General features: G+C 37.2%; 3 protein-coding genes, 1 non-coding gene and 1 pseudogene across 6 annotated transcripts; 3 read left to right on the top strand and 2 right to left on the bottom strand.

Moving 5' to 3' along the window:
- Positions 1-1,184: 1,184 nt before the first annotated feature.
- FASTKD1 (FASTK mitochondrial RNA regulator 1) lies at positions 1,185-44,535 on the top strand. Of its 3 annotated transcripts, none has more exons than XM_087861241.1 (15): positions 1,185-1,276; positions 3,370-3,888; positions 5,620-5,685; positions 15,895-16,020; positions 18,203-18,601; positions 20,795-20,905; positions 21,790-21,921; positions 26,456-26,942; positions 28,442-28,556; positions 30,530-30,658; positions 31,694-31,822; positions 32,182-32,295; positions 37,413-37,551; positions 38,215-38,329; positions 39,309-44,535. In XM_087861241.1, exons 2-15 carry the CDS (start codon positions 3,554-3,556, stop codon positions 39,402-39,404), a joined length of 2,493 nt encoding a protein of 830 aa, XP_087717367.1. In that variant the 5' UTR covers positions 1,185-1,276; positions 3,370-3,553; the 3' UTR covers positions 39,405-44,535. The 3 variants fall into 3 exon arrangements, 2 of the variants coding, with proteins under 2 accessions (XP_087717367.1, XP_045639738.2); XM_045783782.2 differs by having other exon boundaries at positions 1,191-1,276; positions 3,537-3,888; XR_015724091.1 differs by lacking the exon at positions 1,185-1,276 and having other exon boundaries at positions 1,283-3,888; positions 39,309-39,515; positions 42,650-44,535.
- On the top strand, positions 9,142-15,454 carry LOC123783108 (large ribosomal subunit protein mL52 pseudogene; annotated as a pseudogene).
- On the bottom strand, positions 44,230-60,889 carry KLHL41 (kelch like family member 41). The gene is made up of 6 exons (XM_045780230.2): positions 59,697-60,889; positions 56,108-56,265; positions 55,877-55,984; positions 51,466-51,651; positions 49,281-49,427; positions 44,230-44,859 (listed from the first exon to the last, which is right to left on the bottom strand). The coding sequence occupies exons 1-6, from the start codon at positions 60,804-60,806 to the stop codon at positions 44,748-44,750; spliced, it is 1,821 nt and encodes a 606-aa protein (XP_045636186.1). The 5' UTR covers positions 60,807-60,889; the 3' UTR covers positions 44,230-44,747.
- Positions 60,890-63,388: 2,499 nt separating this feature from the next.
- BBS5 (Bardet-Biedl syndrome 5) lies at positions 63,389-87,565 on the bottom strand. The gene is made up of 12 exons (XM_045780244.2): positions 87,039-87,565; positions 84,743-84,825; positions 81,061-81,126; positions 80,102-80,151; positions 79,842-79,969; positions 75,942-76,077; positions 73,232-73,327; positions 71,043-71,105; positions 68,846-68,980; positions 64,901-64,984; positions 63,952-63,975; positions 63,389-63,799 (listed from the first exon to the last, which is right to left on the bottom strand). The coding sequence occupies exons 1-12, from the start codon at positions 87,377-87,379 to the stop codon at positions 63,698-63,700; spliced, it is 1,308 nt and encodes a 435-aa protein (XP_045636200.1). The 5' UTR covers positions 87,380-87,565; the 3' UTR covers positions 63,389-63,697.
- On the top strand, positions 78,391-78,494 carry LOC123783419 (U6 spliceosomal RNA). The gene has a single exon (XR_006777202.2). It is a non-coding gene; the product is annotated as a U6 spliceosomal RNA (small nuclear RNA).
- Positions 87,566-108,882: the final 21,317 nt, after the last annotated feature.

The following is a 108,882-nucleotide window of genomic DNA, read 5'->3' as shown; positions in this document are numbered from 1 at the left end:
GGTGTTCTGTTGAACAATTGCACAGAACAGCAACATGAGACAAGGCCACTGTCTGGCTATGATGGAACAAGACAAAGACAAGACCATTCCATAATCATACAGAACTGAGACCAAAACAAGAACAGTGTCCAAATCACAAAAAATGACCAAACATCTACCTGTCCTGGCTATTATGAGTGACTGTTCCCTCTTTATCAAATAAAGCTGTAACCTCTCTTCATTCCTCCTGCCTTATAGACAAAGTTTATTAAGATACCAGTAATGGAATTATCCGTGCTTCTTCATGGTATCCAATCCAGAGAAAAGCACCCTTACCCTCCCCCAAATCACTTAACACAGGGCTAAATACCATAATAAGTTCTTTCTAACACCTTCTTAATTTGACATCCCTTGGGGTGTGTTCTGCTTCATTGCAACTGATCAGTAATCCCAACTTTAACTATAGGTCTTTGACTGAAGGGTATTGACACAGGTTATGCCTAGTTTCATCCCTATGCTTTTTCTGATGTTTGTTCTGAAACTCTATCTATTCTGTGCATTAAGGTCAACCTCAATCTTCAAATTTGTTATCAGTTGATCTGCTTCCAAACAATCTAAATCAGTGCTATTCAAAGTGTGTTCTGCCATTAGTGGTTGTCTATGGTGTTGGAGGTGGGGGATGGGAAGTAACTGCTATTGGTTAGCTGGTTTCTTTTTGGACTTATAAAAATATTCTAAAATGAATTGTGGTGATGCTCCACAATGCTAAATTAGGAAAAACGTTGAATTGTACACTATAAATGGGTAAATTGCTTGTTGTGTAAATTATTTCTCAATAAAGCTGTTTAAAAAAATGTATGGTCCCAAAGACTGGCCTCACCATGACACAGGGCAGAAATTGAGAGTAAGAGTTTACTCTTAGAGTCATTTCACAATTGTTTGATATATGTTGAATATTGTAAAAAACAAAAATCCACATGTGTTTTTTTCCCTGTTTACCTTTTCAAATATTTCATTTTCTAAATATTCATTTTTTATTATTTATTATTAAAAAAAACAGTCTTCCATGGACTGGGAGAAAACCTTATGACCTAAAGGACCTATAACTTCAACAGTTCAAAATGTGTTGTCCCAGTGTCTTTCAATGTAGAACTACAATGCCCAGAATTCCCCGCGAATGCGTAAGCGACGTCCATTCGGATTGCCTCGCCGCTACGTCTTCTGGGGCCTGTAGCACAGCACGCCGTGCTGTCCCGGCATTTTTTCCGGCTTTGGGGACTGGATCGTCAGAGGAGAGGTGATGTCTCTCGAGGAAAGGCTGCAAACTATGGGATATGGGGGGACGGGTGGGAACGAGACAACCGAGCCTTTTACGTCACTTGTTGGGGACCAGAAATAGCCTTGACTTATGAGCCCATCGTGACCAGCCTTCCCCGGAATCCTCCGAAAATTTGGAGGTTGTTGAGGGAAGAACTTAACCCGCAAGCCAGGGCCGGGTAGCAGCGGCAGGTTTTCTTCCGCCCATCACGTTTTCGGTCCCAAGATGCAGGGTATTGGGTTTCCCAGTGGTTGGAGAAGGGCAGAGCTGAGCCCACTCCTAGTGGGGACGTGGGAGATCACTTTCATTGGTTCTGGGCTTACTGTGCGCCCAGCGTGGAGAAATGCTTGTCATTTACCCAGGGTGTCACTGTTTACCCTGCACTCATAGTCCCAAGTCCCCTCCTTTGGTTAAATGACTTCCCCAAGGTCATTTATCTGGGGGCAGAACGGGGGACTTGGCACGTTGGTATTCTAGTCATTGAGCTGCTTCCGTTTTCTGTTGTGGGTAGACCGGAGAATCTTGAAGGTACTCTTGCTATGTACAGGATTTTTGTGTATGTGTGTGAACCAGGTTGGCTTGGGTCAGCATGCTGTACTGATAGCCACAAAGTACCAATACTGTCTTCTTTTCTTTTCTTTTCTTTTCTTTTCTTTTCTTTTCTTTTCTTTTTTCTTGTGAATGGACAGCTTAGCATAGCCATAGAGAGGAGTCTGAGGCAATCTTAGTATTGGTTTTGTTGATGTCAGGAGGTGTTCCAAGTGGAAAGAATGGAAATAACAGGGTGATAACCTCAGCTTCACAAGTACTAGAATAGTTTTTTAACCTTTTTGAAAATAGCTTTTCTCACCCGTAAAATGCAAATGATAATATCTGCCTGATAAGTTAGTTCAGAGAATTTAATAGGATAATATATTTTAGAAGTCCTTTGTGAAAGTTGCAGAAGTGTTAGATGCTATGATTTTAGTCCCAGCTTTTCTGTTGTTACTCAAGTAGAAATATAAACATTTATATTTCTAAAATAGATATCCTTTTTCATTATTATCTTTGTTTCTTATATTACTTCATCATGTCTTGATACATTTCTTGATTTCTTTATATTTCCGATTGGAGCTTTAATCATCTTGCTTATTGGTTTCAACTGATCTAAGATCAGTAGTGACTAAACCATTTGAGTTCTTTTTAGAGTACCAGAAGAAAGGAACGAGAAATTATCCTGAAAGTAAATATACCAGAAATTATTCTTCTGAAAAAAATTTTTAGAAAAAAAATTTATTTATTTATTTTAGAGAGAGAGAGAGTGTGCGCATGCAAGCGGAGGGAGAAGCGGAGGGGGAGGGAGAGGGAAAGAATCTCAGGCAGACAGGGTGCTAAGGGCAGAGCCTGGTGCTGGGCTGGATCCCACTACCCTAAGATCATGACCTGAACAGAAACCGAAAGTCGGTCACTTAACCAACTGAGTCACCCAGGTGCCCCTGAAAATATTTATTTATTTATTCATTTATTTTGTAAAAGGTTTTATTTATTTGAAATAGAGAGAGAGCATGAGTTGGGGGTTGGGGACAGAAGGAGAGGGAGAAGCAGGCTCTCCACTGAGCAGGGAGCCAGAAGCAGGGCTTCATCCCAGGGGTCCTGGGATCATGACCTGAGCCAAAGGCAGATGCTTAACCAACTGAGCCCCCTGAAAAAATTAAAAAAAAAAAAATGTATGGCTCTGAATTAATGGCTGTTCCTTGTAAAAATGTTAAAGGTGATCTATTTATTTATTGCAAATAGTTTGACTCATTTGTTTAAAGAGATGGTTCTGAGTTTAGGATTTTTTTCCCTTCTGCTTTTGTTGTCAAATTTGAAAACTATATATATGTCAGATTTAACAAACATTTTTTCAATGGAGTGCAGAAAGAAGTCCCTTTTCCTGGACACTTAGTTTTGAACCAAATCCTGCTGTTTGCTTCAGACTAAGAACAAAGTCTCTAGTTAATGCAGAAAAGCTTGTTACTTTAATTTGAAATTTGGAACCAATTTGTAATTAATAATATTAGGATAACCATGTTTAACCAATCCTTTTATAGAAGCTGCGTTTTGGAATGGGATTAGGAGTTATCATAATGGAAGCAAAATACATGAAGGAAAAATAGTTACCTTTTTTATCAGCGTATTGCACCTGACTACTAGTTGCAAATGGTTTTCATTGCCTAAGAAAATTTATGATATAAATGAAGAATTACCTTTCTTTTAGACTCATTGTTTGTAAATATGCTTCGCCTAAGAGCTATTTGTCCGTTCTCCTGGAGACTGTTTCAGTTTCGAACCTGCAGTTGTAAGCCACTAATTAGCCAGATGATTACGTGTACAGATGAAGAGCAAGTATTTGATCTTATTGAAAAAAACAAAACCATACTTTCAGAAAAACAAGTGGAATGTGCATTTAATATACTTTGGCAGTTTCAAAACCAGAAGACCAGCTTTTTAAAAAATGTTGAATGTATCAGAGACCATCCCCAATTTCTTACTCTTCATAATGTAGCTACAAGTCAAAAGGAATTCGTGAATGATGATACCCTGGTGAATGTGTTGTACATCACACAACAGTAAGTAATGTACTTTTAGATTTTATAGAAATGATTGTAGTTTATTTCTGTATTTTAATTTTCTAAAAATCTCTTTAAAATGAAAAACAATGCGTTTTTTTTCTGTAAATAGTTTTCCTAATCATCTAATATTTTTAAGATGTTTAGAGGATATTCTTTGATTGTATATGTATATCAAATATCCTGTTGTGCCACCTAAATATATGCAATTTTTATTTGTTAATCATAATTCAATAAAGCTGGGAAAACAAAAAACAAAAAGAAATTTTACATTGTTTGGAAGGGAATCCAGCCTTCAGAAGAACTGGATTTTCTAAATAAAGTATTTAGCAGATATATAAGAGAAAACACACAAAAGCTGCGGTAAGTCTGTTTCTTAGTCTCATTCATGGAAAAACAGCGGTTTTCTCACATGATTATCCAACCCATATATCCATATACATTTGCTTTCTTAGTGGGCATGTTAACTTGGAAAATGATAAATAAGATAAAATTAAACAAGTCTTTTTTGCAGGATTCCTCAGAGCCTTTAATATGTTAATATATATTATAAATATCTAAGTGAGGTCAGTTTCCAAACTTACTTAACTATAAAACATTGTGTTAAACACCTCATAAGACTCGTCTGTTAGGCAAATGGAGAAAAACTGCTTGGTGATGATTTGTCTAAAAGCTGTATTTCTATGTTTCCCTCCTAAGTCATATTTTAATAATGAAAGGATTTCAAGAATAAAATATAATGTTGTTTTCAGGTTTTAAAAACAGCATGTAGTTCAATTTTGCTTCATGACTCAACCTGAAAGTCTTTGATTTTTAGGAGACAAACTAATATAGCCTTAACATTATAAAAATGTTGAAATTGGTTAAAAAGAGATTTTTATACCACAAAATACAGTATATATGGTTTAGTTATATAGAAGGTATTCATTGTTAATGAAGATATACTGGAAGAGGGACTCTTATATGCTCTAGTGGTACAATACATATCAAAAAGTATAAAAATACCCTGGATCCAGTAATTTTGCTTCTAGGATTTATCCTAAGAAAGTAATCTGAGATACATATAAAGATTATTGTACATTGATACTCATCTCAACATTATTTATAATATTGAAAAACTAAAATTCTAAAAGTAGATGTGTCTTTTTATAGTCACATAAGGGAATACTATGCAGTGTTTAAAAATTGTTGTGAACAGTATGTCATGGGCAGATGTCCATAATATAATGTTAACTTACTGAAAAAGGCAGGATATAAAAGTAGAAGAGAAATATGTGTATTTCATATGTGTGTAGAAAAGATAACTGGAATGAAATGCTCCAAATTAATGATCGTGGCTATTTATGAGTATAGACCTATGAATGATTTTTAGTACCCTATTCAAGTTTTTCTTTATTTTACAAACTCTCTCCTATAAAAATATTTTTATAATCAGAGCCAATTAATATATACCATATGTACTTTTAATATAATATGTATCACTGAACATTTTCATTGATCAGTGGAAGACATTGAACAGATAAAAGAATGAGAGAGGCATGGGATAAAATGTGGATGTTTATTACAGTGTATCAAGGAAACAATATTAAAATGGGAATGGACCAGAAATAAGGACCAAGAGTAATATAACTTGAGGTTCACTTTTGCATTATAATTCTTACTTGCACAATTGTTTTTAATAATTTAAAAGTGTTTATATGTGGAAAATGATTTTCTCTTGATTCTATTGAGGTGTGCTACTGTGACCCATGACCTGGTTGCAGCACTAGTTACAGAAGCATGGAGAAGACTGGAAAGGCAAGTACTCTGGGTTCATCATCTTAGATCACAGTTATCCTATTCAAGGTTAGCTCAGTAAAATCATGTTTTAAGCTGCTGCCTACCTATCAAGCTTCACTGAAAAAAAAATGTAAACTTACTTAGGTTGAGGATTTGATCGTGTAAAGGAAGATAATAAGGAATGTGTATTTTCCTTAAGAGAGAAAGAAAACTCGAATATTTACTCTTTAAGAGTGGAAACAGTGTCCTTTTCCAGATATATAATTAATCAAAATATAAGTAAGGTGCAGTAACAGCTATTTGGCTTTTTGAATCTTCTTTTCTGGAAGATTCTGCTTCAGAAAGAAAAGATTCAAGGTGCTTGGCTGACTTAATTTGTAGAGCATGAGATTCTTGATCTTGGCATTGTGAGTTTGAGCCTATATTGGGGGTAGAGTTCACTTAAAAAATTAAAAAAAAAAAAAAGAAAGAAAAGATTCTCTGAATGATAGGCGAGAAAAGAAGACACCAGTTTACTAGAAGGGGAAACTATTTAACATTGTTTAACAGCATTTGTAGGTACTTATTTATCACTTCCTCTTTACGGAGAGGCAGTGAACATAACTCATAGGTGACTTAGAAGTTTTCAAGTTTACTGCTGTGAATACGATCAGATCTCTTTCCTGTACATTACTATATTTGTAGCATGTTGCCATAATCAGTAATCATCTAGAAAAATGTAAAATGTGTTCAGGGTATTCTTATGAGTACAGAGAAATCTATTCTATACAAAAGTGTATTATTTGTACTATATAAGAATATGTGAGAAACTCCATTTATTTAAAAAAAGGGAGATAATAACAGACCTTACTTTGGAAAATGTTTAGCTGTTTCTGAATTTTGAACTTTTTCCCATAGCGATTCAGCATAGCCTATATCCATTACTAGTGGAGTATAACAAATGTTAGTGAAGAAAGGGAAAATCAAAGTGGCAAAGAGAAAGGAGGATTTAAAAACCACAGAACAGAGAGGTGGTTCAAGATGGTGGCACAGGAAGACCTTCTCACTCTACCAAGGGCACACCAAATCTAGATACCTATGGAATGACTGTCTCTGAAAAAGACCTGAGGACTAGCTGAACAACTCCTCCACAACAAATGATCCAAAGCCACCTCGAGATAGGTGGGAGAGGCAGAGACATGGTCTCACCAAGAACCTCACTCCCGACTCAGTGACTCACAAGAGGGAGAGATCTAACAAATATGGAGTGTATCCCTGAGGAGTGAGGGGTTTGAGCCCCACATCAGGAACCCCAACTCCTGGGACCTGTACCAAAGAGATGAGCTCTCAAATGTGTGGCTTTGAAAAGCAATGGAGCTTACATCAAGGAGACCCAAGGGTTGTAGGAAACTGGGACTCTGCTCTTAAAGTGCTCACACAGACTTACTTGTCCTGGGACCCAGCACAAAAGTAGCAGTTTGGAAGTGCCTAGGCCATATGTGATGGATTCACTGGGTGAGTTTAAAGTGCCTGCCAGAAGGACAGGGGTCTATTGGAACCCTCTCTGTGGCTAGAGGCACTGGTGGGCACCATTTCTGCACTCTTCTACCTTGCTAGCACCAGCACTGGCAGGTGCCATTTTTGCACTCTCCCTCTACCTTGTAAAAGCTGTTTGCCCTGCCTTCTATGGCTCTGCCCCACCAAACCTGTTGGGCCAGCTTGCCCTGGCCCAGTGCCCCTCCCCGCCCCACACTGTTAAAACTGGTAGGCAGCTTTGCCTTGGCCTGGTGCTCCTCCTTGGCCCTGCCAAAGCTGGCAAATATGGCAGTCCATAGAGGGAACACCCTTTGAACACCTGCCTCTGGTGTCCAGGGAAGTTTGTGTTTCTGGGACTCATGGGACTGAACCAATCAGAGAGTTCTTGGCAGGCTAGTACCCACAAAGCACTACACAGATAGCTGACTGAAATATCCCAGTCTTCCTGTGACTGCTCTTTCAAGACTGAAGAGATAGCTATTTTGCCTAATATATAGGAACAGACACCAAAAGTCAAGGAAAAATGAGAAAACAAAGGAATATGTTCTAAATGAAAGAAGAAGATAAAACCCCTGAGAAAATGAAACAGAGATAAGTAACTTACCTGATAAAGAGTTCAAAGTAATGGTCATAAAGATGCTCACTGATCTCAGGAGAAGAATGGATGAACACAAAACTTCAAGAAAGAGATGGAAAACATAAGAAAGTACAAACAGAAGTCAAGGGAACTGAAGAATATAGTAACTAAACAGAAAGACACACTACAGGGGTTCAACAGCAGACTAGATGAACCAGAAGAGAGGATTAGTGACTGGGACCAGGGGAGTGGAACTTACTCAAAAAGAGCAGCAAGAAAAAAAAGTAGAGTTAGCTTATGGGGGCTATGGGACAACATCAGTGACATAGTGTTCTCATAATAGGTGTCCCAGAAGGAGAAGAGACAGAAAGGGCTAGAAAACTTATTTGAAGAAATAATAGCTGAAATTTTCACTAACTGGGGGAAGGAAACAGACATTTAGATCTAGGAATCACAGAGAGGTCCAAATGAGATGAACCCAAAGAGAGTCACACCAAGACACATTATAATTAAAACGTCAAAAGTTAAAGAGAGAATCTTAAAAGCAGCAAGAGAAAAACAGCTTGTTATGTACAAGGGACCCTGCCCCCCCCCCCAAGACTCTTATCAGCAGAAACTTTGCAGGCCAGGAGGGAGTCACGTGATATATTCAAAGTACTGAAAGTGAAAAAAACCTTCCAACCAAGAATACTCTACCTGAGAAGATTATCATTCAGAATTGAAGGAGAGAAAGTTTTCCAGACAAGCAGAAACTGTACAAGTTCACCACGACTTATAAGACATGTTAAAGGTACTTTAAGCTGAAAAGACAGGCCAATTGGTAACAAGAAAACATATGAAAGTAAAAATCTCTCTGGTAAAGGTAAATATATATATTGAGGGTAGTAGACTAATCACTTATAAATTTAGCATGAAGGTTAGAAGACAAAAGTGGTAAAAATAAGTATAACTACAACAGTTAGTTAAGGGATATACAAAATAAAAAGATGTAAAATATAACATCAAAAACATAAAATGTGGGAAGGGGAGTAAAAATGTAGAGTTTTAGAGTGCATTCAGACTCAACTTGTTATTAACTTAAAGTAGACTGGTATCGATATATGTAAGCCTCATGGAAACCACAAAGCAAACATGTATGGTAGATATACAAAAGATCATAACAATGGAATGGAAACATAACACCAAAGAAAGGCATTAAGCTGTAAGGGAAGAGAGCAAGAGGAAAAAGGAGCAGAGAACTACGAAACAGCCAGGAAACAGTTAACAAAATGACAATGAGTAGATACCCATGTATAATTATGTTAAACATAAATGGACCGACGCCCACTTCTGGCTCTGTGGCCTCAGCATGATTGCTTTAAGTGTCCCGAGGCTGCACAGCAATGTGGTGGCTTGGGTGGGCAGCCAGTGACAACTCCAGTGGGTGCCAGTCTGGGGAGAACTGGGGGACCAGAAGATGGGCTGAATCTTCACCGGACTGTTTTTCTCCACCCAGGCAGGGCCTGGCTGCCAACCTCTCTGGCTGTGGGTCCCATACAGAGTTCCCAAACTGGTCTTATATAGGTGACTGCCCTGCACTTCCAGTGAAAGGCTAGCTTTGAAGAAAAGCCCAAAAGGAGAAGTTTGCAAGACGAGTTGTACTGCTGTCAGAATAAATGGATACTAAATTACAGTCATGGCAACCTAGGCAGCAGGAGAAGTTGCAGAAGGAAGAAAGGAAGAGAAGAAATGCCCTTAAACCTGAAGGAGCTCTACTGCAGAACCCACTACCAAGTCAATAAAAAGCAATTCCTGTCTCCCTTCCCCAGCCTCTCTCTGGCTTTCTTTTCTATCACCTATATGCCTCATCCTAGCCAGAAAAGAGCCTTCATGTTCTCCATCTGTCTTCAGAGCACAAGATCACTGCCTAGAGGGGTTGGCTCAGTGCCTTCATCCCTGGCTGCATTCCAGTTCAGCAGAATCTTGCTCTGGGATACTTACCCCTTTTGCAGGCCATAAGACTGGCCCAACTATGAACAGTAGCTGCTCTGTGAACATGAAGAAGGGGCAGCAGTTTTCCTGGTTTTAGCTAAGGACTTAAGTCTTTAATAGCCCATACACAGCTCAGTCTGCGTGTGGTTATTCATTTAATAAATGTTTTGATGAAAAGGGCAACCCCTCCCCTATAAATGGACTAAATTCTTCAATCAAAAGATATAGAGTGGCTGAATGGAGCAAGACCCATCTATATGCTGCCCATAAGAGGCTCCCCTCAGATGTATCGACACATACAGGTTTAAAGTGAAGAGATGGAAAAAGTTTCATGCAAATGAAAACCAAAAGTAAGCTGGGGTAGCTATACTTATATCAGACAAAATGGACTTAAAACAGACTGTAATAAAAGAAAAAGATGGGCATCACATAATGCTAAAGGGCTCAATCTAGCAAGAAGATACATTTGTAAATATTTGTGTACCCAATAGGAGGACCTAAAAGATAATAAAGAAATAAATTAGACAAAGATGAATATGATTTCATTTGTATATGGAAATCTAAAAACAAATGAGTAAACAAAACAAAACTTATAAATGCAGAGAATAGATTGGTGGTTGCCAGAGGGGAGTGGAGTTGGAGGATGGGCAAAATAGGAGAAGGTGGTGGGCAGGAGGTACAAACTTCCAGTCACAAATAAGTCATAGGGTTGCAATGTACAGCATGGTGACCATAGTCAATGATATTATGTTACATATTATGTAACTATATGATGAGAGGAAACTAGACTTATTGGGGTAATCATTTCACAGTGTATATAAATATCAATTCATCATGTTGTATACCTGAAACTAATGTAATGTTAAATGTCAATTATAACTTGATAAAAAATGAAATAAAAACCATGGAACACAAATGACACAAATACATGGAGGTTAAATAACATGTTACTAAATAATGAATTAATGAACCAAGAAGTCAAACAAGAAATCAAAAATTACATTGAAACATGAAAATAAAAAAACCAAGTTTCCAAAATCTTTGGGATGGAGCAAAAATTTTAAGAGGGAAGTTTATAGTAATATAGGCTGACATCAAGAAGCAAGAAAAATCTCAAACAATGTAACCTTACACCTAAAGGAGTTAGAAAAAGAAGAACAAACAAAACCCAAACTGAGCAAAAGGAAGGAAATAATGAAGATTAGAGGAGAAGTAAATGATATAGAAACTAAAAATACACAATAGAAAGATCAATGAGGGGCGCCTGGGTGGCACAGCAGTTAAGCGTCTGCCTTCAGCTCAGGGCGTGATCCCGGCGTTCTGGGATCGAGCCCCACATCAGGCTCCTCCACCATGAGCCTGCTTCTTCCTCTCCCACTCCCTCTGCTTGTGTTCCCTCTCTCGCTGGCTGTCTCTCTGTCAAATAAATAAATAAAATCTTTAAAAAAAAAAAAAGAAAGATCAATGAAACCAGGAGCTGGTTCTTTGAAAAGATCAACAAAATTGATAAACCTCTAGCCAGAGTTATCAGAGAGCGAGAGAGGGAGCCCAAATAAACAAAATCAGAAATAACAACCAACACCACAGGGGGTGTCTGGATGGCTCTGTCAGTTAAGCATCCAGCTCTTGATTTTTGGCTCAGGTCATGATATCATAGTTCTGGGATCGAGCCTTGTGTCAGACTTCATGCTTAGCAGGGAGTCTGCTTAGGATTTTCTCTCTCCCTTTCTTTCCTTCTGCCCTTCCCACTGCTCATGCTGTCTTTATGTAAAATAAATAAAGTCTTTAAAAAAAAAACCAACTCCATAGAAATACAAGCAACTGTAATAGAATATTATGAAAACCTATATGCCAACAAATTGGACAACTTAGAAGAAATGGATAAATTCTTAGAAACATATAACCTACCAAAACTAAAGCAGGAGGAAATAGAAAATTTGAACACACTGATGACCAGCCATGAAACTGAATCAGTAATCAAAAACCCAAAAATCAGAAGTCTAGGACCAAATGGCTTCACAGGCAAATTCTACTTAACATTTAAAGAAGAGTTAATATCTATTCTTCTCAAACTTCCAAAAAATAGAAGAGGAAGGAAAACTTCCAAATTCATTCTATGAGGCCAGTATCAACGCTGATACCAAAATCAGATAAAGACACCACAAAAAAAGGGAACTACAGGCCAATATCTTCTCATGCATATAAATGCAGAAATCCTCAATGAAATATTCGCAAATCAAATTCAGCAATACATTAAAAAAAATCATACATCACGGTCAAGTGGGATTTATTCCAGGGATGCAAGGGTGGTTTAATATTCACAAAATAGTCAACATGATACATCATCAATAGAAGAAAGGATAAAAACCATATGACCATTTCATTAGATGGAGAAAAAGCATTTGACAAAGTACAACATCCATTCATGATAAAAAACCTTCAAACTAGGTCTAGAGGGAACAAAGCCCAACATAATAAAGACCTTATATGAAAAACCCACAGCCAACATCATACTCAGTGGTAAAAAACTGAGACCTTTTCCCCTAAGGTCAGGAAAAGACAATACCACTTTTACTCAACATAGTACTGGAAATCCTAGCCACAGCAATTAGACAACATAAAGAAATAAAAGGCATCCGAGTTTAAAGGAAGAAGTAAAACTCTCAAAATTTGCAGATGACATGATATTATATATAGAAAACCTTAAAGACTCCACCAAAAAACTACTGGAACTGGTAAATGAATTCAGTAAAGTTGCAGGATGCAAAATGAATGTGCAGAAACTTGTTGCATTCTTATACACTAATAATGAAGCAGCCGCAAGTGAAATTAAGAAAACATTCCCATTTACAATTGCACCAAAATCAATAAAATATCTAGGAATAAACTTAACCAAGGAAGCGAAAGACTTGTACTCTGAAAACTATAAAACACTGACAAAATTCAAGATGATGTGAAGAAATGGAAAGACACTGATGCTCATGGATTGGAAGAACAAATACTGGTAAAATGTCTGTGCTACCCAAAGCAATCTACAGATTTAACGCAATCCCTATCAAATACCAACAGCATTTTTCTCAGAACTAGAACAAACAATCCTAAAATTTGTATGGAACTACAAAACACGTCTAATAGCCAAAGCAATCTTGAAAAAGAAAAACAAAACTGGAGGTATCACAATTCCAGATTTCAAGTTATATTACAAAGCAGTAGTAATTAAAACAGTATGGTACTGGCATAAAACTAGTAGATCACTGGAATAGAACAGAAAACCCAGAAACAAACCCACAATTATATGGTCAATTAATCTTTGAGAAAGGAGGAATGAAAATCAAATGGGCAAAAGACAGTCTTTTCAACAAATGGTGTTTTGAAAGCTGGACATCCATATGTAAAAGAATGAAATTGTTCCACTTTCTTTTTTTTCACCAAACACCAAAATAAACTCAAAATTGATTAAAGACTTAAATGTGAAACCTGAAACCATACAAGTCCTTGAAGGGAGCACAGGCAGTAATTTCCCTGACATTGGTTATAGCAACATTTTTCTAGATGCATCTCCTGAGTCAAGGGAAATAAAAGCAAAAATAAACTATTGGTACTACATCAAAATAAAAAGCTTCTGCACAGCAAAGGAAATAATCAACAAAATTAAAAGGTAGCTTACTGAATGGGAGAAAATATTTGCAAATGACATCTGATAAAGGGTTAGTATCCAAAATATATAAAGAACTGATACAATTGAACACCCCAAAAACAAATAATTTAATTAAAAATGGGCAGAAGAAATCAACAGACATTTCTCCAAAGAAGACATCCAGATGGCCAACAGACATGTGAAAAGATGGGCAACATCACTCATCATCAGGGAAATGCAAATCAAAACTACAATGAGATAATTCCTTACACCTGTCAGAATGGCTAAAATCAACACAAAAAACAGATGTTGGCGAAGATTTGGAGAAAAAGGAACCCTCTTGAACTGTTGGTGGGAATGTAAACTGGTGCAGTTACTGTGGAAAACAATATGGAGGTTCCTCAAAAAGTTAAAAATAGAGCTACCCCATGATCCAGTAATGGCACTACTGGGTATTTACCTCCAAAACACAAAAACACTAATTCAAAGGGATACATACACTCCAATGTTTATAGCCCCATTATTTACAATAGCCAAACTATGGAAGCAGCCCAAGTCTCCATCAATAGGTGAGTGGCTAAAGAAGATATAGTGCATTTATGCAATGGAATATTATTCAGTTATAAAAAAGAATGAAATATTACCATTTGCAACAACATGGATAGAACTAGAGAGTATAATGCTAAGTGAAATAAGTCAGAGAAACAAATACCATATAATCTCACTCATATGTGGAATTTAAGAAACAAAACAGATGAGCAAAGGGAAAAGAAAGGAGAGACAAACCAAGAAACAGACTGTTAAATATGGTGAACAAACTGATGGTTACCAGAGGGAAAGTGGGGGAGGGGGTTGCTAGAATAGGTAACGGGGATTAAAAAGTAAAAAACAAAATCAGCAAAACACAAACACCTCTCCAAAACCAAGTAGAAACCTAGGGCAGAAAGGAAAGGATTGACTAAGATGCAGAAGAAACAACAGGCTATTTATCTGTAGACAGAGGGGAGCAGGCTCATCACTGGTTATTTTACCCCATCTTACGCCCTTTCAGCATATTGTTGCTTAAAGTATAAACCATGGTAAATTTTTAAAATTGTGGTTATATATGGGCGAGCTCTGTTGGCCTTTGTTAATATGTGCTGGATTAAATTAAATGTGATCAAACAATTCTCTGGGCTGAGAAATTCTACATTGATTTACTGAATTGTGATTTTAGTAAATCTCATGACCTACCCCATCTGTCTTCTCATCTCCATTTTTGCATTCTCTTTATCTGCAACTATCTTTCATTGAGAGTAAGGAGAAATACCTTATTTCTTTTGTGAGCAGTCCAAACTACTGGGTTTTTGGGTTAAATTTGGTCATTGTTGACAATAGCTCAAGTTTTTAAAATTTTTCTTTAAAGCAGCATTGTTACATGTATTATGCAGCTTGAACAAATCAGTTGTAAAATAGATGCTTTTTTTGTTTTTCTGTTAAACAGTTAAATTACAAATGTACAGTTGTACTTCCCAGTCAATCAGACATTTCCTTTTAATTTTTCATTTCAAAATAGCTTAGAAGATTTTATTCTATATGATGTTTTTTATTTTTTCATAATATTTAAAAATTTTTTAAACTCTCATTTGTACTTCCTATGTAGAATTTTTAATAGTGTCATAAAATAACATTAACTTCTGGTTTTTTGGTCTCTGTGGCCTATGATGTTAATTTTTTGTTACTACATTAGCTATTAATCAATGATTTTGTTAAAATGTTTATAAATGTTATATAAACATAATTTGTAATGATTCAAATACAATACATTATGGGTTAACACTGTATGATGGATCATAGCAAGGGTAATCAGCATGTATTTGAAATAGCATATATTTGTTTTAAAGATTCCTCCATGATTTACATGATTCAGTTGTTTGTTCTTTTTTATCGCTGTGTGGTATTTTAGGAATATGTACAATTTATCTGATATACTTTTGATAGATATTTAGATTGTTTGCAGTTTTTTGCTATTAACATATTGTGCCTCTGTGGACTTTCTTATGCTTGTCTTAGTGAATGCAGAGTCTTTTTTTTTTTTTTTTTTTTTTCAGGACTCTTTTAAAATCTGTAACAATTCTCCTTCCCTCTCTTTTGTCTTGCCATTTACTTGTTGAAGATACGGGATCCTTTTTCTTACAGAAAAATTCTGGAGTTTTTCACAGCCTTGTTATAGTAGTAGTTGTTTTGTTAATGTACAACCTTATGTTGAAATTGATCTGTCATCTCAAAAAATTAATAGATAAATGATTCAAATAATTTCAAGTGATTTTTTTCCTTTAAAAAATCTTCTAGTAGTATCTGACTTTTTAATTGTTAGCATGGGTTACTTTTATAATAATAAAAAAATCTTTTAAAAAACATTCCTTTTGTATTAGTAATGTATTAGTAGTATATTAATACTTCTGATTGCTTTTTATTTTATAATTGTGTATTGTGTTTTAAGTGAAAGTAAGTAGTAATTCTCTCCTTTGTATATTTCCTTTAATAGGTTTGATATTAATGTGCTGTCAAAATTTTCCTCTTGCCTAGTATATCAACATTTATATTTCAGTCCATTAATGGGAAAAATAGCTGATATTGTACATAGGAATCTGGAAACCATAGAGGACTTAAGGTAAATGTATTTAAGGTAAATATATGGTAGAGAGATTCTGGGCTTTGGATGCACACACACTTAGATTTGCCACATACTACCTATGTGACTTTAATCTCTTGAAACTTTAGTATCCTTATCTATAAAATAGTACTACTTTGGAATCTCCTTTGCAATGTTGCTGTGGGAATTAGAGATAAAGTATATAAAGTAGAACATGGTATTGTTGAGATCTGTGAAATATTTGAGATTTTACTTTACTTGCAAGCTAACAAGTTTGCCTGCCCCCAGTGACCTCATTCAACTTTAATTACCTTCCTAAAGACCCTGTCTCCAAATATAGTCACATCGAGGGCTAGGACTTTAATATGTGGAGTTTGCAGGGGGACACAGTTCAGTCTGTAGCATACATCAGTGTTCATAGCAGCATTAGTCATAATAGTCAAAAGGTGGAAATAACCTAAGTGTTCATTGATAGATGAATGGACAATCAAAATGTGGTATAGAGCTGCAATGGAATATTATTCAGCCTTAAAAAGGAAGGAAATTCTGACACATGCTGTAACATGGGTGACACTGTGCTAAGTGAAATAAGCCAAACACAAAAGGACAAATATTGTATGATTCCACTTAAATGAGCTCTCAAAGTAGTCAAATTCATAAAAGCAGAAAGTAGAATGGTTATTGCTAGGGGCTGGCAGGGGTAAAGAATTGAGAGTTACTGTTTAAATGGGTAAGGAGTTTTAGTTTAAGAAGATAAGAAAGTTCTACAGGTGGATAGTGGTAATGGTTGCACAACACTGTGAATATACTTTATACCACTGAACTGTATACTTAAAAATGTTTGGTAAATTTTATGTTATATATATTTTCACACATTAGCAAAGTAGCTTGTAAAAGCAGAGAAAATAAAAGTCAGTGTGAATTTTTTTTAACTTTAAAAAGTTCTTATAGACCCCTTTGAGAATCTAATAAAATCTTTGGACATTTCCCTGCTCAAAACTGCAATTACAAATATACATACAATTAAAAAAATCATTTCAAAGGGTTTATGGTTAAATGAAATAGCAATGTTAAGTTACTAATTAATGGTGCTTAATAGTAACATGAAACATTTTAGAGAAGTCAAAGTATTGTACAACTGGGTTTTTAAAATATATTTATTTTATTGGAAAGGTTGAAGAAATTTGGAAACAAAAATAAATGCAAACTGTCCCCCTATCCTAGTGGTTGAGATAGTTTTAGACTCACATTTTTATGTCTTTTCTGTAGATGTTTTATAATTATCATCCCTAAACATTTGTTATATACCTTTTCCGTTTTGCATTCCTTATTCATTATGGGTGCATTCTTGTATTTGTGGTTTTCTGATTTTTGTATTATGTAAGACCTGTGTTTTGAAAGCAGGGACCTCACCTTTGTTTGTAATTTTGATGTCTCCCTCAATGCCTGGAAGAGTGATTTATGTTCCTTAAAAGTACTTTTTAGTGAAGAAATATTAAATGCTACCTTATGTTCAGTACTTACTGTCATATGTTACTATCTACCTAGCATGAGACATTAAAAAATACGAAAGCATTTATTAGTGAGAAATATCCTGCCAAGATTTTTTTTTTTAAGATTTTTTATTTATTTATTTGACAGAGATAGAGACAGCCAGCGAGAGAGGGAACACAAGCAGGGGGAGTAGGAGAGGAAGAAGCAGGCTCATAGCGGAGGAGCCTGATGTGGGGCTCGATCCCACAACGCCGGGATCACGCCCTGAGCCGAAGGCAGACGCTTAACTGCTGTGCCACCCAGGTGCCCCTTGCCAAGATTTTTATTAGCAAGTTATAGATATACAGAGAAAGGAGTAACAAAGTGAAGTCTAATGCCAAAAATATAAATTGAGACTTTTAATGTTGTATTCATGGGCTGTTGGTCCAAAATGATTTCTGAGTGAATTTCACTAAAATGTTTTCCTTCAAGGCACTTATTTATATAATGAGATATTATACACACTCAACAAAAGATATTACAATTTTTTTTTATCTAAAGGAATTTGATTACTAGGAGGTCTGCTTCAAGTCCCATAGAATATTTAAAGGAAAAATTTTGTGGTATAAAACCCATAATATTTTAACTAGTTCTTTTCCATTTTAGTCTTAGAATTGTTCTTTATTCTTAAATAAGGTGAAAATCTTTGCATCTTTTTCCTTTTTAGGTCCTTGTCTGTATTGATGGTCAGCATATCTTCTTTAATATCACAACGTTTTCAAGAACAATTAGTGCACAAAACAGAACATCTTTTTGATACCACAGATTCTTCCCAAGTCAATGTTGCAAGAAGAATAGTACAATTTCTTCGAAATACTAAATATAGTTACTACCCACTATTAGAAAGGTGCAATAAAGTGTTTTTACACAATATGAACCACCTTGATTTGGACTCCATAAGTAAAATACTTAGTCTATATCACTCTCTACAGTTTCATAGTTTTGAATTTATTAAAATGGCTAACAAGAGGCTAACTGAAATGATTCCTCTGTTTGATCACCCTGATGGCTTTGTAAAACTGTTTGTAGCATTGGGACCCATGGCAGGACCTGAAGAAAAGAAACAGTAAGTTCACCTAAAAATGCTTTACTTTTCTTGTAACTGCATGGAGCCTTGCAAGCTTAGACCTCCTTGCCGTAGAAGGCACACATATCACCCCATGCAGCCCTGGAAGGGAGAATAATCTCTTATGTATGGTCCTTGATTCCTTCTCTGATTGTTTTAATTTACATCTCAAACTCTTAGTCTACTGTTAAATTCTGAGAAAAGGCCGATAACTCCATGGTGTTGGCCAACACAAGAGAGGATGAGGGAGATGGATATTCTCTGTAAAGAATACCACTTAAATGTTTTTATTGTCCCTTCTTGGGCCATCTGATTGACTTTACACACAGAGAAAAGACTCTCCTACCTCCAGTATAGGGTGTAGAATATTCAGATTTATAATAGTCCTAACAATGGACCATTCTATTCTTTGTTGTCTCTATATTCATCATCAAAGGCATTTCTTAAGCACCTTGGTAAATGTTCTCTTGTCAAGTTGGAGTGAATTTCATCTTTTTCCTATCTTTTAAAAATTCCCAGTTTTGCTAGATATTGATGCAAATAGAACTGTTTGGGATATAAAGATGGGCAAACATTAATACATAATTACTAGGTATGAGCAAAGAGATAAGTATGATCAGTAGATTCCGTTAAGCAGGGGTTCCAAGAGTTGCATAATAGAGGTATCTACGTCATTACTCTCTTACCAAAAGATTCATGGAGAGTTTTATTTTTAAGGGTCCTTTGAATTATATGAAGACTTTTAAGGATACATTTTAAGAGACTGTATCAAGATGGAAACAAGATAATTAGTTAAAAAGCTTTTATTGGAATTTTTTTTGGTCACCAAGTACTTTTGGAATCTCATATGCTAAAGGAGTACAAAAGTTGAATCTAATTGGGTCCCTGCCTTCAAGGAATTTATATTCCAACTGGGAGGATAGAAATGTATATGTAATAAAAATGTGTAAATACCATGATATTGCAATACTGTTATGAATAGGTACTCCAATTAGTGATAGAGATATAGACAAGAAAATGAGAGAAAAATGTGGACATAAACGGTTGGGAAAAGCTTTGAGGAGAAGCTGGGTTTAAAATGTTTGATAAGGTTGATGAAAAGGACGGTGTAGAGCTATCCAGTATGAATAGAGAATTTATCCTGTTATCTTCAGATTTCATGTTTTGGGCTTGCTTGCTAAATTATTCTATAGGGGCACGTGGGTGGCAGTCGGTTAAGCGTCTTCCTTCTACTCACATCATGATCCTGGGGTCTTGGAATGGAGCCCCGCCTGCGTTGGGCCCCCTGCTCAGCAGGAGCCTGCTTCTCCCTCTCCCTCTGCTGTTCCCTGTGGTTGTGTGCTCCCTCTCTCTCTCTGTCAAATAAATAAATAAAATCTTCTAAAAAATAAATTATTCTAAAAGATACAGTTATATATAGATACTCCTGTTAGTGCATGCACCACCTCGGTTTCAAAATGCATCGTCTTTGTAAATTTTTGGTTTCAAAATGCATCGTCTTTGTAAATTTTCGGTTTATAGTGTCACAGCAAGTATTTAGTATATGAGATTTCTGTTAATATGCAGGTATATTGACTTCCTGATCAGATCTTTCTCAATTTAAGATAATTGGGATATTGTTAGAATGTCAGCTTTTAGTCTTTAGCTCTGTAGTACTGAATAATTTCACTGAATCGTATTTTATAATCATTATAACCTTATTTGAACAACAATTTAAAAACCTTTTGTCTGTATTTTTTTAAGAGACAGTTTAAGATTAGAGTGTACTGAAGCCTTAATTCCTTTGATAAAAACAATATATATTTTTTTATTCAGTCATTTATATTATCCCCTATTATGTGGGGAGAAAATTGATACTGCATATGGAAATCAGTGTGTGTTTGTATTTCTTTTCTATTCATTACCTAAGAACTTTATTTATTTTTTTAAAGATTTTTATTTATTAGAGAGAGAGAGAGAGATAGAATGAGCAGCGGGAGGGGCAAAGGGAGAGGGAGAAGCAGATTCCCTGCTGAGCGGGGAGCCCCACGTGGGGCTTGATCCCACGATCCTGGGATCATGACCTGAGCCGAAGGCAGCTGCTTAACCTACTGAGCCACCCTGGTGCCCTACCTAAAAACTTATTTTAAAAAAGAACTTTTTATGAGCTAGTCATCAGTTTTTCAACATAAAAATATTTTTCTTTATTTCTAGACTTAAATCAACTCTATTATTGATGTCAGAGAAGCTAACCAGCCAGCAGGCTCTGGCAGTGATGGGAGCAATGGAAGAGATGGAAAGCAGAAATTCACATCTGATTAAAAAGTAGTCTTTCCTGAAATTCATGGTGTTAACATTTAGTTGTCATCCATAAGTAACTATTTTTTTGAGAATGCAGTATGTTTTTTTCTATAATCTAGCCGTTGGTTTTGAAGAACTCAGGAATTAACATTTAATGCATTGTTTATTATCTAAATAGTTTGTTTTTTAAAATAGAGATTTTTAAATTGTTTATAGCATTTTTCATTTCATTTGCTGCTGCTGTTATTTTCAAGCAGAGGATCATCTAGCAAAGTGGAGTGTCTACGTGAACTTGAATTGTTTGACACCACAGTTACCTTCAAGTCATACTGCCATATATTGTCTTTTTTTTTTAAAGAAATTTAAGAAGAAAAAATACATAGTTCAGATTATATATACTTAATGTTTTATTATCTATTATATGATCCTTTTTAAAGTATTCCTTCTGCCCCATTTCTTCCAACATACTCCCTCTTAGCATTTCTCATTGCTTTTAATCCATTCCATTAGAGGGCCAGTGAATTAAGGAAGAAAATTAAATCAGTTGTGCTAATTGTTAGTAACTCTCAGTAAAGTTCTCTTTGTGGGGAAGATGTGGAATTTGATTGCCGTTTTGTGAGTTTTTTTTTTTATTTAGAAAGTGAAACTTTATGCTTTTCTCTCCTCTTGCTCTTAATAATTAAATATTATTTCATTCACACTTCATTGATAGCTCTTATATCATTCTATTTTAATTGTTTGCATTTCTATCACCATTTTGAGACTGCTCTTCAAGAGCAGAAAACCATGTTTCATTCATTGCTGTTTCTCCAGCACAGAGCATGTCTGGCAAGAAAGAGCTCCTCTGTAAATATTTAATAAATAAATGAATGAATTGATTGTAATATATGTTTTATCATTCTTTATAGGATCGCTTCAATTCTGTATAAACATTTGGACACCTATAAACCAATAGAGTTGTTGAAGATAACCCAAGCTTTGATTTTTCTTCATTTTCAAAGTAAAGAGCTTTTTGTGAAGCTCAGAGAATTACTGCTTAGGTAAGGTTAAAATCAAAGTGTTTATTTATTTTATAATCTGGACTCAATGTTTGTTTTGTTTGATTATGTAGAGAGTTGCTGAAACTTTTAGAGGCTTAATTAAGTGGATTATTATTTAAAATGTTAACACACTTCTCTCTCCCCGTGCGCATTCTGTCAGTGCTCATGTTTGGTGTATTCTGAAATGAAGCCTGTAGGGCAATGAGTTCCCTGGGCATGAATAACGGTAAAGGCCAAGGCATTTTCCTCTCCTGCAGGAATATAATAACAATGAAAGATTGGAGCTGCCCAACAGGGCAAAACTCCATTTGCGAGCACTCCTGTGTAGGGGCCGTCAGTCTGCTTACGTGCCTGTTTTAAGGCATGTTAGATTGTTTTAAAGCATATTAAATTTTTTAATTTGTAATTTTAAAAATAAGATATTTAAGAGTAATGTTACTGAAGAAGTATTTTACCTTTATAATTTAACATTTTCTGTTTTTCTATGGCTATCACATTCATATTTTAACAGGGAAGTTACTCAGTTTTACAAGGATGTTTATGGAAATGGGGTCAAAATGGAGTTTTCCATGAAAAAATTTTTTATTTTAACCATCAGAAGAATGACTTGAATGAAACTAAAATTAGATTAATCTTTTTCTCCTCCATTTTTCTATACTAGTTTGATTTCTTAAATTGATCCGTGGAAGACCAGGCATGGGACTCTATGCCGTAATAAAAAAATTGGCATAGAGTTGAAAATGATTTTTATTATAATAAAATGATATGCCATTAAGGTTAAGAAGGATTTGAATTGAAGAATAAGAGGTGGCACTTTATCAGGTGACAACTGAGCTTATTAGGTATGTTAGTTCACCCTTTTTTTTTTCTTTTTTCTTTTTTTTTTTAAATGATTTTTTATTGTATTATGTTAGTCACCATACAGTACATCCCCGGTTTCCGATATAAAGTTCGCTGATTCATTAGTTGCGTATAACACCCAGTGCACCATGCAATACGTGCCCTCCTTACTACCCATCACCGGTCTATCCCATTCCCCCACCCCCCTCCCCTCTGAGGCCCTCAGTTTGTTTCTCATAGTCCATAGTCTCTCATGTTTCATTCCCCCTTCTGATTACCCCCCCTTTCTTTATCCCTTTCTTCCCCTACCGATCATCCTATTTCTTATGTTCCATAGATGAGAGAAACCATATATTTGTCTTTCTCTGCTTGACTTATTTCACTTAACATTATCTCCTCCAGTGCCGTCCATGTTGCAGCAAATGTTGAGAACTCATTCTTTCTGATAGCTGAGTAATATTCCATTGTATATATGGACCACAACTTCTTAATCCAGTCATCTGTTGAAGGGCATCTCGGCTCCTTCCACGATTTAGCTACTGTGGACAATGCTGCTATGAACATTGGGGTGCATATGGCCCTTCTCTTCACTACGTCTGTATCTTTTCACCCTTTTCTTGAAGAAATAACTTTTTTCTTACCAAGATGATTATATGCAGGATTATTGTTTCTTTACCCTTTTCATATTTAGCATAGACTTTTACAGAGCCTCTGAATGAAGAATTTTATGTTCTAAATTAAGTATCATAAACTGGACCAGGGACATGGTTTATTTGGTCTGCATAATGTTTTCTAAAAAGTAAAATTACACAGTACTGTTTGTCTATAGGTATGTTAACAGAAAAATAGGAGCAGAAGTGGGGGCATCAAAGGGAACTCCACCTTACCTGTGATGTTTTATTTCCTTTGTAAATGACTTGAAGCAAATATGATAACGTTAAAATCTAGTAATTCTGAGTGGTGAGGGCCCTTATACGTCTCTGGAGTTTAAAATCTTATCAAAAAGTTAGTTGGGGGATGTTGTATGGGAATCATGGGTGCTCACTTTCCCCTATTTCAGTGCAGGCAGTATCAAGTAGACTTTAGAAGGAACACAGTCTAAACTGTTCACACAACCATTCTTATAAATAGCTCCTGAAACCATTCAGGGAACACAAGGAACTCATATACTAGAATAATGTGGCTTTTTTTTTTTTTAATCATACTGAAATGTAATCTGCATAAAATACACCTTTCTCCTCCTCATTACTCTGCTTCCCTGTCCCCCAGGTTAACCACTACTCCTAGTTCCAACCGCATGGCTTAGTTTTGCCTGTTTTGTGTGTCTGTTGTGTCTGGTTTCTTTTGCTCAATAATTATGTTTATGAGTTTTACCCATGTTTTTGCTGTATTGTGTTCTCTTTGTAAACAAGGATGTAACAAAAATATTTTTATCCATTCTACTGTTGATGGATATTTTATTTATTTCCAGTTTTGGGCTATGATGAATAGTGCTGTTATGAATATCCTCATACATATCTTTTAGTAAACATATGTATGTATTTCTGTAGCTGTTTACCAAGGAGTGTAATTGTGGATTCATAGGTTATACATATGTTCATCCCCAGTAGATCTGGCAAATGGCTTTCTAGAGCGGCTGTACCAGTTTATATTCCCACCAGCAGAATGTGAGCTGGGCCTTCCTGTTGCTCCACATCCTCGCCAACACTTGACATATTTTTATTTTCTAATTTTAGCCATGCTGGTGGGCATGTGGTGGTATTGTTAAATAAACACGCATGCGCATGTTAGTTTTGGAATTTGTGGAAGTGTTTCCAGGAAAAACATCAAATGGAGGTTGGGGTGATTGCATCTGTTGGGGGTTTATTTTTGAACAAGTACCATAAGGTTGGCACATATTGAGAGTTCTAACCCATAGGTCAGTTCTGCAAACAGATACAGTTTCTGGAGCTTTCTTTATATACAAGGGTGTATTTATTTTTTGTGTTTATAAGAATAAAATATTCATTTAGTACTAATCAGGTACCTACTTTGTGTCAGGCAGTGGGCCAATATCATTTAAAAATCATTTTGAAAATTTTGGAAAACAGAAAAAGGTATAAAAAAGAAAATAAAAAATCATTCCTAAACTCATTCATCCACTGACAATAATTTGGTTTATTTACTTGTGATATGTACTTAACTTAATGTGTATATAAAATTTTTTTCCCTCCTAGTTGAGAATACAGTTTTGTACTTTTTTTCCCCACTTAACCTTACCCACTTAGCGTTTTCTCACATCATTTAGAACTATTTGTATATGTTTTTAATGACTGGATATTACCCATCATATGACTGTACCATAATTTATTTAAGTGTTCTCTCATTGAACATTTAGTTTTCAAATTTTAGCCATGTAAAAATATGATATGTAACACAAATATTTGCTAGCATTTTATTTATTTTTCTTTTGTAATCATGTGTGTTTAAAAAAAATTTTTTAATTGAAGTATAGTTGCCATTTGCTCACATTTTAGATTCTTTTCTTTTCCTTTTTTTTTTTTTAAAGATTTTATTTATTTATTCATGAGAGACGGTGAGAGAGAGAGAGAGAAGGCAAAAGCAGAGGGAGAAGCAGGCTCCCTGTGGAGCAGGGAGCCCGATGTGGGACTCAATCCCAGGACCCTGGGACCATGACCTGAGCCAAAGGCAGACGCTTAACTGACTGAGCCACCCAGACACCCTTTAGATTATTTTATTACTCTAGTTTCCTAGACAGGGATTGACCATGTCAAATGATGTAATTTGTTTTTAAGTTTAGTAAGTAAAGGAGAATGCCCGTGTCAATGGACCTTTGCTAGTATCAACTATTATGATTATTTTAATATGCTAATTTAAAAATTTTAAAAAGTAACTCAACAACTTTGTTTTAATTTACCTTTGATTTTTTTCTTCTAGTACTTCTAAGCCAAAAGATTCTCTAAAAGCTCCCAGTTTTTAATTTGTAATTTAACAACTGCTATCTTGGTGGCTGGACTCTTATTTTGGGGGTGGGACTGTAACCATGGGAATTTGGGAAGAGAGGAGTGAGAAGGGAACCAGTGTTACTGAGTGATCACTGTATGGCAGGACCTGTACTAGGTCCTACCGGCTCCTAACAGGTCATATCAAACATTTAGCCCCAAATCTGTCTCTAGCAAAAGCACTAGAAACATTGTTTTGACCCTGATCTTTGGTAGCTAGGGACTATGGTTTCATTTTTTTTTTTTTTAAGATTTTATTTATTTATTGGACAGAGAGAGACACAGTGAGAGAGGGAACACCAGCAAGGGAAGTAGGAGAGGGAGAAGCAGGCTTCCCGCTGAGCAGGGAGCCTGATGCGGGGCTCAATCCCAGGACCCTGGGATCATGACCTGAGCCAAAGGCAGACGCTTAACGACTGAGCCACCCAGGTGCCCCGGGACTATGGTTTCATTTTTGCATAAAATATTTGAAGCGTGCCTTAGAAAATCTTAAGACTTCTCATAGCAGTCCTTTGTGGACCTGTCATCTTTGAATTTATCTAACCCTTCTTAAATTAACTTGTATTTTAAACCTACCATACCTGTTACTTATAATAATAATTATTATTATATATTTAGACTTTAAATATTTTTCATTTTTGTTGCTGATTTATTAATTTTGTTCTTTTTGTTTTCTCCCACTTCCTTTATAGTTATTTGAAAATTAGTGTTATACCTAGTGAGATTTCCATCCTGGTCTATACTCTTTCCATTCTTCCATCCCCTCACCTAGATGAAGTGGGAATATCTCGAATTGAAGCTGTTTTACCACAATGTGACCTAAATGACCTGAATGGTTTTGCTACATCTGTTTTAAGATGGATTCATTATGATCACACATATCTGGATTATACCACTGGGAAACAACTGAAACTACTTCAAAAACTAGATCACTATGGTCTTCAGAGACTACAAAAATGCAACAGTTTGAATCTGTTACAGGAAGAACTTAAATCTTTAAAAGGAGACTGGTTTGCTGAGTCACTTCTTGAAGAAACGGTTGCTACTTTACAGCGTTTGATGGATGAAATTAATTACAAAAATGTTGCAGAGATTTCATCTTTTATTTCTAGAACCAACTACCTGAGTACTTTGCTGCTTGATAGGATAGCCTCAGTGGTCATTCAGCAGATTGAAAAGGTGAAATTGAGTTTTAAATAGTTGTCAACTTCTAAAAGCATAAATGTTTATCATAAGTACTTTGAGAATTTAATTGAAATTTGAATTTTATTATTTTTTATTATTTTTTACTTTTTTAAAGATTTTGTTTATTTGGGGTTGCCTGGGTGGCTCAGTCATTAAGCGTCTGCCTTCGGCTCAGGGTGTGATCCCGGAGTCCTGGGATTGAGCCCCACATTGGGCTCCTCTGCTGGGAGCCTGCTTCTTCCTCTCCCACTCCCTCTGCTTGTGTTCCCTCTCTCGCTGGCTGTCTCTCTCTCTCTGTCAAATAAATAAAATCTTTATAAAAAAAAACTTATTAAAAAAAAAGATTTTGTTTATTTGGAAGAGAGTGAGTGCAAGGTGGGTGGGGGAAGGGCAGAGGGAGAGGGACCAGCAGATTCCCCGCTGAGCAGGAGCCCAACACTGGGCTGGATCCCAGGACCCTGAGATCATTACCTGAGCTGAGGGCAGACCCTAACTGATTGAGCCACCCAGGCACCACTAGAATTTGAATTTTAAAAATTTAATTCTAGCATCTCGTTCAGCAGTTTGTTTCTCCTTTGAAGTTTTTTCCTCCAGCAGTGTAGGTCTAGGGAGTATGACGGTCATCTTTTGGTTCACTAAAATATTTTTAAGATTTGGAGTCAAAATTTATTGTCTAGAAAGAAATACTTAAAACAATAGTAATTGTTTTAAGAAAATGAAGTATGAGTGATTTTTGTTTTCTTTTTTATTTTCTATAATCCTCTGATATTACTTTTACTATTTAAGAATGACTACATTCAAAAGTGTGAGATAAGTGTGAAAAATGAGGAAAACTTAAGGTGTACACTGACTTCTATATTCTTAAATTGTCAGTGTGTCTTTTTACAAATTTATTTCTGGAACTTGTAAAATGTTGCTTTTTGGATTATGTGAGAAGCAGCTCACTTATAAAATCTGCATCAGGATAAGGCTTTTACTTAGGAGATGTATTTCTCCCAAAATAAAATAAAAATCTGTCTTATTTGTTTATCATAGGACCTGGAAGTCATCAAGTTTTAGATGAATGAGTGAATAATGAAATTTTAAAAATGAATGAATGAAAGAAAAATGAATGAAAGAAACATGATGATTATAAACTAACTTTCTTAATTATATGATGAGTCTAAAAAATGCACTGATATCATGGAAATTAGTAATTCTATTTCCTGTTCATTTTAATGACTAATGAATTCTGGAACAGGATTTTACATCTAACAAAATTAATTTGCAGGTTATCTGATTGATTTTTTTCTGCATTGATACTGAGAGTTACTAGAAACTAGTGGGGGCACTAAGTAGATTACAGCATGTGGAAAAAGTAGTAAGTAGTGACGCATTTACCATTTTACACTAGGCATGTTAGAAAAAGACTTCTACCCAAAATAATAATTAGGTTAAATTTTTGTTTCATTTTACTGAAGTTTAAACTATAACATTTTGTTGTGTTTATACAGATCCACCCTCTTGTGGTCCCTGGTATTATTACTCCATTTAGTGGCTTGAACTACGATCCACCTCAAAGTGATGAATTTTTCAGGATTTGCATTCAATACCTGAATTCTTACTTAAGTAGGTATATTGTTTGGCAATACATTGAGTAAGTAGGTTGGAGGATACCATTGCCACTGTGGTAAAAGATACCTCTCCTTTAAGGGGTAACCGTAATAGCCATGAGTTCTAGACCTAGAAAAAGTTTGTACCCATTTTTGAAACAATTTTATTATGAAAAATATAAAGCTTGAAGAAAAAAAGAAAAGAATCAAAGAGCGCCTGTGTACTCACTGGGCAGACTTAGTAATTGTTAACATTTTATCATATTTGCTTAACTGATTGTTTCTCTTGCTCTCTAATTTTTTTTGGAACCATTTCACAGTAAGTTGTGGGCATCATGACCCTTCACCCCTAACTGCCTAGGCGTATGCCTCCTAAGAATAATGACCTCTTATATTACCACAATAGTATTAACACACCTAAGAAAATTAATTAATAGTCCCTAATATTCAATACACAGTCCATGTTTAAATCTCCCTCATTAGTCTCAAAAATACCTTTTAGGGTGGTTATTTTGAATCCAGCATCCACTCATTGCATTAGGTTGAAACCTCTTTAGTCTCTTATAGTCTAGATACTGGTTTGTTTGTTTTTTTTCCCTTTCCCCTGCCATGGACTGACACCATGATATGATAACCATGTCTGATCCTACTTTGTGAATAGACAAGTAAAATGGGCTGCTATGATATGTTTATGATAGTCATGAATGGGCATGTGCATGTGTGGCATTCATATATACCTCTTTTTAGTAACATAATTATGTAGAAAAAGGAGATTTGAAACTGAGACTTCGTGTGCTCTCCTCGTTGTTCAGTCTTGTGCCAACAACCAGAAGGAAATGAAAGCACATCCTTTTTTAAAAAATAAATAAAGAGTTTAAGAGAAGAAAGGTTGAGAAATACAGCTTTGATTTTTTTTTTTAAGACTTACTTAGAGAATGTTTAGAAAATTCGTGGAGACCTTTATAAGTAAAATTTTAAATAATGGCATAATAATTTTCTTTTATTTTGAATAAATATTAGATTTGACAGGTCATTATTAACCTCATTTATGATTTGACCTTAATTTATTAAATAAACTCAGCAAAAAATCCAAAAGGAAAGATTTAACATCTTTTTTGTCCTAAGAATACTGCTGCCAGTAGGGACCCCTTCCTTCTCATCAGAAATGTCTCTTAGACAAGGCAAATCAGCTAAATAACCTCAATCTTGTACTGTGGGATATGTGCTATGCTATTGGGTGACAGGTGAGGGAGGAGGTGCTATTTGAAACCTGAGCTTCCTATGTGTCTACACTCATCCTGGATATTTGAGATCCCCACACGGCAGCACAGAATAGTAGTCCAGGCTCCGGAGCTGGGCTTGCAGGGTTAAACCTCACTGTCCACTTCTAACTGTGTGACTGTAGGCAAGTCATTTAACTTCTCTGTGCCTCTGTACACTTATTTACAAAGCAGAGACAATAATTGTTCCTACTGCATACTGAAGTGAGATTTCAATGAGTTAATATATGCAAAGGGCTTAGAATGATCCCTAACACATTCTGAGCACTATTATATTGTTATCATCAATACATAGAGACTCAGACCACTTATTACAGACACTACTGACCTTTTGTTTTGAATTTTTTCTCTTCACAAAGCAATTTTTAAAACTTCTTATGGAAGTAAAATAATAATATAGGATTATTTACTTATCCTTAGCACATAGTATGAATTTATACAAATTGAATCACCCAAGGAATCAGTATCCAGGTGAATAAAGAGAGTATTACCTCAGTGTTCTTCTCTCCTGTCCCCTTTTCCTACTCTACTACCACCCAAAGGTAAGCACTTCACCTCTATCCTGACTTGTAACAGTATAGGTTAGCTTTGTCAAGACTATGTTTGTATCATTTTTTTAAAACCTGGCTTGACCTGAATAAAGTGTGTGCTTATGTATATGTGAGGTGGCTGTACATTATAATTTTTTTTTATCTTAATTTTGTTTTAGGTGAATTGGATCCTCTCATGTTAGTGTTTCTTGGTTATTCTTTGGCCACACTTGGATATTTTCCGGAAGATCTGTTGAAGGCAATTTTTAATATCAAATTCTTAGCCAAAATGGATTCTCAGCTTAAATGTGTGTATCTACATTTTTTTAACTTTAACTTTAATTTTTTGTAAGAATTTTATTCATTTGAGAGAGAGGGAGAAAGCGCAAGCAGAGGGAGGGGCAGAGGGAGAGGGAGAAGCAGGCTCCTCGCTGAGCAGGGAGCCCAATGTGGGGCTCGATCCCAGGACCCCAGGATCATGACCTGAGCTGAAGGCAGATGCTTAACCTACTGAGCCACCCAGGTTCCCCTGTATCTGCATTTTAATTTATTAAACTATTACCTATACTTTATATCCAAGAGTCAACTCTACCTGTACTAAAGCATTTAAATGTTAATATATTTTTTTATCTGTTTATGAAAGTATTTCCTGCTTCTTATAGAAAATTTGGAAAACAGAAAAGTATAAAACAGAAAATAAAAGATTAGTCATAATCTTACTACCAAGTGAAACTACTGCTTTTAATAATATTTTGGAGTATATCTTTCTTTTCTGTCTCTCTCCTGCTCTTATGTATATATTTATACATCTATATTTTAAAACAAAATTTGGATTATTAGTATATTCACTTTTATATGTTCCCTTTTGTCATCGAACTATATTTTGAACAGTTTTGTGTGCCATTAAATATTTTTTGATGTCATGATTGCTTTAGTGTCTATATAATCTGCTATGATAGGACTATAATAACATTTGTTATCATATAGGTTGTTTCCAATTCTTCATTATAAATAATGATTATTATACATGAATCATTGGCCTCATCTTTGTTTCTTTAGGATAGATACCTAAATATGGAATATTAGGTCAATGAAAATTCTTTGGTAATATTTTTAAAAATGTAGTTGTAATATACATGATTAGTGTAAACGACATGGAAGTTGGTTCTAATCATGCCATTGAATAATTTAAAATATAAAGCATGTGTGTGCAAATGAAATGATTTTATAATATGAGAATAAAAGTACTAACAAATAATGGAGATAAATGAATGTGAAAAAATGGATTGTCTTTGTTAGGTCCAACCTGTCAAAATCTGTTAATATTTTGTTTTTGATTTCAGTTTTATGTTCATCTCTAAATATGAGGGTCCAGTTTCGTCTTATGGAATTAAATAGAGCAGTCTGCTTGGAGTGCCCTGAGTATCAGGTTCCATGGTTTCATGACCGCTTCTGTCAACAACAGTATAAAGGTTTGAGTTGTCTTTGGGTCAGACAGCATAATTTAATTCCAAAGTGAATTATTAGCTAGCACCTTGTTACGCCCAGCTATGATACCAGAGTTACCGAGGTGCCGTGACCTGTTTGATAGAACCATTTTATAGGTGAGATTTGTGTTATAAGAATTTCTTAATACTTAGACACTAAACCTCTTTGGTAGACAGCACAGAACTTGTATCATTCTGAACTTAATACCATTCCATGTGGTCTTATATCGAAACTCTTGTTGAAAATATTAATCTTTATTTTTCCATTTGTAGAATTGGGTTGATTTTCATTTGAAACTGATTAACTTATTTTAAGTGAACTAATTATTTTTATTTTCATAAAGATATCAGCAGTGTGACTGGAACACAACAGCGGATTTATGAAATGTTAGCAGAGGTGCTCGGAGGAACCAATTGTGTAAGAGCCTCGGTTCTTACGCCTTATTACCACAGAATAGGTAAGTCTGTGGTAGGTTATTAGGTATCCTCAGAGACTAAACTAATTAAAGTAGAATCATCTCATCAAATGGGAATTTCCAAACAGACCAAAATAGAAAGAAGAGCATAATGATTCCTCAAGATCCATGGGCCAACTTTGATAACCATCAGCATTTTGTTGTTTTAAAACAATTTTTTTTACCAATCTTTCACCAATTCTAAGTAAAACCCAGATTCAGATTCACTGAACATTTCTAGATCTTCAAAAGTTTTTTTCCTCTCCACTAAGTACCTTAAAGTCAGGGAAATGACTTAGCACCATTGCATTGTTTTATGTCAAAAACGAGGTTGGGTTATCCACCTGGATGAAGATTTCTGTAGGTTTGTGCTCAACTCTAAGCTCATTAACCTTCTCAGTGGTCTAGTTGTAGAAAGCATTCTGATTTCGTTGTGGGTGACATAAAGTTAGTGGGCTAGCTGATAAATTGGATGGCAACATAAGATTTTTTAAAAAAAACTTAATTCAAGTGGTGGACTTAAAGGAGAAGATGAAATTTTAAGAGAATTAACATAAACTTTCTAAATGTAGGTTTAGAAAACATCTGCATACATATAGGGTGTCGTATAGGATTATAAGCCTGATATTAAATAATACTATAAAAGGTTGCCAAAAATCAAATACTATTTTAACCTATGTTATTAATAATAATAAGAAAGTTGGTAGTACCACTGTATTCTGTCTTCAGACATTTCTTAGCATTCTTTTTTTGAGTGTTGTGTTTTGTGAGAGACAGTGACAAATGGGGCCTGGAAACAAAGGAGTCTAGAAACCCTGTCTTAGAACCACAGAGGACGGGGACTGCATAGGTTTCAATCCCTCAGCAAGCGCCTCAACCCCTGAACCTAGTTTCTTCATCTGTAAATGGGGATAATAATGCCTGCTTAACAGGGTTAACTGATGTATGAAAAACATTTAGCACTGCCCTTGGAATAGTGAGTGCTCAATAAATTTTATTTTACAAAAAAAGGTAGAAATGTTTAATTTGAAAACTGGAAAAGTTGTGGTGAGCATAACTTCGAATGTTTGAAGGATTGTTATGTGAAAGAAGAATTAGATATCTATCTCAAGGATAAAAATATGGTAAAAATTAAAGGAATCATATTTTAAGTCAATAAAAGGAGAATTTTATGAAAGATTTGTCAAAAAATGAAATAATGGGCTGCCTTGTGAAGACAAAATGGGAAGAAGCTGGATGTGACCAGACTGTGTTTTCAGAAGACTGAACCAAATTAGTCATTTATACCCTCATCCTGCACTACAAAACACATTTTCTTAGTTGTTTGGTTTTACGTTAGGATTACATTTGTCTTTCAGTGACAAAAATCCACAAATCACAGGAACTTAACAAAGTTTATTTCCTTCTCCCATATGCAAAGGGTATCCAGGGCTGGGATGCCGGCTCCACAAAACTTGAAGATCAAGATCCTTCTACTTTATTTTATTTTTTAAAGATTTTATTTATTTACTTGTCAGAGAGAGAGAGAGAGCCTGCACAAGCAGGGGGACTGGCAGGCAGAGGGAGAAGCAGGCTCCCCTCTGAGCAAGGATCCTGACGTGGGACTTGATCCCGGGACTACAGGATCATGACCTGAGCCTAAGGCAGATGCTTAACTGACTAAGCCACCCAGGCGTCCCACGATCCTTCTATTGTATTATAAACTACAACCTCAGCATGTAGGTAGCTTCCACTTTATGGTCCAAAATGGCTCCTTCCGCTTTAGCCAACACATCTACAATCTACGCAGAAGGTGGAGGGAAGGAAGAGGAAGGGTATCCCTTTAAGCACAGTTCCTTAAAGTTGCACATACCATTTTAAATTATACCCTGTGGCCACACTGGGTTATGCGTGAGTTTAGGAAATGTTTTCTTCCTGGGTGGCCATGTAGCCAGCTAAGAAGTAGGAATTCTATTATTAAAAATGAAGGGGAGTATTAGCTATTGGGGGACAACTTGCACTCTGTGTAAGAGGCTTGTTTTAAAAGATTGATCTAGATCTTCCTTGACTTACGATGGGGTTATATTTCAATAAACCCATCGTAAGTTGAAAATATTGTAAGTCAAAATGCATTTAGGGGCACCTAGGTGGCTCAGTCAGCTAAGTGTCATGATCTCTGTGTTGCAAGATCGAGCCTCTCCTGGGGCTCCGTGCTGGGTATGGAGCCTGCTTGAGATTCTTACCCCTTCCCTCTGCTCCCATCCATCCCCCTCTTACACCTGCTCTTGCACACATGCCCTCTCTAAAAAAAGAAAGAAGGAAAGAAAGAAAGAAAGAAGGAAGGAAAGAAGGAAAGAAAGAAAGAAAGAAAGAAAAAGGCATTTAATACACCTACCAGGCTGAACTTCATAGCTTGGCCGAGCCTACCTTAACCGTGCCCAGAACACTTACATTAGCTTACAGTTGGGCAAAATCATCCACCACAAAGCTTGTTTCACAATAAGGTGTTGAATATCTCATGTAATTTATTGAAAACTGTACTGAAAGTGAAAAACAATCATTCTGAGTTGTTTATCCTCGCTACTGCTGCCCAGCATCGAAAGAGATCCAAATTCAAAATCTGAAGTGTGGTTTCTATTGTATGCTTATCACTTTTGTACCATTGTAAAGTTGAAAAATCACAGGTTGGGGACCATCTGTATACTGTTAATCTGTACTATTTAAAATATATGTATATTTTAAAATATACTCCTGTAAAAATAATGCCCACAGAAGGAAATGCACTAAAATGGTCCATAATTCCATCTCATAATCTAAAATTATTATGCACCAACTTTGTGACAGGCACTGTGGCCAGCTCTTTATTCCTGTTATTTTGTTTTATTCTTTTTGTTTTGTTTTCGTTAATGTTTCTTTCAAACTATAAATAGTCATATCTATGTAAAACATTTGGAAAATACAGAAAAGAAAAAAAAACATGCATAACAAATCATGCATAACATGTAATTAGTACCGAAACTAGGATTACTCTGTCCCAAGACCATTGTATTACCAATTCATATTTGTACCTCCTGTTGTCAAGAGGCTTATTTTTATGTGAAATTTATATAAATCATTAAAAAAAGATTTAATTGGCAATATGTATGTATATGGATATAGTATAATTAAGACAATATAATAGTATGATTAATAACTATGGATTAGCAGCATTGCTTAAGGTTTTAAAAAAAAACACTCATTAAAAAAAAAAATCACAGGATACCTACTTATAGAAAAACCAGAAAGGACAGATAACAAAAAAGAAATTACCATGATAAACCATTGTTTACTTTTGCTGTTTTGTAACTGACTTGTTTAAAACAAAAAAATGGCTTATTCTGTAATGTTTGTAGCTGTGTTTACATATTGCAAATATTTTTCTGTGCCTAGAAATATACATTACTTTTAGTGACTGTATACATATTTCGTTGAATCGAGTAAATGATGGTTTATTTAATCCTAAGGGCTTTGTGTTGGTACGTGCATCAAACAGTGCTGTAATTTCATATAACAACAGCAATAGTAAATAATATACCTACATATTGTTTATTATGTGTTAGACATTGTTGTAAGTGTTTTATGTATAACAAACCTATTATGCCCCTACCAGATACAAAAGTTATTCTATTTCATAGATAAGGAAATTGAGGCCAAGACATTATTGTTTGCCCAGGGTTATATAGTTGGCAAGTGGTGGAGCCGGTATTTGACCTAGGCATTCTAGCTCCAGAATTCATTCTCTCAATGAGAGAACTATATTTCATCTTTGATAATTAGCTTGAAGCTGCTTCAGTGCCCCAGTTTCCCTTATGCATCAAAAGCAATTAAACCTACTCTTTCCTTTTCATTTGTTTCTTTTTTCATTTGTCCTTTCTTTTTTCTCTTGGTTTAAATACTTCTACAATTGTTTTTATTACAGAAAAATTTCAAACATATACAAAAAATAGAATAGTATGATGAACCCCCATCCAGCATCAACAGTTAATCAAAACATTCACCAGAGTCCCACCTGATCTTTTTCAAGCAAATCACACATGTCATCTTAAAATGTTTATCTAAAAAGGTACATAACTACAGTACCATTATTATCACCCCTACCACTGTTCATAATAATTTCTTAATATCACATAACTTGTCAATGTTTGAATGTCTCAATTGTCTTTTATGTTTTTACTGTTTATTTGTTAAAATGGGATCCAGACATTACATTTGGTTGATAGGCCTTTTTAAGTTCTACCTTTCTGTTTTCCCCTTACAATTTATTTATTGAAAAAAAAATTTTTTTTTCACATTCTAGACTTTTCACTTATACCTCTATTATATCTCTTAATGTGCTCCTGCATCCCTTGTTTTCCTGTACGTCACTCCTTAGATCTAGAGGCCTGATTAGATGCAGGTTAGATTCAGGTTGGGTATGTTAGTTTGTTTTGCCCAGTCTATTTCATGGGTGGTGTGTACTTCTTACTGTGCCATATCAGAAGACACATACTGCTGCTCATCTTGTTTCTGTTAAAGATTCATCAGCTCATCCATTAGAAAGTTCTCCTATCAGTTTTTCACCAACAGATTTTATCAGTCATTAAAATTATTGTCTAAATCCATCATTCATTAGGGGTGGTAAAGTAATGATATTCAACATCTATTATTTCTTCTGCATTAGCTGGAATTTGTCTAAAAAGAACTTTCCCATCTCAACTATTTAGTTACTCTTCTGTACAGTTCATACAGGAAAGACAGGATACATGTGTGAGTCTTTGCCTTTCAGATGAGTAGGGTTAGCTTCTTCCAGATGCTTCCAAGAGATTTAAGAGGATTAAAGTAAAACTCTTAATGTTATTTGGCCTATACCAGCACTAAATATAGCTCCATGCTGAATATAGTTTAGTAATACTTGCTGGTTGAGTTTTATTGATTGATTTTCAAAGTGAGGTGCCATTGGACCAGATCTTATAACACAAGTTGGATAATTAGGGAGGTGATATACATTCTTTCATATGTGTGTATACATGTATATTGGATTATGTATACAAACTTAATATATATCTTAAACTTCTACCTGTAAGAATTTACTTAATTCATACTGTTGATTCCTCTACTTACAGATTTTGAGTGTATCTTGGATAAAAGAAAAAAAGCTCTTCCATATGGAAGCCACAATATAACTTTGGGAAAACTGCCAGAAACCAACGGGGAATCAAATACCCAAATAACTGGATCAAGACTGCCACCAGGAGCTGAAAGGTAACTTATTTCTTAGTTTCAGATTGTGTTAGGTAAATGTGAAGTATGGCATAATTTAATGAACTCAGTTATTAAGGATTGATTGTAGGAGAATCTGCTCGTCGTTTATCTCCTGCATTCTGCCTCTGAAAAGCAAAAGTCTTTGCTTTTCTTGTGCTTTCAGCCTTCATGTCTGTCCTTTGCTGTCCAACGCCTCGCAGTCTCTCTAACTAAAGTGCTAACCTTCTCATTGTCCTCAGTGGAAGCAAATAGTGTCTTCTTTGGAGCTCGCCTATCTCTCCACTTATCCAGTAGCACTTAGCCTCTTCCTATACTGTATTATAGTTGCTTAATATGTATCACATGTTCTGTTAGACTCTAAGCTATGTCTCTTTATATTCGTACCCCTCATGGTGTCTTCCATATGGTAGTTGCATAATCAATGTATATCGGACAAGGAAACGAATGAAAGCATGGAGATTTTTACTATACTTTGGTATAAATTCTAATGGATAGGCTTACTTGTCATCAATTACTAATTTAATGAGAAAATAGCATACTCATTTATATTCATTTGGCTTTTGTATAAATTAATTTATAAAGATGCAGCTTTGTTCCTGAAAGGCTTGTAATTATTGTTTCTTGTTTTGATTTCAGAAGTAAATATTTTTTTATCTCCCGTAGGATTGCTCTGGAATTTTTGGATTCAAGAGCTTTTTGTAGAAACATCCCTCACTTAAAAGGAAAATCTGCTCTGAAAAAACGACAGTTGGAAATTTTGGGCTATCATGTAATTCAGGTATGAAATACTCATGTAATTCAGCCTCTAAAAAACCCAGAGAACTGGGTGTACATGTGTTTCCTTTTTAAAAAACTGGAGTATACAGTGTTATATGCGTTTCAGGTATACAACATGATGGTTCAACAATCTCTACATTACTCAGTGTTCACCATGATTGAGTATAATGATCATCTGTCACCAAACATTTTTTCCATCTTATGGACTATATTCCCTATGCTCCACTTTCCATCTCTGTGACTTATTTATTTTGCAAGTGGAACTTTGTACCTCATAATCCCCTTTATCTATTTCACCCATTCCTGTGACACCCCACCCCCCACCCCAACCGACAACCACAGGTCTGTTCTCTGTATTTAAGAGTCTGTTTTTTTGGTCTCTCTTTTTCTTTGTTCATTTGTTTTGTTTCTTAACCACATATGAATGAAGTCATATGGTATTTGTCTTTCTCTGTCTGGCTTGCTTAACTTTGCATTATACCCTCTAGGTCCATCCAGTATGGGTTCCCTTTTAATGTGAAAGTTCTAGAATTACCTTTTTTAATATTAGAAAAAGCTATATTAAAATATCTCTGAAACAGAACATCTTCCATTTTTTCTTGAATAGTAAATAAAAATCATTTTATTGTCTGTAGAAGATCTATTGGTTTTTTAAAATTATCTTACGAGGGAGCAGTGTGGAGATGGGTAGAGATACAAGAGAAAAAGACTAGTGTCTGTATGTTGGAAAGGTACATAGGAAAAAATGTCTACTGTTGGTATTGTAGGAACAGGAGGATAAAAGGAGCTGTGAGGAAGAAGTAGGTCTCTGGGCTTGATCAGGAAGAAGGACCAGCTTGGCTTCTAAAAATGGTTTATGCTTATGTAAACTAATTTCACAGGTTCCTACAGCTCAGCTCAGTGGTGCTTACAAGTCTTCCCTGATGTCTTTTTGTTGTTGCTTTAAAACTTTCATTCAAACTACCTGACTTATTTTACAGATCCCGCATTTTGAGTGGAACTCTATGGCATTGTCAACAAAGGAAGCTCGGATGGACTACCTGAGAGAACGTATATTTGGAGAAGGCAAATCATGATTGTAGCTTTTATTTAAAAATAGTGACAATGGCGTGTCACAACTGAACTTATTTTAATTAAGTGGTCTGAGTCAATGAAAAAATAATAGTACAGAATTGACTGATTTCAAGGTCAGTTGAATACCTATTAAAACAGACATTTTACTTTCTCCAATATTTCTTTACTATCTGGTTGGGAAATTGTATAAAATTCTTAATGTAAAGGACTTGTAGCTTTTAAGAAATGAAAATAGTTTATAATTCAGTCCTTGAGTGTCTATGAAGTGCCAGGAAGTGTTTTAGATGTGGGGATACAGCCGTGAATGTAGCATATCTGCCATGGGTAGAGTCAAACAAAATAAATGAATAAAATACATTATGCCATAGATGATATCGAGTGATATGGAGAAAAATTGGGGGGAGAGGGGATAGGAATATTTTGGGTAGGTATAATTTTAAATAGGGTGATCTGAGAAGGACTCACTAAGGTGGTATTTGAATAAGGGCTTAAGGAGATGAGTTAACTGGCAGTAGAGTATTCTAGGCAGAGGGACCAGTAGGTACAAAGATCCCGAGGTAGGACTATGCCTGGCATATCTGAGGATAACAAGGAATCCTCTGTGGCTGGAACAGAACAAATGGGAGGTTGAGGGTAGAGGTATAATAAGAGAAAAAGTAAAATAGAAAAGAGTCAAATATATATCCCGTGACCTCATGGCTACGGTAAGTGAGATAAGCAGCCATTGGAGAGTTTCTATAAAGGAATGATAGGAAGTCATATTTTAACTGAATCACTTGGGCTACTCTGTTGAGATGAGCAAAGACTGCAGTAAGGCAAGTGTATAAGCAGGGAAACCTATTAGAAAGTCATTGCAATAATCCAGACAAAAAATAGATGGTTCGTGGGGCACCTGGCTGGCTCAGTCGGTAGAACATACGACTGTTGATCTCAGGGTCATGAGTTCAAGCGCCACATTGGGCATGGAGCCTACTTAAAATTCCTTAAAAATAAATGGTTGGCTTAGAGTAGTAGCTATGGAAGTAATGAGAAGTGGTCAGATTTTTTGATGTATTTTGAAGGCAGAGGAACCAAAATTTGCTCACTGATTGGATATGAAGTATGAGGGAAAGGAGTCAAGGATACGTCTAAGTTTTTGTCCTGAGCGACTAAAAGGATGTTACTGCTATTGACTAAGACGGGAAAGTCTACGGGAGGAAGAAGTAGAGGCCGCAGTGGGTGGGAGGATCATGAGTTTGGTTTTAGACATACTGAGTTTGTGATACCTTTTACTTATTTTTTATTTTTTTAAAGATTTTATTTATTTGTCAGAGAGAGAGAGAGAGCGAGCACATGCACAAGCAGGGGGAGCGGCAGGCAGAGGAAGAAGCAGGCGCCTTGCCGAGCAAGGAGCCCCATTCGGGTCTTGCTCCCAGGACCCTGGGATTATAACCTGAGCTGAAGGAAAACGCTTAACTTGACTTAGCCACCCGGGTGTCCCTGGGATGCCTTTTAAACATCCTAATGGAGATATCAAATAGGCATTTTAATGAGTTTGGAGGTGAAGGCAGAGGTCTAGGTGCCAGATAGAAAGTTGGAAGTTGTCAAAAGTATTTAATGTGATGAAAGTAGATGAAATCACTGAAATGTGATTTTAGAGGAGAGCATTAATGGAGGAGAAGTCTGAGGACTCAGCTCCAGGTGCCCCAACATGAGGTCTAGAAGAGGAGGAATAAGCAAAGGAGGCTGGGCAGTGGTGGCCAGTGAGGTAGGAGGGAAAGTCATAGGTAGTGATACTTCCTAGAAGCCAAGTCGAGAAAGCATCTCAAGGAGGAGGAAGTGAGCAGTTGAATCAGATGCTGCTGATGGCTTGGGTAAAATGAGGACTGGGAAATGTCCATTAAATTTAGCAACATGAAAATCATTGGTTACCTTGAAAAGAGAAGTTTTGGGGAAGGGGTGTGTGTGAAAGCCTGATCGGTTTAATAGAAAGTGGGAGGAGACAGGGTTTTGTTTTGTTTTTTTTAAATAAACGGAAGTAAAGAGATAGAATGGGAAATTGACCAATCTTGACCTGGTCTCATCCTACCCATGATGGATAATGATTTTTCTTGTCTTACAACACATTTATTCAATAAAATAGTTGCTAAGGGCCTACTATGTGATATAATCCCTAGCTCTTCTTCCAAGAGTGATATATTTGTGCTGGGCAGAAAGCCATGTTGTAGCTATCCTCAGGCCACTGGTGGGAGTGCAGGTAATTAGCAGCTGAAACTTGCTGCCTTCTGACTTCATGACCCTATAAGTTCATTCTGTCCAAAAATAAGTTGGTAGCCAGAGTGCCTTGAGTCTGAAGCATAGCTATAAAACATGTGTCCTGCATAGATTTGGGTCTGTTGATATTGATTTAGGTTTAGTTGAAGTACTTGTTTAAAATATCGTTACTTTGCGGGACGCCTGGGTGGCTTAGTTGATTAAGTGTCTGCCTTCGGCTCAGGTCATGATCCCAGAGTCCTGGGATCCCAGAGTCCTGCATCGGGCTCCCTGCTCAGCGGGGAGCCTGCTTCTCCCTCTGCCTGCTGTCCCCCTGCTTGCACTCGTGCGTGCGTGCTCTCTCTCAAATAAATAAAAATTTTAAAAAAGATAATAAAATATCATTACCTTGCATGATGTGAAGTCCATACACAATCATTTTACAACATGTAAACTTCAGAGAATCTTTTGTGAAAAACAGGATGAAAACAGTAAGCAAATGAAGGGCGTCTCTTTGTAAGCCAGTCTCCCTCATTTTGGATTTCCTCCTGATGTTCATTTGTATTAGCTGAAATGCCAACTTCTAAGTGTTTGTCTTCTGTATTCATAAAGGTGTTCTATTTCCCAAGCAAATGGTTATGAGAAATAAACCCTGAATAGGTTAAAATATTTTACTCAGCAACTTTTAGAATAAAATGGTTAGACCAATGAGGATTCTAAATTGTTTCCTTTGGATATAAATGAAAACCCAATTGTTGTATACTTTGAATATGTGGAAATCTTGATTAATGACCCTGATGTACTTTTCACTTACTGTTACACACACTCTGACATCTCTTGTACCACATCTCTTACTGTCCTTCCTCTAGGCTGCCTGATTCAAATGGTCTTCTTTATATATATACTCTTATATTTTTGTTTGATGGTTTTTCCGTTTACATAACTGGAGTTGTTAAGCAAAAGCATTTTTTTAAAGCATTCTTTTTTTCATTGAAATATAATTAACATACCCTAGCTAAATCGTGGAAGGAACCGAGATGCCCTGCAACAGATGACTGGATTAAGAAGTTGTGGTCCATATATACAATGGAATATTACTCAGCTACCAGAAAGAACGAGTTCTCAACATTTGTTGCAACATGGACGGCACTGGAGGAGATAATGCTAAGTGAAATAAGTCAAGCAGAGAAAGACAATTATCATATGATTTCTCTCATCTATGGAACATAAGAACTAGGAAGATTGGTAGGGGAAGAAAGGGATAAAGAAAGGGGGTAATCAGAAGGGGAAGTGAAGCATGAGAGACTATGGACTCTGAGAAACAAACTGAGGGCCTCAGAGGGGAGGGGGATGGGGGAATGGGATAGGCTGGTGATGGGTATTAAGGAGGGCACGTATTGCATGGTGCACTGGGTGTTATACGCAACTAATGAATCATCGAACTTTACATCAGAAACCAGGGATGTACTGTTATGATGACTAACATAATATAATAAAAAAAAAACATTAAAAAAAAACCATACCATAAAATCCACCCTTTTAAAATATACAATGCAGTGGTTTCTAAAATATTCACAAGTTTGTACAACCATTGCCACTATTTAATTCCAGAACATTTTCATCATCCCAAAGTATCATTTTTACAATTTAATCTCATGTCTATATAGATAAGCACTCTCTCCCCAAAAGAAACCACGATCTTGCTTTTATAGCAAGCACTTCCTCTTACAGTTTTATCACTCAGGATTGCATCTCTGCGCCTCCCCCTCTTTTAAAAAGTGTGTCTTAATTTATAAGCATCTCCCACCATCCCTTTCTCTTCCAAACAGTTTATCTGCTGAACAACTTGTGGCGTTTACCCCCTCGGGATTTGTTGATTGTACAGTCGTGGTGTAGTCTAGAGCAGTATTTGTCGACACAGAGAAGCACCTAGGATTCTACTTCAGAGATCAAAGTAAACCTGATTTTTGTCGGATGTTTCCGTATTTATGGTAGAGACAATAAACCGATATGAACACTCATCTATTCTTTATGAAATTGCTTGACAAGTGATAATGGAACACTCCAAATTAGTTCCAAGTCAGGTTTCTCAGAAAATAAGATGTGTAAGGATAGAAGTCAAACGTATCTACGAAAGCATGTGAAACCCATTTGTGATGGTTAGTTGATGACTTGCAGAGAGTTGAATATGATGATTGTGGACAGACCAAGGTGCAAACTTAGTGTGTACACTGAGAACAACATCTTGAATATGGTGTTTCACATCCCAGAAAATGCAATGATACAGTCACCTTTGTTTCTATCAGAAATTTGAGAATAGTAGCTCTTTCATGGAAAATATATATAAAACTTAAACCAACAAATACACACCCTCCTCCGGTACACCCAACGAATGCCCGGCAATTTAAAGAATCCATTTCCTAAGGACGATCCTTTACCCTCTACCACAGATACAGTAGTTAGGAGCTTGAAGATTGTGGTTTACTGGTTTTAAATTTAAAAAAAAATTAAATTTGATTTAAATCACAAACAATGTACTAGTATCACAAAAGGAATGGAGAAAAAAGAAAGACCACTTGAATTTGACTACTTAGAGATTTTTCCCCTTCAAATGAGACCCATTTATTATACTTCTTAAAAAGCATTTCCAAAGTTTTCTCATGGCATGTAATCTTTAACATAATGCATAGGATTCTTGTCATATCTTGAAGCACAAGGGAAAGTGATATTTGATATTTTAAACATTAAAAAAATGTAAATGTACATATTCCATTCCAATTTAATTTATAATAGAAAATGAGTGTAAAGTTACCGTAACAATGCAAACGAAAGAATTAGTAAATAACTCAAATTTAGAAACCTCCTTTACAATTGACTGAGACAGATTAACAAAAGAAACAATCCATTCAACTTAATATTTAATTTCTTACAATGATCATTACACTGAAGATTCAATGACTTTGAGGTTTTGATGCCCACTGCTAACCTCATGGACAGTAATTTAGTTAATAATTTCTACATGAATCTCTGCATAGGCTTTTGAAAAACAATAAATTAAAGCCCTATTTCCAAACAAAACACATCCATTCTATCGTGTTTTTTCATCTCCCTGTTTATAGTTTAGACAGTTTGAAGAGGTTTAAACGTGTTGCTAGGCAACTAGCTCCTGAAGCATAACGTATTTCCTTCAACATCCCAGCCCATTCCTTTTTATCATCTTCATACCTGATGGAGAAAAAAAAAGTAATCAATTAGCAGTTTACGAATAGATAGTTCTGTAGGTTTCCTTGTATTAAATATACAAATACGGGTTTTCAAGAAAACCCTCTTGGCTCTTGTCCAGAAGAGGATGCGCCTGACTGGTAGAGTAACATTTGAATTCCTCCCCAAAGATGCTGTCTCTGAATGAGCATATGTCTGAACTACTGCCATGGTATTTAATCTGGTTGGTTAGGCAGTTAAGCCTTCTCTGGGAATCAAAGACTGTTCAGAGATGAAGAGTAATCGACAGTTAAGCAATCAACTCTTCACCTATGGACCGATAATGATGGCTGATCTCTATGAGTCAAGGTCAGCAGACTCTACCTTAAGAGTAAGAACTGGGAGGAACAGGGATGGCTAGTCACCTGGATTATAATTTCAATTGTTCCAATACACTTGTGCCCAACATAGCACCTGACACTAGTGATCACTCCAGAAGAATCCATTCCCCTCCCCCGTTCATGTCCTGTGTGAGTACTACTCTTAGATTTTGCACTTGATGTTCGGTAAGAACTAACATTAGGTTGTTCCCTTGGGGAAATAGTCACTGTTACAAAGATTCAGACAACTTAGAATTGCTTTGAAATATGTGTGCCTCTACTCTGCCTGGTGCCTGGAATGCCTTCTCCGCATGAGGAATCCTAAATGCTGCCTTCTCTCTGAAGCCTTCCTCGCCTTCCTCAAGCAGAGTTTGTAGCTTTCCCTTCACTTCTCACATTGTCCTTTGTATAATATTTATTATAGCAGTTAGCATTCTCTTAATTTTTTCCCTTATATTTATGTTCTCAACAAGCTCAAGGGTACTTGAGGGCAAGTAACATATCTTATTCACCTTGGTATCCTCCCCTCCTCCAGAAGCTATCAATAGTTGACACATAGGAAATACCCCCAAATCATTCTATGATGATGAATAAGATTTAAAGTTATAGTTTTTAAAATTAGCTGATACCTACGTAAGATATGTGCTCTCTGACTTAATTTCATCAGTGGTCCAAATTTAATCTTAATATTTGCACTATGCACCAAGTGACTTTTATGTTGAGAAAAGTAGACAAAAATATTTTACCACTAATAAAGGGAAGAACCTTAATTATCTCTACAAAATCTGGGGCCACACACTAAAAGATAAGGAATGGTTTTAAATGACCTAATGAAAAAGTGACCACATTTAAGCAATAGGAGGTTACATGAGTCTTAAAAGCATTTGCTTCCCGGTTGCTGGAGGGGAGGGGAGGTGGGTGGGGGGAAGGGTTGGCTGGGTGATGGACACTGGGGAGGGTCTGTGTTGTGGTGAGCACTGTGTATTGTGTAAGACTGATGAATCACAGACCCGTACCCCTGAAACAAATAATACATTATATGTAAATAATTTAAAAAATAATTAAAAAAACATTTGCTTCCTGGCAGTTATATTTTTACTTTCATCTTGGTCAATCCTACATAATGGAAAGATTTCAATAAAAAATATAAGAATGGAAAAAATCTTTTTTACACATCACACTAAGAGGGTCTATAGGTTAGAATGTGGTATACCGATAGTTTCCGTCTCTGATTTCATCTCTGCATGTGTAAGTAGATTCACTAGGAAGTTGGGGACAAGTGGGCAGCCACCTTTTTGCAGGTCAGTTGCTGTCAACGTTAGCGCACATCTGAGTCACCTGGAGGGCCTGCTAGACCACATTGCTGGGCCCCATCCCCAGAGTTTCTGTAGATCTGAGGTAAGGCCTGAGAATCATCTCAGGCCTGAGAATTATCTTAACAAGTACCCAGGTGGTGCTGATGCTGCCTTGGGAACCACAGCAGATCACTGATTCTCAAACTTGACTTGCACATTTGGAACCACCTAGAGACATTACAAATATTGATGCCTGGCTCTCACCCCCAGAGATTGACTTAACTGGTATGGAGTATGGCCTGGGCATGAGCATTTTTAAAGTTCCTGAAGTGATTCTAATATGCAGCAAGATTTGAGAATTATTGCTCCATCCAAGTGGAAAACACCAGTACCTAAATTTAAAATTTTACAGCCGGGCAGACAGTGATGAATGTATTCTTGCCCCGATCTGGTGGTTCCTAGACATGTCTGCACATTAGAATCATCCAGGGGTCTTTTCAAAGTTTCAAAGCCCAGACCGTACCCTAGACTAATTAAACCATAGTCAGTAGAAGTAGGACAAGAAGTGTCAGTACTTTTTGAAGCTCCCTAGGTGAACGTTGGGAGCCACTGCCCTCACTGCAAAATACACCATCATCGGAGAGGACCCCTCTATTGAGGCTCCCCTCAGCAAGGTAAGGGCTACGTTTAGCGGAGATGCTCTCCTTTGCTGCCAACAACGCCCTCCTGCTGAAGCAAGTTGAATTTTGGTCACCGTTAGGAAGCACAGCGGCTCCTGTGGGATTCAGCTGATCGGTGGCACCATGCCCTAACGCCGGTGTTTCTCATTAGATCAGAATCACCTGAGAAGGTTTAGGACCTAACTGCAGAAATCCTGATTTAATTGGCCTGCATTGAGGTCTAGGCGCTGGTATATTTAAAATCCCACGCGATTTTAACGTGCAGCCAGGGTTAAGAATCACTGTCTAGGGGCGCCTGGGTGGCACAGCGGTTAAGCCTCTGCCTTCGGCTCAGGGCGTGATCCCGGCGTTCTGGGATCGAGCCCCACATCAGGCTCCTCCACTATGAGCCTGCTTCTTCCTCTCCCACGCCCCCTGCTTGTGTTCCCTCTCTCGCTGGCTGTCTCTCTCTGTGTCAAATAAATTAAAAAAAAAAAAAAGTATCACTGTCTATTCACTGCGGGTATTCATCCCTGTTTTCCAAAAACCCTGACCACCTCAGCCCTCCACTATTTCATTCTTTTTTTCCTACTGCTTCCAGCCTTTTTCCATCTCAACTTCTTCCTAAGTCTAGCCTCTTTCTTCCCTGGAAATTTCCACTTTCTTTTTCTTCCTCCTCCTTTTTTTGGGGGGAGATGAATAATAGTGAGCTTCCCTCTATAGCCACTTTTTTTCTTGTCCTCTACACAGCTAGTTACAACAATACAAGGAAATGATGTTTGATGCATAAAATAATTGCTTGGTTAAGCCACGGGCCTTTCAACCTCCCCGTTCACCAGGGAATAAGGCATGTGCTGGGTCAGGTCTAGAACCAATAATATCCACTTTCCACTCTCAGCCTTGGTGGTATGTCCTCACTGATCACTCTTTTAAAGCTGTACCTACAAATTAAAATGTCTATGCAAATCACCTGGGTATCTGATTGAGTTAAGTTTGGTGTGGGGCCTGGGATTCTGCATTGAAGCTCTCAGGAGATGCCACCACTGCTGGTCATAAACCATACTTTGAGTATGTCCAAGGTTCTGGACAATCTGGTGACAGATCAGGTAAGGGCATCCATCATTGAGAGTGGGGGCTGGCCTTTAAGCTGAGAGGGAAAGCATGAGTTTGGCAATTTCTGGATGAGTGTACAGTATGAACTCACTAATGCTCACCTCAGGCAACTGAGCTCTACCTCCTATAAATTTTTCTCAGCAAGCACAGTTCCTGGGCTGAAGGCAGCAGGCACCATTTGGCAGACACATGCGGTACCCTAATGGTAACCAGACATCTGCATACTGTATACCCTGCCCAACTATGTGACTCTCCGTGCATAACACAACCTACACTTCTGCTCCCAAAACTTCCTGTATGGACCCTGGTCTCCAGAGGATATTCACAGCATTAGAAACAATGGTAAAATTCACCATCCCCCACACGCTGCATAAATACTACATTTGTTTTAAGCCTAACTTTAAAATACTCAAATGAGTAAAGACCGCAAATGTCATACTTGGGACATCTGCCCAGCACTTACCTGAGAGGTAAATGGATTGCTACTTTTCACTTTTTTCTTTTTAAAAAAGCTTTTGTAACTGAATGCTCAAAAACTGGAAAACCACTTAAATTAGATTCAAAATAGAATTAATGAATTCATGGAAAACTCAAGAAGTTAAATGTTTCTTCAGAACTCTGTTTTCTTAGGAAATAAAGTACTCTCTGGTAGAAAGGTTTGGAAATAGCCTTTGCTCTACCAGATGCCTCGAGCATTACACTTTTAGAGCTAGAGTGGAGGTTAAGGATCACCGGTCCAACTCTCATTTTACTTATTTTACTGATTTACAGGCCCAGAAAAATTCTTCCCCAGGCACAATTAGAAGCAATACTCGATCATCAAGTAAGCGGCACGTGCAGAAGTCCAGTTAGGTCCTAAAAGTGTTTAGTCTACTACCAAGAAGAAGCATGTTGGGAAAGTCTGGCCTACTCTTTACTGCAAAACTGTTTGTTTAATCCGTTATCAGTTATTTGATTTAATATTTGGTCCAAAAGATTGGGGAGTCAAAAAAACTTACTTCCATATGTCATTGACTTCAGTGGGTGCAAACTCTTTAGACTCCAGTTGAATCATGGCAAAACCACCGATGGCATACAGGGATCCAGCCAGGCCAACCAGACTGATGGAACTTCTTTCTTGGGGAAATTCAGTCATTACTTCCCATCTAGGAATTATGGAAAATAGAGTCAATGTAAAACCTAAGGAAATGCCAAATGTATTTACTGAGTAATTATATAAAATTTTAATTTTAAGGGGCGCCTGGGTGGCTCAGTCGTTAAGCGTCTGCCTTCGGCTCAGGGCGTGATCCCGGAGTTCTGGGATCGAGCCCCACGTCAGGCTCCTCCGCTATGAGCCTGCTTCTTCCTCTCCCACTCCCCCTGCTTGTGTTCCTTCTCTCGCTGCCTGTCTCTCTCTCTGTCAAATAAATAAATAAAATCTTTAAAAAAATTTTTTTTTAATTTTAAAATTCAAGTAGCAAGGCATCTAAAATTAGAAGGTTGTTACTGAAAAATATCTAAATATTCCTTTATTTGGAAGATGTGACCAGATTAAATTGAAAGCTCTCAATACATCAGCCCCGGAATATTTCATCTTCATCGGTTAGCATGTTCAGCGATGGCGCTGAAAACAGCGGGCGTTTTGTGGCAGTTCTAGGCCTCCTAGGTCCTACTGTGTTAGAGTTCATTTGAATGCTGATACAAATTGTTAGAAACTCTGATTTCCATCATTTCTCAAGAAATTTTAAATCCTTTGGCATGTGACTAACCTTATATTATTCTAGTTTAGAAGCTAGGGTTGGTAATTTTCTTTTTAATAACTTATACTTCATATTTTTAAATAAAGGATTTAAGGAAACTTTTTAATGTTAACAGCCATATGAAATAGGACAACTAACGATAAAATCAAACAAATTAGTTGGAAGGATCAAGAGTCTAGAATGAGTTAATCATTTTGGCAACTCTATTTTTACTCGGACATTAAAAGCGGACCTTTACTCTGAACATATTATCTCTTTTTCTAATTATAAAAATAGTATATGTACATTGTAGAACATCTGGAAATAAAGGCATAGAAGAAAACAAATACCACCCATGATCATAGCCTCCAGAATAATAATAAGAAACATTATAGCATAATTTTGTTATTTCTCAAAAAGCATACAAATTTAAATATAAACATCTATACATATGTATGAAAAAAACTAAGAGCATAGGGTATTTACCATTCTGTGTGCTTCTTTTTAACGTCTTATGAGTGTTTACCCATACTATATAGTTTTCAAAAAAGATGATTTTTAACGATCATTTAAATCCTTTCCCATAAAAATTCCTTGGTGATTTTCAGATCCTAAAGTCTATTTTGTAATCAGGCATTACATGGTTCCTTAAAAAAGTAATGACAGTGCTCTAATTTTTTCTTCATTGCTAAACTAGGAGTATAAAACCTGTATACTTATCCAGATGACTGAGCTCAAGAATTTGAAAAAGACTAATTTTACATAAAGAATATCTGTCAAATATCCTTTCACATTAACTTTAAGCCAGTAAAATCATATATATGAACATTTTTTTTTAAAGATTTTATTTATTTATTTGAAAGAGATAGAGACAGCCAGCGAGAGAGGGAACACAAGCAGGGGGAGTGGGAGAGGAAGAAGCAGGCTCCCAGCGGAGGAGCCTGATGTGGGGCTCGATCCGTAACGCTGGGATCACGCCCTGAGCCGAAGGCAGACGCTTAACGACTGAGCCACCCAGGCGCCCCTGAACATTTTAAGAAAATTATAAAGAGCATAAAAAAATTTCTGAAACATTCACGCCTTATGAATACCACAAGCTAAGTGGAGGTCTTTCCATCCTTAAACAAACTACATATTTCAAATCAAATAACCGTATGGAGACATGTATATCATCCACACGCATATGACTATTGCATGACTAAACTCACAAAGTAGTAACAAGGATAAATTGAACACTGTCATTAACTTGAGGGTTATGTGTTCCAAGTTGCAAACACAAATAATGCATCAGAATGGTAGGCATTTCACACCCAGGAACAGCAGAAGAAACTGAGATCCAGATGCTTTCTCTTAATCCTTGCCTGCCTACCCTCCTCTCCCCATGTCCCAATTAGAAAGCTTAATTTTCATCCAGTGTTAGAAAGTAGAGCGATTCATATGCTGTAGTAAGTATATAGCAACTCACTTATTGGTTGTGAGGTCAAAAGCTTCCACGGAAGCGGAAAGACCATCTTCAGTGACACCTCCCGCGATCACAATTTTGCCTTTGTGCACTGCCACGCCGAACATGGAACGAGGGGTTTTCATTGGAGCCAGATCCTTCCAGTCTCCTTTTTTGGGGTTGTAGATAAACACCCTGTTTGTGCACTTCCTGTAAATAGAAAAGAAAACAAAATGGTCCTTTTAGAACCTTCCTTTTTTGAAGGTTTACTTCAGAATCATTTCGCTTTACTTCCCATCTGAAATATATAAAACAGAATTAGAAAAACTCAAAAGTATTCTTAATCTGAACATATGACACAAGTGAAGGACAATTCCAAATGTGAGGAACTTAATTGTACTACTGGAAGGTAGGGTAAATTTCCTTTTGGCAATTGCCCAGGCAGAGGAGATTTTAATCCTATTTGCCTGCTGCTAAATTCAATGGAAGACAGGAATAGAGTTAAAAAAATTCATAAACCCTTTATTGTGCCAAGTAACAAAAATGGTAAGCTTATCTTATTATTTGAATCTCCTGGGAATGAATCAATTAATTTTAAAAAAATAACTAGGTATGAAAGTACCTATTTTAACTTTATGTCATATGATTAGTATACCACTAATATACCAATGCATTTGAAGAAATCTGGGACTATAGATTAGACAACTAGTCATCTGAGTAGATGAGTAATGAGAACAGTTTTATATGCTAAATGCTACCACGAAAACCTGTACTCATCTGAATTATTCTTAGTATGTTCCTTATAGTTCCTTAAAGTCATCCATAGTTTACTGATGGGAGTTCAAAATGCTAAATAATAATTAATAACTGGATATATTTGTGGGGTTTTTTGTTTTGTTTTTGCTTTTTAAGATTTTACTTATTCATTTGAGAGAGACAGAGCGAGTGAGTACAAGCGGGCAGAGGGGCAGAGGGAGAGGCAGTTTCTTTCTGAACAGGGAGCCCAACTCGGGGCTCAATCCCAGGACCTGGAGATCATGACCTGAGCCAAAGGCAGACGCTTAACCATCTGAGCCACCCAAGTGCCCATTTTTACTTTTTTAAAAGTAAACTTTATGCCCAACATGGTGCTTGAACTCAAACCCCAAGACCAAGAATCACATGCTTTACCAACTGAACCAGCCAGGCACCCCTAGATACAGTTGGTAAAGCCAAAAAGCAAACAAAACCCCCAATTTTTTGTGAGGACAACTTTTTTATTTAGTCTTATGAAAGACCAGGTATTTGGAGTAGAAGCATTTCCTCTAACATTTGGCTATAAGTATTACTTTAAAACTCCTTGACAAGGGCATGATTACAAAATCATGTTCTTCAAATTCAGTGGTGTTAACTAGTGCAATTCAGTGCTTACTTTTAGATAATGACTCATTTCAAAGTTCTTGACTTTGGCATTCGTCAAGCAATGTTGTCTTGGTTAATCATATTCTCAAGATTAATATATTCTTACTGACAAGACCTGAATGCTTTTACTGACATATCAATTTCCTAGTTACTAATACCACTTGAAGGAAACAATTTAAATCATTTGGCAGGGTCACTACATTTCCAAAGTCAGAACACTTGCTTAATACACATTTTCCATTCCATTTACTCAGGAAAAATACCCAAAATAAGATTTTGCACTGAGTAAGTTTGTAATATGGCCTTCCTTTAAATTGTCATTTGATGGGTATAGCTGGGATTAAGGAAAATATCAAAATTTCAGAATGTTATCTTTGAATATGGTTAGACAGTATAAAAGTCCATTATTTTTTTCAGCAACTAGTGATTTATTTTTACTTTATTTTTTGATTGAAGTATAGCTGACATACCATATCCTATTAGTTTCAGGTATATATCACAGTGATTTGATATTTTTATACATTATGAAATGATCACCCATGGTAAGTTTGGTTACCATACAAAGTTATTACAATATTATCCACCCATTCTCAACCCTTCCCCCCTCTGGTAACCACCAGTTTGTTTCCTGTATCCATGAGTCTGTTTCTGTTTGGTTGTTTTTTTTCATTTTTGTTTGTTTTTTAGGTTTCCATTGCTTTTTAAAATCACATTTCCTGTGCTATTTGTCATTTTAATTTAGTAATGACCATGAATTATTCACTCAGAATATAAAGTTCGCAGAGAAAGACAATTATCATATGGTTACACTCATTTATGGAACATAAGAAATAGGAAGATTGGTAGGAGAAGGAAGGGAAGAATGAAGGGGGGGGTATACACAAGGGGGAATGAACCATGAGAGACTATGGACTCTGGGAAACAAACTGAGGGCCTCAGAGGGGAGGGGAGTGGGGGATTGGGCTAGGCCGGTGATGGGTAGTAAGGAGGGCACGTATTGCATGGAGCACTGGGTGTTATACGCAAACAATGAATCATGGAACATTGCATCAAAAACTGGGGAGGTACTGTATGGTGATTAATATAACAAAAAAAACTATTAAAAAAAATAAATAAAATAAAATGCCATCGAAGGCAAAAAAAATTACTCAGATTGAAATAAAAAAAATAAAGCTCGTTATTTCTAGCACATTTCCATATTTTACTCTCCTTTCCTGCTTTGTTCATGTAATTCGTAATTCTCGTTTCCTTTCCAGGATTGACATCTTTATTTATTAAGCAACCTGGGCAAATGAGGACAAGCCAAATTAGGCAGAGTTTTCAGGGGCAGGAAATTTAATTCTCACTGTTTAAACTGAAAATCTTGGGGCGCCGGGGTAGCGCAGTCGTTAAAGCGTCTGCCTTCAGCTCAGGGCGTGATCCTGGCGTTCCGGGATCGAGTCCCACATCGGGCTCCTCCGTTGGGAGCCTGCTTCTTCCTCTCCCACTCCCCCTGCTGTGTTCCCTCTCTCGCTGGCTGTCTCTCTGTCACATAAATAAATAAAATCTTAAAAAAAAAAAAATAAACTGAAAATCTTTATTTTACCAGATGGGCTACTGGTTTAATTAAGTGACTGCTGGAGCACTCTGAACTCACTTCTCCCTTTGGGTTGCAAAATCTTTTTCCTAATTACCTATCCCTTGAAAGGTGCCTAGGAATCAAGTTATATGATTTTTATCCTGTTTTCCTCACAAGACACTGGGCACTAGTGGGTGAACTAGGTGTAGCAGCTCTGTTCGATCAGTGCCTCTTTGTGACCAGTTGGTAAATGTTTTGAAAATCCCCTCTGTCTAGGAGAAAGTCAGTGAAACATTGTTTAGGAAATAACTGCCCTCTTTTCAGTCCCCATGCTTTCCGGTTTTAAACTGGCCTATCTGAATTCTCTCTTATGAATGTAAACTACAAATCTATAATATTTTTATGCACTATCCCTTTAGCAGTTATATTTTAAATATTACATTACAGAGGTACACTTAATTTTTACTTAGTTATGGCCAAGAGAATAAGAAAGCCCAGTGTTTTTGTTGTTTAAGATTTATTAATTTATTTTAGAGAGGGAGAGAGAGTGCAAGAGCAGCAGCGGGAGGGGCAGAGGGAGAGGGAAAGAGACTCTCAAGCAGACTGTGCCCTGAACGGGGAGCCTGACTTGGGGAGCCCAACTAAGGGCACCCCACTAGGGACTTGATCTCAGGACCCCGAGATCACGACGTGAGCTGAAACCAAGAGTCCGAGCGTTAACCTACTGTGCCATCCAGGTGCCCTGAAAGCCCACTGGTTTTAATGTAGTGAAATATAATTAAAAAGTAGTCCAATTAAAGACTTGATTATGCTCCTAAATGCTGCTTTTTCACTGTAAGAATGCTTATGATGGAGATATCATAAGATAAGATATGATGCCAGTTCCTAGCAATATGCTGGAATCTACAGGTTTACTTTAGCAGCTTTTTAAAAAGATTTTATTTATTTTAGAGAAAGAGAACAGGGGGAGGGGCAGAGGGAGAAGGAGAGAATCTCAAGCAGGGTCTGTGCTGAGAGGAGCCCAATGCAGGGCTCCATCTTGCAACCTGATATCTTGACCTGAGCCGAAATCAAGAGTGGGATGCTTAGCCAGCTGAGCTACCCAGGGACCCCATGTTAGCAACTTCTAAATTTTATTTAAATTTCCCTTCAGTTTCCCTTAGAAATCATTTATAATATCCTCCAATAGCTTTTCAAAATTTTATTTTGAAACTTTAACTTCCAAAATATTACGGGTGAGAACCAAGTCCCATTTCAGTATGTAGGTTCAAATGAAGGGAGAAAAGAGCTCTCGCATTAAAAAATCATTTGGAGGGCTGCCTGGCTGGCTGTCAGTAGAGCATGCAACTTTTGATCTCCGGGTTGTGAATTCAAGCCCCACATTGGGGGTAGAACTTACTTAAAAAACAAACAAACACAAAGGTTTAAAAAAAAATCATTTGGATATAAACCATAAGGAGATTTTAGGGTACTTACTTGTCATCTGTCTTTCCTCCTAGACAATATATCATCCCCTTATGTGAAATCACACTATGGCCATAGACTTTGATAGGCAGTTTTTTAACTTCATTCCACTTTGCAGCCCTGCAATGAAAAGATAATAGAATTTCTGTGCTTTCTGTTAATGCCAGGGTCTAAAATTATGAATATGTAATAGGCACTCATATACCCGAATGCTTAGGAAACAGGAATGTCATGTCAACTTACACGGGATCATAGCATAATACTGAATCCAGTGAAGCCTCTGTTTGAAGATCTTTGCCTGCAACCACATAGATTTTGTCATCTACCTCTCCCAGACCAAAGAGACACCTGGCTGAAGGCAGAGGTGGAAGTCCAACCCATTCAGATGCTATGTTATCAAGCTGAAAGAAAAACATATGAAGAATTGTGGAACTTGTTAGAAAAAAATTACAGTTGTACTGAGATACATGCTATATTTTACGTGTTGGGTAGAACACACTTAGATAGTCAAAGATGTGCAGGTAAAATAAAACTGCAATCTGGAAGTCTCATATTTTACCTATGGACTACCAAGCAAAATGAGGACATCTCCTTGGCTTATTTAAAATACCAAAGTCTGCAGAAAGGAAGGAGAGAATAGAGTCACTAGAGGTCAGTTAGAACTGTCAGGTTCCTTGTCAAAGTTTCTTCCCATATTGCCTTCTTCAGGCTCTAAAAAGGCATTGTAATACTTGTAGGGCATTGGGGAAAGAAAGACTGTCACTGTAGGGAGGGTCACGGTACGTGAGTGACCCCCGAATGCTATATTTAACACGCTCCCCAAGCCGACACCCAGGACAGCTGGACCTGTCGCTCAGTCCACAGACAACTGGGATGTTAGGCAACATCTTTTTTCTTTTCTTCAAAATTTGTTTAGGTTCTCTCAGTTTTGCTTTATTACTTCTGACATAGGCAGGAGTTAACAGCTATAACCTCCTCATCTTTTGTTGGAAGTCATTTGAAATACCCTTGTCTCTGTCTTTAAAAAAAAAATTATCTTAGGAAGCAACTTGCTTGTTTTTGCTGCCACTTCTGCAAGCCTAAGACAGCTCTTTAAGCGCTGATGCTCTCATAGATCATTCTGGTATGGCTGGCATCAGTTTCAGCACTTACTATTGGTCACTATAAGATTTTTTCCATTTGCATTGGGGACACCAAGGCATGAGAACACTACTTCATGAGGGAGTGCTGTTACAGATCTGTGGTTCTCTGTAGTGCTACTTCTGCGTAGCAGAAGAAAAAGGAATAAACCCCAGAATAACTGGATACCAAGAGTAGGTGCAGACATTAAAGGTTGCGGTCAAGGGAGGGATCTCTGTAGAAGTCTGTGTGTATCTCGCCTAGTAACTCCGGTTAAAGCAAAGCACTAATTAAGACTAGACACGATGAGTTTATTCCTCACACTTGCATTGTTAGCTCTGCATTCACGAATTTTAACACCTAGATTGTGAGCCCTAATGTTTTCATATTTGAAAACAAATCCTTTGATCAAGAAAGTGGTGTGTACTCCAGTAGAAATAATGGACATTTATAAAGTCTTGGCTCCGTGACAGGCTTTGTACTAAATGCTCACAGAGCTTTTAAGTGATATTCAAATAGAAGCAGTATAAATTCACTGTGGTTTTTTTAAATGGGAACAGTAGCCATTGTAATCCCAGACTGGAGGGGGTACTGCCCACGCTGGACAGTACTGCCCACATCTCCACACGACCCCCAGTTAGGGCACTTACTACAGCCAATGTAACAGGAGACTGCCTACCAGGCTCTTTTATAGATGAGCTGTCAAGCTATTTAACCTCTCTGGCTCTAGTTTCCTCATCCCGAAGATCAGGGTTTGGACCTAGATTACTTTAAGATGGAGTGCTATTCAAAAATTGATGCATCTATTAATTCTATGAAAAAAATCCCCTCTCTTACCCAGGTAAAAAATTCTCATCATCTATTTATAGCATACAAAGATCACATTATTCCTAACTTAAAACATTTTCAACAGATGTGACCAAGCAGAAAAATACAATATAAAACCTGATATTCTCATACATGCATTTTCTTGTGAGTCACAAATAACCCTTCTTGCAGTCAGGTGTTTTATCCTGGCATCTTGTTGCAATATTTGTGCCTTTTAAGAGGAGCAAGCCATGGGCAATGACAGGAAGTCGATCTTTTCAACTTTGTATAACTGTTTTTGTAGCTATAAAGAACATCAAACAGGTTTCTTGGAACAGAAATGAGAAGCTTTGCCAATAAAAGTAAGAGTAGTGACGAGATGGAAGAGAATAAAGATAAGACTATAAGTATTTCTTGGATCTATGATTTCTAGATACCTGTCCATCTATATTTTTTATTTTTTGTTTTTGTCCATCTGTGTTTTGATGTCATTTTTACATCCTGGATATAATTATTGCCTTTTGAATTGAATTTGGCTTTTCTGAAATTTCAGTGAATTTAAAATTAGGGCTTAGGAAATTTTCTGGCATGCATTCAAACACTTATGATTATGGCTCCTATTTTATTTTTATATTTTGTAGTTAACACTCTTCAACAGAACTTTGAAAATTAAGAATCATGATTAACATGTATTATTACATTTTTCAAGATTAGAAAAAGCTGGTTAAAGGTAGTATTTTGTGAATGCACAGCATGTCACATACTCTGAGAGCACACGGTGACTGTGATATGACATTCTACACTTATCTTTGGCCTTTCCAACTCAAGTGCCCATAAACCTCAGGCTATGGGTAGCTATGACCTAAACAAACTTTTCTGTAGCTGTAAGCTATAAAGTATGGGTATTGGCATTATTAAAGATAAAGGTTAAGCAACTGATTCTTCATAAACTGATAAAATATAATGTGTTGATAATATGAAACAAACTCCCTTCAAACAAACCACAAAGAATCTATTAGTTTGGAGGATTTGTTTCCTTGGACACTTCTGTGGTTTCACAAAACAGATTAACTTGCAATAATGTCTAAGTACAAGTCTGATCCAAATACATGTGGTCACTTGTCACAAATAAAAATTAATGGGGCGCCTGGGTGGCTCAGTCCTTTAAGCATCCGAGTCTTGATCTCAGCTCAGGTCTTGATCTCAGAATCATGAGTTCAAGCCCAGCGTTGGGCTCCACACTGGGTATGGAGCCTACTTAAAAAAAATCATCAAAAATAAACATTTCTAAATATAATTAATGAATTCAAATTAGTGACACTGGTGTAGATACTTTTTCCCAGAAGGTAACCCAAAGTGTGTAAATTAAGTACATAAGTTCTCTTCATTTTCAACAAATTTTAGACTGTAAACATAAAAGAGAAAGTGCTACCTTTAAGAACTTAGATCAGTTCAAGAAAACCTGGAAAAAGGCTGAAAATCTGATCAATTATCATTTCTGTAATGTGTAAAGTACTATGATTTAGGGAAATACATTAACCTGTTTTTCAGAAAAGCAATACAATATTAAATTTAAGTTTTACTAAAACAGTGGGTTTTGAAAGATTACAGTCACCATCAGCTATAGTCTTGACATTTTGGGTGAGAATATAAAGAAAACCTTGAGTCATCACTTACACATTAATTAGAAGCTCATTCTTCACCAAACCTTCTATTAAATATTAACAAGCTATTAACTGATTTAAATATTCTGTCAACTCTCGAAGTAGCGAAAGTGCAAGGGACTGGAATAGGAAATCAAGTTGGATAAAACGCAAGCAGCCTGCATAGTTCACACATCAGCGAACAGGAGGGTAAATAACAGTGTCCTTTATGCCTCTACTTTTATAAAAATAGCCCTGCTTACCTGGAAGAAGTAGGACTGTAGAGGTTGATCTTTATTTTCTTCATCCACATATAGTCCTCCTACCACATACACCTGATTTTGCTGGGTAACAACGCTAGAATGATTTCTGGGAATCTGCTCAGCCAGCGCAGTGAGGTAGCACTCATTTTCTGTGGGATCGTAAGCCACTGCAGCTGTGTCATTAACCAGGAGGATGAGGTCTTTGACAAACATTCCATGCCTGGGAATGTCATTCAGGTAACCGGGAAGTAAATCTTCATCACCAACATCACCATTCACCTCACCAGCCCCAGCCTTCTCTGCATTTTTGCTAGGTTCTGGGAGTTTGCCTGCGAAGGCATCTTTGAGAACTTTGATTTTTTTCTGGAGTTCTGGGTTGCTTTTAATTATATCATCTTTCTCAACATGATCTTTAAAATATTTTTCTGTCATAAGGCGAAAACGGATACAGTCAAACACTTCATTAAGGTTTTTAACCCTGTTTTCTTTGTCTGTTCGCACCCATTTCATCACTGCCTCAAATACTGCTTCTTCCTTTTCTACATTTAGGCTGTCATTTGAAATGACGGAGATCAGTTCCTGTGGAGATAGTTGCATAAAGTCCTCTTCCTTACAAATCTGTACAAAGCGATCAGACACAAATTCACGGGCAGAGATGGCGAGTCTCGGGCAGTCAAGAAGAAGTCCTAATCTTAAGATGGCTAGACAGTTACCAGGAGCAAGTCTTTTCTGAAGATAAGAAACACAGACAGTGAACACCGAGGGGATCTGAAAGCGGCTGGCCAGGGCAAAGATATCTTGCACATTTCCATCGTTGAGATCAATACTGGCAGAGTACAGGTACTTGATGATTAAGTCCAGCACAGCAGGATCCACATTATCTAATACGACCTCCTTTTTCTTCCCCTCATCCATTTCAGATAAAAAATACTCACGGAAGTAAGGGCTACAAGCTGACAAAATCAATCTGTGGCAAGGAAGACTTTTGTCACCTGCTTTTAGGGTGCAATCGATGAATTTTTTTTCATCCAGGAGATCTTTTAGACCATCCTGAAGAAGGGTGGATTGGTAAAGCCGCAGTTCCTCTGTGAGTTCCCGCTGGGAATCCATTTTGTGAGTAACCTGGGTAAGGAAGGGGACACTGAAGGCCTGAGCTCCTTGCAGCACACAGGTCTAGCTGTAAAAAGGCAGATCAGTGTGCTTTGCCCAGCTTGAAGCCTTTGCAATTTAATCCCACCAGCTAAATATAGAGACCAACTCTAACAACGGGAATTCAGGAGAGCTAGTTTGGAAAGAAGAGTTGTTCCTGCAGCTGTTATAGATTGAAGGGAACAACTGGAACTTTTAATCACTAAGGAAACAGCTAAGAAACAAGAGATTTAAATGAAGTGGGAAGCTTTAAGATACATAAAGCATTAGAACATATGCCAATAAAGGCATGTTTAAAGAACGTGTTTATTGAACTGACAGAAAACTGAATCATAAAAATGAGTCAGTCTGCTAAAAATGGTCTAGTGGCAAACTCCTTGGCTGTCTGAATTAATGATGCAAAGGTCAAGAATATGAGGTGAGTTCATTTGAATACTCATAAGCAAAATCCCTTTTCCAATTACTGAGACATATAAATTATTTTCCACTTAAAACAGTGATATTTATAATTTTCTTTTAGAAGTAGGAAACTTAAAGACTTCTATTTATGTACTATTAATATAATTTTAAAAAAACCTTTAATAAAAATACCCCATCATTATTGATGTAATAATGCAGAGAAACTGCTAATTTTCTAAGACATTCTAAATTATCCTTCTTTCATAAGTGGAAAAACTATAATTAGTATTGAATTACATTATAAAATTATTTAAGTTATTCATACCCTGCCTTTCTCTACAAAGGATCTGATGTGGCAAACAATTATAAAACAAGTAGAATAAAGGCAAAAGGTTAAAATGAATCAAGTCCAGAAAGAAATAGAAATAGTTAAAAGTCAACAGTAGGTAAAGAAAAAAATCACATGATTACTAAAGATATTCCATGATTTAAGTATTGAAGATAAAAAAATTAAATAAAATACAGAACAGATGTAACTCCACGAAAACAGTGTTATCAACAGAACACAGCAAAATCAGGAAGAAGTGCTACATCACCTGCATAATTTGAAAAACAAGCCTGTTCAAGGAAAAAAAAAGAATACGTAACTCAAATCATAATCTAAGTTGTTGATTGTAATAGAACACCCTATTAATTATGGAGTGCAGAAGTCATGATTTGAAAAAAACCTGATCCTTTGTTTATATGCAGATGACATTGTATATACCTCTTCATGAACTATTTTATTACAAAATCATACTGTCGCATTTTCTGAACTCAGTGGGGCTGCAGATATACTGTATAATTTCAAAGTTTGGTATTCTTAAACCTCAAAAGACTATAAGCTCCTTGAAGACAGGAATTTTTGTTTTGGTTTGCTTTGTTCAATGCTATAGCCCCAGCGCCTCGTGTGCTCTGTAAATATTTGTCCAATGAATAAATGCCCCTAGATCAGTGAATTGTGTATTTTTAAACTTCAAGGTCTCTATCTATGAGTAAAGGCTTTTCCCTCTTATTTTACATCACAGTGAAGTCAAAGGTACTGTCAGCTGCTAAAACAACAGCTGAAAGAAGAGCTCATTGACTCTTTTTTCCATTTATAGATGTCACTAAAGGTTTTAACACACTAGAAAAAACTAACAGCTGCTCCCTTGTTTAAACAATAAATGACTCATTTCTCTCTACTTGTAACAACTAACATTTGAAAAGATTAGTGAGTCAGATGCAAACACCATGATATGACATTTGAGATTCCTTACTAGTCAGCAATTATAAAATCTGTTTTGCTTCAAAAACCATTTAAACATATTCCTGGCAGCATTTTGTGACCTGTGTGAATTTTTCAAACAACCCGTTTTTTTCCCCTTAATGTAGGTTGTTTATTATAACCCCATCTCTTAAAAAGTGTACAAATCCTTTTCTTTTTAAATAAAGAAACGAATGTATTGCTTTTGTTCATTGATTTTAACTGAACTCAGGTTAGCACTTGGTTAGCATTTGGTTGTGCTATGTGTTTATAGTTTTACATACAATTGCGTCTTATTTTATACGCTGTTACACACTCACTCCTCTCCCTCTAGAGAAAGAGGGCTCCTTTGGCTAATTTCAATGGTTTAACAAAGGTTCCTCACAATGTTTCTTTATACCAAAGCAGTGGCAAAAAACATGAATGCCAGAGAAGTTGCCAAATCATAGCTAAGCAAGAAATCAGAGAATATCCTATTTTTGAAAACTTCAAAGAGGTTTCAGTGAGTACAAACAAGAAAGGCAATAAATGAGCAATTTATTTACAAACTATTTAAAACTATTTACTTACTAAATAAATGTATTCTTGCCAAAACTATATTGAAATTATTTATAAGATAGTGCCCAAAACATTACATAGGGGTTGATATACTCCAGAGTTAACTACTATTTTTAGGTTTTACAGAAATGGTTACTTAAACATGATAAGTTTAAGGGTCGCAATTTATATTAGAGTTGGCTTACATTTGGAGCCATTTGATAATTTATTTAAACCAGATTTTTATAATTAAAAAGGCAATATTTTGATTACTCTGTAAGAATAGTCTTATGCTTTTAAATAATACTTTCAAAACATTAAATGGTGCTGCATAAATTCTTTATTAAACCCAACATGATACAGTCATTTATTATCTGCAGACTAATAATTTACAAGCATTAGGTACAAAATAAACATATTTACAAACCAGATACATTTTGATTACAATTTTAAATTTAATTTTTAGAAAAGTGGCAATAAAATTAGATAAGTGAGTTCTTCCTTAATCATTAAAAAACTCTTTCTTAAAAGCTTTTTCTGTGAAAGTAAAAACTATTCCATGCCTTATAGCAGGCGACTAGTATCTTTAATCTTGAGATATCTTTAAATAGAAATCCAGCTCAACTCAAGATCAACTCATTACTTCCCAAAGTCCCTGTAGGGTGAATCCATCCTTCAATTTCTCTATTGCAAGCCCCAGTTCTTCTGAAAATACAGGTTCACGATCTTGTTGCTTTTTGGGAGATAAGAGGATGAGATGGGAGTAGAGAAGGTGGGCAAGGAAGAAGAAAAAAACAAAGAATACGTTTCACATAAGTTTTGTGAATACTAAATGCTGGAATACAGAAAGTTTTTTTTCATATACTATAGATAAAATGTGCTTACCTTATTGCCATCAGCAAAATAAGCCTATAAAACAAAGAAAATTATATTTCACATACTTGACATATAACAGGTCAGTGGACTAAGGAACAGGTAATTAATTTACTAAACAATTGTGTAACTAAATGTAATTTACATTCTGTTCCCGCGTGTCTAATGGTCCTCTCACCTCTCTTTACTACACTAGAAGCAGATTTCACTTCTTCCGTCAATCATTAGTAATGACTACAAGACTTATGCTTTGAGCTCCAAAAAATGTGTTTTGTAATTTAATATATAATTAGCATTGTTAACTTGAAAGAAGATAAAAAGAATGACTTAGAAGTATAAAATTTCATCCCTACTTTTGGTTTAGAAGAAGGTGCTGGCAAAACAAAACAATCAGTGCTTCAATGTGTCAGCAAATGCTGTAGTTTACAATTAAATATTTTATATTAATTTCACACTTGTTTAAAAATATTTATTCCCAGAGTGGTATGCTGGCCAGATTCACACACTACACTATATAGAAAACATTAGTATTATTTTGGCTATGAAATAATACAAATTCAGAAACAGGAAAGCTCATAGTTTAAATACACTTTTTAATATAATATACCAATAAATTGAAAGGAAGTCCATCTCATAAAGATCAATAATGAAAAGTATAGATTTTAAATTAATTTAATTAACTATTTAACCTGTTTTATTATTCTAAGGTATGAAAAAATGTTCACAGATCTGAAATTCTCTCAATAATAGTGTTCTCAAACTATTTCCCCGTTTGGTCATTTAAAAGTAATTTCACACAAAGAAAAAATCCTTAACTTAAAAAAATTACTTTCTAACTCATGTTTAAGATAACTCCCAAAAGTCTGAAGTTCTATGGTGTTTTATACACTTAAGCCACTACTTAAACATGACCCAGATAAAAAAAATCATAAGAAATTTAGCAGCTCTTTGTCATGCTCACCACAAAAGCGTCCGTGTGATTGTCAGAGTCTATTTCTACATCATCTTGAATCTGTTCAACTGTCAGAGCTTCTAGGGGCTGTGGCTAAAAATCAGTAGATATTAAAATACATCAAGGAAAAAAATGCATCAAGGAGACAATATTAATTAAACAAATAATTTTAATAAAATGTGCTGTGAGAATTGTAAATACTTGTAAAAGGATAAAACAACTGAAAACTACTCAAGTCTTAGAAAAATCATTGTATAATTTATACTCTATTAAAACTAACTTGAGTAATAAATCAGTTAAATCTAAGCTTTTAAATCTGAAGTCAATACCATCAAAAGTATTAAAATGACAAATTTACACAAACTTAATATGATACATAGAGATATACTTAAAGAAAAAACTCTCAATGGACTTAATCTGATTTTCTTTCACATAGTTTAAAAAAACTAAGTTTTGATAAGAGCAAATTTTCAATTTTCTTTAAAATAGTCATTAAATAGAATTTGTGAAAAGTAAAAGAATTCAGATTTGCATGGCATATTCCAATGGTAAAGCAGAATAAAATATGGTGCTGATATTAATTCATTTTTAAAATGTTTTAGTATTTCTGGTGTGTTAGGCACCATGCTAACACTACCAAGAGTAAAAAGTCCCTGCCGCTATCCACAAAAGGTTTGTAGTCTAGTGGGGATGGAACAAAGGATAAAACACAATTATAAATAACTAAATATTAGGTTGGAACATATGAAATTGCCATTTTTGTTAGTCAAAACGGTCAAATATTAGTATCATATGGTTCAACCTATGAAAAGTAATTGTAACAAATGCTGTATCTATTATAATAAAAAAGTTTAGAGACAGGACTTCTGGCTTGTGAATCCCAGAAACTTCCGTTAAGAAAAGAATGGCATGTAGTCTAGGTCTTTTAGGATGAGGATGACTTCCATAGGTAGGATTAGGGGAAAAGGTATTTCTGACAGAGAGGACTAGCATCAGCAAAGGTGAGAAACTTCAGGATGTGGCTGAAGAAAGATGAATAATCCAGTATGGTCAGAACAGAAGATTCACATGAGACAGAAGCAGCTACGCAGGGCTATTGTACTGAACAATCCCAAGGAGCATCATTCACACTAAAGTCTATGTTTACTATGGTCTCATAGTTGAGCAGTGCACAGCCTATACAACCAGACACTGTGGCTGTGCAGATAAGGTAGGAAATGTAGGCTTGTGTCCACAGAAATTCTTTAATACCAACCCAAAGAATTCAGACTTTATCTATATGTAACTGGTGGGAAGGTGTGTAGGGTAGAAGTATATTCCTTGACAAAAGTGACCTAATCCCTTAATCTGAGGATTGCCTCAATGTTTCAACCACAGAGTTGTGTGACTGTGTACAAGTAACAACCTAGCTAAGTGTCAGTCTCCATAACTGTGAGATAAAGATAATAATAATGCTATACTTCATAGCACTGTTGGGAGGATTAAACGAGATAATGTGTATAAAGTTTTTAGAGCAGTGAATGGGAACAATAGGTGTTCAATGTAGTCATTCAACATCTATGAATGTTCACTAAGCGCCTATTTGTGCTAGTTCAAATTGCTGGAGATACAGTGGTTAAAGAAAATAGATGAAAATCCCTGACTTCATGGAGATGATTTATAGTGGAGAAGACTGATGAGTGTTACCAAATATAAAGCAAGCAAGTGAACAGGGATAAGGAACAAAAAAATGATGGAGGCTGCTGTTTTAGATGGTGGTCAGGGAAGACCTTCCTGAAGAGGTGGCTTTGGAGTGGGGACTTACATGAGATGATGGAGTGGGTTATTATGGCTGCTTATTATTATGTACTGGGGGCCAAAAAAGAAGAGAAGAAATGAAAGGCAGAGAGAGAATGGGTAGGAGAACTAACATACTGAGTGTCTCTCAGGTGCCAGGCATTGCACAGATATGATCAATAATTTTGTGAGAGAGATTATCTTCATTTTTAAAAAAATTTTTTACAGATTTTATTTATTTGAGAGAGTGAGAGCGAGAGTGAGAGAGCACGAGAAGGGGAAAAGGGCAGAGGGAGAAGGATAGGGAGAAGCAGATTTCCCGCTGAGCAGGGAGCACGACATGGGTCATGACCTGAGCCGAAGGCAACCAACTGGACCCTGCAGATTATCTTCATTTTATGAGAAAATTGAAGCTCAAATCTGCCTAGAATCACAAATAAATGGTGAAATTAGGACTAAAGATAGGTTTGCTAGGTTCCAAGGACCAGGCATGTTCTACAATATTATTATGCAAGCAAGAGTAATAATGGTAATTGTGGTTTGAGTGAAAAGAAAGGGATAGGAAAAGGGACGAGACTGTATGATTGAATGTGTAAAATAAGACAATGAGGAAATAAAAAAATGAAATCTCTGAAGTTTTGAGCACAGCTGACTTTGCCAGTGCTAAAAATAAATAAGTAGAAAATAGATGCATCAGCAGGATAGTGCCTTTGAGAAAAATGATAGCATTTTAGGTATGCCAAGTTTGAGATACTAAAGTCCCAGTGTATCTTACAGACTTGGAAAATTACTTAATTAAATTACTAGGACAAACTTTTAAACGAGAAATTCAATTTATGCTGTTTGGAATGCTCATTTATGTGAAAATATTCAAGAATATTTAGAACCATGTTCATCTGCGAGAGTGTGTCAAGATCAGAATAAAAGACGGGGGAGTCATCTAACAGAAGTACAGGTTGAGGAAACCGGAAGAGGGCTGATATTCCTGAGGCATCTACAGAGAAGACAGAACGAAAGGGAGAGTGCTGAAAGAAGCGCAGGTAGGGAGGAAAACAGAAAAGGATGGTTAAAGATGTGAAAAACATGACTATATGTATAATACAGTGTCAGCAGCCCAGAGACAAGTTTCAGCTGGAAGGGAAGGGGGATATATAGAGAATATTACGGGGAGAGAAAAAGCTAGCAAGGAGCGCTACCAGGCAACAAGGGTCTGTTTGAAGTCAGAGGGTGTGAATTTGAACTTAGCTGCCCAGCCCTACTTCCTGATCTTCTCTGGTCACATGCTGCAGTCCAAGAGTAGAAGAGATATAGATAATACATGTGCTGTCTGATGGCCTCAACATGCTGAGCACCAGCAGGGACGCTGTTGGAAGAGTGGTGGCAAGGGCACCATCACAGTGTACGGTGAGGGCGCCAGCAAAAGAACAGACAGCAAGGGAGCCTGTGACAAGAGTGGTCAGTGAGGGCACCAGACACAAAACCTCTGGCCAGAGTACCTCTGACAGAGCAGACAGTGAGGACATCTCTAATGGAGTGGCTGGTGAGGACACCAGTGACAGACCGGATGACAAGGGTCCCAGCTGGAGAGGCTGAAGAGTAAAGTCAAAAGAGAGCGGACGTACCTGGAGAGCAGGGTGGGTTTGGGGAAAACCCAGAAATCATAAGGAAAGCAAAGAGCAGACATGTGGATGTGATATTCAAAATATTTCATAACCAGCATGGCAGAGGCACTGATGAATAGGGAATGGACCAGGGCCACACTGATGGAGCAGACTCCTGGAGGTGCTATACTGCAGGGCTCTGTGGGAAAAGCCCAGTGTCTGTGAGGCCTGTGAGGTTTGCCCAAATGCTAGTGGGAGGCAGAAGTGGAATAAAAATAAAACAGAGCGAGAGACTGAAGTCTGTCCACATCAGAGGAGCCTTGCACATGGACACCTCTCTGGATAAACTGCTCTCCTAGAAGTGCAGGAATGAATGACGAAGCAGCCAGTGAGAAGACGGGTAGATGGCACAAATTAGTGATGGCCGAGGGGTCATGCTCTCTGAGCAGAGTCTGTATATCCATCATTTTAAACACAGTTCAAAATTAAATTGTACACAATGTGTTTATATCTGAATTTTATAGATTGTGTAAAAGCAATTCAGTAAACTCTTTATTTTACATACTGAACAAAATACCTTTTCTTCCATCTCATAATCAACTCCAAATATAGGACTGGCAGAATAGACTTTGTGAAGTGAATTGATTTCCTTAACTGATTCTTGTAGTTTTTCCACAGGATCTATTTTAAAGCCAAGAACATATCCTCCACTCTGTAAGAAAAAATAATGAAAAAACAAAAAACAAGCCTGAGGAATGGGTATTTACACTATATGATAAACTATGCTCTAATGTCCTTATTTCAGAGCAATATAGGTAAGCTGATTTTTTGATTAAAATTTTTGTAATGAAAAACTTAAAGCATATACAAAAATAGAAAAAAAGGGTACAAGTGTCCATGTAGCCATCATCCAGCTTCAATAAGTAGCAACATTTGGCAAACTCTTTTCCATCTTTAACCTCTCCTTTCCCCAAATCTCCTCCCCTCACTCAGGATTATTTTAAAGCATATCCAGGTATCACATCACTTCATCTGTAAACATCAAAGATGATGTTTTAAGATTCAAAAAAAATACACTATAGATTGTGAAGGCCAACAAACTAAGTTTTTCTTGAGCTAGACCTTGAAAAGGAATAGATCATATATTAAAAGAAAGGGAATGGCCCAGCTGAGGCTAATTCCTTGAAGAATTAGGGAATAAACCTGACCAGGACAGGTTGTTGTTGAAAGTGTTAAAAAATTAAGTAGCATACTGTGAAAGGTGAGAGCATAAGCTTTAGGTTGAGAGCATATACTTTTGAGTTTAAATTCTGGTTTTATTATTTATTATTATTTTTTTAATTTTTTAAAAAAGATTTTATTTATTTATTTGACAGAGACAGGCAGCAAGAGAGGGAACATAGGCAGTGGGAGTGGGAGAGGAAGAAGGAGGCTCCCAGCGGAGGAGCCTGGCATGGGGCTCGATCCCAGGACTCTGGAATCATGCCCTGAGCCGAAGGCAGATGCTTAACGACCGAGCCACCCAGGCACCCCCTAAATTCTGGTTTTAAAACAAATTTACTAGCCTTATTATGTTGGGAAACATACTTTCCTTAATCTTTTAAGCCTCAATTTTCTTTTTCATTCATTCGTTTGTTCATTCATTTATTCATTTATTATGTTCAGTTAGCCAATATATAGTACATCATTAGTTTTTGATGTAGTTATTAGCTGCATATAACACCCAGTGCTCATCACACCACATGCCTTAATACCCATCACCCAGTGACCCCATCCAAGCCTCACATTTCTTTTTTTTTTTTTTAAAGATTTTATTTATTTATTCGACAGAGATAGAGACAGCCAGCGAGAGAGGGAACACAAGCAGGGGGAGTGGGAGAGGAAGAAGCAGGCTCATAGCGGAAGAGCCTGATGTGGGGCTCGATCCCAGAATGCCGGGATCACGCCCTGAGCCGAAGGCAGACGCTTAACCGCTGTGCCACCCAGGCGCCCCCAAGCCTCACATTTCTAATCATAAAAGTTATCAAATTGTTGTACTAAATAAAATAATGTACACATGATATTTGACACAGTTCCTGAAACATAGTAAGCACCCAGTAAATGGAAGCTACAAGTCTGCAGGCCAGGGGAAAGGAGTGAGTAGACATTCATATTTACATTTAGAATTTAGAAGAGCACTGATTTTACAAATAAGTAAATGTTTTATTTAAATGTATTTCTGCAAAGATCTGGCTCATGGGGCATAGCAACTATAATTAGATACAGTATAATCTGCATATGAGAGTATAAAATCTCAAACAGGGTGCGTATGTGTGTGTATTTATATATATGTTTTTCAATGACATTCTTGTCAATCAGTCAGACCTGAATCAAAACCTATCTCCACCACTTACTAGTTGTGAGACTGTGGGCAAGGTTCCTAACTTCTCCAAGTCTCAGTTTCCTTGAATGTAAAATGGGGAAAAATAGTAACTGTATCATAGGGTTGTGTAAAGATTGAGAGAATGCATGAAAAGTTCAGTGACTTAACTCTGTCATTAAAAAATGATAATCATGATGATAATAATGGTTATGTCTGCCCAAAAAAGAAACTTTTATAAAAAGATTTTTCCTATGTGGACAATTAGTATATGACTTTAAACTCTTTATTTAACATGTTAAAGCTAATATGCTTCTTGGATGTAAACTGGTTACTATATAAATAAAACAAAAAAATAGACTGTCACATAGTTTAAAAAATCTATTAAAGATTAATAAAATTTAAAATATCTTACCTGCTGAGAGCTTTCTATGACAAGAGCTAAACCAAATTTTGAATCTCTAATCTTTATTGAACGCTAGATGTAAAATGAAAAAGAAGAAAATGCATGTTTTTATTATCTGATAGTAGTGATTCTTTAGCACAAACAAGTTTTTCAACTTCTACACAGTAACTGCTTTTCATAGTCTAAAGAACAGACTTCTCCCTCTTTCCTTCATTATATTCCCATAGAAATCAAGTAAATGAAAATGCTCATACTAGAAATAGGCTGCAAACTTGTAAGGTAATATAAAGAAGACATCTCTGAAATATGCACAAATTATCCCACTCAAATATCCCCCAAAATCAGGGAGTCTAAAATTTTTCTGAGTATTTTAAACCAAAGGCCGGCAATCTTTTAGTACTGGAGAGTGTTTTTTGTGGTTCCCAAGGCTGGGTTAGTTTTTAAAAGTCACATGAATATGACTGTCCTAGTGACAGACTGTGTTGATATCAGATTGCAAGTTGTTTGGACCAGGCTGAATTCATTCCAGAGGCCATATTTGGTAACTGTATTCTTAAATAACAAAAAGCGTCTATCTGAAGAACGAAGAAAAGCACAAGGTTGTTTACTACTCAGTAATTTTTTAGTATAATAGAGATTAGGTCAGACGAGCTATAACATATGTAAACCATATAAAACAGCAATGAACAATACAAACACATTTATCAAATACCTATGGAGACTCTATCGTATCTTCCCAGACACGATTATAAATTCTTGTGTTTCTTTAGATGACCAGAAATGATTTTCTTCCTATCAGATTCTATGATTTCCTGCTTAATCTCTAACAGACTGAAACCTCCTTGATAGCAGGAACTGTGTACTGGTTCATAATTTTCATGACTGTATTGCTAGCACCAAACACAGAGTAGGTGCTAAATATTTGGCAAATGAATGATCTGGTATTTTAAAGTAACCCAGAAATCAAACAATTTAGCAAAAGATAGGCTTGGGAATAGTTAGCAAAGAATCATCCTTCTTATAAACCAAGAAATCTTTCTAAAAAATGACATTTTCCAGATATCACATACATTGTGTCTATTCAATAAGTATTTGTTAAAGAAACTGCTTAGTGCTAAGACTACTTATATCCCACAATAAGGGCAATTATCATAGGAAAACCACACAGGATTTTCATTGACTATTTTTATGTTCCATCTAATTTGCACTAGAGTCCTATAAGTAATTTCCTTATGTAAAACAAAATTCTTCAGTTTATTGGAGTTTACTATTTGTTTCACTGAATCACATACTTAGAGTAGCAGCAGAAGAGATAAAAAGAACCACTTTTACTCTCAAAACAAATTGGTCTCAGATGTAGTTAGTTCTTATTCTGGATTTTAACAGCTTTAATTGAACTTAAGCTAAAATCATTATCACTAAAAACCATCTTAATTCCTTTCACCAAACCTGTTGTATGAATCCAGCTTGTACTACATCCTGTATCTGAATACAGTGAAAACAGTTCATTCACAGAATTAAAGAATTCATTCTGGCTTTAAAAGCAGTGTTAAGAGAGCCAATACAGTGTGTGTGGATCAGTGTGTTGAATCCATGCAAAGAACCACTATATACCTGCCTCATGAAAAGGTTATGGAAGAAGGACACATCTCAAAAAAAAAAAAAAAAAAAAAAAAGCAAGGAAAAGAAAAAAAAAACCCACATTTTAATCTGTATGGTGACTATTTTTTAAAAAAGATTTTATTTATTTACTTGACAGAGAGAGGGGGAGAGAGAGAACAAGCAGGGGGAGCAGCAGAAGGAGAGGGAGAAGCAGGCTCCCTGCTGAGCAGAGAGCCCAATGTGGGGCTCAATCCCAGGACCCTGGGATCATGACGTGAGCTGAAGGCAGACGCTTAACTGACTGAGTAACCCAGGCGCCCCTGTATGGTGACTATTAAAAATTTTTAAATCCAATATATTTTTCTTTTAACAAAAAGTTGATATTGGTGGGGTTTTCCTTGAATGTAAGTACCATTGGGTCTTTTCTATGTTGAAATTATGAATTACCAACATTTTAAAAAGTCTGCTCTCAGGTACACTGCTGCCACTCAAAAAGAGGGAGACAGAATTCATCTAATCCTGAAAGTTCTATTAACTAGTGAACAGAAATTATTTATTCTACATTAAAATAAGGTCACCCAAATGCATGCACTTACAATTTGCAGATATGGTATGCTGACGTTAAAACTGTCATTCATATTTGCATGCCACACAATTCTCACGTTGGTAATAAAAAAGGTTCCTAAATTTCCCTGTAAAAGATGAGAGATACATCAATGATCATTTGTTTGAATACTTACTCTTTATTTTCTAAACACCAGAATAATTCTCATTGTCACAGTAGCAGATGGAGTATTAATGACTTCATTATTCACTGGATCGAAGAACAATTAGATGACTGAGGGCCTGGATTCTGAAGTTAGACTCTAATCATTATACCATCAGTACTTACAGTTGTCTGACCATGGGCAAAAATTTGTTCTTGGTGCATTGTGTCAAATATAAAATGGAGATTTGATTAAATAACCCCTATAAATAAAGCCCTTATCGCAGTGTCTAGCACATAGTAAGCATTCTGCAAGTGTTAGATCTTATTACGACTATTGTTCAAATCCTGGGATACGTTAAGACAAGGAAATTGTGGTAAGAGAAAGACAAAACGTATGTGATAACCCCCATTAGTCCACAAGAGATGTTTTATGGCTCTTTAACACTAACTATAAATCAAAACTGTTTTCCAATTATATGGCCCTTCAACATCTACTCAAAATCACTCCATTAATGGTAGCTAAATGGTCTAAAAAAAATCTTTAATACCCAGTACATGGCACCAAAATTAGCCACCTTTACCATTTATCTATAGCGTCATCCACCGCTACCCCCACCTCCTCCGCACCATATACTCCCAGAGGGACTTATTTTATATGGTGAGGTCGGGCACAAAACATTAACTTACAAACCCACAACCTGAAAAGCCCTCTTCTGGGATGACCAGGTTTGATACATCAGAAAAGACCACCTATTTCTTAATTACAATTAAGTTAATAAACACATGTGTAAGTATATAGATAATTTCCCTCCTTTACTCTCATCTTGAAAAAAACTGTTATACAAAAATTTTTAGCTCCCTTATTCCTGGCCCACATCCCATTAAACAGTACTAACTCTAACTTTATAAGGAATAATTATTTACGTCATTCTTTCCTCTTAATTTAGAAGAAGAGAGCAACTTGCAAAACTCCTAAGGATCTATTCCAAAAGAATAGGAGGGCATATTTTATATTCAATAAACATAAGTTAGGTTAACAATAACAGTCCTATTTTCAGTAAAATATTTCTGATAATCCTGAACATCTTAATTAATTAATTTAAAATGCCAGGTGTGGTGCTAGATGGTAAGGATCTAACTATGAACAGAGTAATTCCACCTCTATCCTTATAAAGCCTATAATCTAATGTTGGGGTACAGACAAGCTCTGTATTTTAGAGCAGGAACAATTTGAAGTGGTAATTAAGTACAGACTCCATAAGCAACACAAAAGAAAGCTTACAGACAATGACATCTAAGCTATGACCTACAGTAGAGATCTGTAAACTATGGTTTATGGGACAAATCTGGCCTGCTACCTCATTTTGTATGGCTCACAAGCCAAGAAGCCAAGTTTCTTGGTCCCACAAACCAAGTTTTACATTTTTAAATGGTTGGAAAAAAGTTAAAAGAATAGTAATTCATGACACATGAATACTGTATGAAATTCAAATTTCAGCGTCCATAACAAAGTTTTATTGAAACAGCCATGCTCATTTGTTGCCTATGGCTGGTTTCACACTACAATGGCAAGTCTGAGAAGTTATGACAGAAATGGTATGACCAGCAAAGCCTAAAATATTTACCATCTGGCCCATTAGAGTAAAAAGCTTGCTGATTCCTGATTAGGACTTATTTAGATGTAGAGCTGTCTATATACTACAGAACCATTATCAGAGTTTAAAACTAGAACTTTCCAAATGAGCAAAATTTAATTACAACTTAAGTTTATGATTCAGTGTTTAGCAAGAAGCTCTCATTTAAATGCTATAGCTTTACCCCAGTGGTTATCAGTCTAACCTAGGTTGTAACACACACAGAGGCTGGAAACTATTCTTATGTAAGAGAAAATTTTTCTTTAGAAATTGATGTGTTACTTATTCCAACTTAGATATTTTAACTGGTCATAACTTCAAGAGCAGATGAGAAGTTATAATAATGGATGGAGGAATCACCAAATGAGTTATATGTTTAATTCCGTAAGGGCCAGATTTTCTTTCATTTTTTTTTTTTTAAGATTTTATTTTAAAGTAATCTCTACACCCAACATGGGGCTTGAACTCACAGCCCCGAGATCAAGAGTTGCAAGCTCTTCCAACTGAGCCAGCCAAGTACCCCCAAAAAGACCAGATTAAAAGTCTTCCATGGCTGTCCACCTCATGGCTTTCCTCCATCAGCCTAAGTTATCAAGATATTAAGGGTAGTGCAGCATGTGGGGAAGAACGCAGTTCTCAGACGAACTAGATGTATGAAGTCACTTAATTCTTTGGGGCCTGAGTTTTTAATCTTTAAGTGAATGGAGACTGAAAAAGATAATCAATCTCTCAGGGCACTCCACTTGTAAATTCTATGTACAACAAATGTTGCTAAAAAGAGCACAAAACCATGAAAATGTGAAAATTGGAATATTATTTTATATCGAGAGCTATATTGCTGATTTATCAGGAGATATAATGCTAATTTTAACAGAGTTAAGTGAATATTCAAACTCAATGATAAATGGAAAAATGATTACCAAAGCACTGACCCAAGAGGTTCATTAGCTTTTGGCACAATACCTGATCACTGGATAAATTCCATACTCCATTGATTTTATCATATACATGTTCTTGTGGTAATAATCTTAGCTGCTTATTTTGAATTAGTGCACTTCTCAATTTAAAATCACGATACATTTTAGAAGTTTCATATGCTCTATAAAAAAGAACAAAGACCAACCCAAACTGAAAATGTGGTTTTCCTAGGTTATGTTTACTTATCTACCAAAATATACAATTGTTAATACTTACATATATCACTCAAATAATTATCACAATAAATTAAAAAATTTGCTTTTCAATAAGTTTTGGTGTCACAGTCTTTTATAGACTTTACCATTTTAGTGTAGTATTTACATATTTTATCTCAGTAACCTAAATTTAAAGGTCTAATTTTTAAGACAATGTGTATGGTACAGCACAAATGAGAGGAAGCATTTTCTCTTTAAGCTGAAAAACAATGCTTGCATATAACAGACATGGAAATTATTTTTCCCTATCAAAATGCTTCCCTCCATTTCTGTTTTAGTCAAAGGCACCTTTAAGTGAAAGGCACAACTGGGAGTCCAATTCTTTTTCTCATTGCAACTGCAAACATGCTCACAGCTACCCCTATACAGAAAATTGGAATGAATCTGTATTAACTCCAAAAGGGACCCTAGGAGACTGTGTATCTGTGTGCAAGTGTACGTGTGTATATAACATCCCTCTAACTTTGTTCTCTCTCCTTGCCTTCCTACTGATAAATAATCAATACAGAAGACGGTTCTGTATTTATTAGTTTTGATTAGTTCCTTTTAAAGATTTATTTGAGAGAGAGCAAGAGAGAGAGAGAGCACACACAAGCAGGGGGCTGGGCAGAGGGAGAGGAAGAAGGAGAGGAACAGAGAGAATCTCAAGCAGACTCCCCGCTGAGTGTGGAGCCCCATCATGGGGCTCAATCTCAGAACCCTGAGATCATGACCTGAGCCAAAATCAAGAGCTGGGATGCTTAATTGACTGAGCCACCCAAGTGCCCCTGGGTTTTATTATAACTTTTTGGATTAGTTTTTTTATAACATTTGATTAATTATAATTTTACCCCACAAACTCATAGGCTAATTTACCCATTTAATAAAACTGAAGGATTTTCTTAGCCTGAATAACTTTAGAAGTCATTTATATAAATCATAATATTCATTGTTAAACTTATGATTTTTACTTTAATTAACCTAATATATAAATTGTGAAAGATGAGGATTTGAGCATTTGCCTATAAATCTTAATTTCCTTTAGTGCTATAATCATCAATATTTAACCAGTGGACAAAATGGAAACTATTTATGCTGTGAGTTATTTGTGGGGGAACACTTATTTTTATATTATTGAAGAAAAGCAGCTTATATGCTCCTTTCATACTCCTCTTCATATTGTATCTCTAACTAAAGTGAAATAAAGAGCTAAGCCTTAGATATATGTACAACAGAAATGAAAAATATTCATAATAGCTAAAAAGTGGAAACAATCCAAATGTCTATCAACAATTAGTGAGTAAACAAAATATGTTCATACAATGGAATACTATTTAGCTATAAGAAAGAGTGAAGTACTGATATATGCTACGACATGATCAGTGAAAACACTATGTAAGTGAAATAAGTCAATCATAAAAGGCTACTATATTGTATGATTCCATTTATATTAAATGTCCCCAATAGGTTAATCCACAGAGAAAGAAGTAATTCAGTGATTGCCAGGAGCTATGAAGAGGAGGGAATGGGGAAGGACTATGGGGACTAAAGGGCTATAAGGGTTTCTTTCTAGGGTGACAGAAATATTCCAGAATTGGGTAGTGATGATAGCTGCACAATATTGTGAAATACTAAAACTATCAAACTGTATACTTTATTTTTTTAAAGGTTTTATTTATTTATTTATTTGAGAGAGAGCAGAGTAAGACAGAGCACATGAGCGGGAAGTGGGGGTGGGAGGGACAGAGGGAAAAGCAGACTTCCTGTTAAGCAGGGAGCCTGATGTGGGGCTCGATCTCAAGACCCCGGGATCACGACCCAGGCCAAAGGCAGACACTTAACCAACTGAGCCACCCAGGTGCCCCTCAAACTGTAAACTTTGAAATGGTATGGTAAATTTTCTATTACATGAATTGTATCTCAAAAAATTTAAACCATTATGTAGATTAGAAAATCATCAACAAAATGTAAAACCAAATAACTAGGAAACTAAGAAATAAATTTGCAACATATATGACAGATGAGGGCATAATTAAGAAATTTATAATAGAAAGCTACAAATAGCCAAAAAAAGGAGAAAATTGTCAACATCACTAGTAATAAAGAAATGCAAATTAAAACAATAATATATAATTTGTGTGTTTGAGTATAAATTTGTATATATGTATAATAGCCTATCATCTTAGCCAAGCTTTTAAAAAATCATAGGACTTAGGGCTGGTTAAAAATAAAGAGCTAAGGTGCTCACCTCAGCAGCACATATACTAAAACCAGGATAATACAGAGGTTAGCATAGCCCCCGTGCAATGATGACAAGCATATTCATGAAGCATTCCATATTTTCTGCAGTTCCCTAGCTAATTGCCACCCTTTGTAGATTAACTCGGAGGAAATGATATGAGCACAACATGCAGCTCTGAATAATGAAATTGTGATATTTTATTAGAAAAATATTCCTGCAAAGCAATTTATGACATGTGGATGAGGCTGAGTTACACCTGAAAAATTATGTGCAAATATCTCGTTTTTACATATCTTGGAAATGAGAAGATGTCAACTTGCATTTCCTTATAGAATTAAAAAAAAAAAAAAAAAAAAAGCAGGGCGCCTGGGTGGCTCAGTTGGTTAAGCAGCTGCCTTCGGCTCTGGTCATGATCCCAGGGTCCTGGGATCAAGCCCCAGGGTTCTGGGATTGAGCCTCGGGGTCCTGGGATCGAGCCCGAAGCAGGCTCCTTGCTCAGCAGGGAGTCTGCTCTTCCTCACCCTCTGTGCTCTCGCGCTCTCTCTCAAGTAATTAAAAAAAATCTTAAAAATAAGAGCTAAGGTAGTGAAAAAAATTTAGAAAACAAATGAACAAAACAACCACAAAAGAAAACACCAAAACTCTTTAGGGAAAATACCCAGACATGCTTTCTACTGCTAGTAAAATAATCTTTTTTATTTTTAAGAGATTTTATTTATTTATTTATTTGACAGAGAGAGAGACAGCAGCGAGAGAGGGAACACAAGCAGGGGGAGTGGGAGAGGAAGCAGCAGGCTCCCAGCATATGAGCCTGATGTGGGGCTCGATCCCAGCACCCCGGGATCACGCCCTGGGCCAAAGGCAGACGCTAAACGACTGAGCCACCCAGGCGCCCCTGCTAGTAAAATAATCTTAAAAAAAAATTAAAAAGATTTATTTATTTTAGAGAGAGAAAGAGAGAGAGAGTGGGGGAGGGGAAAGGGACTGAGAAACTCAAGCAGACTCTGCACTGAGTGCAGAGCCCAAGGTGGGTCTCAATCTTAGGACCCTACGATCACGACCTGAGCCAAAACCAAGAGTTGGAGGCTTAACTGACTCAGCCACCCAGGTTCCCCTAAAATAATGTTTTTTAATTCATTAACTGAATGATCCAACCTGGTTATCTACATTGAATGAACTCTCTATTTCACTGTAACTACCTTGTTAGCTAATTTAATAGAATTTTCAGTAGAAATTTTTATGAATCTTCAGTAGTCTTATGTGTTTTATAAATACTTTCAAAGTGCTTATTAAATGATAATGCAATATGTTCTTCTATATATCTTCAGGGTATTGCAATTTCCTGAAATTGGAGGAAGACAGTACTACAATCATATACTTTATCCTCTAAACCTTTATATCACAGAATTGCCTTAAAATTATACAATAATCCATAAAGTATTACCATACCTGTGTACTGCAATCACAGAAGTAAAAAGTCTAGGACTTCCCGGAACCAAATTTGTAAATATAAACTCAAAACGAGTACTGTTACATTTTGTTAGTATATAAAGAGCTTCAGTTTGGCCTCGTAATTTCTGTAAGGAGAAATTTATTTAAAATTTCAGATTTCAAGAGCAATTTCTCATTTAACAGTGAAAACAAAGTCCAATCTCAAATATCTAATGTTTCTTCACTATATATATTTCAATAAGATTTTTCAGACTTACAGAGTTAGCAGTCCTTGTGGTAATGTTCAATATGCAGTTGTAACCAATAGCTAAAATTCAAAAGCAAAGAATTTCAAGAACATGATATAATAAACTGAGAGATAAAAAACTCTGTATACAGAACTTTAAGTTTTAAAAATTAAATATACGTAAAGCACAACTTTAAAACATTTTAATAAATTACTACAAATTTAAGTTAAATAATTAAAAGAACTAGAAAGTAAATTCTGCTTCTTTGGACAAACAACATTCATAGCTTCTCTGAGGAAGAAAGAAAGGAAGTTTGCTTCTCTAAAACCTATATAGGGGGCGCCTGGGTGGCACAGTGGTTAAGCGTCTGCCTTCGGCTCAGGGCGTGATCCCGGCGTTACGGGATCGAGCCCCACATCAGGCTCCTCCGCTATGAGCCTGCTTCTTCCTCTCCCACTCCCCCTGCTTGTGTTCCCTCTCTCGCTGGCTCTCTATCTCTGTCAAATAAATAAATAAAATCTTTAAAAAAAATAAATAAATAAAACCTATATAGAACGTTTACTGAACATCTTAGCACCAGTACCTCAAGAAAAAAGGTCTAGCTGGACAATCTAAAATAATTTTTAAAAATAAGTAAAACAAAATTTGACACAATGAAAGGTTGTACTTTTATTAGAATTTAGATCTCCCTTCTTTGGGATTAGTTGAAACAGGTCATAGCAAGTTGTCAAAGATAAGCAAAGAACAAAAACCATTCAGCGTAAAAGCACTAAATCTCGTGTATGTCCAAGAGACGAAATGGACTGAAAAATATTTCTTTTGCAAAATGGTACAGTCTGTGATTAGTCTAGGACTGCTAAAGTTTTTATCAATTTAAGTTTTCTGCATATTTCACAGTACAGCTTTTTTGGTTATCAACAGCCACTGTGCAAGTTCACCTAACAAAGTATTTTTTTTTTTCTTTAGTGTTATCCAACAAAGATACTTACAAAGATTGACTCTGGGTAATGCCAAAGAATGCCAGATGATTCTTAAATTTGTTACTAAGAGTCTACCTAAAAGCAAACACACACACACAAAAATAGGTTACTTTAAGTAAGGACCCATTTTCACAGTACAGAAAGAGGGAAACATGGAACTTCTAGCTCAGTAACAGCAGTAATCCCCACAGATGTTTTCATACATTTATCAACTAAATATGTTTATTGCTCATATCTATCCTGTGTAAGGTATACAATCCCAGAGAAACAAAATCTGACAGTTACAGAAGCGGTGCAGGTATTCAATGCCAATAACTTGGTTTGACTCAAATCAACAGAGAACTGTGTACTGGAATTTTGTCTTGGTGGAAGCTGTTCTGGGAGTCCCAGCAGGTCATATGCACAACTGAGAATGAGTATGGGATAGTATAATTACAAAGCCATTTAGTGAAATCACATTTCTCAAAGGACTTTCATATATACACTAATCTCTGCCACAGGAGTGCTCTCTAAACAGTTCTCATTTACATAAGCCACACGTATAAACTCATTTTTTTTTTGCAATAAGCAAAAAATTTTGGCTCATATGAAGTTATGGCCAGGCTGAAGTCTGCTTACGGCTTTATGTTTTTCATTCCTAACCTCAGACTGATGTTCTTAACTGAAATATAGAGTTAGATAAACTTCATTTCCCAAAGTGTGTCTTATGAAACAGCAGTCCCTATAAATGCTCTAGAAAAAAAAAGTGAAGTAAATCTGAGTATGGTAAACTATGTATCTTACAGATTTATAATACAATTAACATATTAGCATAGCTTTGTGATAATCCTGGATAAAATTCTCTTAACTTTGTTTAACCAACATTTCTTCAACAAATTATAACCATAGAATTCTTTTGATGAGTAATCTATAGCCAGGTAATTCCCCTTCCTCCCCGAAAACCCCTAGAATATCCAAAATCAGAGAAACTCAGCTTGTGGGAATGCTAGAGTGAGATGGAATAAGGCGGTTAAAATAAAGGAAGGCATTCTCAAGAGAAACTGTGGAACATACTATGTTTGACAAAAAAATAAATAACCCAGCACAGCAAGAGTATAAGGTTCACTCAAGATCATAGAAGAGTAGACACTGCATCTATTGGTTGGGGTCAAACAGACAACAGATGGCACACTTAAATTAGAATAACGAGGTTTATTTATAAAAGGACTTATTACAAAGGTATGAGCGGGGTTGTCAGGAACCATAAGTGAGTGCTGCAAACCTGTTACCACCCCAGGCCCAGTGGGACAAGGATAGGGAACAGTTAGCCAAATCTGGAAGTCCTGCACAGCTGAATACCTTGAGGAGAAAGAACCAGGGGAATAAATACCCAGACCTCACTCTCCTGCCTCCCTTTGATCTTCCGGCATGGCTCTACCAACCCAAAGCTAGAGTGCACAAGGAGTCCCTTGACGTAGTCTGTATAGGTCATTTTCCCAGGGCAAGGAGGAAAGGGTGATGGGTACTGGACCTGGAGGGACAAATGTAAGCCAGTGGTACAAGACAGACAGACTATTTGTGGACAAACTATTTTGTTATTATAGATACACTGATCTATGTTTTCCTTATTTCATGTAAGTAACATTATATCTCCACAACTGGGCTATAAGCCCAGGACATCTTTTGATTCTTTTTGATATTTGTCTATTAGAGGATTCCAGGAAAAATTATGGAGTGGTAAGTAAAGCCACTGACCAATTCTGATTACCTATTTTTCAGTTCTTTGATACATTTCCTACAAATCTCTAGCATTCTTATGTTGCCTCTTTCTTGCTGAAAGGCCTCATCCTATAGTTACAAACCCAGTGTCCTAGGCATGGACTTTTCTCTCTGTCTTTCCGAACACTAAAATATAATTGTCCTTGTTTTTCCTAATCTCAAACACTGAAATATGGCTGTTTCATTCCCATACAGCTTCAATGTGCAAAGCTAATCTGATAATTTCATGTTAGCGTACTTACAGTTGAAATGGATTAAATGTGCTAATCTTTTGGGGGTATTTATAGTTTTAACATGAACTGAACTTAATGAATGCCTTAATTTGGTCATTTTCAAACTGCTGGAAAGGAAAGGAAGAAGAAGGCTAGAAGGCAGGAGTCCCCTTCTCTTTTCTACCTTCTTATTAACCAGAAGCTCTATTACACTCCTGTAAAATTCCATTTTCTAGGGAATTGTTTCAGAGGTGAGTACACATACAGTTATTTTTATGAATAGGAAGATTTCAGGCACTCACCGTGATGGATACTTCTGGCCAGGGAGGTGTTTTGCTCTCTCTATTCCAAAGTGCTAGAATATGATTCTGTACTCAGTGAGTACTCAATGAATTGAAAAATGTTCTATAAGCCATAGTCTTTGTATGGACTGGTGGATGGACTGTTATATAAGAGTCCCTGCCAGTCTGTAGAACAACCAAATTTTCTCTTGGCTTCCTTAAATTAATTCAGGTCTGTCAAGATCCAGGTATCTAGAGATTATTATTCCACCCTCAAATGTCTTCAAAGGCACAAACTAAGACTTCTTGTTTGCTGCTAAACCCTCATACCTCACTCTCACCTGGGCCTGGCCGACACCAGGAAGCATTTCATAAATGTGATCTAAGCATTTTTTTAAGGATGAGCCCTTGCCATTGACAGGTTCTGCCTGTAGCTGGTGGTGATAGGTGCCCTTCACAGGGAAGAAAGGCCCAAAACTAAGCCTGCTGCTCACATTGCACCCCAGAGCAGACCAGAAGAAAGACGCAGAGAGCAAGTGGCCACTTGAAAGGCTGCATGGGCACGTTCTCCTGATGAGGGTTATTGCGCAGACTCTAGGATGTACTGATACTTCTCACCTGAAAGAGGTCTGCTCCTTTCCCCCCACTTACTCTTCTTTCAGTAAGAGGTTTATGACCCATCCTCCTAAACCTCCTTTCCTCTAAAAAACCTTTTCAGATATACTAGGCTGCCCACTCATCCCTTGTTTTTTTTTCCAAAAACAACAGTGATGCTTACAAGACCTGGTCACTGGACACTGGCTCTAAGTACAGCTGTTGTATGCAGCCTGGACTTTTCAAAGTTCCATACTTTGGGAAATTTGGTTTGAGAGGAACTCCAGAGTCCAACTCTGGCTGCTCCTCAGTGACATACATAGATGTCTCACAGGACTTTCATGCTTAACCTACAAATAGACTTCATAATATAGCACTAAATTTGCTCTCCACATGTCCATCTCCAGGTGTCAGTCTCGGGGGACTGTGAATTACTCTTGGATTTCTTAAAAGGAAGCATGGCTCCAGATAGCACAGCTATGACCTACTTATGTTCCATGCCCTCACATTCTTTGTGTGGGGAGGCAGATTCAAAAGTCAGAACTATCCCATGCCCCTTACAAACAGGGATTCCCGGAGTTTTAACAGTTATGTTGGAGAGAACTGATGTCAAAACTGAGATTTACTGAAGGACCAAAGTTCTGAGGAAGAACCTGTATTCTCTGGTTATAGGTATAATACCCATCTTCTGTTTAAGTCTGAGAAAAGTCTTATGTGGATTTAACTCTTTCACTGTCACAATTACAGTTACATATAATGCTGTTTCATATCTTATTCTCCAGCTATTATGAGTTAACAATTTTAACTCAAACCAGAAATATAAAACATATTAGGAAATGTACTCACCTCTATCCCCATTATTTCCTTTGGTGTCTTCAATTGAATCTAAACAATCAATAAGGACTTCTCCAGGTCTTGTTTTCATTTGTCTAAAATAAATATCAAGGCTTTAATAGCTACAACTATACACACTTACAATCTAGTTAGGGAGAAAAGAGACATATGCATATAAAACAGCCAAGAGTATAAATGATACGGTACCAAATGCTCATGCATTTGAAAATAAGGGCTTAAAAACTTTAAGAATCTGGAGACCAGTGGGGCCTGCAATGACCAAGGGCATGTAGAGAAACCAGAACTAGGAGAGGTAGGATTTGGAGAAGTAAGAGAGAGAGGGAGGGGAGTCCATGATTAAAGACCAGAAAAAAGAAATGACAAGAGAATGTGGAAAGATGGGCCTGGCTCGGGAGGAAGATTCATGTTAAGACGTACTGAGAAATACATGCCACTACCTCTGAATGCTAGTTGGGTAGGTATGGGCCTTGTCCTGTGGACAATGGAGAACCCACAGAGGTTTCTGAATAGAGGAGAGGTGGTCAGGCAGTCACGGAAGGAGCAAGTTAAAGCAAAGCATCGTCAGGACTCGGTAAACAATTAGATACAGGGAATAAAAGGAAATAAAGAGTGAAGAATAGTTTGCTGACTGACAGAATGCATTCCGGAGTGTCCCAAAACAAACAAAAACCTAGCAGAATATGTGGTAGAGCCTTCTAACACCTTCTCCATACAGCTGATTCAATTACCTACTGAAAATACAGATATGATCATAACATAACTTTCCTGCTTAAGAGTCTTCCATGTCATCCCACTGCCTAGAAAATGATGTCCAAAATCCTCAGCTAAATATTTTATAACCTGGCTAATCTACTTTTCTGTTTGTTCCTCCATCCTCTACCTGCCGACCCTGCCTTCCAGCCAATGACGTTTATACTTCCAAGACTCTGCTCTTAATGTTTTGTTTAGTTTTCTTATTTTTCTGGAATACTCTCCTGTCTAACCTGACAAGGCCCTGCCCAATCTTCAGGGTTGAACTCAAATATTATTTCTTCTTCAAGGCCTTCCCCAGGCAAAATGAACTATTCCGTTTCTATGATACCCCATCTTTTTGTTCATTTTTCTCCAGGATGGTATTTACCACATTTTAAAAAATAGCTGTCTATGTGTATCTCCTGCACTAAAATCGGGGGCAGGTGTATCATTTTCTATTATTTTTGTATCTCTAGCTATCAGGACAGTACCCAGTACCTAGAACATAGTAAGTAAGCATCTGCTAAATGTTCAATAAAATGGAAACCTTCATGAAATGGACATTTGCTTGGATTAAGAACCCTCCGAGAGTAATAAAAGTCATAGAATGTGTGCAATATGTAACCATCATTCATAATTTTATAAATTCCCTTCCCTCACAACTTCTTAAAGGATCTAAGACCATGTTAGTATTAGATATCTAGCCACAACTAAGCCTGGGAAATTATTTTATTTTCTAAGGTTTTGGTCATGATAAGGAATCATAAAAAGTGGCTAAGAAGCTTCATATCATTAACCCTAGAACCTTAGCTTCACGGTCTTCCAACAGTTAATATCTCAATGGGCGAATTTTCCCCCTTGGCCTTTGGGTAGGAGGATTTTAAGTATTCTCTCTTTAAAGCATTTTGGATACCAGACCTTTATCTGATATGTCTTTTGCAAATATCTTCTCCCAAAAAACTTAAAAAACAACAACAACCACCCAGGGTTAATGTTGAGAGGTTCCAAAAAGTAGCTCCTTCTTCCCATTGGTGATTTAAATGAATAACGAGATGGAAGCTTATCATGGAAATAAAGTTTGCGTGGTTAGGAATTTTGGAGAATGCTTATTCCCACCTCCCTTGTTTTACAGGCAAAGAGGCTCAAGCTTAAAATGACGAAGCCTAAGGGCCCACAATGTGTGTCGCTTTTCCAGACCTAGTTTCAGAACCCCGGTCTCCTGAGTCTCTGCCGAACGTTCCTGCACCATAGGAAACTGGGCACTCCAAGCTCACTTGGGTGTACCGGACCCCCAAGCCCTAGATGGTCCCGGACGTATTTGGGCTCAGCTTCCCGATAGGTGCCCGGGGCCAGGTCGGGGCCGGGGATCGCACTGCACTCAAACGGTTTACTTGAGAAGCGTTCCCGCAGTGGCCAGGCCAGTCCGGGGTCTCCCGGAGAGCCGACCACAGGCTCAAACCTCCTCCCGCTCTCGCGAGGGCCGTGAGCAGTGGGGGCGCAGGCTCCTCCTGAAACCGCGTTGCGGCGCCCTCTACAGGTCCCGGGAGAGACTCACTGCGAGGAGACGTCGAAGCGGACATCCCGGTCCTCCCAAAGCGCGTCCAGCACCGACATGGTGACCGAGGCCCAACGGTGGCACTCTCCACAGCGGAGGAGGCCGAGTGGCGTCTCGCTGGCTCCCAGGCAACGGGCCGCCTCTGTCACGACGTCTACGGCGGGCGCCGAGATCCAAGCTTCCTGAGGTAGGGTGCGCGCTTTCCCCCGCCCCGTCGCGTCATTAAGCGGATTTGAAGCTCCAGGCCGGGTTGGGCGGCTCGGAGAAGCTAAACTGGCCCGGGCCCAGGAGCGTGTGCTTGACCTCTGAGTGACTGACTTACCTAGCCTCCAAACACACATCCTTAAGACATTCCACGCTCTCCGCCATTTTGCTAAGTCAAGAAATTTAGACTTAAAATTCTCAATTCTTTACCCGGCCCCGGCCAGATCTGGTCCTGCCCACCTGTCTGACCTATTTCTATCCGATCCTTTTGCCTGCATTCCAGCGAAGCAGGGCCCCCTTTCTCTGCCAGGAACTTTCTTTCCCCAGATCTCGCATGACCTGACCTCTGTCGCTTAAGTCTCAGCTCAAATGTCAGCAGAGGCGGTCCCTGATCTTTCTGTCACTGTACCCTGAGCACCCCGAGGACAGGACCTGATCTATCTAGTTTGCTTGAACAGTAGCTGGCACAGAGTAGGCACTCGAAAACTTTTCGAATGAATTAAAAACGCCTTCCTTCCCTCAACTTCTGACAATTCTTTAAAGCAGTGATTTTTAAAGTGTGACCTGGAGATCCCTGGAGTTCCTTATGATTCTTTCAGGGCACCTACAAGGTGTGCCTATACGCACAATAATATGAAGACATTCTTTACCTTCGTAACTTATTTATTCATCGAATGTACAGTGGCGTTTTCCAGAGGCCATATGATGTGTAATTGTATATGGAAGCAGGTATGAGAGTCTAGCCGTCTTCCATTAAGCCAGATATGAAAAAGATTTGTAAAAATGTAAAACAAAGCTACTCTTCTCACAGTTTTTTGGATAATGTAATTATTTTTAAAAATGCTACGTACATTGGGCACCCGGGTGGCTCAGTCAGTTGGGCGTCTGTCTTCAGCTTGGGTCGTGATCCCGGAGTCCTGGGATGGAGTCCTGCTTCCGCCTCCCTGCTCAACGGGGAGTCTGCTTCTCTTTCCCTCCCCTGGCTCGTAGCACATTCTCTCTCTCTCACTCTCTCTCTCAAGTAAAAAAATAAACTCTTAAAAAAAAATACTATGTACGTTAACATATAATGAGTTTACTACTTTTTAATGAATCAGTAAATGAAGTTTTAAGTGTCTTATTAAAAAACAAAGCAGATGGCATCACAGTGCCGGACCTCAAGCTTTATTACAAAGCTATAATTATCAAGACAGTATGGTACTGACACAAAAACAGACACATAAATCAATGGAACAGAACACAGAACTCAGAAACAGACCCTCAACTCTATGATCAACTAATCTTTGACAAAGCAGGAAAGAATATCCAATGGAAAAAAGACAGTCTCTTCAACAAATGGTGTTGGGAAAATTGGACAGCCACATGCAGAAGAATGAAACCAGACCATTTCCTTACACCATATACAAAAATAGACTCAAAACTGATGAAAGACCTAAATGTGAGACCAGAATCTATCAAAATCCTTGAAGACAACACAGGCAGCAACCTCTTCGACCTCAGCCTTAGCAACTTCTTCCTAAACACATCGCCAAAGACAAGGGAAGCAAGGGCAAAAATGAACTATTGGGGACTTCATCAAGATAAAAATCTTTTGCACAGCAAAGGGAACAGTCAACAAAACCAAAAGACAACTGACAGAATGGGAGAAGATATTTGCAAAAGGCATATCAGATAAAGGGCTAGTATCCAAAATCTATAAAGAACTTATCAAACTCAACACCCAAAGAACAAATAATCCAATCAAGAAATGGGCAGAAGACATGAACAGACATTTCTGCAAAGAAGACATACAGATGGCCAACAAACACATGAAAAAGTGCTCAACATTACTCATCATCAGGGAAATACAAATCAAAACCATAATGAGATACCACCTCACACCAGTCAGAATGGCTAAAATGAACAAGTCAGAAAATGGACAGATGCTGGCAAGGATGTGGAGAAAGGGGAACCCTCCTACTGTTGGTGGGAATGCAAGCTGGTGTGCCACTCTGGAAAACAGTATGGAGGTTCCTCAAAACATTGAAAATAGAGCTACCTTATGACCCAGCAATTGTACCACTGGGTATTTACCCCAAAGATACAAATGTAGTAATCCAAAGGGGCACCTGCACCCCAATGTTTATAGCAGCAATGTCCACAATAGCCTAATTATGGAAAGAGCCCCGATGTCCATCGACAGATGAATGGATAAGGAAGATGTGGTACACACACACACACACACACACACACTGGAATATTATGCGGCCATCAAAAAATGAAATCTTGCCCTTTGCAACGACGTGAATGGAACTAGAGGGTATTATGCTAAGCAAAATATATCAATCAGAGAAAGACAATTATCATATGACCTCACTGATACATGGAATTTGAGAAACAAGGTGGAGGGTCATAGGGGAAGAGAGGAAAAAATGAAACAAGATGAAACCAGAGAGGGGACAAACCATAAGAGACTCTTAATCTCAGGAAATAAACTGAGGGTTGCGGGAGAGGAGGGGGGTGAGAGGGGTGGGGTGGCTGGGAGATGGACATTGGTGAAGGTATGTGTTATGGTGAGCTCTGTGTATTGTGTAAGACTGATGAATCACAGACCTGTACCCCTGAAACAAATAATACATTATATGTTAATAATAATACAAAATAAAAAATATATATATTTAAAAAAATCAGTACATATAACCCATATAAACAAAAGTTCTTTCAGTCCTCAATAAATTTTTTAAGTCTGAATAATGTTTTTAAGAGTATAAAGGGGTCCTGAAATCATAGGTTTGATAACTCCAGCTTTAAATTATCTAGAGCTCCTCTGTGTTAGGCTCTGTGCCAAATACTAGAAATGTGAAAGACTGTAGGAGTTTTTCTCAGGTTGAAGAAAGTAATGGAGACAAAGGAGCATACTAAGGTGGCCCCCAATGAGTCATGCCCTTGTATAATCCTCTTTCCTTAGGTGTGGGCAGGACCCGTGACTTGCTTATAGCCAATATATGGCAAAAGTGATGGGATGTAAAAGTGATGGGATATCATTCCCATGATATGTTGTTAGGTAAGACTTGATCTTAGCTGACTGCAGCAAGACTCTCCTGCTTGCCTTGAAGAAGACAGCTGCTATGATATGGCCTTTAGGACCAGTAGCCTCAGTTATATAAGTGCAAGGAATGGGGATTTACCTACAACCTGAATGAGCTTGGAAGCAGATCTTTCTCCAGTAAAACTTCTTTTTTTTTTTTTAAAGATTTTATTTATTCATTCGACAGAGATAGAGACAGCCAGCGAGAGAGGGAACACAAGCAGGGGGAGTGGGAGAGGAAGAAGCAGGCTCATACCAGAGGAGCCTGATGTGGGGCTCGATCCCATAACGCCGGGATCACAGCCTGAGCCGAAGGCAGACGCTTAACCACTGTGCCACCCAGGCGCCCCTCCAGTAAAACTTCTGATAAGCCCTTTGCTCCAGGATTGCAACCTGGCATGACCATAAGCAGATAACCTAGACAAACCATGCTTGTAGTTCTGATCTACAGAAACAGGGAGATAATAAATGTCTGTTGTTTTAAGCTGCCGATTTGGTGGTAATTTGTTACATGCAACAACAGAGAACTAGCACAGGTTGTAGAGTCAAAGGTGGTGCTACTCTACAAACAGCAGAGTTCTGTTAGGAAGCAGGCTGATAAAATTACTCACCAGCAAGTATGTTCTATCTTTCATGAAGAGGCAAGGATGGAAATTTTGAACTGAAATATGGTTAACTGTTCTTCTATGCCTGGCCCACCATTGTGTGATGGGAGCATTGGGGAGAGACAACTGGTCTCTTCCGTTTCCCAGGTCTGCCAAGTGGAACTGTGCTTTGCAGAACTGTACTTAATGGATTATACCCAGGAGCGTTATTTGCACCACATACAGATGATTTAGATGATGAGATCATGGGTTCTGAGCTGCCAGTGTAATGGGAGGGGCAGGGAACCTTGGGAGGGAGTGAATATTTTTTTCCTTTGGAAGGGGCATGAATTATTGAGTGCCAGAGGGTAGACTATGGTAGGCAGAATTCTGAATGGCCCCTAAGATGCCTATCCTCCTTATGTGCATACCTTATGTAATCCCCTTCCCTTGAGCATAGAAGAATCTATGAATGTAGTAGGGTATCAGCCCCATCATGAGATTATGTTATGTGGCAAAGATGAGATTTTGCAGATGTGATTAATGTTCTTTGAATTCATCAAAAAGGGAGGTTATCTGTGGTGGGCCTGGCCGTATCAAGTGAACCTTTAAAGGTGAACCTTAAAGATTTTTCTGCTGGATTTGTCGAAATAGTAGCCAAGTTGTGAGAAAGCCATAGGGACAGGAACTGAGGGCAGCCTATAGGAGCTGAGAGAGCCAGCAAGAAAGCAAAATCCAGCCATCTAACCACAAGGAACCTAATTCTGCCAACCCAAATGAGCCTGGAAGAGAACCCCAAGCCTCAGATGAGATCACATCCCGCTGACACCTTGATTTCAGGTGAGACCCTAAGCAATGAACTCAGCCCAGACTCCTGACCCATGGAAACTGTGATACAAAAAATTTGTGTTGTTTTAAATTTCTAAGATTGTGATAATTTATTGTGCAGGAATATTAAATTAATACACTGACATCACAGTAGGACTTTTGTAATGAAGATTGAAATGAAGACCTACTCTTCAATGTGCTTTTAACTGGAACTTCATATTCTTTGTTCCCTAGACTTTCTTTTTTCTCCTGGCTTTGTAAGGAAAGTTTGTGTGTGTGTGTGTGTGTGTGTGTGTGTTTTAATTTTTAAAATTTTGTTGTTTTAAAATTTTTAAATAAATTTTACTGAAGTATAGTTTACATACAAAAATGCATCTATTTTATTTAGGTGTGCTATCCAGTGAATTTTGACAAGTGTATGCACCCATGTAATCACTCCCATAATGAAGCTATAGAACATTTCTGCCACCCCAAAAAGTTTCCTTGTGCTTTGCAGTCAACTCCAGGTCCTAGGAAATTACTTGTTTGCTTTCTATTACTGTAGATTGCTTTTCTTTTTCATTATTTTATTGTGGCAAAATAATTATAACATAAAATTTGCCATACTGTAAACTAATTTTGAATGTTCTAGAATTTTATATAAATGGTGTAATAAATTATGTATATATACTAGTTAAGACCAGAATATGTACTTTTTTGATCTGGTATCTTTTATTTGGCATAATTTTTTTTTCCTTTTCAAGTTTTTATTTAAACTCCAATTAGTTAACATACAGTGTAATGTTAGTTTCAAGTATAGCATTTAATGGTGCATCACTATTTTTTTTTAAAGATTTTATTTATTTATTTATTTGTGTGAGAGAGAGAGAGCGCACAAGCCAGGGGGTGTGGCAGGCAGAGAGAGAAGCAGGTTCCTTGCTCAGCAAGGAGCCTGATGTGGGACTTGATCCCAGGGTCCTGGGATCATGACCTGAGCCGAAGGCAGATGCTTAACCAACTAGGCCACCCAGGTGTCCCTAGTGGTTCATCACTTACATACAACATCCAATATTTTGCATGTTTTGAGATTCATCCGTTTTTTGAAAAAATTTATTTATTTGAGAGAGAGAGAGAGAGTGAGGGGGGAAAGGGCAGAAGGAGAGGGAGAGAGAGAATCTTAAGCAGGCTACGCTGAGCACAGAGCCTGACTCAGGGCTCAATCTCACAACCCTGAGATCATGGCCTGAGTGGAAACCAAGAGTGGGATGCTTAAACAACTGAGCCACCCAGGCACCCTGAGGTTCATCCATATTGTTTACATTTGTCAATAGTTCATTCCTTTCTATTGCTCTCTTGTATTGCATTTTTTAGATATGCTGCACTTTGTTTCGCCTTTTGGACATGTGGGTCATTTTCAGTTTTTGTCATTAATAAAATTGCCAAGAACATTCATGCACAAGTCTTTTTGTGGATGTAAGTTTTCATTTCTTTTGGGTAAATATACCTAGGAGTGGATTTGCTGTGTTATATGATAGGTGTATGTTTAACTTTTTAAAAAACTGCCAGCTGTTTTCCAAAACATTATGCTATTTTGCATTCCCACCAACAATGTATCTCCGTTACTTGTCCATCTTTTTCATCTTAGCCATTCTTGTGGGTATATAGTATCTCATTGTGGTTTTAACTTGTATTTCTCTGATGTCTAATGGTGTTGGGAAGCATCTTTTCTTGTGCTTACCAGCCACTTGTAAGTATTTTTTATAAAGTAACTGTTTATGTCATTTCACATTTTTTAGGGCGTTGTTTGTTTTCTTATAATTGAATTTTGTAAGAGCAAAGTCCTTTGTTACATATGTGTGTTGTGAATATTTTCTCTCAGTCTCAGGCTTGCCTTTTCATTTCTTAATGTTTGTCTTCCAGAGAACAGAAGTTTTTAATTTTTAATGTTAATGAAAATTATCCCTTTTTTTCTTTCCTATTTAATATTTTTGTGTGTGTGTGTCTTCTCAGAGAAATTATGCCCAGCCCAGGATCACAAAGATGTTCTTCTGTTTTCTTCTAGAAGTCTTATAGTTTTGGATTTTCATTTAAGTTTATGATCTGGTTTAGGTTATTTTTACATATGGTGTGAGGAAAGGCAGAGGTTCATTTTTGCTCCCTATAAGATTCCTTTATTTTACTTGTGGATATTCAGTTGTTCTAGTACCATTGGTTAATCTAGTCTTGCCTGCTCACTTCTTTCAAGAACACCTATTTGTGTGTGTGTGTGTGTGTATGTGAGTAGAGCGATAGAAGTTTATTAAGTTGAAGATACAGAAAAAGCTCTCAAGAGTGAGAGGGGTCCTGACAGGGTTGCCAACAAGGACCTTTAGGGTTGCTCAAGAACACCCATTTTAATATAATGTTGTATGTCAATTCTACTTCCATAAAAAATAATACCTATTTATATTTATTTCTAAAAGCAAACTTAAGGGCATGAGGGGGGAAACGTATGATGACCTTAGAGCCCAGTGAAAGACAGTACAGAGCTGAGGTAACAAAGAAGCACAGGAGGGGTGCCTGGGTAGTGCAATCGTTAAGCGTCTGCCTTCGGCTCAGGGCGTGATACCGGCATTCTGGGATCGAGTCCCACATCAGGCTCTTCTGCTATGAGCCTGCTTCTTCCTCTCCCACTCCCCCTGCTTGTGTTCCCTCTCTCGCTCGCTGTCTCTCTCTGTCAAATAAATAAATAAAATCTTAAAAAAAAAAAAGCACAGGAAAGTCAAAACAAGAATAAAAACTAGTTGTTACCTTTATGTCACTGAGTCATTTCTTCTTCCCTCTACTCCACTCATCTCCTTTTTAAAATAATCACCTTTATTAATGTTGAGAGTTCATAGGTAATGGTAATCTTTCCTCCAAGGTGTCAGCTTCTACTTTTTATTGTGTGTTCATAATATATTGGATACCGCAGTAGTTGGTATTCTTTCTGCCAAGAAGACACGTCTTACTAGGAAGACATTCAGTAAGCCAAAATATATTTTATAACTTTAATATTTAAAAAATATAAAATCTAGAATTTATGTAACATAAAATATGCATTAATACAAATATGTTACTCTGTTCAGTTAGGTGGCAATCAACGTTGATTGAAATATATTTATATCCAAATAATATTATTGCACTTAGAAACAAATTTCCAAGTCCAACTACTAGAAAATGGGTGCTAAGCAAAAAGCCTTTAGAGGAAAAAGTAATTATATTTGTGCTTTTCCAAGTGGTTGATCTGTTCCTTAAGTCTGATCTATTCCTTAGCTTCTATGTGAAGACAGTCATTAAATACATGTCACAAGCCCCTGAGTAGCATTTACTATAAGCTATTTTAAAATATAAAAGAGCTACTAGATGGTTTTAATGTTCCCATGAAAATTTTTATTTTGAATTAATGTGTATACTGAAATGTTGAATTTATGGAATCCTTTGTTCTTTTGTTGAACAAGGATTTTCTTACTATAAAGAAGTTGTGGAATCCATTTAAACATTAAACATTTTAAGCTTATGCAAAATAAAATGAAACATTATGGTTTATTTATAAGATGTTCTATGGGATGCAGTCCTAGACATCAGAGAGGACACATTAAGAAATGATGTTTCCTTATATCACTGAAAAGGAATGTACTGCTTAGCAGCTGGGTGAAACACAAAAATTCTCAATTTGTGAATATTCAACAGCAATTAATATATGCTGTCAAGGACAGTACGCCATGCTTAAAAACTTGTTTTTATTTATTTATTTATTTATTTATTTATTTATTTATTTATTTATTTATTTATAAGAGAGAGAGAGAGAGAGCACACGTTGGGGGAGAGGCAGAGGAAGAGTAAGAAGCAGACTCTGTGCTGAGCAGGGAGCCCAATGCGGGGCTCAATGTGGGGCTCAATGCGGGGCTCGATCCCAGGACCCTGGGATCATGACCTGAACCAAAGGCAGACGCTTAACTGACTGAGCCACCCAGGCACCCCCAAAACTTGTTCATTTCCTTAGGGTACCACATCCAAAGTGGATGTGTTCTTCCTCTAGTAGATTGAGTTGAGTTTAGTGTAAAATATTGGCAATGGATTATGCAGAGGAGGTGAATCTCAGCTATAATGGGGACAGCAAAGAGTAGGGTAGAGAAGAGAGGAAGGCTATGTACTCCTCACCTCATGTCTTCCTACCTAGTTTTCATGGTAATAGCTACAGCCCCTCTGCTTTGATGCTACTGTAATAGGAGGTATCAGGCCTCTTCTCTTACCAGTGTTAGCAGCTCCATTGATCTGGTTGTATGTCAGTTGTACAACAAACCAGTGATTCCGACGTGGATCACCCTAGTTCCATTCACCATACTTCAATGTGTCTTCCCTGAACTTTAAAAGGATGAATTCTCTTTATCATTATCATCAAACCAGATTACTCCCAAATTCTAGCATTACATCTCATTATTTACCAATGGCCAGGAATTCTGAACCATTGAACTGATTCCCAGTATGTGCCTGTACTTTTCTTTATGCTGTTCCCTGCCTACACCATCCTTCCCAATCTAAACCTATTAGACTATTGAGTTAAACTCGAAAATTCATATTTATATATATTACTGCAACCTCCCCTAAAAACTGTGTAAACTGCTGTATATTGACCATTGTTGCCAAAATGATAGACATTTTTTTGGCAGCCACCTTACCAAAACAAAGTATAGTTATTTATATCCATACTATAGTACAATTGCATTACACACATACATGGCCTTGATCTAAGTTGATCTACATTATAATTCCTGTGTATCTTCTGTATAAAAAAGAACAAAGAAAATGTCCATAATTATTTATATTTCATTATTGATTATTGTTATAAAACATTTTACAAACATTTTTAACTCACACTTCCAAGGTAGATTTACTATGGTACCCAAAGTTATTTTAATAGCATGCCATTAATAGTACATAGTAACACATTTAGAAGGTTATTATTTTGTTTTACAATATGATTTGTAGACTCAAATTGAGCTTCAGTGCTCGATGGGCTGATAAAATGGCAGTTCCTCACAGCATTAAACATAAACGTTATGAATGGAATGGGTTTAATCATTACTGTTCTTTCATGCAAATCCAAAACACAAAACAATCTGATGACGGGGCTATTTACAGTACATTAAGCATCAGGTTAATTTTGACGATTAAAGAGGTTATACAAAGAAGAAAAAAGTTATTGCCTATTTCTTAGAATTTCTATTATCTGCTGATTGTAACAACTAGTAAAGTTTAGAAAATTCCATTTTGTAAGCTATAATATTATTTGTACTAATAAAAAAGTAAACAGTATGAAAAATGCTTTCCAGAAGGCTGTCAGCTTGTATACCTTTAGGATACTCACATTGTGGGGGCGGGGGAGAGGGGGAGGAAAAGCAGGAGCCTGGAGGGAGGCTGAAGTAGAAATTGTGATTTCAACATAATGGCAGGTCATTTGAATGGCATGGACATCTAACTCTGGATTTTAAGTTATCTGTAGAATTGTGACGCAAACCCCATTCATCTCACAAAACTTTAAAATACCAAAGCTTTGTGTGAGTATTTCTCCCTTGGTAGAAATCAGAAAGTGATGCTGAATTTCATGGCTCAGAACAGGGACAGGGGGTTTGTGAAGAAGGGGCCATCCAGAGTCTTAACCAAGTAATTCAGAGGAAGTCAAAGCTTGGAGCTGTAGGTAACTAGGAGAAGACAAACCCTCTGAGATATCAGAGATATCTTGGATATTGTATAGAATGTGGAGTGGATATTTTACCCTATCTTATTGTTAGAGTCAAGGTGATAGTGCTGACGTCTGAGGTTCATGTAGATTAAGACCTGTTTTCACATATGAAAATAATGTTATCTTGGGAATTCAGTGAAGATGTAATGTTCTTTCCCCTTCTTATAGTCATTCTCATAGGCTTAATATACTAACTCCAGTGATTCTTTGGCGTGTAAGACATGTATTCTCTTTTTTTCTTTTTTAAAGATTTTATTTATTTATTTGACAAAGAGAGAGAGACAGCCAGTGAGAGAGGGAACACAGCAGGGGGAGTGGGAGAGGAAGAAGCAGGCTCCCAGCGGAGCAGGGAGCCTGATGCAGGGCTCGATCCCAGGGTCCTGGGCTGAAGGTAGATGCTTAACGACTGAGCCACCCAGGAGCCCCAAGACATGTATTCTCTTATTCAAACACTTGCCATTTGCCTTAGCTGGGAATGGGCAAAGATTAGTAGTCTTGGGAGCTACTCTTTTTTTTTTTTTTATAATTTAAATTTTAGGTATCTAACATACAGTGCAATATTGGTTTCTGGAGTAGAATTTAGTGATTCATCATTTACATAGAACACCCAGTGCTCATCATAACAAGTGTCCTCCTTAATACCCATCACCCATCAGCCCATCCCCTACCCACTTTCCTCATCAACCCTCAGTTTGTTCTCTACCATTAAGAGTCTCTTATGGCTTATTTCCCTCACTCCTTTTTGTCTTTTCCCCCTTTCCGTATGTTCATCTGTTTTCTTTCTTAAATTCCGCATGAGTGAAACCATATGGTACTTGTCCTTCTCTGACTGACTTATTTCACTTAGCATAATACACTCTAGCTCCATCCATGTCATTGCAAATGGCAAGATCTCATTCTTTTTTTTTTTTAGATTTTATTTATTTATTAGAGAGAGAGTGAGTGAGAGAGAGCACGAGCAGGGGGAGGGGCAGAGGGAGAGGGAGAAGCAAACTCCCCACTGAGCAGGGAGCCTGACTCGGACTCAATCCCAGGACCCCAGGATCATGACCTGAGCCAAAGGCAGACGCTTAACCGACTGAGCCACCCAGGTGCCCCAAGATTTCAATCTTTTTGATGCTTGAGTAATATTCCATTGTGTGTGCATATGTGTGTGTGTATATACATACACACCACATCTTCTTTTTTTTTTATTTATAATGATTTTTATTATATTATGTTAGTCACTATACAGTACATCCCCGGTTTCCGATGTAAGGCTCGATGATTCATTAGTTGTGTATAACACCCAGTGCACCATGCAATACGTGCCCTCACTACCCATCACCGGTCTATCCCATTCCCCCACCCCCCTCCCCTCTGAGGCCCTCAGTTTGTTTCTCATAGTCCATAGTCTCTCATGTTTCATTCCCCCTTCTGATTACCCCCCCTTTCTTTATCCCTTTCTTCCCCTACTGATCATCCTAGTTCTTATGTTCCATAGATGAGAGAAATCATATGATATTTGTCTTTCTCTGCTTGACTTATTTCACTTAGCATTATCTCCTCCAGTGCCGTCCATGTTGTAGCAAATGTTGAGAACTCGTTCTTTCTGATAGCTGAGTAATATTCCATTGTATATATGGACCACAACTTCTTAATCCAGTCATCTGTTGAAGGGCATCTCGGCTCCTTCCACGATTTAGCTATTGTAGACATTGCTGCTATGAACATTGGGGTGCATATGGCCCTCCTCTTTACTACATCTGTATCTTTGGGGTAAACACCCAGTAGTGCAATGGCTGGATCATAGGGTAGCTCAATTTTTAACTTTTTAAGGGACCTCCACACTGTTTTCCAGAGTGGCTGTACCAACTTGCATTCCCACCAACAATGTAGGAGGGATCCCCTTTCTCCACATCCTCTCCAACAATTGTTGTTTCTTGCCTTGTCTATTTTTGCCATTCTAACTGGCGTAAGGTGGTATCTCAGTGTGGTTTTGATTTGAATTTCCTTGATGGCTAATGATTTTGAACATTTTTTCATGTGTCTGTTGGCCATTTGCATGTCTTCATTGGAAAAGCGTCTGTTCATATCTTCTGCCCATTTTTTGATTTGTTTATTTGTTTCTCGCATATTGAGTTTGAGAAGTTCTTTGTAGATCTTGGGTACCAGTCCTTTATCTGTAGTGTCATTTGCAAATATATTCTCCCATTCCGTGGGCCTTGGCTGTGCAGAAACTTTTAATCTTGATGAAGTCCCATAATTTCATTTTATCTTTTGTTTCTCTTGCCTTTGGGGATGTGTCATGAAAAAGGTTGCTTTGGCCGATGTCGTAGAGGTTGCTGCCTATGTTCTCCTCTAGAATTTTGATGGATTCCTGTCTCACATCGAGGTCTTTCATCCATTTGGAGTTTATTTTTGACACACCACATCTTCTTTATCCATTCATCGGTCGATGGTCACCTGGACTCTCTCCATAGTTTGGCTGTTGTTGATAATGCTGCTATAAACATCGGGGTGCATTATCTCTTTGAATCTGTATTTTTTTATCCTTTGGGTAAATATCTAGTAGCACAATTGCTGAATTGTAGGGTAGTTCTATTTTTTAAAAATATTTATTTATTTATTTTAGATAGAGAGGGAAAGAGCATGTGCAAGGGGAGGGGCAGAGGGAGAGGGAGAGAGTTCCAAGCGGACTCCCCTCTTAGCGTGGAGCCCAATGCAGGGTTCAGTCTCACAACCCCGAAATCATGACCTGAGCTGAAACCAAGAGTCAGTGGCTTAGCTGACTCCGCCACCCAGGGGCCCCAGGTGGTTCTAACATTTTGAGGATCCTCCATACTGTTCTTCACAGTGGCTGCACCAGTTTGCATTCCTGAGAGCTACTCTACCTTTTCCAATTACATTTACTACATGACACCATCTTGCACTTGGTGTGATATTATTATTCAGTTAATTAACAAGTATGTATTCATCATTGTAAAGAAAGTCAAAGATTATATCTACATGATATCGAGGGAAAACAAATTTACATGTAACCATTTCCACATTGATAGAATTTAGTGTTATATAATCACATATACTGATGTTTCATTTATATTTCACTTTTTTTCACTTGACATATTTTAGATCTTAGATACTCCAATGTCTTATATATATCAGTACTTAATCCTGGATTTGCCAAAAGAGGCCTGTAGAATAATTGAGACATATAGGCACTCACCATCTAACTAAGCCTTAACACTCTCGCTGGAAAAGACACTAAAGTTTAGAGTTGAGGAAGGAGAATTCAAATTTAAGAGTAGCATTAAATTATATTGTTGTGAGTTAAGTATTTTGAAAATAGATGAAAGTAGAGAACGGCAAATCAGAAAAGATCTTCAAAAGATGCTTTATGAGAGCACTTCCTCATGTTTGGAAGGAGGCCAGAACTATGGAGTGTAAAGCTGCAAATTTCTCCCCAGAGCTCTTTCTTTTAGATCATTTCTATTTTTTAAAAGTAATAAAATCACAGAAGTGATTGCTGAAAAATTTTAAAACCATGCAGAAATATGTAGAATTAAGAGTGAAAGTACTCCTTCATCTGTCCCCTTTCCTCCAGGAACACTTTTCTCCCTTCAAGTACCCATTGTTAACAGTTTGGTCTATTTCCTCTCAAACCACTTCTGTATATTCCTGAATATACTCACACACATATACATATCCCTAAATTGAGGCAAGTGTGTAAAGAAACAAAAGAGATTTTAAATATATTTTTTAAGTTAGATTTCCTTATATGTTTAGATAGTTCTGTGATGTAGGTATCGAATCAGGGGGTAGAAGATACCAACATGACATTACTGATAATGCCAACCTGATCACCTGGTTAAGGTGGTGTCTGCACCAGGTTTCTCCACAGTCAAGTTACTATTTTCTCTTTCCCTGCTCAATTTTTGGAAGTCACTAAGCCCAGCCTACACCTAAGGGGACGAAGATTAGGCTCCATATCCTGGAGGGGGAAATAGCTACATTTATTATTTGGAATCCTGTAAGAAAGATTTTCCCTTTTCTTCCATGTATTTATTTTTTCAATCATTTATTCATGTCAGTATGAATTCATGGCTATTTAACTTATTCTTTGAATTGCAATACAGTCCTATGGTTACTTATTTTGTTACTCAAATTCAAATGCTTTTGCACTTACTCACTTACTTAGTCACTCATGTGCTCCAGAGGCATATGTGAAAGAGGAGCAAGCATAATAGGATTCTATTTATGTTTTTGGCTTCTTACTCGTTCCTCTCTCACTGAGTCACTGGCTTTTAATGTCAGCCTTCTGATGAAATGAGAGTCAGGTGGGTGATGAGCAGTATATGAGGCACGGTCTAAGCTCAGTGGAGGTGGAGTTGGGGTAAGTGAGTGGAGCTCTATGTGCACCTGACCAGCCCACACCAAACGCCTCTTATAGAGCATATCAGTGATTTTTTGACCCTTCAGTATTGTCCATTCCTGATTGAAAGTCCCAGAAACAGCTTAACCAGGTTCCCACAATAAACTGGGACTAGTTTATCCAAGCTTCCTCTCTCAAGGGCTGGACTCAAGTAACCAGTGAGCTAAATGATTTTTACCAGTTGTATGAAAATGAAAAATAAGTTGAATTGACTAAAAGAGAATCTACAAGTTTTATTTAAAAAATACCACACATTCCTATAATTAGATGATCATTTCTATTATAAAAGAATTAATTAATTAATTAGACAGAGAGAGGACAAGCAGGGGAAATGGCAGGCAGAGCAGGCAGCGGGAGAAGCAGGTTCCCAGCCCAGTAAGCCCAATGTGGGACTTGATCCCAGAACCCTGGGATCATGACCTGGGGGGAAGGAGGTGCTTAACTCACTGAGCCACCCAGGCGTCCCTATTGTAAAAGAATTTTTTTTTTTTTAAAGATTTTATTTATTTATTTGACAGAGATAGAGACAGCCAGCGAGAGAGGGAACACAAGCAGGGGGAGTGGGAGAGGAAGAAGCAGGCTCATAGTGGAGGAGCCTGACGTGGGGCTCGATCCCATAACGCCGGGATCACGCCCTGAGCCGAAGGCAGACGCTCAACCGCTGTGCCACCCAGGCGCCCCTGTAAAAGAATTTTTAAAAAGAAAACAAATTTGATCATTTGATCACTTCAGGCCATGTTTAATTGTTAGATCACCAAATGATTATATGTATCTTTTTGGAGCTACTAATGTACCAGTTTATCTTAGGTAAAAAAAAAAAAAAAGGCCTTTCAGTATCTCATTTTTTCAAGTGAAATATTTTCATTGCTTTTCAAAACTATATTTATAACTAAATCCATGTGTCAGAATGTAATTCAGATAACAATTGAATTCACAATAAGGGAGCTTTAAATACAGTGGCTATAGTAGTTGTTTCATCATGCCTTTGAGCAATGTTAATATTAAAGTTAAATTCTCCCCTTTGAGTTCAAGGCTTCTCTGTTCTTCCTTCTTAGTGGAGCACCGACCACAATATATTGAAATTATCTGTTTCCTCACTAGGTGGTTAGCCTCATGAGGGGCATTTTTGAATCCTGAGTACCTAGAATAGTACCAACCACTTAGCGGACGTGTTACAAATGTCTCTCATGGAGTGGAAACAATTCAGTATTCATTCTCATTGGCTCAGTCATCTTCTGAAATGTTCTAGTTTTGCTTGGTAGTTTCCATTTGATTTCCATCTTTCTATGACAGCAAGAAAGGAAACACACTGCTTATAGTTAAATGACAAATTTTCATCATGCTACATACTTATGTAGGACCCTATACTGAAGTAATATAATTCTAGCTTACAGTATAAAGGAGAAAAGCAACAGAATTGAACATATGAATATAATTTTTAAACAATCTATACTCATCATCAGAACTAAGTTCTGGTAGTTTATAGTCAACCTCTTCCTTCACCTCATCTCTGCACTTGAGTAACTACCAGGTTCATTTTAGTTAAGATTGTAAGAACTCTCGCTAATTCATACCCCTTTAGGAGACCTGCCCTGAAGGCTTGGATTGGGATGGGCTGAGATAATATGTAGATCATGGGGTATATAAAAACTTATAACCTGGGGCGCCTGGGTGGCTCAGTAGGTTAAGAGTCTGACTTCGGCTCAGGTAGTGATCCCGGAGTCCTGGTGTAGAACCCCACGTCTGGCTCCCTGCTCAGTGGGGAGTTGCTCCTCCCTCTGTCCCTCACCCCTCTTGCACTCTCTCTCTCTCTCTCAAATAAATAAAATCTTAAAAAAACCCAAAACCAAAACAAACAAAAACCTTAAAACCCACTTGGTAGTGGAGGAATCTCTAGGGAGACCTGAAAATGTAGGTAGCCATCCTCCAGAAGAGCTGAAACTGACACAGGACCAGAGGACATGTGACTGTCAACCAAGCACTGGTTCTTTTTTTTTTTTTTTAAGATTTTATTTATTTATTCGACAGAGATAGAGACAGCCAGCGAGAGAGGGAACACAAGCAGAGGGAGTGGGAGAGGAAGAATCAGGCTCATAGCGGAGGAGCCTGATGTGGGGCTCGATCCCATAACATTGGGACCACGCCCTGAGCCGAAGGCAGATGCTTAACCGCTGTGCCACCCAGGTGCCCCCCAAGCACTGGTTCTTAAATGTGGCTACCCATAACTCGGGAGTGTTTGAAATTCCTGATGCTCACGCTGCACCCTGGACCAATGGAATCAGAGTCTCTGTGGGCACAGCCCGTGCATCTTCATGTGACTACCAAGTTTGAGAATTCCTTCAGTAAAGAGAGATGCTGTAGATATTTATGGAATAATGAAATGGGTTTCAAACGCACAGTCACTGTGGCAGGTGCTCAGAATTGTAGATACTGGATTGTTAATGAGTTTCTACTTAGGTGATCCACCCAATAGCAGAACCTAGGTTACAAACAGCAGGGATTTCTTTATCTACTGATTATTAAATGTTCTCTAAAATGATTCCAGAGAGGCAAGCAGATAATTTTACAGATAAGGAGATAACACATTTTATTAAGAAAACTTAAAATTCAGGGTGCCTGGCTGGCTCAGTTGGTAGACCATGCGAATCTTTTTTTTTTTTTAATAAAGATTTTATTTATTCATTTGAGAGACAGAAAGAGAGCACAGGCAGGCGGAGCAGCAGAGGAAGAGGGAGAAGGAGGCTCCCTGCTGAGCAGGGAGCTAGATGCAGGGCTCCATCCCAGGACATTGGGATCATGACCTGAGCCAAAGGCAGACACTTAACTGACTGAGACACCCAGGCGCCCGACCATGTGAATCTTGATTTTGGGGTTGTGAGTTCAAGCCCCATGTTAGGCATAGAGATTACTTAATAAAAAAAAATAATAAAAAGAAAACAAAATTCAAGTTTGCCCTCTTTATTTATGTTTTAGGGAACACCTTTTTTTCCCCTTGGAATTCCTTCTGTCTGGAAATCTAAGCAGACTTGTAGGACTACAGGACCCAGTACTCTTAAAGACAATTGCTGTCAAAACCAGTAATGGTAACCCACAGTTGCCATCAATCTTCTTAATGGCCCCTTTGCTTTAGGATGTGGGCAGGCAAATACCTTCCTGGTCATAAGTTCATGTTATCACTTCTTTGCTCTGGTTTTGCTTCTCTTTCTCTTGAAAGTGACAGTGAAGTTTTATTATTCTGCTTCTACAGTGATGTAAGAGCTCTTGCAGGAGGCAACTGCTCTCACACCCTTCTCTTTCATCCTTATAACGTATACTCTTGCGATGCAGGCCAGAGCCGTGGTATTTGCATAGAGTAGGTGGGGAAACAAGGTGCAGCAGACATTGCCTGGAGTGTGAACAGAGTGGCACCACCAGTGTGCTCACTGCACCAGGCTCACACATTGATTGAGACGTCACCTCCCGCAGCTGTCAGTTCAGCTCAGGCCCAGACCTCCTAACTCTGCAAGAATAGATGGTAAGCATGGAGAGGCATGGTTTTTCATCAAGGTCAAGAACTTTAAATCCGGGCAAATCTGGATTCTAATAATAATAATAGTCCATACTTTTAGAGGGCTTTTCATATGCCGGGCATTGTTCTAAGTGCTTTAGGTACTAACTTATTTGAATCTTACAACCTCCCAGTAAGGTACATATTATTAGTATCCCTTCCTTACAGAGGGCCCCTGAAGCACAGAGAGGTAAAGGAACTTGCTGAAGGTCACACAGGTAGTGTGCTGTAGAATTCCGAGGTTTGAACCCAGATATCTTGGCTCCTGGTTCTGTGCTTTTATCCATTATTAAACACTTCCACATACTGGGCATGTAGCCTCCCGTGGGTGAGTTATTGAATCTCATCAAGTCTCATTTTCTCACTCTTACAGTGCTTGTCTCACAGAATTGGTGGGAGGAAAATGGCCCACACAATGCCTCACATGGTTTCCTCCCTGAGGATGTTACTCTTCACCACCCGGCAGGTTCTTGTCACCTCGTTCTATGCTGTGGGCCTGGCTAGGGGACTTGGGTGTTCATTTAATGATTAATTAAGAGAGATAACAGAGCTTTAGAGTTAGTTTTTCTTGTCTCCTACTTCAGAATGTAAGATAATAGGTGTAACTCTTGTGCCCAAACAGCCCACATTCTCATAGACCATACTTAAAAAGTAATGATTTCAGAAGATGCCTAATTTCAGCCACTTTTGTCCTGAGTAAAACCAATTTCACTTCGATTTGGATGTATTGTTGAGCTAAGAAATTCCTCCAAAGGAGTTCATATGAACAGTATAGGAATTTATAAATTACATATTGGGCACTACTCTAAAAGCACTTTTCTGGAAGCAGAAGTCTACCCAATCCAACTATGGTAGTTGGAGTGGAGATGAAAGAATTGCTTCTTTTGCCATTTACAAACAGTTCATGTATTATGACTCCATTTATAGGAAACATCCAGTATAAGTGAATCCAGCAAGACAGAAAATACTAAGTGGTAGCCAGAGCCTGGGGAGAGGGTGGGAATGACTCCAGAGGGTATGTGGTTTTCTTTTGGGCTAAAAAATGTTGTGGAATTAGGTAATGGTGACGATTGCACAATTCTTTGAATATGCTAAACACCAGTACTTATATACTTCACATGGGCAGATTTTATAGTATGTGAATATCTCAAAAATGCTGTTATAAAACTGAACTGTTCAGGGTGCCTGGACAGCTCAGTCAGTAAAGCATGCAACACTCAATCTTAGGATCCTGAGTTCAAGCCCCACGTTGGGTGTGGCGCCTACTAAAAGACAAACAAAACAAAACGAAACTGCTCATCTGAATGTTGTTGTCTTTGTCTCTTGTGCCATGAGTGGTGTCCAGAGGGAGGAAGGCACGGGCCAGGTGGATATTTTACAGGTGTCAGCTGCTCATTTTAGCAGTGATGGATGGGTATTATCCCAGGCAGCACTGTAGGATGTAGGACTATTATGACATTTTTCAGGTCAAGTAACTATGAGAGGCTGTTTGGGATGACCAAATTCTCTAGAAGTATCCTGAACCAAAACCCTATCCTATTGCAACCCTAAGCAGGGGTCTAATCACCCAGAGCTATCGTGAAAGTGACTAGATATGCCCAAACCTCTTGGGATACTATAATTTACATGATGCATATCACACAGCAGGTAATAAATCTTTGATGAATGAGTAAATGAGTGATTGAGACTCCCCATGGATCCTCTGGGTTGGAGTAAACTTTCTGAACCCAAATAGTGCTTTTTAATTTTTTTTTTACAACCTGGACAACTTCTCAGTAACCCAAAATATGTTGATGCAACATTTTTATAATGACATTCAAATGCAATGAATTGTGTTAATATTAAATTTTTAAAAAGCTGTTACAATACAAAAGTAATGCCCTTCCCCACCCCCTCCTCATCACACAGGCATTACTTAGTTTTTTAAATTAAGGAGGTTGGGGTTGGGGTGGGCGTGGCATGGGGGGGTGTTAGGAGGAGGGGGTTTGTAGACTATTAATTTTTTCTCTAGAACAATAGTGACACCCTGTGGCACATTCTTGTAATAGACTATTTTAAATGGAGTGGGTGTAGATTCCCTACTTGAAGGCAAAAGTACTATTAACCAAATTAATCAGACTTCAGATTAAATGAGAATTTACTGAGTGCCTACTATGCACAGGAACTATGCTAAATGTGATAACCTTTGGACCAGCTTCATCCGTCTCTTTTTCTCTGGAAGTTGCCATTTCTTTTGTCAAACCATGTTCCCTCTAGGTTAAAAAATAACTTCAAGAAAAAAGAAAAGAAAGGCAAAGAAAACAAAAAGGCAAGAAGAACAGAGTTAAATAGCATTACAACATTGCATGGTGGAATGTGTATTGGGGTATATCACTCTCAAATCCATTAGTTCTGCCCAGGTGAGCTTAGTCAATTTCATCTCTGACTTTTGGTTTCCTTATCTGCAAAATGGAGGTAATAATATCAGAGAATTATAGTAAGAATCAACAAATGGTGATGAGTTTTTAGATACAACTGAAAGAACAATCCATGAAACAAAAAAGTGGTAAGTTGGACTTTATTAAAATGTAAGACCTCTGCTCTGCAAAACAGACTGTTAAGAGAATGAAAAGACAAGCCACAGACTGAAGGAAAATATTTGCCGAACTCAAGTCTGATAAAAGACTTGTATTCCAAATATACAGAGATCCCGCTGAGAAAACTTATGCTTCTAGATTTGAAAGTGCTAGTGTAATATACAAACATAAATTTTCATTTATAGCATACATTTATTTTCTTGATTACAAAGTAGGATTCAATTACCGTAGAAAATATAAAAATGAGAGAAAAGTACAAAGAAAAAATGCAATTCATCCCATAGCTCAGCAGTAAAAATTGTTAACATTTTGATGTATTTCTTTTCTTTTTTGCTAAGTACACGTAACTATTCACATCTGGTGTCCTTAGTTAACTGATGTTTAAAGTTATCTTATTTCTTCCACCTCAGAGGTCTGGGTTTCTACCAAGAGAAGGAGGACCCCCTTTCCAACACTGAGGAGTAGAATGTCAAATCCTGGTCTGTAGGATGACATGAGCCAAGTCCTGGCGTCAGGGTCAGGATTGGGAAGATAAGGCAAAAACCCTCCTCTGGTCTGTGCTTGTTGTTGCCCGTTGTGCCTCTGAAGAGAACTTGTTCGTGTGTGGGTGTGTGCACATGTATGAGTGAGCATGTGTGAACAGACACACACACAGGGAAAGAAAGAAAGAGGGCCGAGAGTCCAGGGCTCAGGCTTGGTGATTGTACTGCTGGCTGCCCGGGAGCCAGAGTAGCCTCAGGAGGCTGCTGCTCAGGGCTTTTTCCTTATCTTGGGAACATTTTGATTGAAGTATAACGTAAATACATAAGTACACAACTAGAATTTTCAATCTGAATACACCTAGATCAAGAAACATTACTAGCACCCTAGAACCTCCCCACTAT

This window comes from Ursus americanus, chromosome 1 (assembly GCF_024610735.1).
Source record: "Ursus americanus isolate L20-20 chromosome 1, mUrsAme1.1.p, whole genome shotgun sequence".
Classification (NCBI taxonomy): domain Eukaryota; kingdom Metazoa; phylum Chordata; class Mammalia; order Carnivora; family Ursidae; genus Ursus; species Ursus americanus.
Note: the sequence above shows the minus strand (reverse complement) of the source record. Positions and strands in the feature narration are given on the sequence as shown.

Coding starts and splice junctions, on each gene's coding strand:
- FASTKD1 (XM_087861241.1), top strand. CDS start 3,554: ATGCTTCGCCTAAGAGCTATTTGTCCGTTCTCCTGGAGACTGTTTCAG. Junction 3,889..5,619: donor GTGTTGTACATCACACAACA/GTAAGTAATGTA, acceptor GATTCTATTGAG/GTGTGCTACTGTGACCCATG. Junction 18,602..20,794: donor GGACCTGAAGAAAAGAAACA/GTAAGTTCACCT, acceptor CTTTATTTCTAG/ACTTAAATCAACTCTATTAT.
- KLHL41 (XM_045780230.2), bottom strand. CDS start 60,806: ATGGATTCCCAGCGGGAACTCACAGAGGAACTGCGGCTTTACCAATCC. Junction 51,652..55,876: donor GGAGGAAAGACAGATGACAA/GTAAGTACCCTA, acceptor TTCTATTTACAG/GAAGTGCACAAACAGGGTGT. Junction 49,428..51,465: donor TTTGACCTCACAACCAATAA/GTGAGTTGCTAT, acceptor CATAATTCCTAG/ATGGGAAGTAATGACTGAAT.
- BBS5 (XM_045780244.2), bottom strand. CDS start 87,379: ATGTGTGTTTGGAGGCTAGGTAAGTCAGTCACTCAGAGGTCAAGCACA. Junction 84,826..87,038: donor CGCTTCGACGTCTCCTCGCA/GTGAGTCTCTCC, acceptor TATTTATTTTAG/ACAAATGAAAACAAGACCTG. Junction 63,800..63,951: donor ATTTTGCTGATGGCAATAAG/GTAAGCACATTT, acceptor TCTCCCAAAAAG/CAACAAGATCGTGAACCTGT.